The sequence below is a fragment of the Palaemon carinicauda genome, chromosome 37 (genome assembly GCF_036898095.1).
Source record: "Palaemon carinicauda isolate YSFRI2023 chromosome 37, ASM3689809v2, whole genome shotgun sequence".
Taxonomy (NCBI): domain Eukaryota; kingdom Metazoa; phylum Arthropoda; class Malacostraca; order Decapoda; family Palaemonidae; genus Palaemon; species Palaemon carinicauda.
In genome coordinates, this window is record NC_090761.1 from 64760016 (window position 1) to 64904194 (window position 144179).

The following is a 144179-nucleotide window of genomic DNA, read 5'->3' on the forward strand; positions in this document are numbered from 1 at the left end:
TTGCTGAGAAGGTGACGCTTCTCGATATGTTGAAAGAAGGCAGAAGTTACGCGGCCGCAGCCCGCCATTTTGGAGTGAACGAATCCACCGTTCGCTACATTAAGAAGGACGAGGTGAACATTAGAAAGACGGTTGCCATCACCTTTAGCAGTTCAGCGAAGCGAGTTGTTACCGCTCGTAATAAAACGATCGTCCGTATGGAAGGTGCTTTAGCAGTCTGGATTGCTGACTGCCGGAAGAAGAACATAGCCTTGGATACGAACACCATCCGAACCAAGGCTTTGGGTTTGTATGAGAATTTTGCGGCAAAGGAACCTCAAGACGACGATGGCGACCATGCTGAAGAAGACGAAGATGATGTACTAGATGAACCTCAAGCAGGGACATCCACTGATTCCCAGCCTCAGAAACAACGTTTTACCGCCAGCAAAGGATGGTTCGCGAAGTTTCAGTAACGCTTCAGCCTGAAAAGCGTTTCCCTGCATGGCGAGGCTGCTTCCGCTGACACTACCGCTGCTGAAACTTACGCGAATGAGACATTTAAGAACATTATCACTGAAGGTGGATACAAGCCCGAACAAGTGTTTAATATGGATGAGATCGGCTTGTTTTGGAAGAGAATGCCGTCGCGAACTTTCCTGTTCAAAGAAGCCAAAGCCTCTGGCTTTAAAGCATTCAAAGATCGTGTTACCCTCGTGATGTGTGGCAATGCTGCTGGATTTTTGCTAAAGCCGGGGCTTATTTACAAATCGAAAAACCCTCGCGCTTTAAAAAATAAAAATAAGAATCTCCTTCCCGTGTACTGGATGCATAAAACAAAAGCATGGATTACGAAGATGCTTACCTCCAACTGGTTCCATCAGTGTTTTATCCCGCAAGTCAGTAAATATCTCTTAGAGAAGGGCTTGCCATTTAAGATCCTTCTCCTTAGGGATAACGCTGGTGGACACGCAACTGATCTGTCGCATGAGGGCACTCAGGTTGAGTTCCTGCCACCCAACACAACGTCATTAATTCAACCGATGGACCAGGGGGTTATCAGGGCGTTCAATGCCCTCTACACGAAGAATACCTTGGCGAACCTCTTTGCGTGTGTGGATGCTGCCCAAGATGATGGGGATGGAACATTCAATTTGAAGGCGTACTGGCGGAAGTACACAATAGCCACGTGCCTGCAGAACATCCAGAAGGCACTGAAAGAAATGAAACCTGCTACCGTTAATGCGAGCTGGAAGAAGTTGTGGCCCCAGATTGTTTACGGTGACGAGGGATTTACACCTGCTGAGATTCAACACTCTGCAATACGGAAATCTGAGCAGTTGGCTGAGATAATTGGAGGTGACGTGTTTGGCGACATGACGACTGAAGACGTCGATGAGTTGTTGGACTGCCATTCCCGGCCGCTGACGCAGACCTCGAAGACCTGACGAAATCGGCCAGTGAAGAAGACAGTGAAACACAGGAAGAGACCCAAGAAAATGTCGAAGAAACTGGCTTAACATTAGAACGGCTTGCCAAGCTCTGCAACCTTGCGAAGGAGTTGAGAGAATTGTCGCAAGAGTGGGACGAGGATATGGTTCGTTCTATGCAATTCTGCAACAAAATCAATGAAGACATGACTCCCTACAGGATGCTCTTCGAGTGAAAAAAGAAGCAGCGGCAGCAACTTCCGATCACAATGTTCTTCCAGCCTCGCAAAAAAGAGCCAGTTCCTCCTGCTACTATGCCTTCGGAAGAAATTGAAGAAGTGTCCCAGGAAAAGACACCTTTGTCTGAAGAGACGTAAAATACTATCATTGGCTGCACAATAGAAGACATCATCAGCTTCATCATCATCATTTCTACTGTGCAGCAAATTCATCGCCATCATCATTCAAGTTTTTCTTCAACTTCTTTCGTGGTGAGTACAATAACAATCTTTATTTTTTTATACTACTTTAATATTCTAACATTTTAATATTTGTGCCTGTTTTAGTTTAGGGTACTGTAGTAGCCTACTTGCATTAAGTGTTCTGTACATTAAAGGGTAGTTTGTTAACAGTACTACGTAAAGGGAAGGTTTTAAAAGTCTGAATATACATGTTATAACCTATCATATTTTTTTGTTTATTACATTCAAAACAACTCTCTCTCTCTCTCTCTCTCTCTCTCTCTCTCTCTCTCTCTCTCTCTCTCTCTCTCTCTCTCTCTCTCTCTCGTAAATTATCATTCGGTCATTAGCGGCAGTTTGTTATTGCTGATTAAATGCAAAAAAAAAAAAAAAAAAAAAAAAATTGTTTTCCTGCTTTGCTACGTATGTAGGATTTTATATAGATACGGTAAATAATATTTGTAATAACATATTTACTAAAAGCTTTTAATATCATTATTTATCACTTTCATCATGCGCATTTAATGCCTTCGTTTGTTTATTACGATCGAAGATGGAGCGTACAGTAAACGAATGGAAGGTTTCCGTTTCAGGCGGCGTCATAAAGAAAAACATTATATAAATGGCATTCATTTCAATTATTTGGAAGTTCTAAGAAAAATTAAGTAAAACATTGGTAATAACAAAATCAACATATAATCAATATAATCGATGCAAAAACTAACCTATACACAGATGTGTAAATGCGTTTGTTTCTTCATTATGATCAGAGATAAACGTAAACAAAACATTGGTTGTCATCTTTTATCGTGCTTTTTGGCGTGTTTAGGAAACGCATGATATAAAATCGCCTTTAATATTTGTGCCTGTTTTAGTTTAGGGTACTGTAGTACATGCATTAAGTGTTCTGTACATTAAAGGGTAGTTTGTTAACAGTACTACGTAAAGGGAAGGTTTTAAAAGTCTAATATGCAAGTTAAATAAATACGTAAATATGGTGTCCCTACTTCGCGGATTTTCAGCTATCGCGGTCGGGTTTTGAACCTATCTACTGCGATAAACGAGGGTTCACTGTACTTCCCTGAGACTAGAGGCTAGCAAATAAAACCTTGCAAAGGTATGCCTCACTAACCTGTTGTGTGAGTGCTCCCAAGAGCTGTCCATTCAGTAAGGAAAACAAATCCAAGAAAGTAAGAGCGAAAGATTACGTTTTACAAAACTCGGCATTTAACAAGACTCATTGTGCCCGAGGGGCACGATAATGGTATGCGGCGGCCGCAAGCGATTGACTATTGTAAACCATATTTGCAGCAATAACCATAAGGTTTTGTCTTTCACAACTTAGAGAGTTCATTTCAGCCTTTATGGAGTGTTAGCAATCACCTGTAGTGTAAGCCTCCCCAGGAAAGGGAGTTTCCCATAAAGAAGTGTAGTCTCACATGTATGGGTTTCTTGGCCCAGAATACAAAGAATACAAAAACTAGGGAGGTTTCTCCAAGCTTCCCCGCAAACACCGGCTAGCACCCACAAACGCTAGCAAGCACTAGCGAGTATCAGCTTAGGTTTGCGAGTACAGTATCAGCAAGCGCTGGCGAGTATCAGCGAGCGCTGGCGAGTATCAGCGAGCGCTGGCGAGTATCAGCGAGCGCTGGTCAGTATCAATGAGCGGTGGGCGAGTATCACCGAACGCTGGCGAGCATTAACGAACACTGGTGAGAAGAAACTTGACTCTTACCTGTAAGGATAAGTACAGGTAATGTGAGTTCATGCAGTAAGCAGAAGCTCTGCGTGCTACCGAATTAGGGTCTCGCACACTTGCAATGGTTACTAAGGCAAGCAACTCGAGTTGCTCGCAGACCTACGCTAAGCAGAACAGCTTACCCACCTACCTTGTTAGAGTTCAGTAGGTGGGTGTGCAACACTGCGCATGATTTCTCTGCGAAACTAAGGTCTTTGAGAAGTACTCATGCTCATCCTACCAGCCCCCGGAGGTTGGTAAGTAGCCTTATGTCATACCCCCGGAAGGGAACGTCCTATGCTGGACTTGAATAACAGCTGTTTCTCCCTCGTAAGAGGTTGAAACTATGAGATGCAGGTCCCTAAGGGCTTGGCCTCACAAAGTTCCATGAGCTTTGTTGTTCCCTAAAAAAGCACGACATAGGAAATAACCCTGAAGAGTTGTAGCTTCTCCCTCATAAGAGGGAGAAACCCTGAAGGATATTCCCACACAAAGCTCTAAGAGCTTTGCTGTGCCCAAAGGCACGATGTCAGCAATAGCCTAACCTTGAAAAATTAAAGCCTATGAGACTCGTTGATGGGAGAGGCGGCGGACGCAAGCGGTCGGCAGTCATCACCATAAGCGACAAAGACCACAAATGGAAGTTGCACGCGGACTGGTTTTTAACCCAGAGGATACAGCCGTAATGAACAGGAACTGCAAGCAGTCACCTAACTGCTTTCTCACCAAGCTTCGAAAAGCTTTACTACGAAGAGCAAGACCGGGGCATGGACGAATCCAATTCCCGCCGGAGGAATACCACCCAGGCGAAGGCAGTCTCCCGCGGGCTGGAAACGCGACCAACGCCTGTTGCTGTTGTCAGCATTTCTCCCCACCTGAGGGAAGATTAATCAATAAATCAATCTCCCCACAAGAGGGAAGATTACTGGACAGTGGCTAGAGGAAGGTAACTCTCCGGCAGAAGGGAAAGTTGCCCAACACCTGGTGGAGGTTAACTCTCCCACACAAGGGAAAGTTGTCCAACAACTGAGGCAGACCTCCGGGCAGCACTCTCTGCTTCCCGTCAACAAGCTTTGTTCAAGTTGAAGGTTGGCATCGAGAGCTATCTATGAAACATAGCAGAAGCCAGTTTCTGGGTTCACCCCAAAGGAATCCCCCACGACTAAAAAACCCGAGGGGAACCAGTCTGACACTGCTCTCATTCCTACGCTGGAGCTGCAGGAATGAAGGTGAGCAGAAGCAGGGGGCGCAGTAAACTGTAACACTCTCAGAGTCATTCCTTAGCGGGGAGAACCAAAAGCTCCAAAGGAAGGTAGAAGTTGCTGCAAAGGACAACAGCACAGACTTCCCTCGGAGGTGGGCTCCGTTGCTTTGATAAGGGAAGCAAAAAAGTACACACAAAAGGGAAGTCCGGGGTAACCATCTACCGAGCTGAAATAAAAAGTGACGTTTCTCTACTGGTGCTTGTTTGAGCGGGGTAGTTGGTCTAACACTCAACTAACCCTTCCGCTAACTAGCAGAAGATAGTTACACCTCCAAAAAGCTTTAACAGCTGGTTTCAGCTATTGCCAAAATAACACTCCAATGCAAAGAGCATACGGTTTGTGTATAAAGCAGGGACAAATTAGGGTTAGTATGCACAGTTGGACATGGGAGTTCCTAGCACACCTCGCTCCAAAGAAATGCACCCCATCACACCCTAACTTCATGGCGAGTAAACAAACAGATAGTGTTGGGATAAATTGCAGCGGTGGTGGGTGGTGCTAAACACAGGAACTCCACCGCTCAGTAAGGGTGTGGCTGGTTGTACTTCTTGAGAACAATGTGTCAAACTGTACATTTGCACACAGGTAGCTCATAATTGGTTAAGAAAGCCAGGTAATAATTATGTCATACAAAAAACAAAACAGCTTGCACAAGCAAACACAAGCAACCCATGCGCAATGCCAATAACTCATAACAATGGAGTTAGGAGTGAAAAATACTAAACATTTTAATCGATCGATACGCAAGTTATTATGCCCCAGCCCCCATTAAACATACAGAAAATTCCAAACTAGTGAATTCCAGTTTTTCTATTAATTAAACTATCATATATTAACCAAACAGTTTTTTTTTTAAATAGAATACCTGATAAATAAAATTACCTATAACACTAGCTACCAGTAGACCTCTAACGCTCTCAATAAAATTTCATAGTAAGCAGCCTATGCAAATTAATGAGTTATAATATGTATAAATTCTGTGAATAGGTCTAGGATTTGATTTTTTTGGCAATATACAGGTATAAGACTTAAGAGCTTGAGATCAAACAAAATAGTCTAAACATTACACAAAAAAAGGTAGTGCATAATAGGTAATAAGTACGAGGAGCCTCTGTAAAAGTCATATAGCCTAACAGGGATTAAATATTATTCTTTCGAAATCTAATGCAAAAGTTCACACAATAGCTGTTTAAGAGACTATACACTAACCAGCTTCTAGCTCTAAAAAGGAAATCGGTAAAATTATAGTTATGGACATAATATTTTCAACAGGAAAAAAAATGGTTTTTCCTATAGTAAATATGCTGTCACAGAATTTGACCATTTCAACAATAAATTAGCCCATAACCCATTAGACCATCTAAGAACAGGGATACTTTTTCTTCAAATCTAATGGTTTTTGCTATGCCTTTTCGCTTGCGGAAAAAAGAAAAACAACAAACTCCTTTGCACTGGCAAGCGGTACATGCTGAGCTGCGAACGCTAACCCTAAATGATTATTATTTCTTAGATAATTCACTTTTTATTTGCAGTGAAAATAAGTATCATTTTCGAAGAGAACAGAGATTTTTCTCTAAGAAAAACCTGTTTTCTAGCAGAGAAGCTTTTTACATCCGTAACTATAATAAAACCAAAAATTCAACACGCTCATGGCTTTATCTGCATATTAGTAGCCTATCAGAATGAAGCATTAGTTTGGCTAGGTTAGGTTAAGCAGATCAGGGTACTGAAAATGCTAACCCACCTTTTCACATGCTGTCATTTTGTTTTCCTAATCAATAAACTCAATCATTCTATTGTGGGACACTGTAGCTAGTTAGATAAGCATGCTACGTAATGAATTAATATGGCATAAATGACAAATTAATATCAAATTTTCCAAATAACATCCCCAATACATGACAAAATCAATAACAATCGGAATTCCTAGTAAAGCGTGTAAACTTGTTATTCACAACTAAAATTATGTTATATATCATAAATTACAATTAATAATGGAGCCTTTGTATTTTGTGGGGACACTTATGGTACCGCCAGGAAATCGAGTAAAAAAAATGTCCGAAATCGGCTCTTTTTCAAGGAATGATTACACATTGAAATAGTATTATATTCACTTGTTTTGTTTTTTATTCATAATACAAGGTTAAAAGGATAAGAGAGAGAGAGAGAGAGAGAGAGAGAGAGAGAGAGAGAGAGAGAGAGAGAGAGAGAGAGAGAGAGAGAGAGTCAGGTGTATCTAAAGGTAGTAACCAACAACAAACCCCAGAAGCCGTGTCCTTACCTTCCTAATGACCTAACGGGACCCCCAAACACTGTCGCTATCATACAAACCCACCTAACCTAGTAATTCCCAGGCTACAACCCATAACCAGATCATGGTAAAGAACATTTTCCCCATAAGGAAAAACCATTTGACAACTAACAACAAAGATATCGCCTGTCCCAACCAACTACACCTAATAATACCTACTAATTTTGAGAAACTTATGCAAAGTACTTGTATGTTTTCCCCACCCAAAACCCAGAGTTCCCACTGGGGGTCCCCCATTATCGTAGGATATAGATGTATATATATTTCTGAAACTATTCATTTGCGACGGAAAAGTGTCATTTTTGAAGAGATCGTAATTTTTTCTGTAAGAAACAGTAGTTTTTTTCCTAGGTTACATTACCATGGAATAATATACAAAATTACCGAGTACTTACCTACTGAGTCCAGGAGAAGCGTTTGTCCAAGGAGTCAGTTTAATAAAACATGGCTTCTACAACCACTTAGCCTAATCTCCTTTACATTTTATCAAACTTGCCTTAAAGGTATTTACATAACCCCCGCAAGTATTATTCTTGCACTTGATGAACATCCGCACTGGTCCACTTCAATGACATACCCAACTAACCAGGACCAGGTTGATGACGTAGGCCTAGGTCTATGCAATGTACAGTACAAGTTGATTGTATCCAAAACTAAACCCCAAAGTGTTTAGGAAAACCGTATTTCCATCATCTGGGCCCTTCTTCATTTCTTAAACTGTATATACTTTACAGTGGTCCATTGTTCTTAATAAAGCACTTTTAATATAAAAAAAAACGTTTCCAAGGGAGGAGCCAGCTCAGGTGTCAACAACAACTTCTCAATGCAGTTGCCAAGTATGCAAATAACTCGATTTACCTATGGCTGTAAATATTCTAATGACATATTTTGGGGTGGCTGTATTGAGTTTAATTTCATATCTTAATATCTCCATAATAAAAGAGAGATATCCTAATCGTCAATTATAGTTATTTTTACATTTTCAAAATCTTCTTCAATCAAAATTTTCTAAGACCATCTCTCGTCATCTCATGCAACTTACTATCACTCTGTTTTATGGTGGTTGCATTCAATTTAATTTAATATTTGAACATCTCAAAATAAAGCAGAGATATCCTAATTTTCAATAATTGTTATATTTACTTTTACAATATACAGTGAACAAAATCTTCTTCAATCAGATGAATGATGCAATGAGTTTGACATTGGTGCTGTTGAGACTTCTGAGTATGTACAGTATATGAAGACTAATGTTGTGGAACGTTTTTGAAGAGGTATCATAAAAAAATGGCTATAGGGTAATAAATATATATAAAATGTGCACAAAAACCTACAGACAGTTTAGAATTATAGTCATTTTCTTATACTTTAAGGCAGACCAAACTTACATCATGCAATTACTAAAGATCAGAAACTTTTTATGACTTTGTTATGGTTCCATACCAATTCAGAAGTAGCAGTCTTCAAAAGAAGACATGGAATTTAGCTATAAACAACTATTTGCAACTAAAACATGCCAAGAAAAGTTGAACACTCAACTTGCTATTTGAAGAAAACTTGGCAATTGGTGCTTAGAGTATGTAAGTTTGATATAAGCTAGGGATTATAAAAATAAAATCTTGACGACGGTAGATAAACAGTTTTTTTTTAATACGGTAAAAGTTGGCATTGGGTCCAGAGAGGCCATTTAGTGACAAGGTGTACAGTGGAAAAAAGTAAAAGTAAAAAAAGCTTGACTGGCATAAGGGAAGAAAATAAGTGGAAGCAGATCTTTGATAGAGGGTTAAAAAGTGGGTACAATTAGGTGCTGAGAGGATGTTGCAAAAGACATGTAGTAATGGCTGTCATAATCATCAGCTGTTGCAAGTCCACTGCAGGACAAAGGCCTCAGACATGTCCTTTCGCTCTTGTTTGTTTATGGTCTTTCCATGCCAGTCTGTACCTGCTATAGTACACCAAAAACCCCTGTAGGACAAAGTATTATTCCTTACAACTGTAGTACTTTCCCTGAACATACAAAGTTAATGATGACAAACCACTCAGTAGCACATACTTTGACAATCATTATTATTACTAGTACTAGCTAAGTTGTAACCCTAGTTGGAAAAGCAAGATGTTTTAAGACCAAAAACCCCAACAGGGAAAGCCACCCAGTGCCATAAATAAATAAAGCATTACAGTAAACTATAAAACAAATAAGGATCTAGAATATAAGATATATAACTAAGAAAATAGAATATATTAAAATAGACAATGTTATACAAATAAGTAAGAAATTATGTATAAAAAAAGATTTATGTCAACCTGCTCAACAGAGAAGAATTTACACAAAATTTGAATGTCTGGCATTACATTGGTTTACACTATTTCACTGGGAGGACCATTCTAGAATTTGGTCACAACTGGAATAAACCTCCTATAATATTGTAGTATTAAGCCTCATGGAAGAAAAGCCAAAACAGTTGGCATTACCTGCTACCTAGTATTTCTAGATACCAGATGATATCAATTTGAAAAATCTGAAAGCAAGAGGTGGTTAGAATACTAAGAAATATTATGAATTACTGTATGCATTAATATCTAATTGAGCAATTGTACCACATAGTATCTAGATCAGGGACAAGGAATTTAATTAAATGCAATTTTCTGTCCAAGAAGTTAAGAACTTCTTAAGACATTATTGGACTTGAAATTTTCATTTTGTTTAAATCTCTGGAATTACTTGGACAACTTTCAGGAAAACTGTTATGACTTTGTGGCAATATAAATCAGCATACTGTACTGTATAGCCCTTTCTTTAAAAACTAATTTCATATTTGGGAGTATATGCAGTAGTTGCATATGATAAGGGCAGTCAAAATCTACAAATCAAAGGGATCAAAAACAGCAAGTTGAATATGAAAATCCAATTAATACAAAAAAGGAATTGAAAAATATTCATTGCCGTAACACACCCTTAAACTACTATGTACCAATCATGTACTTACGGTCACAGATGCATTAACTTAACATCATAAAAGCATCTAAGGAATATTCTTCCTCTTTAATGCAATAAAGGAAAATAATTTCATACAACTACGATGAAAATTATACTTTTATTTAACAATACATATTCAACAACTTCATAACAAAATATATAAACCATATGATATCAATCTGACAGCTGGTTAAAAAAATTCTAAAGATTCTATTACAGGGTAAATAATCTACAGTTTGGAGATTACACTGTTCTGCATACTCATGACATCGGCTAGGAAACTGTTGACAAAGGGTGAAACACGTGATGGATTAGATAAATGGATGTGATGAGGACCTTCTACTGATACATAGTAAAAAATTTTTGCATTTGCTCGGTATGTGTCGAAAATATCCTCATACTCGGAGCATGGCCCCTTATATATCCCCTCTAGGGCATGAATAAGTAACACAGGACATTTGATTCCTTTCAAAACTCCTATCCAGTTATCATTGCCAAATAGCATTTCAAATGATGCACGCGCTTTGCGGTCATGAATCCATGTAAGGCCACTATCAACTTGCTTTGTAAGTCTCGGTAATAAAACTGCTGCTGATTCTAAGTCAATATTCGGAGCATCTTTCTTAGGACCAGTCTTCCTAGAATCAATTATTCGTTGTAGAGCTTCTTCTCTGGAATAGATAGGAAAATTTTTCTTTTCTTGCTCAGTTCTAAGTGTAAGATTAATCTCCAAGAGCCAGGTAACTATATTTTCACGTTTATCTTGTGGTTTTATATAATCCAACTGGATTAAGGCTAAAACATCCTCTGGGAACAATGCTGTATAATATGATGCTATAAGTGAGCCCAGACTGTGAGCCATGAACACAAAGCTTTTCCATCCAAGTTCTAGTACCACCACCCTAACATTGATAATATAAGATAGGGCAGAGTAATAAGCCCCATTAGGAAGATGGTCAGAAAACCCATGTCCAGGGAAGTCAAGCACAAAAACTTCTATCCCACATGGCAATAATGGCACTAAGCGATCAAACGTATTGGCATTATCAAGCCATCCATGAAGACCAAACACTCGAAGCCTTGGGATATCAGGAGAGTCACCTATGAAGCATCTTTTCCCTCGAAGGACACCCCAACCAACGTCAACGTTGACTTCTTTCCAATTTATTTGCCTTGGCATCTCAAGTTACCTAAAAATTAAAAGAAAAATTGTATTAATTGTGCCTTGTAAGCAACTAAAATTTCCTGGAAACAGTAATTAAAACATCTAAAAGTGAAAAGTTGAAGCAATGCACACTTAAAATGCATACAAAACATCACCAAGAAGATAGCAATATCAACATGAGTATCATTAACATTTCATCTCTTTCCTCCAGCAAATATAAATTGGCAACACAAGACCATAAAGTAAACCAAGAAAACAAACAATTATCATTTGAATAAAAAAACAAAAATGATGTGTTGAAAATATTTGACCAATGCTAGTTAATATTTCCCAATCATTTTACCAAAAAATATGAATATTGACTGCTATCATAGCTACTAAAATAGCAAAATGTGAGGTATCAAATACAGTATAGGCCAGAGTACTGCATAACTAACCATCAATTAGTGTGAGATCTTTCAATAGCATTATCTACGTTAAATAAAAAATATAACCAGAAATCCTAATTTTGTGAATGTGCTAAAATATTTTATGGTATTACATAAATTCCATTTCAAGGTATAAAGTAAATACGTATATGGTAAATAATGCTCTCTAGCTAATTATTGCAATTAGAGACTTGGCATTATCTCAAATGTTGAAATAGCATTCATCAAATAAAAGTTTGTAGTACAATAAAACATGAAAAGATAGACAAAACTATCAGTTTAAAGGCAAACCGTCAAAGTACACCCAGTCCATATTTGTTTAGTATCGTTCTTATTCATATTTCAGAATCGAACCCAACTTCCAAAGGAGTTCAAGCCACAAAAGATTATTAATACGTATTCAGGAAAATCACTAGGCTTCAGAATGTTAATTTTTTAATTGATCCTCATTTCCTAGGGCCCTATGGATGGCCAGTCTCCCACAGACTTCAAATATACTACCTTACAAAAGCTACTTTGAATTACTCTTTAGATGTGTAGGGTACATACAGTATACAATACAGTACTGATTTGAAAGCTATACAAAAACTGTCGATAATTGGTAAAAATTATATTTTAATTATAAAATAAATTTTTTAATATACTTACCCGGTGAATATATAATAGCTGCAACTCTGCGGCTCGACAGAAAACACACTCAAAAAACTCGCGAGCGATCGCTATGAAGGTTGCGGGTGTGCCCACCAGCGCCAACTGTCGGCCAGATACCACTCTTGCATGTAAACAAACCCTTCAATTCTTCTCGTCCCGCTGCGTCTCTATTGGGGAGGAAGGGAGGGTCATTTAATTTATATATTCACCGGGTAAGTATATTCAAAAATTTATTTTATAATTAAAATATCATTTTTAAATATTTAACTTAGCCGGTGAATATATAATAGCTGATTCACACCCAAGGCGGTGGGTAGAGACCAGAGTTAATTAAGTTTACAGCGTATAAGCTAAGAGTTTTTTCATTTTGACAGTTATCAATATAACAAAACCAAAATATATAGGTACCTGGTAAGGAAGTTGACTTAGACGATTACTCTGCCTTGTAAGTCTGTCTTCCTCACGGAGCCCAGCGATCTTCTTAGGATGCTGAAAGACTCCCAGGAGCTGAAGTATCAAGGGCTGCAACCCATACAACAGGACCTCATCAAACCCCTAATCTGGGCGCTCTCAAGAAATGACTTTGACCACCCGCCAAATCAACCAGGATGCGAAAGGCTTCTTAGCCTTCCGTACAACCCATAAAACAATATTAAAAAACATTTCAAGAGACAGATTAAAAGGATATTGGAATTAGGGAAGTGTAGTGGTAGAACCCTCACCCACTACTGCACTCGCTGCTACGAATGGACCCAGTGTGTAGCAGTCCTCGTAAAGAGTCTGGACATCTTTCAAGTAAAATGACGCGAACACTGACTTGCTTCTCCAAAAGGTCGCGTCCATGATACTTTGCAGAGATCTATTTTGCTTGAAGGCCACGGAAGTTGCTATAGCTCTAATCTCGTGCGTCTTAACCTTAAGCAAAGATCGGTCTTCCTCACTCAAGTGGGAATGGGCTTCTCGTATTAAAAATCTGATAAAATATGACAAAGCATTCTTTGACATAGGTAAGGATGGTTTCTTAACCGAACACCATAACGCTTCAGATTTACCTCGTAAAGGCTTAGTACGAGCTAAATAGAACTTAAGAGCTCTAACGGGACATAATACTCTCTCTAGTTCGTTGCCTACGATCTCTGATAAGCTAGGAATATCAAAAGATTTAGGCCAAGGACGAGAAGGCAGTTCATTCTTGGCCAGGAAACCAAGTTGAAGAGAACAAGTGGCTTTTTCTGTCGAAAAACCGATGTTCTTGCTGAAGGCATGAAGCTCACTGACTCTTTTAGCCGAGGCCAAGCACACCAGGAAAAGAGTCTTAAGAGTGAGATCCTTCAGGGAGGCTGAATGTAAAGGCTCAAACCTGTCTGACATGAGGAACCTTAGGACCACGTCTAAGTTCCATCCAGGAGTAGCCAAACGACGTTCCTTAGAGGTCTCAAAAGACTTAAGGAGATCTTGTAGATCTTTATTGTTGGAAAGATCTAAGCCTCTATGCCGGAAGACCGAAGCCAACATGCTCCTGTAGCCCTTGATCGTGGGAGCTGAAAGGGAGCGAACCCTTCTCAGGTATAAGAGAAAATCAGCGATTTGGGCTACAGAGGTACTGGACGAGGATACAGATACTGACTTGCCCCAGTCTCGGAAGATTTCCCACTTTGATTGGTAAACTCTAATGGTAGAAGCTCTCCTCGCTCTTGCAATCGCACTGGCTGCCTCCTTCGAAAAGCCTCTAGCTCTAGAGAGTCTTTCGATAGTCTGAAGGCAGTCAGACGAAGAGCGTGGAGGCCTTGGTGTACCTTCTTTACGTGGGGCTGACGTAACAGGTCTACTCTTAGAGGAAGACTTCTTGGAAAGTCTACCAGCCATCGAAGTACCTTGGTGAACCATTCTCTCGCGGGCCAGAGGGGAGCAACTAACGTCAACCTTGTCCCTTCGTGAGAGGCGAATTTCTGCAGTACCTTGTTGACAATCTTGAATGGTGGGAATGCATATAGGTCTAGGTGAGACCAATCTAGGAGAAAGGCGTCTATATGTATTGCTGCTGGGTCTGGGACTGGAGAGCAATAGATTGGAAGCCTCTTGGTCATCGAGGTTGCAAAGAGGTCTATGGTGGGTTGACCCCAAGTCGCCCAAAGCCTCTTGCACACGTCCTTGTGGAGGGTCCATTCTGTAGGAATTACCTGACCCCTCCGACTGAGGCAATCTGCTAAGACGTTCAAGTCGCCCTGGATAAACCTCGTTACCAGGGAGATGCCTCGATCTCTTGACCAAATGAGCAGGTCCCTTGCGATCTCGTACAGTGTCAGGGAGTGGGTGCCTCCTTGCTTGGAAATGTAAGCCAAGGCTGTGGTATTGTCCGAGTTGATCTCCACCACTTTGTTTCGAAGGAGACTCTCGAAGCTCATCAAGGCCAGGTGGACTGCCAAAAGCTCCTTGCCGTTGATGTGCATGCTCCTCTGACTTGAGGTCCACAGACCTGAGCATTCCCGACCGTCCAGTGTCGCACCCCAACCCAAATCCGATGCGTCTGAGAATAGAACGTGGTTTGGTTTCTGAACTGCTAGGGGAAGTCCCTCTCTTAGACTGATATTGTCTTTCCACCAATTCAGGCATGTCTTTACTGTTTCGGAAATCGGGATTGAGACCGCCTCTAGCGTCTTGTCCTTTTTCCAGTGAAAAGCTAGATGGAACTGGAGAGGTCGGAGGTGTAGCCTTCCTAGCGAGACAAACTGCTCCAGGGATGATAGAGTTCCTACTAGACTCATCCAATTCCTGACTGAGCAACGTTCTCTCTTCAACATCCTTTGGATTACGAGCAGGGCTTGATCTATTCGGGGGGCAGACGGAAAAGCCCGAAAAACTGGACTGCGAATCTCCATCCCTAAATACAGTATAGTTTGGGATGGAATCAGCTGTGACTTTTCCATGTTGACCAAAAGTCCCAATTCCTTGGTCAGATCCAATGTCCAATTGAGATCCTTCAGACAGCGATGACTGGACGAGGCTCTGAGAAGCCAGTCGTCCAAGTAAAGGAAGGCTCGGATTCCCGATAAATGGAGGAATTTTGCCACATTCCTCATAAGCCTCGTAAACACGAGAGGAGCAGGACTTAGGCCAAAGCACAGGGCCCAAAACTGGTACACCACATTGTCGAAAACGAACCTCAGAAAAGGTTGGGAATCTGAGTGAATGGGGATGTGGAAGTATGCGTCTCTTAGGTCGAGAGAGACCATCCAGTCTCCCTTTCTGACCGCTGCTAAGACTGATTTCGTGGTCTCCATGGTGAACTTTGTCTTCGTGACAAAGACGTTCAGAGCACTGACGTCTAGCACCGGTCTCCAACCTCCTGTCTTCTTCGGTACTAGGAAGAGACGGTTGTAAAACCCCGGTGATTGAAGGTCCGAGACTTTGACCACCGCTCCCTTCTCTAGCAAAAGAGACACTTCTAGTTTCAGGGCTTGTCTCTTTTCTTCCTCTCTGTACCTGCTGTCTGAAGCTGCGGGCAGTCAGACTCTGCCACGTGAGGACTTGGCTCCTTTCCTCTTTCCTCTCTTTCCTTCGGCACGAGTACTTCCCCTGCTGGGAGCTCTGCCACGAAAGGGCGGAATAAACCTGGACGCTGGAGTGTCTATCCTTGGTCTAGCAGAAAAGGAAGTCGAAGGAGTCCCTTTGCGAGCAGAGGACGCTACCAAGTCATGGGTGTCCTTCTGCACGAGTGACAAAGCTATGTCCTTAACCAAAAGTTCAGGGAACAAAAACTTCGATAAGGGGGCAAAGAGTAGCTCAGATCGTTGACAGGGAGTAACTCCTGCCGACAGAAAAGAGCAAAGAGACTCGCTTCTTAAGGACTCCTGAAGTAAACGAGGAGGAGAGCTCATTGGATCCATCGCGGATGGCTTTATCCATGCAGGACATAATGAGTAAGGAGACATCTCTATCAGCCGATGAGATTTTCCTACTCAAGGCTCCCAAACACCAGTCAAGGAAGTTGAAAACTTCAAAAGCTCTAAAAATGCCTTTAAGTAGATGGTCAAGGTCCGAGGATGACCAACTAATCTTCGAGCGTCTCATGGCTAGGCGGCGGGGAGAGTCTACAAGGCTTGAGAAGTTGCCCTGGGCAGAGGCAGGGACTCCCAAGCCGAGAACTTCTCCCGTGGCATACCAGACGCTCGATCTAGACGAGAGTTTAGATGGGGGGAAGGCAAAGGCCGTCTTCCCTAAACTCCTCTTGGTTTCCAACCAATCGTCTAAAAGCCGTAAAGCTCTCTTGGACGAGCGAGAGAGTACAAGTTTTGTAAAGGCTGGCATGTCAGCAGGTACGCCTAAAACAAACTCAGACGGCGGCGAACGAGGAGCCACAGAGACAAAGTGTTCGGGAAACAACTCTTTAAAAATGAGCATGACTTTCTTAAAGTCCATAGATGGCGGAACTGCTCTTGGTTCATCAATATCTGAAGGATGATCCTCAGGCTGAGGGTCAGCAACGTCCTCATCCGAAAGTTCCTCATCTGACAACTGATGAGAAACAAGCAAAGGGGTTGGCAATGCTTGACACGCAGCGTCCACCCGCACTGGTGCATAAGTGGCGGACCAGGACGCAGCGTCCTGTAACTGCTTGACAGTCTGGGAACTGTCAACAACAACAGGTGCGTGAGGACGCACAGCGTCCACCCGAGACTGCTTAGACCGCCTAGTCTGAGCAGTCAAAACAACTCTAGGTTGCGGAAGTTGACGCTCAGCGTCAAAACAAGTCAACTCCGATGGTTGGCGAACGTCCTGAACGTCACCAGGCGCATCAGCAAGTTGCCTAACGTCCAAATGCGGCTGAAAATCCACACGAGATCGCATCGAGTGTGGTTCTACCCCAACTGCTTGACGTGACTTGGCTACACCAGCGTCAACAGGACACACAAAAGAACGTTTGGGTGGCTGAAGGCCAGGATCTCGATGAGATAAACGGCTAGGCTCAACGGAAACCTTATCGGCATTGTAGTCTTCCATAAGGGACGCAAGCTTAGACTGCATGTCCTGCAGTATAACCCATTTTGGGTCCATGGGAATGGGTGCGGTAACCGACGGGGTTAGCGTCTGAAACGGCACAACTTTGCCTTGCTTAGGCGGCGAGCAGTCATCCGATGACTGCAACGGGTCCGAACTGTCCCAATGACTACATCCAGGACGTTGGACCTGTCCTGAAGGGACCGACTTCCGTTTAAGAGGTCTAGAAACCTTGCTCCACGGTTTCTTGCATGAAAAGCCTTCGGAAGACGAGGAAAAAATGGGCTCTCTCGTCTTATGGTAGGGGCGATCTTGGTGAGATACGCCTGATACCATAGAGGGAACGTCTGTTCGCTGATCACGGCCTCTCGAACCCATAAGTCGTACGACATTACTTCTCCCCTGGGCTTGGGAGCTTGCAAGAGGTCCCGGACTAGGTGAACGACAGGCACGAACAGACGAACCCTCGGTCGCATCACTGTTCACAACATTTTGCGCACTAATCACTTTCCCACTTTCCGCCGTGGCACTATGACACTTAAGTTCCTTCACGTCAGCCATGAGTTGATTACGATCAGTTGCTAACGCTTCAACTCTTTCCCCCAAGGCATGAATAGCACGTAACATGTCTTGCATAGACGGTTCCTGAGTGCTAGAAGGGGGGTTAGGAACAACCACTACAGGGGAAGGATTAGGTTCAGGGGCATGTGGAGAGGAAAAATCTACAGACCTAGATGAACTCCTCCTTACCCTATCTCTCTCTAGTCTACGTGCATATTTATCGTATTCGAGCCAATCGAATTCCGAAAGGCCCACGCATTCCTCACACCGATCTCCCAATTGACAGGTTTTACCCCGACAATTGGAACAAACAGTATGTGGGTCGAGAAAAGCCTTTGGAAGACGCCTATTACAGTCCCTAGCATTACACTTTCGAAATCTAGGTACTTGAGAAGGGTCAGCCATTTTGAATTAGTCAAAGAAAATTCCAAAAACAATCCAAGTCATCAACAAATAATCTGATTCAATAAAGAGTTCAAGAGTTTATGTTGAGGAAAAACACCTGCACTGCGAAAGCTCAAACCAAAATAAGTACTTCACCAAATATGATGAGAAAACTCCAGGTTCTACAGCGAGTATGAATACGTCTTGTCGTCAACGTCGACAGAGAAGAATGGAAGGGTTTGTTTACATGCAAGAGTGGTATCTGGCCGACAGTTGGCGCTGGTGGGCACACCCGCAACCTTCATAGCGATCGCTCGCGAGTTTTTTTAGTGTGTTTTCTGTCGAGCCGCAGAGTTGCAGCTATTATATATTCACCGGCTAAGTTAAATATTTAAAACTAAGGCTACGACATCTGAAATTGGTTGGTATCCTAGTTTGGTGCTATTATCATCATCATCATCATCTCCTACACTTATTGATGCAAAGGGCCTTAGTTAGATTTCGTCAGTCGTCTCTATCATGATCTTTTAATTCAATACTTCTCCATTCATCGTTTGGTGCTAGGGAGATAAAAATGCTAATTTGCCAATGTAACCTTACATAGGCATTCATTTTCAAATAACAAAAGGTGGTTACCTTTGCCCATGTGTGAAAGTTACACTCAATATCCTGAAATACAATAGAAGCATCAAACTCTTTTGCTAAATCTTCCCATTACCTTGCCATTGTAGGCATTGTTCACCATTCTAACTTTGGTTATAACACCCGAAAGATTGTGTAAATCCAGGTTTAGTAATGACAGAAGATATTGCAATTTCAGTCAGCACCCTTTGAACATTACATAAGAAAATAAAAATCTAGACTATGCTAGTTACCTTTGTGTCAAAACTTGATGTCCTAAAATATATGAGTTCACAACTTTTTCTATAGATTAATAAAATCAGAACTTGGTCTGCCAGCAAAGAGAAAAATGCATTCTCTCTCCAAGCGAATTGGCTTTCGAGTTTGTGGTGACAATTATCCCTATACAACCTTAAGTTCCTCAATGAAGTCTCCTATCTTTCAACTGAACCTTATTTCAATAGCATTTCTTCAGATATTCTAATGCAGTAGTGGTGACATTAACACTAAGATTATTAAAATTCATGTCCTGGCAGTGTCAGTAAGTCTACCAAAAAAGTATCATGTTCCTGAGTGATTCAATTCTTAAGCTCTTATTACAGAATTGTATCATTAGACAGTAAACACTTAAAGGCAAAAATCCAATTATATTTTGGCTGTAATTCAGCACTAAGCATAATAATACAAGCCTAAAGACAACAAACATTCTTTGAGAATTCTCATAAAACTCAAGCATCAGGGTGATCTGTCTTTAACAGCATAGAGTAAGAATATTTTGTGCCCATAGTTTGGCTTGAATTGTCAGCTTTCAACCAGTTACCTTTTCAAGAAAATAAGTTAATGATACCACAACTTCTTTTGTATCTGTTAGATGGCCTTGGTGACAGAATTAGGCTATTTAAACATGAAGCCACATGGCATTCCTTCAATAAATTCCATGAATTTTCTTCCATTATTCTACATAATAAATATGTGTGCCTCTTGTTGCTTGAATTATTAAGAATGGACATTTGTTGGCTGATATTGTTTCTATCCATTTTCCCCCCATCAAAAACCAAAAGATTTCATCTCACTTTCCAATCCTGCTCCAAATGTAACCCTCGTCAATTTCCTGTGTTGATCTGCGAATTAGATTCAATTTTCTTCTTTGTCAATAGTTGCATTGTCATTAAAGTATAACTAAATACATGACCTGCTATCAATTGATCTATAGCCCATTTTTTCGAATAACCAAAGAAGGCTCACATGCAAGTTTCTCTGCTTTAGGAAAATCTTAAGCATAAATCTGGCAATATTCTACAGATGTTCTTGTTGACGGGGGGTAACATAAACAAGGAGAATCAGAACATTTACAAGTTCTGGAAAAAATACAGTGAAAAAAAGCCATGAAACAGCTCCTCTTAAACTATGCTTCAATTGTACACATTTTTGTCCAAGCAAGTTTAAGCTCTACTGTTTCAGTATTGCATCCATACACAAATGGATTGTAATGAGCTCCAAGAGGGAGATGATATGACCATTCATGGCCCGAAAAATAGGAACTGTCAAATGTATTACAATTATCCAACCAACCATGTAAGCCTACAATATGCACATGATTTTCAGAATCAAGACTACCAACTATAACACATCTTGGTATGAAGCATTCCCAAGCCAACATTCACGTTGGGATCACCCTAAAGTACTGCACCCTTTGCCTATTATAAATGAACATTACCCTGGAAAAAGTGAGTCTACAAAGATTACTTTCCTAAATTACAGTAAATAGAAATCATGTAATTATGTTATTTTCATTAGTAAAATAAATTTTTGAATATACTTACCCGATAATCATGTAGCTGTCAACTCCGTTGCCCGACAGAATTCTACGGAAGGGATACGCCAGCGATCACTATACTAGAAGGGGGTGTACTCACCAGCGCCACCTGTGGCCAGGTACTGCAGTACTTCTTGTTGACACCACCTCAATTTTTCCTCGGTCCACTGGTTCTCTATGGGGAGGAAGGGTGGGTCAATTAAATCATGATTATCGGGTAAGTATATTCAAAAATTTATTTTACTAATGAAAATAACATTTTTCAATATCAATCTTACCCGATAATCATGTAGCTGATTCACACCCAGGGAGGTGGGTGAAAACCAGTGTACATGTATATCAGTAAGCTAAGTATCCCGTATTTCATATTATCAGTTATTCAAAATAACAATGAAATTATAAGTACCTGGTAAGGAAGTCGACTTGAACCATTACTCTGCCTTTAATAAGTTCGTCTTCCTTACTGAGCGCAGCGTTCCTCTTAGGAGGCTGAACAACCCTAAGGTGCTGAAGTATAAAGGGCTGCAACCCATACTAAAGGACCTCTACACAACCTCAAACCTAGGCGCTTCTCAAGAACGAATTGACCACCCGCCAAATCAAACAGGATGCGGAAGGCTTCTTAGCCTACCGTAACAACCCAAAAAACAACAATAAAAGCATTCAAGAGAAAGGTTAAAAAGGTTATGGGATTAAGGGAATGTAGTGGCTGAGCCCTCACCTACTACTGCACTCGCTGCTACGAATGGTCCCAGGGTGTAGCAGTTCTCGTAAAGAGACTGGACATCTTTGAGATAAAAAGATGCAAACACTGACTTGCTCCTCCAATAAGTTGCATCCATAATACTCTGCAGAGAACGGTTCTGTTTAAAGGCCATCGAAGTGGCTACAGCTCTCACTTCGTGGGTCCTTACCTTCAGCAAAGCAAGGTCTTCATCCTTCATGTGAGAATGAGCTTCTCTAATCAGAAGCCTTATATAATACGAAACTGCGTTTTTGGACATAGGCATCGAAGGTTTCTTGATGGCACACCATAAGGCCTCTGACTGTCCTCGTATAGGTTTTGACCTTTTAGATAGTATTTCAGAGCTCTGACAGGGCAAAGAACTCTCTCTAGCTCGTTACCCACCATGTTGGAAAGGCTAGGAATTTCGAACGATCTAGGCCAAGGACGTGAAGGAAGTTCATTTTTAGCTAAAAATCCGAGCTGTAAAGAACATGTTGCTGATTCGGATGTGAATCCTATGTTCTTGCTGAAGGCGTGAACCTCACTAACTCTCTTGGCTGTCGCAAGGCAGACGAGGAAAAGAGTTTTGAGAGTAAGGTCTTTGAAGGAAGCTGACTGGAGAGGTTCGAACCTAGGAGACATAAGGAACCTTAAGACTACGTCTAGATTCCAGCCTGGAGTGGACAAACGACGTTCTTTAGAAGTCTCGAAAGATTTAAGGATGTCTTGTAGGTCCTTGTTGGAGGAAAGATCCAAACCTCTGTGGCGGAGAACTGAAGCCAACATACTTCTGTACCCTTTAATCGTAGGAGCCGAAAGAGATCTAACATTCCTAAGATGTAACAGGAAGTCAGCAACTTGGGTTACAGAGGTATTGGTAGAGGAAACTGCATTGGCTCTGCACCAGCTTCGGAAGACTTCCCACTTGGATTGGTAGACTCTACGAGTGGATATCCTCCTTGCTCTGGCAATCGCTCTGGCTGCCTCCTTCGAAAAGCCTCTAGCTCTAGCGAGTCTTTCGACAGTCTGAAGGCAGTCAGACGAAGAGCGTGGAGGTTTGTGTGTACCTTCCTTACGTGAGGTTGACGTAGAAGGTCCACTCTTAGAGGGAGAGTCCTGGGAACGTCGACCAGCCATTGTAGTACCTCTGTGAACCATTCTCTTGCAGGCCAAAGGGGAGCAACCAGCGTCAGCCGTGTCCCTTCGTGAGAGACGAACTTCTGAATGACTCTGTTGATGATCTTGAACGGCGGGAATGCATATAGGTCGAGATGGGACCAATCCAGCAGAAAAGCATCCACGTGAACTGCTGCTGGGTCTGGAACCGGGGAACAGTACAAAGGGAGCCTCTTGGTCATGGAGGTGGCGAACAGATCTATCGTTGGCTGACCCCACAAGGTCCAAAGTCTGTCGCACACGCTCTTGTGAAGGGTCCATTCCGTGGGGATGACTTGATCTTTCCTGCTGAGGCGATCTGCCGAGACGTTCATATTGCCCTGAATGAACCTCGTTACCAGAGTGAGGTTTAGACTTCTTGACCAAATGAGGAGGTCCCTTGCTATCTCGTACAGCTTCCTCGAATGGGTCCCTCCCTGCTTGGAGATGTATGCCAAGGCTGTGGTGTTGTCGGAGTTCACCTCCACCACCTTGTTTAGCAGGAGGGACTTGAAGTTCATTAAGGCCAGATGAACTGCCAGCAGCTCCTTGCAGTTGATATGAAGCGTTTCCTGTTCCTTGGTCCATGTTCCCGAGCATTCCTGTCCGTCCAAGGTCGCGCCCCAGCCCGAGTCTGATGCGTCCGAAAAGAGATGAAGATTGGGGGTCTGAATCGCTAACGATAGACCCTCCTTGAGAAGGATGTTGGTCTTCCACCACATGAGAGTAGTCTTCATCTCTTTGGTGACAGGAATAGAGACCGCTTCGAGCGTCAAATCCTTGTCCCAGTGAGCTGCTAGATGGAATTGGAGAGGGCGGAGGTGGAGTCTCCCTAACTCGATGAACAGGGCTAACGATGACAGGGTCCCTGTTAGACTCATCCACTGTCTCACCGAGCAACTGTTCCTCTTCAGCATGCTCAGAATGCACTCTAGGGCTTGGCTGATTCTTGGGGCCGACGGAAAAGCCCGAAAAGCTTGACTCCGAATCTCCATTCCCAGGTAAACGATGGATTGGGAGGGAATAAGCTGGGACTTTTCTAAGTTGACCAAAAGACCCAGTTCCTTGATCAAGTCCAAAGTCCAGTTGAGACTCTCCAGACAGCGACGACTTGTGGGGGCTCTTAACAGCCAGTCGTCTAAATAAAGGGAGGCTCTGATGTCCGCTAAGTGGAGGAATTTTGCAATATTCCTCATCAGATGCGTAAACACCATAGGCGCTGTGCTTAGGCCAAAACACAGGGCTTGGAATTGGTACACAACCTTTCCAAAAACGAATCTCAGGAAAGGTTGGGAGTCTGGATGAATAGGAACGTGAAAGTAAGCGTCTTTCAGATCCAACGAGACCATCCAGTCCTCCTGCCTGACCGCTGCTAGGACCGACTTCGTCGTCTCCATAGTGAACGTCTGCTTGGTGAGATAAGCATTGAGCGCACTGACGTCCAGCACCGGTCTCCAACCTCCTGTCTTCTTGGCCACCAGAAAGAGACGGTTGTAGAAGCCCGGGGATTGATGGTCCCGGACTATCACCACTGCCTTCTTCTGTAACAGGAGCGACACCTCCTGGTGTAACGCTAGCCTCTTGTCCTTTTCCTTGTAGTTGGGAGAGAGGTTGATGGGAGAAGTGGTCAAAGGGGGATTGCGGCAGAATGGTATCCTGTAACCCTCCCTTAGCCACTTGACAGACTGGGCGTCTGCACCTCTTCTTTCCCAAGCTTGCCAGAAGATCTTGAGTCTGGCTCCTACTGCTGTCTGGAGAGGAGGAGAGTCAGTGTTTGCCTTTCGAAGGCTTGGGACCTTTCTTAGACCTGCCCCTGAAAGCGTCTGGACGGGTACTTCCTCGGCTGGGGGCTCTGCCACGAAAGGGCGGAATAAATCTTGTAGCAGGAGTATCGGCCACTGGGGTGCGGTAAGTTCTAGGAACCGAAGGAGCAACCTTAGCCTTACGAGCTGAAGAGGCCACAAGGTCATGAGTGTCCTTCTGAATAAGGGCCGCAGACAATTCCTTGATAAGCTCCTCAGGAAACAGGAACTTAGAAAGCGGAGCAAAAAGTAACTGAGACCTTTGACAAGAGGTGATACCAGTGGAAAGGAAAGTGCACAGTTGTTCCCTTTTCTTGAGTACTCCCGAAACAAACATGGAGGCAAGTTCGCCGGACCCATCACGAATTGCTTTATCCATACAGGACATTATAAGCATGGCCGAGTCCTTGTCAGCAGGGGCAGTCTTCTTGCTCAAGGCCCCCAGGCACCAGTCGAGAAAATTGAAAATCTCAAAGGCGCGAAAGACACCCTTTAAGAAGTGATCTAAGTCGGAAAAGGTCCAGCAGGCCTTAGAGCGCCTCATAGCCGATCTACGTGGAGAGTCAACCAAACTTGAGAAGTCAGCCTGGGCAGAGGCAGGGATTCCCAAGCCTGGTTCCTCTCCTGTGGCATACCATACGCCCGCCTTAGAAGACAGCTTAGTAGGAGGAAACATAAATGAAGTCTTCCCTAGTTGCTGTTTGGACTGTAACCAATCCCCTAACATTCTTAAAGCTCTCTTAGAGGATCTAGCAAAGACGAGCTTAGTGTAGGCCGACTTAACAGTTTGCATGCCTAGAGAAAACTCTGATGGAGGAGAGCGAGGGGTAGCAGAAACAAAATGATCCGGGTAAACCTCTCTGAAAAGAGCCAGGACCTTGCGAAAGTCAATGGAGGGTGGTAACGACTTGGGCTCCTCCACGTCCGAAGAGGGATCATCTAGGTGCGCAGCTTCCTCCTCCGAAACCTCATCACCTGAGTGTTGGGAAGCGAGAGGTAAAGTTACAGCGGTATGCTGAACAGCAGAATCCTGACAAGCGGGTGCATAAACACTTGCGGTCTCATCCTCAAGTCTCTGTTGAAGAGGATGAGGGCTGTTAATGACAAAGTCATGAGGCTGGGATGAAGGAGGTACTGCGGAGGTTTGAGGAGCAAGTGTGGTGAGAGGCGACTGAAGTAAAACCTGAGGTTCAGGCTGCAAAGACTGGTCAAGTAGAGGAGAAGGTGGTAGATGCATGCGTTGAGGTGGCTGACTCCTTGCATGAGGTTCCTGTCTCAAGAGTTGCGCTTGCTTCAAGGGTTGAGGTGGTTGCGCAGTAAGAGATTCCAGTCTCACGAGTTGAGGTTCTTGAGGTGTGAGCTGCGAGAGTTGAGGTGGCGGCTGCGCAGAACGCGGCTCCTGTCTCACGAGTTGAGGTTCTTGAGGAGCTTGCCTCGAGAGTTGAGGTGTCAGCTGCGAGAGCTGAGGTGGCTGCCTCAAGGATGGTAGAGGTTGTCGTACCTCAAGAGGTTGCTGCCTCGAGGATGGTCTTACTGCAAGAAAATCTTGTCTCAAAGGTAGAGGAGGTTGTAAGGCATAAGACTCCTGTCCCCATTGTTGAGGAGGTTGCCGCGTGGTAAGAGGTTCCTGCCTTAAGGAAGGTGGAGGTTGCTGCACAACGCTGGTATCTGGCAACTCCCAACGCGGTAGCTCACGCATGGAGGTAGCTTGAGGAACCTCAACTTCGTACGTCTGGCAGACTGGACTGCGGAGAGGAGGAGGAGCGCTCGCAGGCGGAGGTGTAACCTTCTCTGCCTGAAACTCACTCATTAAGACCGCAAGCTGCGACTGCATGGACTGCAGCAAAGCCATCTTGGGATCAACAGACGATGAGGTCTGTTGAGGCAAAGCCTTAACAGAAGTTGAGGTCTGTTGAGGCATCGCCTTACCTCTCTTAGGAGGTGTGCAGTCACCTGATGACTGCGGCGAGTCAGAGCTAGCCCAATGACTACATCCGGGTTGTTGAACTCGTGAGGTTTGGACTTTACGCTTAAGAGGTCTTGAGACCTGAGTCCAGCGTTTTCTCCCCGACAAAGCTACTGCAGACGAGGAAATTAAAGGCTCAATCGTCTGAGAGTGGAAGTGACGATCTCCGTAAGATACGCCCGCAACCACCGAGGATACTTCTGTGCGCCGATCAAGGCCTGCCGAACCCTTTTGCCCTTCGACATTGCTTCTCCCCTGGGCTTGGGAGCTTGCAAGAGGTCCCGGACTGGGAGGACGACTGGCACGCACAGAAGTACCCTCACGCACAACACTGACACTGACACTAGCACTCGGCACAGCACTGGCACTACCACTTCCCACTGCACTTTAAGTTCCTTGACGTCCGCCAAGAGGAACTTGTGGTCACTCACTACCGACTCCACTTTATCACCTAAAGCCTGAATGGCACGTAAAACATCAGACATATCAGGCTGAGCACAAAAAGTAGGTTCGGGGGTAGCCACTACAGGGGGAGGAAAAGGTTGAGGATCATGGGGTGAGGAATAAAGCGAAGAGCGAGCCGAACTCCTCCTAACTCTCTCTCTCTCTAACTTAGTGGTATACTTTAGGAATCGAACAAAATCAAGTTCCGAAAGTCCGGCGCATTCCTCACATCGATCTTCCAACTGACAGGATTTTCCCCTACAGTCGGAACAAACGGTGTGAGGATCAACCGAGGCCTTCGGAATACGCCTAATACAAGTCCTACATCGTCTTTGGGGAGGAGCTTGAGAAAGGTCAGACATCTTGAATCAAAGAACAGTCAAGGGGGATTCCAATTAAAGCAAAAGATCGTTAACCATTAATCAAATCAATATAAAAGCTATCTAAGCTAATAGACAAGTTTCCAGTATAGCGAAAGCTGAAATCTTAGAGCAATACTTCACCAAAAACCGTGAACAAGACTCCAAAATTATAAGCGTATCCATGTATGTCTTGCCGGAAGCACGACAGAGGAAAAATTGAGGTGGTGTCAACAAGAAGTACTGCAGTACCTGGCCACAGGTGGCGCTGGTGAGTACACCCCCTTCTAGTATAGTGATCGCTGGCGTATCCCTTCCGTAGAATTCTGTCGGGCAACGGAGTTGACAGCTACATGATTATCGGGTAAGATTAATATTGAAAAAATTAGGATTTACAATATTAATATAGTACTAAAAACAATAACAAAAAGGCAATATCACAATGAATACTATACTAGAGTACTAGAGAATAAAAATGTTTTAGAATAGTATTCAGACAAAGATCAAATGCAAGAATTGACCATATTACAGAGTGCAGTAGTTGGGATACATACTAAAGATGAATATGGATTCAGTTGGTACTTATATTTTAATCTGCACTGATTTTCTCTTTTCCCTGAGAGGTTAAGAAAAACTGCAAGACTCACCTATTTAAAGATATGGGTCTGTCCTTTCAAAATTCGTAGTTTTATGGAGTTGGCATAGGTTCTCCAGTGGAACATTAGATTTATGCAAGAATGTTTGATCAGTTCTAAAGAGTAGCTTAACCTCAAAATAATCTTTGAATAATGGTTCTCTTTCTTATCTTATCTTGAAGATGGTCATTCTGGTGGCTTGTGTGTCTTATAAAGAATTATATGCTTCTTCCAATAAAATCATTCATACCAAATATTGGAAATTAACAGGTCTGTCCTTTGTAGCTGACTTTGCAGCAAAGATGTAACCATGTTGACCCATTTACTACTACTCAGTCTATCTCAAGTAAAGACAAAAACTAAGATGAACTTTTCCTATGTCCAGTCTAAACAATTTGACTGTTTCTCTCTTTCTTCAAAGGCACAGAGACTCAAGAAAATTTATACCCAGATTGTTCCTTTCTACAGAATGTTCCAAGATCAAAGTGACAAGAATTATGATTTCCCATTAGGTCAGACACGTTACCTTTGAGGGTGTAAGGTTATTATAACAGAAAGCAAACCATTACAATCTAAAGTGTGGGGCCTCAAGATCAGAACTCTTTATAATTTTTTACTTTGAAAATAAAATCTTGATGGTAAGAATATGGCATGCAGAGATGATTGAGAATAATTTTGCCCACTACAAAAAGCAGACAGAATGTGAATCTACAGTCGGTTAGACATAAGCTGGCTGCAGTGTCTACCCTTTCCCTGTAAAGTACAAAACTCTTGATTCACATCCATCACAATCATCAGCCAGCATTCACTTACTGAGAGAAAAAGAAAGTGAGAAGTTCATACTGTAACAGTTCCACCCTTAATCAAACATTCTATCATTGCGAAAATTAAATGCTGAACTTCAGACAGGTAAAGGAGATTGGCTTCTTGGCTACACTCACCACCTATTGTTAACTACCTCGTTAATTATTTCAACATCTGTTCTAGCTTGAGCTGAAAACATATCTCTAGTTAAAGAAAACCCGTTTGTAAACACACAGGAACAAATTGAGATGCCAATGTTCACAAGCTTTTATCTGAAGGATTTACAGTAATACCATATGATTTGGCCATAGAGATGTGGTATCCCAAGGCTGGTAAAACTGCAGATTCAGGCCATGAGATAAATAGGGAAGAGGTACAGGTTAGTTGGAAGAGTACAGCAATAATTATAAAAGTCTCCTTTTTTTCTTTCACCTTTTACCCATTTCTAAATGTGGTTGCTGATTTCAAGCAGCTTTTGTATACACATGGCCTAAGAGTTGACACATCCTTTAAAAAGGGGTAAGCTTGAAACTTTCCATGAACATGACTGAGTTAAAGAAAATCCTTGAAAAAAAAAAGGTCAGGTTGAAACCTTCTCTTGGAGAAGGTAGCCAGGCAAATTTCCTTTGAGAAACGATTGCATAGAAACCTTCCTATGAAAACAGTAGAGCATAAAAGATCCTATGAACAAGAGTAGTTTTTAAACCTTTACTAAAGAGAGTAGTATTGAAAAAATTCTTTGAAAAAGCATTGCATTAAGGATAACCCATTACTTTCTTCGGAATAATACTACAGTATTGTACAGTATATGAAGGCCCACTACAGCATAAAAACCAATAAATCAGTCTGGGATTAGGCAATGATCAACCACTGAAGCTACTCCTACTGTTATAGCATCACTGCAGATAGTTGATCATGAAGCATAGACCAAGAAAAGATTACTGATGAATTTCTGTGCAACTAAGTGACTTTTAAAATTATGAGCTTCCATATACTGTACAGTACAGTACATGTCATCATAGTACTGTATAGTACAATTAAAATAGGAAGTTTGCCTGAAGTATGGATAACAAGGTTTGACTGGTGGAAGTTCCTTAATAAAGCCATTAAAACTGTCTTTCCATTTGAATAACAAACATTCTACTGAAATGGCTGGAACTATCTTACCTGATATATCTATTGAAGAAACATTTGATGGCTGAATAGGACATGGACCAGCAAGTGAGATCATTTACAGCATTCTAGAATGTCTTTCTGGTTGGATATCTGCAATAAAATTTGTCGATAAGACAGATTTACTGCCGTTCAACATACCACAATAGCAACCTGCTGAATGAAGTTAACACAAACATTGCTTTATAAACCTTGGTACAATATCATAAAAAGATGCAGATAATCAAAGAAATATAATAATCATGTACTGTACTAGAAATTCAAAGATATTGGCATCTTTTATTAAATCGTCTCACCTATTTGCTTTAATAAAAAAAAAAATATTCTTTATAGATTAAAGGTTACCATGGCAATAGGCTATATAGGTACAAAACTTTATATAATCTCATTATATGAAAAATGGACACTTATGTATTATACTGTATTTCACTTATGCATTAACCTTTGCAACATAACTTGTTAGCTAAAATGTAATAATTCTTAAATACATACTGAAATCTTTAAAATTAAATTATTTCCATACTATCCTGAGATTCATGTGCTACTACAGTACTGTACTTCTAAGAAGGAAAGGATTAAAAGATCTCTTTAAAAAACACAAATTATTTCCCTAATCAATAATATAGCCCTTTTTTCCTTCAGTTAAAATGAGCTGGTGTAAGCACTTAATGTACTGCTATATTATTATTATCATTACTTGCTAAGCTACAAACCTAGTTGGAAAAGCAGGAAGCTATAGGCCCAGGGGCTCCAACAGGGAAAATAACCCAATGAGGAAAGGAAACAAGGAAAATCAAATATTTTAAGAACTAACAACATTAAAAAATAAATATAACTATAATAACTTTAACAAAATAAGAGGAAGAGAAATAAGATAGAATAGTGTGCCTGAGTGTACTCTCAAGCAAGAGAACTCTAATCAAGCTATAATCAAGCATGAACTGGCTTCAACTTACCCAGACTTTCAAAGCTCATTCCTTCTGAAGTCAAGAATTTTGACAAGCTGCTTTATTCTTATTGGTGTATTCTCCAATTTTTGTTAGATAATTTGGCTGATATTTGGTCCCTTTTTTACTCTGACCGTCCATCCAAATGAGAGTATCCCTGCAACGAGGGATAGTCTGAGCTACAATGTAATGAAACTTTAAGAAAAGAGCAATCACAATAAAATATGAAAACTGTACATAATTTTGCAACATAAACAATTTCAAACATGTTGTGAGATAACAATGTAAACCACTGATTTTAAATTAATAAAAGGGATAATATTCATGGGAAGACAGGTCCTTCGTACGGTTAGGTTAGAGGGCCTAGGTTAGATTAGAACATTGACTATACCTTCTATTCTCACTGATAATTGGAATCTAATATCTACTCAATATCCAGACCAGTCTAAAGTGCTTCAGAGACAATAATAAATTGCACGGAAAATTTAGTACAGTATTGAAAAAAAAATGTTTTATCTAGAATGTGCAATGATGAGTTCCACAATAGTCATGAAACAAAATGTTGATGTAAAAAATATTACTGTACAGTACATAAAAATATTTGATCATCAAGGAACCCTTTTTGACAGACCATTTACCTTTAAGATTCCTCTTATCATTAGTTAAAGAAATGGCAATATCAAGTAGTTTAACCTGTGAAATAAATGATATTGAATAGCATGCAAGTTTCAGTATGAAAAGTCAAATAAATACGAACATCTTGCACTTGATGTATCGTATATCAAATTTTTTGGTATACATTTCCTGTATTTCTACTCATACATACAATTTAGTATGTGATTACTGTATAATGACATAAAGCCGTTTGTTCCAAAAGACTTCCCTCTAGGCAGCTTTTCAAGCAAAATGTTATTTTGATAATAAAATAAATTTTTGAATATACTTACCCGGTGATTATATAGCTGCAACTCTGTTGCTCGACAGACAACTCTACGGTAAAAACTCGCCAGCGATCGCTACACAGGTTGCGGGTGTGCCCAACAGCGCCATCTGTCGTCCAGATACCCAGTTCTCAATGTAAACAAAGACTCAATTTTCTCCTCGTCCCACTGCGTCTCTATTGGGAAGGAAGGGAGGGTCATTTAATTTATAATCACCGGGTAAGTATATTCAAAAATTTATTTTATTATCAAAATAACATTTTTCAATATTTAACTTAGCCGGTGATTATATAGCTGATTCACACCCAGGGGGGTGGGTAGAGACCAGCAATATATGTTTACACTTTTATGAGCTAAGAGTTTTTATTTCATTTTAGAAGTTATCAAAATAACAAAAACAAAATACAGTGAACCCTCGCTACTTCGCGGTTCGACAATCGCGGATTCACCACTTCGCGGGGTTTTCCCATAACCCATATATATATACATATCGCGGATTTTCCGGAAAATTCGAAAATACCGCGAAATCTGAAGACAACCAAATACGATATTTTGTTACCTGTAATTCCATTAATACTGTAATTAGTAATATCTGCTCTTACTGATTGTTCATTGCATTACATATGATATATAATTCAGCACAGAAAGAAATAAAACACGAAAAGAGAATGTGATCATACGATAATTCAGTACGTAGTAAAATTAAATCGAACATGAAACGCAAATCAGATGCAGTCATACCATATTAGAATGGTGTGTACTGTAATGGATGTTCTTCTTTTCCATGAATCTTTTGTATGTATACGTACGTAGTACAGTACTGCATCCAATAATATTCTTTGTTGCAAAAATCACATTTCGAATACTGTAAGCGTACGAGAGAGAGAGAGAGAGAGAGAGAGAGAGAGAGAGAGAGAGAGAGGCGTAAAATAGCGTACGTAAATTTTTATTATTATTGTTATTATTATTATTATTGTTGTTGTTGTTAATAAAATTATTATTGTTATTATTATTAATCATTATTATTATTATTATTACTGTACAGTATTATTATCATTATTTATTATTATTACGGTATTGTACTTAATCTACGTACGTTCAGTATGCGCGGGGGCATCTTCTATGAGTAACCAACGCGCCATAGTACTGTAAGACGGGTTGTGATTGGTTCAAGCGCTGATAGATGACGAATCAAAACTCAAGTTTTGTTATCTAGCCTGTGATTGGTGTTTTGCCCGCATCTTCTACCCGCAGCATCAAAGTTCTCGCGGGGCTGGATCGTTCACTTTCTCTTTCCGCGTATTGCTGAGTAGACGTTCTTAAGTTTGTGAAGTTTAATCTGTGCTGTGTGCGACTGTTTTAAGTTGAACTTTTTGTTGAACTTTCTGTTACAATGCCTCCCAAGCATTCTGCTTCTAGTAAGGCTGGTAGTGAGCCTAAACGCCACCGAAGGATGATGACGATAGCTGAGAAGGTTACGCTTCTCGACATGTTAAAAGATGGTAGAAGTTACGCGGCCGCCGGCCGCCATTTTGGCATCAACGAATCCACCGTTCGCTACATCAAGAAGGACGAGGCGAACATTAGAAAGACTGCTGCAATCACCTTTAGCAGATCAGCGAAGCGAGTCGTTACAACGCGTAATAAAACGATCGTACGCATGGAAGGTGCTTTAGCTGTGTGGATTGCCGACTGCCGGAAGAAGAACATAGCGTTGGATACGAACACCATCCAAACAAAGGCTTTGAGCTTATATGAGAATTTTGCTGCAAAGGAACCTAAAGACGACGACGGCAACCATGCTGAAGATGATGATGATGCAGATGATCCTCAACCAGGGACATCCACTGATTCCCAGCCTCAGAAACGTTTTTCCGCAAGCAAAGGTTGGTTCGCGAAGTTTCAGAAACGCTTCGCCCTGAAAAGCGTTTCCCTGCATGGGGAGTCTGCTTCCGCTGACACTGCCGCTGCTGAAACTTACGTGAACCAGACTTTCAAGAACATTATCGCTGAAGGTGGATACAAGCCGGAACAAGTCTTTAATATGGATGAAACCGGCTTGTTTTGGAAGAGAATGCCGTCGCGAACTTTCCTGTTCAAAGAGGAAGCCAAAGCCTCTGGCTTTAAGGCATTCAAGGATCGCGTTACCCTCGTGATGTGTGGCAATGCTGCTGGATTTTTGTTAAAGCCGGGGCTTATTTATAAGTCGAAAAATCCTCGCGCTTTGAAAAATAAAAATAAGAATCTCCTTCCCGTGTACTGGATGCATAATCAAAAAGCATGGATTACGAAGATGCTGACCTCCAACTGGTTCCACCAGTGTTTCATCCCGCAAGTCCATGAATATCTCTTAGAGAAGGGCTTGCCATTCAAGATCCTTCTCCTTATGGATAACGCTGGTGGACACGCAACTGACCTGTCGCGTGAGGGCGTTCAGGTTGAGTTCCTGCCACCCAACACCACGTCATTAATTCAACCAATGGACCAGGGGGTTATCAGGGCGTTCAAGGCCCTCTACACGAAGAATACCTTGGCAGACCTCGTTGCATGTGTGGATGCTGCCCAAGATGACGAGGATGAAGATTTCAACTTGAAGGCGTACTGGCGGCAGTACACCATAGCCACGTGCCTGCAGAATATTCAAAAGGCACTTCAAGAGATGAAACCTGCAACCGTAAATGCGAGCTGGAAGAAGCTGTGGCCCGATATTGTTTACGACGACAAGGGATTTACTCCGTCGGAAATCCAACACTCTGCAATACGGAAATCTGTGCAGTTGGCTGCCATAATTGGAGGTGACGGGTTTGGCGACATGACGACTGAAGACGTCGACGAGTTGTTGGACTGCCATTCCCAGCCCCTAAAAGCGTGATGTTGGTTTGTTGTTTCAATGGTTAAAAGGCACTTTTATCAAGTTACAATTTTTGTGACGGACGATCAAAAAGATGGAATAACAATATCTAACATTTCTCTTTATTCTAAGAATAAGATGGGACAGTAAAAATAGAGCTTGAAAATAGAGCAAAACTCTCTCTCTCTCTCTCTCTCTCTCTCTCTCTCTCTCTCTCTCTCTCTCTCTCTCTCTCTCTCAAATTGTTTTCCTGCTTTGCTACGTACAAGTACTGTATAATTTATATTTGTAAGGTAACATATTTTGTAAATGCTTTTACTGTAAATACTGTATGTACTGTATCATTATTTATCACTATCATCATGCGCGTTAAATGCCTTGTTTGTTCTGAGCGTGGTTGTTTACTGAGCGTACACGCCGTCGTTTCAGGCGGCGTCATAAAGAAAAAGATTTCATTTGGAAGTCCTAAGAAAAATACGTAAACTAAAACATTGGTAATAAAAAAATCAACATACAGTACTGTATAATCAATATAATCGATGCAAAAACTAACCTATACGTACATATATGTGTACACTAAATGAGTTTGTTTCTTCATTATGATCAGAGATGAACGTAAACAAAACATTGGTTGCCATTTTTTATCGTGCTTTTTAGGTGTTTAGGAAACACATGATATAAAATCGCCTTTAATATTTGTGCCTGTTTTAGTTTAGGGTGCTGTAGTACATGCATTAAGTGTTCTGTACATTAAAGGGTGGTTTGTTAACAGTACTACGTACAAGGGAAGGTTTTAAAAGTCTGAATATACATGTTAAATAAATAGGTAAATATGCTGTCACTACTTCGCGGATTTTCACCTATCGCGCCCGCGTCTGGAACCTATCTACCGCGATAAACGAGGGTTCACTGTAAATAGGTACCTGGTAAGGAAGTCGACTTGAACAATTACTCTGCCTTTTAAGTACGTCTTCCTTACGGAGCCTCGCGATCCTCTTAGGATGCTGATCGACCCCTAGGATCTGAAGTATCAAGGGTTGCAACCCATACAACAGGACCTCATCAAAACCCCTAATCTAGGCGCTCTCAAGAAATGACTTTGACCACCCGCCAAATCAACCAGGATGCGAAAGGCTTCTTAGCCTTCCGGACAACCCAAAAAACAACAATAAAAACATTTCAAGAGAAAGATTAAAAGGGTATGGAATTAGGGAATTGTAGTGGTTGAGCCCTCACCCACTACTGCACTCGCTGCTACGAATGGTCCCAGTGTGTAGCAGTCCTCGTAAAGAGACTGGACATCCTTTAGATAAAAAGACGCAAAAACTGACTTGCTTCTCCAATAGGTTGCGTCCATTATACTTCGCAGAGATCTATTTTGCTTAAAGGCCACGGAAGTTGCGACAGCTCTAACTTCGTGTGTCCTCACCTTAAGCAATGCTTGGTCTTCCTCACTCAGATGTGAATGAGCTTCTCGTATCAACAGTCTGATAAAGTAGGATAAAGCATTCTTTGACATAGACAAAGATGGTTTCTTAACTGAACACCATAAAGCTTCAGATTGGCCTCGTAAAGGTTTAGTTCGCTTTAAATAGAACTTAAGAGCTCTCACAGGGCATAAGACTCTTTCTAGTTCATTGCCTACCATATTCGATAAGCTGGGAATATCGAACGATTTCGGCCAAGGTCGAGAAGGCAGCTCATTTTTGGCTAGAAAACCAAGTTGTAGCGAACATGTAGCTTTTTCTGACGAAAATCCGATGTTCTTGCTGAAGGCATGAATCTCACTGACTCTTTTAGCTGTGGCTAAGCATACCAGGAAAAGTGTCTTTAAGGTGAGATCTTTCAGGGAGGCTGATTGTAGCGGCTCAAACCTGTCTGACATGAGGAATCTTAGTACCACGTCTAAATTCCAACCAGGTGTAACCAAACGACGCTCCTTCGTGGTCTCAAAAGACTTAAGGAGGTCCTGAAGATCTTTATTGTTGGAAAGATCTAAGCCTCTATGCCGGAAGACCGATGCCAACATGCTTCTGTAGCCTTTGATAGTGGGAGCTGAAAGTGATCGTCCTTTTCTCAGTTATAGGATTAAGTCAGCTATTTGAGCTACAGAGGTACTGGTCGAGGATACAGATACTGACTTGCACCAGTTTCGGAAGACTTCCCACTTCGATTGGTAGACTCTAAGGGTGGATGTTCTCCTTCCTCTAGCAATCGCACTGGCTGCCTCCTTCGAAAAGCCTCTAGCTCTCGAGAGTCTTTCGATAGTCTGAAGGCAGTCAGACGAAGAGCGTGGAGGCTTTGGTGTACCTTCTTTACGTGTGGCTGACGTAGAAGGTCCACCCTTAGAGGAAGACTTCTGGGAACGTCTACTAGCCATCGAAGTACCTCGGTGAACCATTCTCTCTCGGGCCAGAGGGGAGCAACTAGCGTCAACCTTGTCCCTTCGTGAGAGGCGAACTTCTGCAGTACCTTGTTGACAATCTTGAACGGTGGGAATGCGTATAGATCTAGATGCGACCAATCTAGGAGAAAGGCATCTATATGTATTGCTGCTGGGTCCGGGACTGGTGAGCAATATATTGGGAGCCTCTTGGTCATCGAGGTTGCAAAGAGATCTATGGTTGGTTGGCCCCAAGTGGCCCAAAGTCTCTTGCATACATCCTTGTGGAGGGTCCATTCCGTTGGAATTACTTGCCCTTTCCGACTGAGACAATCTGCCATGACATTCAAGTTGCCTTGGATGAACCTCGTTACTAGTGAAATGTTTTGACCTTTTGACCAGAAGAGCAGGTCCCTTGCGATCTCGTACAACGTCAGTGAGTGGGTCCCTCCTTGCTTGGAGATGTACGCCAAGGCAGTGGTGTTGTCCGAGTTCACTTCCACCACTTTGCCTCGAAGGAGAGACCTGAAGCTTTTCAAGGCCAGATGTACTGCCAGCAGCTCCTTGCAGTTGATATGCATGATCCTTTGACTCGAGTTCCACAGTCCCGAACATTCCCGACCGTCTAATGTCGCGCCCCAGCCTACGTCCGATGCGTCCGAGAAGAGAACGTGGTTGGGAGTCTGAACAGCCAGGGGAAGACCCTCTCTTAGGTTGATACTGTCCTTCCACCAAGTCAGGCAAGACTTCATCTTTTCGGAAATGGGGATCGAGACCGCTTCTAGCGTCTTGTCCTTTTTCCAGTGAAAAGCTAGATGGTATTGAAGAGGACGGAGGTGTAGTCTTCCTAATGACACAAATTGTTCCAGGGATGATAGCGTCCCTACCAGACTCATCCACTTCCTGACTGAGCATTGTTCCTTCTTCAGCATGTTCTGGATGCATAACTGGGCTTGGCTTATTCTGGGGGCCGACGGAAAAGCCCGAAAAGCTAGACTGTGAATCTCCATCCCTAAATACACAATAGTTTGGGATGGGACCAGTTGTGACTTTTCCATATTGACAAGGAGACCCAATTCCTTGGTCAGATCTAGAGTCCACTTTAGATCCTTCAGACAGCGACGACTGGAAGAAGCTCTGAGAAGCCAGTCGTCCAAATAGAGGGAGGCTCGGATGTCCGATAAATGAAGGAATTTGGCTACATTCCTCATCAGCCTCGTAAACACAAGAGGAGCTGTGCTTAGGCCAAAGCACAGGGCTTGAAACTGGTAGACAACCTTTTCGAAAACGAATCTCAGAAAAGGTTGGGAGTCCGGGTGGATGGGGACGTGGAAGTAGGCGTCCCTTAGGTCTAAAGAGACCATCCAGTCTTCCCTTCTGACCGCTGCTAAGACTGACTTTGTGGTCTCCATGGAGAACGTCTGCTTTGTGACAAAGACATTCAGAGCACTGACGTCTAGCACCGGCCTCCACCCTCCTGTCTTCTTTGGCACCAAGAAGAGTCGGTTGTAGAATCCCGGAGATTGAAGGTCCGAGACTTTGACCACCGCTCCCTTCTCTAGTAAAAGAGACACTTCCTGTTTCAAGGCTCGTCTCTTGTCTTCCTCTCTGTACCTGGGAGAGAGATCGATGGGAGACGTTGCTAGAGGGGGTTTCCGTACAAAAGGGATCTTGTACCCCTCTCTGAGCAACTTCACAGATTGTGCATCTGCGCCTCTCTTCTCCCAGGTCTGCCAGAAGTTCTTGAGTCTGGCTCCCACTGCTGTCTGAAGATGCGGGCAGTCAGACTCTGCCCTTAAAGGACTTGGATCCTTTCTTCTTTCCTCGTTTCCCTTCGGCACGAGCACCTCCTCTGCTGGAGGCTCTGCCACGAAAGGGCGGAATAAAACGGGACGCTGGAGTGTCCATCCTTGGTCTAGCTGACAAGGTAGGCAAAGGGGGAGCTTTGCGAGCGGAGGACGCAACAAGATCATGAGTGTCCTTCTGCACCAATGAAGCGGCTATTTCCTTAATCAGGGCTTCTGGAAAAAGGCACTTGGAAAGAGGAGCAAAGAGAAGCTCAGATCTCTGGCATTGTGTAACTCCAGCTGAAAGGAATGAGCATAGGTTTTCACGCTTTTTAAGGACTCCGGACACAAATGATGCAGCAAGCTCATTAGACCCATCACGTATGGCCTTGTCCATGCAGGACATAATGAGCAAGGAAGTCTCCTTCTCTGTCGGAGAGGTCTTTCTGCTTAGGGCTCCTAGACACCAGTCTAAGAAGTTAAAAACTTCGAAGGCCCTAAAGATACCTTTCAAAAGGTGGTCCAGGTCCGAAGATGACCAACATATCTTTGAGCGTCTTATGGCAAGGCGGCGGGGAGAGTCTACAAGACTTGAGAAGTCGCCCTGGGCAGAGGCAGGAACTCCCAAGCCGAGAACTTCTCCCGTGGCATACCAGACGCTCGATCTAGAAGAGAGTCTAGCAGGGGGAAACGCAAAGGCTGTCTTCGCTAAACTCTTCTTGGACTGCAACCATTCTCCTATCACCCGCAAAGCTCTCTTGGACGAGCGTGCGAGGACGAGTCTAGTAAAGGCAGGAGTGGTAGACGGCATGCCTAACACAAACTCTGACGGCGGAGAACGAGGAGCCACAGAAACAAACTGGTCCGGAAACAACTCTTTGAAGATGGCCAAAACTTTTCTAAAGTCCAAAGAGGGTTGAGTAGACTTAGGCTCGTCCAAATCTGATAGTGGTTCATCTATGTGTGCAGCACCATCATCATCAGAAAGTTCCTCATCCGACAACTGATGAGGAAACGGCAACGGAGTGGGTAACGGCTGGTTCGCTGAGTCCGGTCGCACGGGTGCATGCGTGACTGAGCCGGACGCAACGTCATGGAACTGCTGCCCAGTCTGTGAGCTGGCAACAACCATGGCAGCGCGGGGACGCACAGCGTCTACTCCAGACTGTCTGGACTGATGTGGGTGCGCAGTGGAAATCACACTGGGTTGCGGAGGTTGACACACCGCGTCAAAACAAAGCAACTCTGACGGTTGTTGAACCTCCAGAACGTCAACGGCAACCTCCGAGCGTCTCTTAACGTCAACATGCGGCTGGCAGATCACACTGGAACGCATGGGAGGAGGAACTCTCTCAACTGGTGTGCGTGAGAAGGTTACCTCAGCGTCCACCGGACGCACAACCGATCGTGTGGAAAGTTGTAGGCTAGGTACTACACTAGCTGGTGCGGCAGCAACCTTCTCCGCACGAAAGTCCTGCATTAGAGACGTCAGTTTGGACTGCATGTCTTGCAGTAGAGACCACTTAGGGTCTACGGGAGCAGGTGCGGCGACAGACGGGGTTACTGTCCGAAGCGGTACCGCTTTGCCTCTCTTAGGCGGTGAGCAGTCATCGGATGACGGCAGCGAGTCCGAACTGACCCAGTGGCTACAACCGGGCCGTTGGACTTGCGCTGAAGGGACCGACTTGCGTTTTAACGGTCGTGAGACCTTGGTCCAGGGTTTCTTGCGAGAAACACCTTCCGAAGACGAGGTATAAATGGGCTCTCTCGTCTTAGTTAGGTAGGAGCGATCTTGGGTAGATACGCCCGATACCACGGAGGGAACGTCTGTTCGCAGATTAAAGCCTCTCGAACCCATTTGTCGTACGACATTGCTTCTCCCCTGGACTTGGGAGCTTGCAAGAGGTCCCGGACTAGGAGGACGACAGGCACGAACAGACGAACCCTCAAGCGCAACACTATCCACAACACTATCACTCGGCACTTTAGCACTTCCCACTGCACTTTTGCACTTAAGCTCCTTCACATCCGCCATGAGCTGATTCAAGTCACTAGCAAGGGACTCAACTCTCTCACCCAGAGCCTGGATGGCACGCATCATATCAGCCATCGAAGGTTCCTGAGTGCCAGGAGGGGGCTTAGGAGCAACCACTACAGGGGAAGGAATAGGTTGTGGGGCATGAGGAGAGGATATATCAATAGAACGAGAAGAACTTCTCCTAACTCTATCTCTCTCTAGCCTACGTGTATACTTTTGAAATTCGATAAAATCGAATTCCGAAAGGCCAACGCACTCCTCACACCGATCTTCCAATGGACAGGTTTTATCCCGACAATTGGAACAAACAGTGTGAGGGTCGATAGAAGCCTTCGGAAGACGCCTTGAACAGTCCCTAGCATTGCACTTCCTAAATTTGGGGACTTGTGAAGGGTCAGCCATTTTGAATTGGTCAAAGGGAAATTCAAAAAACTATCAAAAAGTCATCAACAAAGAATCCGTTATCAAAAAGAGTTCAAGGATTTGTGTGAAGAGAAACCCTGCACAGCGAAAGCTCAAAACTAGAATAAAGTACTTCACCAATTAGTTGTGAAAAAACTCCAGTTTAGCAACAGCGAGTAAGTACGTCTTGTCGACACCTCGACAGAGAGAAAATTGAGTCTTTGTTTACATTGAGAACTGGGTATCTGGACGACAGATGGCGCTGTTGGGCACACCCGCAACCTGTGTAGCGATCGCTGGCGAGTTTTTACCGTAGAGTTGTCTGTCGAGCAACAGAGTTGCAGCTATATAATCACCGGCTAAGTTAAATATTGAAAAAGAAATTTTTCTCATTAACAAATCATTAACAATGCTTATTTTATCTCTTGGTATAACCTTACCTATGGGTCGTTCAGCCATTCTACAATATTCAATAAAAACACAATGCCCTAGGTTAGCTTAGGAGCGAGGTGTGTTTCCTCAGAACTAAGATCACAGCATTCAAAGTTGAATTGAGGAGGAGGAACATGATGTTTCATTGATCACCAATGCTGGTAACAGAGTACAGTAATTACTTACAGATTATCCTTTGCACTGCCTGGTTTAGGAATCAAGCTGTATTATAGGCTCTGCGAATAAGCCTAAAATACTTCCCATTATTTATGGGCTTGCGAGTAAATTCTAATCAACACAAAACCCCATTTACTGTCACTTCAAACGTTTTAAATGTTATATGCACAGAAGATCAGATCTTAAATGATATCATCTAGCTTAGTCTACTACTAGTAAGCAGGTGGTTAGGTTAGGATACAACAAGATTGGATTTATGAGTTTGATCCATTGGAACTAATACTGGAGCCTAGGAGGTCATTCAACTTTGATATGTAACGGGGGGAACCAGCCATGTCAATTCAAAAGTATCTCCTTGGTGGAACTTCCGGTAAAATTAAAGAATCGTACAATAATCGTTATGTAGAAAATATGTTATTTTTATTAATAAAATAAATTTTTGAATATACTTACCCGATAATCATGTAGCTGTCAACTCCGTTGCCCGACAGAATTCTATGGAGGGATACGCCAGCTATCACAATACTAGAAGGGGGTGTACTTACCAGCGCCACCTGTGGCCAGGTACTCAATCATTTGTTGTTGACACCTCCTCAATTATTCCTCGGTCCACTGGTTCTCTCTGGGGAGGAAAGGGAGGGTCGATTAAATCATGATTATCGGGTAAGTATATTCAAAAATTTATTTTATTAATAAAAATAACATTTTTCAATATTAAACTTACCCGATAATCATGTAGCTGATTCACACCCAGGGAGGTGGGTGAAAACCAGTGTACAAGATTAAAGGATAGCTAAGTATCCCATATTTCATATAACAGTTATCTCAAATAACAATGAAATAATAAGTACCTGGTAAGGAAGTCGAATAGAACCGTTACTCTGCCTCTTTATTTAAAGTTCGTCTTCCTTACTGAGCGCAGCGTTCCTCTTGGAGGCTGAATCAACCCAAAGGTGCCAAAGTACACGGGGTTGCAACCCCTACTAAAGGACCTCTACCAAACCTTTAACCCAGGCGCTTCTCAAGAATGAATAGACCACCCGCCAAATCCAAGGATGCGGAAGGCTTCTTAGCCTACCGTAACAACCATAAAAAACAACAAAAAGTATTCAAGAGAAAGGTTAAAAAAGGTTATGGGATTAAGGGAATGTAGTGGCTGAGCCCTCACCTACTACTGCACTCGCTGCTACGAATGGTCCCAGGGTGTAGCAGTTCTCGTAAAGAGACTGGACATCTTTCAGATAAAATGATGCAAACACTGACTTGCTCCTCCAATAGGTTGCATCCATTATGCTCTGCAGAGAACGGTTTTTATTAAAGGCCAACGAAGTAGCTACAGCTCTTACTTCGTGGGTCCTTACCTTCAGCAATGCAAGGTCTTCCTCCTTTAAGTGAGAATGTGCTTCTCTGATCAGAAGCCTTATATAGTACGAAAGCCCATTCTTGGACATGGGTCTCGAGGGTTTCTTGATGGCACACCATAAGGCTTCTGACTGTCCTCGAATAGGTTTAGACCTCTTCAGATAATATTTGAGAGCTCTGACAGGGCAAAGAACTCTCTCAAGTTCGTTACCTACCATGTTGGAGAGGCTAGGTATTTCGAACGATCTAGGCCAAGGACGTGAAGGAAGCTCGTTCTTTGCTAGGAATCCAAGCTGAAAAAAACATGTCGCAGATTCGGTTGTGAAACCAATGTTCTTGCTGAAGGCATGAACCTCACTGACTCTCTTAGCTGTTGCAAGGCAAACGAGAAAAGCAGTCTTGAGGGTAAGATCCTTGAAGGAAGCTGACTGGAGAGGTTCGAACCTAGATGTCATAAGGAACCTTAAGACTACGTCTAGATTCCAGCCTGGAGTGGAAAGACGACGTTCTTTAGACGTCTCAAAAGACTTGAGAATGTCTTGAAGGTCCTTGTTGGAAGACAGGTCCAAACCTCTGTGGCGGAGAACTGAGGCCAACATGCTCCTATATCCTTTAATCGTAGGTGTTGAAAGGGATCTCTCATTCCTAAGATGTAGAAGGAAGTCAGCTATTTGGATCACAGAGGTATTGGTAGAGGATATTGAATTGGCTCTACACCAGCTTCGGAAGACCTCCCACTTAGACTGGTAGACTCTACGAGTGGAAACTCTTCTAGCTCTGGCAATCGCACTGGCTGCCTCCTTCGAAAAGCCTCTAGCTCTAGCGAATCTTTCGACAGTCTGAAGGCAGTCAGCCGAAGAGCGTGGAGGTTTGGGTGCAACCTGTCTACGTGAGGTTGACGTAGAAGGTCCACTCTTAGAGGAAGAGTCCTGGGGAAGTCGACTAGCCATTGAAGTACCTCTGTGTACCATTCTCTTGCAGGCCAAAGGGGAGCAACCAGCGTCAGCCGTGTCCCTTCGTGCGAGACGAATTTCTGCAGAACTTTGTTTATTATCTTGAACGGAGGGAATGCGTACAGGTCGAGATGGGACCAGTTCAGAAGAAAAGCATCCACATGAACCGCTGCAGGGTCTGGAACAGGGGAACAATAAAGCGGAAGTCTCTTGGTTATGGAGGTGGCAAACAGATCTATGGTAGGTTGACCCCACAAGGTCCAAAGTCTGTTGCACACACTCTTGTGGAGGGTCCATTCCGTGGGAATGACCTGATTCCTTCTGCTGAGGCGATCCGCTGAAACATTCATATCGCCCTGGATGAACCTCGTGACCAGAGTGAGGTTTAGACCTCTTGACCAAATGAGGAGGTCCCTTGCGATCTCGTAAAGGCTCCTCGAATGGGTCCCTCCTTGCTTGGAGATGTAAGCCAAGGCTGTGGTGTTGTCTGAATTCACCTCCACCACTTTGCCTAGCAGGAGGGACTTGAAGTTCAGCAGGGCTAGATGAACTGCTAACAGTTCCTTGCAGTTGATGTGGAGTAATCCTTGTTCCTTGTTCCATACTCCTGAGCATTCCCGTCCGTCCAAGGTCGCACCCCAGCCCGAGTCCGATGCATCTGAGAAGAGATGAAGATTGGGGGTCTGGATGGCCAATGATAGACCCTCCTTGAGAAGGAGATTGTGCTTCCACCACAGGAGAGTGGTCTTCATCTCTTGGTTGATAGGGATAGAGACTGCTTCTAGAGTCGAGCCCTTGTCCCAATGAGCAGCAAGATGGAATTGAAGAGGGCGGAGGTGGAGTCTTCCTAGCTCGACAAACAGGGCCAGTGATGAGAGGGTCCCTGTGAGACTCATCCACTGTCTCACTGAGCAATTGCTCCTCTTCAGCATGCTCATGATGCACTCTAGGGCTTGGTTTATCCTGGGGGCCGATGGAAAAGCCCAAAAATCCTGACTCTGAATCTCCATTCCCAGGTACACAATGGATTGGGAGGGAATGAGTTGAGATTTCTCTATATTGACTAATAGACCTAGGTCTCTGATTAAGTCTAAAGTCCAATTGAGGTTCTCCAGACAACGACGACTCGTGGAGGCTCTCAACAGCCAGTCGTCTAGGTAGAGGGAGGCTCTGATGTTCGATAAGTGTAGGAATTTCGCTACATTCCTCATCAGATGAGTAAAGACCATAGGAGCTGTGCTTAGGCCAAAACACAGGGCTTGGAACTGATAGACAACCTTTCCGAAAACGAATCTCAGGAAAGGTTGGGAGTCTGGATGAATGGGAACGTGAAAGTATGCATCTTTCAAGTCCAACGAGACCATCCAGTCCTCCTGTCTGACCGCTGCTAAGACCGACTTGGTCGTCTCCATCGTGAACGTCTGCTTGGTGACATACTCGTTGAGAGAGCTGACGTCCAGCACCGGTCTCCAACCTCCTGTCTTCTTGGCCACAAGAAAGAGACAGTTGTAGAAGCCCGGGGATTGATGGTCCCGGACTATAACCACTGCCTTCTTCTGCACAAGTAGCGACACCTCCTGTTGCAATGCTAGCCTCTTGTCCTCTTCTTTGTAGTTGGGAGAGAGGTTGATGGGCGATGTGGTCAGAGGTGGTTTGAGGCAGAATGGAATCCTGTAACCGAACCTCAGCCAACTGACAGACTGTGCGTCTGCACCTCTCTTCTCCCAGGCTCGCCAGAAGATCTTGAGCCTGGCTCCTACTGTTGTCTGGAGAAACAGAGTCAGTTCTTTCCCTTAGATGGCCTGGATCCTTTCCTAGACTTGCTCCTGTGAGAGTCTGGACGGGAGCTTCCTCGGCTGGGGGCTCTACCACGAAAGGGCGGTATGAACCTAGTAGCCGGGGTATCAGCCACTGGGGAGCGATAAGTCTTGGGGACTGAGGTGGCAACCTTAGACTTACGAGCCGAAGAGGCTACAAGATCGTGCGTGTCCTTTTGTATCAGGGCAGCAGACAAGTCCTTAACTAGCTCCTCGGGAAAGAGGAACTTTGAGAGTGGAGCAAAAAGGAGTTGTGACCGTTGGCAAGGTGTAATGCTGGCGGAAAGGAAGGTACACAGTTGTTCCCTTTTCTTCAACACCCCTGATACAAATAACGACGCTAGCTCGCCCGATCCATCTCTGATGGCCTTATCCATGCAGGACATTAATAGCATGGCAGAATCTTTGTCCGCAGGAGAGGTTTTCTTGCTGAGGGCCCCCAGGCACCAGTCGAGAAAGTTGAACATTTCAAATGCTCTGAACAACCCTTTCAGTAAATGATCCAGGTCTGAGAAGGTCCAACAAACCTTCGAGCGTCTCATAGCAGTTCTCCGAGGCGAGTCCACCAGACTTGAGAAGTCAGCCTGGGCAGAGGCAGGTACTCCTAAGCCTGGTGCTTCCCCTGTGGCATACCAAACGCTAGCTTTCGAAGCGAGCTTCGTTGGAGGGAACATGAAGGAAGTCTTGCCAAGATGTTGTTTAGACTGCAGCCACTCCCCTAAGATCCTTAAAGCCCTCTTGGAGGATCTAGCTAGGACAAGCTTAGTATAGTTGGACTTAGCTTGTTGTACGCCCAGCGAAAACTCAGATGGTGGAGAGCGGGGAATAGCAGAGACAAAGTGGTCTGGGTAAATCTCCCTGAGTAGAGCCAAGACCTTACGAAAATCAATCGACGGTGGAGAAAGCTTAGATTCGTCCACGTCTGATGAGGGATCAAGGTGTGCCTCCTCATCATCCGACACCTCATCAGCAGAGTGTAGCGAAGCGATCGGACAAGAATGCTGAACCGCAGAGTCAGAACGGGTAGGAACAATAACAGTGGTTTCCTCTTCCAGTAACTGTTGAGGGAAAACCTGAGGCTCAGACTGCAAAGGCTGAACAACAGACGAAGCAGAAGGAAGGCGCATGGGTGAAGGAGGTTGACTCCTAGCAAGAGAGGTTGAACCCAAGGATTGCACTGGCTGAGCGGAGGACGGAGGCGGAGTAGTCCGTTCCTGTTCCTGTGAGATGAGCGGAGCATGATGAGGTTGAGGCTGCGCAGAACAAGGTAAAGTTCTCGCAAGCTGAGGCTCCTGAGGCGCAAGTCCAGGGAGTAGAGGAGCTTGCCTTGAGGAGGGTTGAGCTCGCTGCAGCGATGGCTGAGCAGACTGACTCACGGAGGGGAGAGGTTGTTGTACCCCAACCGAGAGTTGCACCACTGGTGGAGCAGCAAGGGGAGGCGGAGGAAGAGTGGAATAACTCTCCTGATCCCAAAGCAAGGGTTGCCTTAAAGAAGGCTGAGGCTGAACACCACTGGGAACAGCGAACTCCGAAAGTGGCTCAACATCGTACGCCTGGCAGATGGTGCTGCGACCAGGCGGAGCAAGTGCAGGCGGGGCGAGCACAGGCGGAGCGAGAACAGGCGGAGGGAGTGTAGGCGGAGGTGGAGGTGCAACACTCTCAGCCCGACACTCACGCATCAAGTCCGAAAGCTGAGCTTGCATGGACTGAAGCAGGGTCCACTTGGGATCGGCAGAAACGATAACAGACTGAGGTAAAGTCTTAACAGTCGAGCTCTGTGGCAGAACCTTACTCCTCTTGGGCGGAGTACAGTCGACAGATGACTGAGGCGAGTCAGAGCTGAGCCAATGACTGCAACCTGGCTGAGCACTCGCGGACTGGACTCTACGTTTAAGCGGTCTCGAGACCTGAGACCAACGTTTCTTCCCTGCCAGTTGATCAGCGGACGAGAATAAGACGGGCTCAATCGTCTGCAGGTGGGAGTGACGGTCTAAGGAAGACACGCCCGCAACCACCGAGGATAGTTCTGTGCGCCTAACAAGGCCTGTCGAACCCTTAAGCCCTTCGACATTGCTTCTCCCCTGGGCATGGGAGCTTGCAAGAGGTCCCGGACTGGGAGGACGACTGGCTCGCACAGAAAAATCCTCACGCACCACACTGGCACCACTAGCACTTGGCACTGCACCGACACTAGCACTCGTCACAGCACTGGCACTAACTCCACCCACTGCACTCTTGACCTTCAGTTCTTTAACTTCGGCCATCAGAGACTTATGGTCACTTACCACTGATTCTACTTTATCGCCTAAAGCCTGAATAGCACGCAAAACAACTGACATATCAGGCGGAGGGCACACAGTAGGTTCGGGGGTAGCCACTACAGGGGTAGGAAAAGGTAGGGGATCATGAGGTGAGGAAAACATAGAAGAGTGAGAAGAACTCCTCCTAACTCTACCTCTCTCTAACTTAGATGAATATTTTAAAAGACGGACAAATTCCAATTCCGAAAGTCCGGCGCATTCCTCACATCGATTTTCTAACAGACAGGGCCTGTCCCTACAGTCAGAACAAGCGGTGTGAGGATCTACCGAGGCCTTCGGAATACGCCTATTGCAAGACCTACATCGTCTATGGGAGGGGGCTTGCGAAATGTCAGACATCTTGTAATCCAAAGAGTTAGCCAAAGGGGGATCCAAAAACAAGCAAAATTCGTTAACCGTTATATCAGTATTATATAAAAGCTATCTAGCTAATATAAGAAGGATTCCAGTAAAGCGACAGCCGTTAATCTGAGAGAATACTTCACCAAATATCCGTGAATAAACTCGAAGACCATAAGCGTATCCCAGAACGTCTAGCCGGAAGCACGACAGAGGAATAATTGAGGAGGTGTCAACAACAAATGATTGAGTACCTGGCCACAGGTGGCGCTGGTAAGTACACCCCCTTCTAGTATTGTGATAGCTGGCGTATCCCTCCATAGAATTCTGTCGGGCAACGGAGTTGACAGATACATGATTATCGGGTAAGTTTAATATTGAAAAAATACTGATACATGTTGTACTTTATGGTGTTTTGAATGTTTCTGATGGTGATAACTGGCGAAAACCCATAATTTTTGAGTTATGGTGGGTCGACTCCCATTACTAATAAACCATGGGTTTCTGCTAGGTATCGACATAAAAACAATCCAAAACCCTTTTAAATATACCCTTTACCAGTCTATTTTGTCATTGATACTAACTTGTCAAAACATGTTATTTTCATTAGTAAAATAAATTTTTGAATATACTTACCCGATGATCATGTAGGTGTCAACTCTGTTGCCCGACAGAAATCTACGGTCGGGATACGCCAGCGATCGCTATACAGGTGGGGGTGTACACAACAGCGCCATCTGTGAGCAGGTACTCAAGTACTTCTTGTCAACAAGAACTCAATTTTCTCCTCGGTCCACTGGTTCTCTATGGGGAGGAAGGGCGGGTCCTTAAATTCATGATCATCGGGTAAGTATATTCAAAAATTTATTTTACTAATGAAAATAACATTTTTCAATATTAATCTTACCCGATGATCATGTAGCTGATTCACACCCAGGGTGGTGGGTGGAGACCAGCATACATGTTAACAAAGAAGCTAAGTATCCCGTATTTCATTTTATTAGTTATTCAAAAATAACATAAAATAAATAAGTACCTGGTAAGGAAGACGACTTGAACCATTACTCTGCCTTTATTAAGTACGTCTTCCTTACTGAGCGTAGCGGTCCTCTTAGGATGCTGAACGACTCTTAGGTGCTGAAGTATAAAGGGCTGCAACCCATACTAAAGGACCTCATCACAACCTCTAACCTCGGCGCTTCTCAAGAAAGAATTGACCACCCGCCAAATCAACAAGGATGCGGAAGGCTTCTTAGCCGACCGTACAACCCATAAAAAGTATTCAAGAGAAAGGTTAAAAAGGTTATGGGATTATGGGAATGTAGTGGCTGAGCCCTCACCTACTACTGCACTCGCTGCTACGAATGGTCCCAGGGTGTAGCAGTTCTCGTAAAGAGACTGGACATCTTTGAGATAGAATGATGCGAACACTGACTTGCTTCTCCAATAGGTTGCATCCATAACACTCTGCAGAGAACGGTTCTGTTTGAAGGCCACTGAAGTAGCCACAGCTCTCACTTCATGTGTCCTTACCTTCAGCAAAGCAAGGTCTTCTTCCTTCAGATGAGAATGTGCGTCCCTAATCAGAAGCCTGATGTAGTAAGAAACTGAGTTCTTAGACATTGGAAGAGAAGGCTTCTTGATAGCACACCATAAGGCTTCTGATTGTCCTCGTAAAGGTTTTGACCTTTTTAGATAGTACCTAAGAGCTCTAACTGGGCAAAGTACTCTCTCCAGTTCGTTCCCCACCAAGTTGGACAGGCTTGGGATCTCGAACGACTTAGGCCAAGGACGTGAAGGAAGCTCGTTTTTAGCAAAAAACCGAGCTGCAAGGAACATGTAGCCGTTTAAAATGTGAAAAGTATGTTCCTGCTGAAGGCGTGGATCTCACTTACTCTTTTAGCTGTTGCCAAGCACACGAGGAAAAGAGTTTTTAATGTGAGGTCCTTAAAAGAGGCTGATTGGAGAGGTTCAAATCTTGATGACATAAGGAACCTTAGGACCACGTCTAGATTCCAGCCTGGAGTGGACAACCGACGTTCCTTTGAGGTCTCAAAAGACCTAAGGAGGTCCTGTAGATCTTTGTAGGTGGAAAGATCCAAGCCTCTGTGGCGGAAAACCGCTGCCAACATACTTCTGTAACCCTTGATCGTAGGAGCTGAAAGGGATCTTACGTTCCTTAGATGTAACAGGAAGTCAGCAATCTGGGTTACAGTGGTACTGGTTGAGGAAACTGCATTGGCCTTGCACCAGCTTCGGAAGACTTCCCATTTAGACTGATAGACTCTGAGAGTGGATGTCCTCCTTGCTCTGGCAATCGCTCTGGCTGCCTCCTTCGAAAAGCCTCTAGCTCTTGAGAGTCTTTCGATAGTCTGAAGGCAGTCAGACGAAGAGCGTGGAGGTTTGGGTGTACCTTCTTTACGTGAGGTTGACGTAGAAGGTCCACTCTTAGAGGAAGAGTCCTGGGAATGTCGATCAGCCATTGCCGTACCTCTGTGAACCATTCTCTCGCGGGCCAGAGGGGAGCAACCAACGTCAGCCGTGTCCCTTTGTGAGAGGCGAACTTCTGAAGTACCCTGTTGACAATCTTGAACGGCGGGAATGCATACAGGTCGAGATGGGACCAATCCAGCAGAAAAGCATCCACGTGAACTGCTGCTGGGTCTGGAATCTGAGAACAATACAACGGGAGCCTCTAGGTCATCGAGGTAGCGAACAGATCTATGGTTGGCTGACCCCACAGGGCCCAAAGTCTGCTGCAAACATTCTTGTGAAGGGTCCACTCTGTGGGGATGACCTGACCCTTCCGGCTGAGGCGATCTGCCATGACATTCATATCGCCCTGAATGAACCTCGTTACCAGCGTGAGCTTTCGATCTTTTGACCAGATGAGGAGGTCCCTTGCGATCTAGAACAACTTCCTCGAATGAGTCCCTCCCTGCTTGGAGATGTAAGCCAAGGCTGTGGTGTTGTCGGAGTCCACCTCCACCACCTTGTTTAGCTGGAGGGACTTGAAGTTTATCAAGGCCAGATGAACCGCCAACAACTCCTTGCAATTGATGTGAAGTGTCCTTTGCTCCTGATTCCATGTTCCCGAGCATTCCTGTCCGTCAAATGTCGCACCCCAGCCCGTGTCTGATGCGTCCGAGAAGAGACGGCGGTCGGGGTTCTGAACAGCCAAAGGTAGACCTTCCTTGAGAAGAAAGCTGTTCTTCCACCACGTTAGAGTAGACCTCATCTCTTCGGAAACAGGAACTGAGACCGTCTCTAGCGTCATGTCCTTTATCCAGTGAGCAGCTAGATGATACTGAAGGGGGCGGAGGTGGAGTCTCCCTAACTCGATGAACAGGGCCAGCGATGAAAGTGTCCCTGCTAGACTCATCCACTGCCTGACTGAGCATCGGTTCCTTCTCAGCATGCTCTGGATGCATTCTAGGGCTTGGTTGATCCTTGGGGCCGACGGAAAAGCCCGAAAAGCTCGACTCTGAATCTCCATACCCAGGTAGACAATGGTCTGGGATGGGACGAGCTGGGACTTCTCTAAATTGACCAGGAGGCCCAGTTCCTTGGTCAGATCCATAGTCCATCTGAGATTCTCCAGACAGCGACGACTTGTGGGAGCTCTTAAAAGCCAGTCGTCTGACGGAGCCGGACACAAGATCATGGTACTGCTGCACAGTCTGTGAACTGTCAACCATGGGGAAGCGAGGAAGTACAGCGACAACCCGAAACTGTCTAGACTGTCTGGGTAGTACAGACAACTCCTTATCGGGTTGCTGAGGTTGCCGCACTGCGTCACAACAAGTCACCTCTGCTGGTTGTTGAACGTCTTCCCAGTGACACACTGACTACGTAAAAAAAAAAAAAAAAAAAAAAAAATCCTCTATCAAGGACTAAGCTTGGACTGCATGTCTTGCAACAAAGCTCAAGGTCTATGGGAGCAGGTGTGGCAACAGACGGGGTTAGCGACTGAAGCGGAACCATTTACCCTCCCTGGAAGCATGTTATGCTTAAATAAAAGTCCATAGGAGGCTAAGCAGCTTAAGGCTCCTCTCCAAATGACAGAGTCCTCAAGGGAATATCAGAAGGAGGGAGAACAGCACTTTCTCATCTACAGGAACCATATCCGAGAAAAGCTAAGTTCTCTCAGTGAGGGTTTCACTGGTGCAAAAGCAGCAGACCAGAAGGCAACGTTATGAAACTGCTTGACAGTCTGTGAACTGTCAAAAACTGAACTGTCAACCACAACAGGAGCGTGAGGACATACAGCACTGGTGTATAAGTAGCAGACCAGAAGGCAACGTCATGTAACTGCATGACAGTTTGTGAGTTGGCAACAACCAAAGATGTGTGGGGAAGCCTCAACTCCTGCCTGACTAGTTTGCTGCTGGCGAGTGGCGGTAACCACAGTGTGTTGCGGAGGCTGACACACCGTGTCAAAACACGGCAGCTTGTGGTAGCTCCCGCACGGCAACGGAGTGCTCTGTGTGTGGGAGTCATCATACATCTGGCAGGGTTGACTGTGCATGGGTGAGGCTGCGGTGGGTTGAGGAGCATGCGGTATGGTATGCAGAGCATGCTGTAAGGTATGCAGAGCATGCTGTAAGGTATGCAGAGCATGCTGTATGCAGAGCATGCTGTAAGGTATGCAGAGCATGCTGTATGCAGAGCATGCTGTAAGGTATGCAGAGCATGCTGTAAGGTATGCAGAGCATGCTGTATGCAGAGCATGCTGTAAGGTATGCAGAGCATGCTGTATGCAGAGCATGCTGTATGCAGAGCATGCTGTAAGGTATGCAGAGCATGCTGTATGCAGAGCATGCTGTAAGGTATGCTGCATGGGCTGCGGAGAATGCTGCATAGTGCTGGAACCCGGCAGCTCTACAGAACCTTCCCACTGCTGATGCGGTAGCTCACGCATGTTAGCAGATGGTGCAGTAAGAACATGCGTCTGGCAGGGTGGACTGCGCATCGGTGGTGGAGCTCTCACAGGTGGAGGGTGGGAGCAGGCAGCCGCAGTATCTGCTGAGCGCACAACCTCGGCGGGTTGTAGGTTAACAGGCTGCATTGTCAACCTTCCAGCATGATACTCCTGTATGAAGGAGCAAGCTGAGACTGTATAGTCTGCAGCATGGACCACTAGGGTCTATGAAAGACAACAACAAACGGAGCTACTGTCCGTTGTGACTGAGGGTCTAAAACAGCTGGTGCGGCAACAGACGGAGTTACTGCCTGTTGCGGTACCACCTAGCCTCTCTTAGGAGGTGTGCAGTTGTCGTACTGCAGCGAGTCCGAACTGACCCAGTGGCTACACCTAGGCCGTTGGACTTGCGCGGAAGGGACCGACTTGCACTTAAAAGCTGCAAGATTTGATCCATGGTTTCTGCGAGAAACCTCTTCCGCAGACGAGGAATAAATGGGCTCTCTCGTCTTTGTGTGGGTGGGGTGATCACGTCGGCAACGTGTGTAGATACACCCGAAACCACGGAGGGAAACGTCTGTTCGTCGATCAAGGCCTGAGGAACTCATAAGTCCTTCGACATTACTTCTCCCCTGGGTTTGGGAGCTTGTAAGAGGTATCGGACTAGGTGAACAACTGGCACGAACAGACGAACCCTCGAACGCAACACTGTAACACTTTGCGCATATCACTTTATCACTTTTGATTTTCTGTTTGCACTTATTTCACTGAACTCGAAACATTAAGTGGTTTGTACCTGAAACACGCAATCCTATCCTTCATTAAAAGGTAGTAATTGCGAAAACAGTATTACAATGTAACAGAAAAACATAATGAAAGATAAAGAATTCAGTGGCTGGAAAAGAGACTAAACACTAGATCCAATAAACTACGTTTAAAATCTCTCACCGCATAAAGCCTGGGAACAAGAATAAAACTCTAGAAACGTTTTACCTTCTTCCCCTATATCGACTAGGGAGAAGAGCAAAAAACGAGAACAACGTTACCCGCTTGAACGAAACGTTTATCCTCCTCTCTCTCCCTCCGTCTCTATCTCTCTCTCTCTCTCTCTTGACTTAGAACCTGAGAGATGAGCCCAATTATATATATCGTTAAAACATATTATTTGTTAAAGGTAAAAAACTGAAAGGTTTCCCAAATAAAAAGTTCCTTTATTAGAATTACAACCATTTAAGCTAAGAAAGAATGAACGAAACGCTAGAATCGGTTTACTCTTGCTGCAACGTGAAACCGTGAATTACTCTCTCTCTATCGTAACGATAGAGCGCAAGTTGAACGTTCTGAACGTCAACAACTGCGGAGACTAAACAAAACGTTAGTTCAACTTTGAAAAAGTACGAGACTATCAAAGAAATTCTTTCAAAAACATTAAAATTAAAATAGCATAAATTCTTAAAAGTGAAAGGGAGTCTATACTCTCTTCGACACCAACACTTCCGTCTAAGGGAAGGGTCGGCCATTTAAAAGTGAAAGAGAGTCCATACTCTCTTCGTCACCATAATTAAATCAAATTAATTCCAAAAGCTTGCTAAGCTAATGATAAAGCTTCCTGAATAGCGAAGGCTAAACTCTAGAGCAAATACATCACCAAATCGTGAACAATAACTCCAGAATCAACAGCGTATCCAAGTAGGTCAAGCCGGAGGCACGACAGAGGAAAAATTGAGTTCTTGTTGACAAGAAGTACTTGAGTACCTGCTCACAGATGGCGCTGTTGTGTACACCCCCACCTGTATAGCGATCGCTGGCGTATCCCGACCGTAGATTTCTGTCGGGCAACAGAGTTGACAGCTACATGATCATCGGGTAAGATTAATATTGAAAAAAAATCACCTAACTCAATTAACTGTACAGTATTTACAGATATGATGATCCGCCACATTAACAATATTCAATCACTTATTGGACTTTGCTCCCTAATGACTTGCTTCACTTGTAATTTAACATTATCTCCATGCTCCTCTATTCTGGCAAGGGGTACATGCTACACTACATGAGTGACCAAATATTTTGGCATTATTTTAGATATATAATTAATCACTAGGTTCAATTTATCTCTGTTCTGTCTTGGTTCGCTTTGCTTACAATTCAACATTATAGTATATCCATGCTTCACTGTTCCTGCAAGGGACACTCGTTCTACATATATGCTGGGTGGGCAAGTATTTTGACGTTCAAATGTTAGATAGGGCTTCCATTTCTAATTACCAGAATACAGTATATAAAACACACATTTCTACCCTAGCCTAACATTATTCAAACAAATTAAATAAGAGCATTATTACATTGTACATCCCTGTATTGAAAATAGATAACCAAGAGGTTATAAATATAAAATGTTAGGACTTACATTTTGTTCAAACAAGTGATTTACAACAGAGGCACCCACCTATCAGAATTTTCAGAACAAGTCTTCTTCACTCAAAAAGGTTTAACTACTGTACTATAATTGTTCAGTGGCTACCCTCAAATTGGAAAGGGTAGAAGAGGCTCTTTGGCTATAGTAAGCAATTCTAGGAGAAGGACACTCCAAAATCAAACTATTGTTCTCTAGTTTTGAGTAGTGCCATAGCCTCTATCCCATAGTCTTTCAGTCTTTCACTGGGAGCCTTTGTATATCAGTGGCCACTTCCTCCAGCGTGCATAAAAAAAATGGACACCAACTAACTTAATCTTCTCCCCCTAACCTACAAGCCTTGTCCTTACCTACTTACCTAATGGGGGGAGGGTACTAACACCCCCTGAAACCCCCCTTACACTGCTATATTCTTAGTCAGTCATCATCATACATACAGGTGGCCGCCATCATGCATACACCCCTTTCACTGTTTTTGGGTTACTATTCTCTCGTTTGATGGTACACTCAGGCACAGTATTCTCTCTGTTTCCCTATTTCATTTCCTCACTGGACTATTTTTCATGTTGGAACCCATGGGCTTATGGTCTCTTGCTTTCCCAACTAAGGTTATACCTTAGCTAGTAACAATAATAACATCTACTGTGCGAAAGAACTTTTCATGGTTGATGTTGATTAAACAATAGCAAAAGAAGTTGTTTAATTAAATTCTGTATATATGTTATTAGTGGCCACAAAAATTAGAGTATGGTGTTTAAAATATTGTATTTAAAAAGAACTCTTCCATTTTTTGAGTTCCAACGTCCTAACTAATATTGCACTATACTATAAGGAAACCGAAATTCCTATTAGCAGGGACTATCCTTTGGTAAATACAGTGTTCACTTCTGTTAAAAGGTTAAAATCACAATTAATAAACGTTCTATATTAGATTCTTACCTATTTAAGACGCTATATGTCTGTTCGAGTGCTGTATCACGATGATCTTGCATGACGTTGTGATAAGATAAGAAGGACTTCTACTGTACACGACTACACATTGTTTACATTAATCAGCTGATGAATGTAAACAATGTGACGCAATATTGTAGGACCGACTGAACTAAATCTGGGCATTTGTACAGCATCAATAAATTATTATTATTATTATTATTATTATTATTATTACTTGCTAAGCTACAACCCTAGTTGGAAAAGCAGGATGCTATAAGCACCGGGGCTCCAAAAGGGAAGACAGCCCAGGGAGGAAAGGAAACAGGAAAAATAAAATACTTTAGGAACAGTTGCAACATTAAAATATCTGAAAAGCTCTAAAAATCCGCAAATAAAGAGTAATCAATAAAACATAAGAAACTGAAAACACAAAAGAATAAAATTGTACAGATTTGATTCATAACAACAAGAACAGTCAGTATTAAGATAAGGATAACAAAATACTAAACTGAGAGTATATATGAGACAGGTCGAGATCATGACATTACAACATTGTCTTAAAAGACTGGGACAAGTTGCCAAATCTGAAAAAAAAATCAGCTTACCTTGAGTTGTAAATAAAAGCAAAACTTAAAATCTTTTGATTAGCAAGTGCTATTTGATTTTGTAGTAAAAAAAATAGTTTAAATAAGCTAAGATGCTTTGCATCTACCTGGCTGATAGAGAAACACCTTTTGTGAAGTGAATCAGGAACACCTTCGTGATCTCCTTTCTTTGAAAGAAAAAAAAAGAAAATCTGGTGTTGTTATTGCTCACTCCGCAAAATAAGTTTGCGGGCACTATCTCTTTATAGATAGGTGCAAAGCTTCTAAGCTTATTCTTATTAAGTTTATATCATCTGTGCCTTAAATAAATTAATATCATAATGAGGTTCTTAATCTTTACTTTTATTCCCTTCTACCTTGAAATTAGATAGGGTAACACCTTGCTATCATCAGTTTTGGCAACCTGTTGTGGTAATCAGTTTGGGCTTCTTAAACTCTTCTTTTATATGCATTGCCCTACATATAAATGCAGCCAGATCCCTGCTAGGATTTTTCAGCGTACCTAAACTTATTTCTACATTCTTTAGCTGTTCTAACTTTGGGCATAAAAATAAATGTTCGGTAGTGCCTTCTTCCTTTTTGCACAGGAGGAGCTTCCCGTGGCATGGTTCAGAGCAAAAGGAACTTAGGAAAATTTACGACGTAAGCTAAACGATTTCTTTTATTATCACGTGTAATAATATCTGAGCGATTTTTTTGAATGTTTTAAACTTGTGTACTACTAATGATTAATTGAACTGTGATGTTTAAAATCATTATGAAACAAAAGGGATAATGTAAAATAAAACCGAAATATTATGATAGCTGGTATGAAGTTTATAGATAAATTAGGAATTAAAAAATTAAAATAATGATTATAATTAAGTTATCATAAAGGTACAAACTTTCAAAAACAGTAAAAATAATAAACTATTTTATAAAAACATACGGGGAAGAAGACATTCACAAACTCTTTAAAACAATCCCTTTTTATAAGTACCTAAAAACTACTACATATTCGATAATTATATCAAAACTTTGATATTTCACAACTTACCTTAACCAGGATTTCAGAATTAGCCTACAGAAATTTTCTATGAACATGACCACTATACAGCAATTTGTACCTTAAGATATACTTCTATGCAATCAAGTTTTTTACCCCCAAAATACCTGACACATTAAGACCTACCTAAAGACCATCAAGTCCAAAGTTCTGTAAAGTCATTTGACTTAAAATTGCAAAATTTATTTCATTTCAAGTTAAACCAACAAAAAAGTACCACTAAATCTACTGTATCACCATTCCTGTATTATCCCCCTTTCCATTTTTTTTAGAGCTATTGATACTAATGTAATATGTTGAAACTATTTCAACCCTAGGAAATATTATCATTAAGTTCTAAAGGTTCTTTTCCCTTTCAGTACAAGCAGGAGACTTTAAACCAATGGTGTTATGGTCATAGTTAGCCATGCTTATAAAATTTTGTAGTGTATTGAATTACACCATGTATGAAGCATGTTGCCACTGTCTCACCACGATGAGGTCATGACCTTCGAGACAGGGGGGACGTCCACTGTACAAGATCAGTACCATGCACCCACCTCCATGTGTTGCGAGCACATATTGGGAGCACATGTCACTAACACTTGAGCGTCTCTGGAACCCCAAACCAGAGCGGATCAAAGTAGTAACAATCAAGAGGTTTGTGATCACCCCAACATTGAGACTACCCCGACATCCTGAAACCTTATTTTGAGGGGGGTTCTAAGTCCCTCGCCATAAGGTAACGGAACCGTTTACTAGCCGGTTTCCGACTTTTGCCAGAAACCGGATATTCCAAAACACGCCTTTAACACTGTAACCAACCCGTGACAGAGTCACAGAAGTAAGCCAGGAATCAGCGTGAATCGCGCATGAGCGCTATGATGTGCCTTTACACCTCACTGAGCCCAGACAGGCTCAGCCAGGAATCAGCACATTACGTCACAGAGGTCAGCTAGGAATCGGCATACTTTTGCAAGTCTTTCCTTTAAGCCTAACTGACCCGGACACAAGAGATTTAAAAAGCTGGAAATAAAGTAAGAGGCGACTTAGACTCGTAGAGTACTTTCCATTGTTAGTAATTTTTTGTTAATTAGGTCACAGAGGCCAGCTAGGAATCGGCGTAGTTTTCCGCTTATCTTTATCCCTAACAGACCCGGACCTTGGAGATAAAAAGCTGGAAATAAAGTAAGAGGCGACTTAGACTCGTAGAGTACTTTCCATTGTTAGTAATTTTTTGTTAATTAGGTCACAGAGGCCAGCTAGGAATCGGCGTAGTTTTCCGCCTATCTTTATCCCTAACTGACCCGGACCTTGGAGATAAAAAGTGGGAAGTAAAGTAATAAGTGATATAGACTCTTAGAGAATGTTAGTAAAGGATTTGGCTAAAGTCTCCTGCAATTGACCATTAGCATACCTTCATAAATTAGCAATGATACCTAACTCAGTATATCTAATTCGTTCCTTTGGCTCTTGCTTCCTTTCTCTATAGAGGACTACTTTTGGACTATCACTATCAATACTTTCTTTACATATATCGCCGTCTACTTTGGGTTCTTATGCCTATTTTCTTCCTCAGAGGACTAGGCTACTCTGTCAATATATCTAACTTTTCTTCCATGAAGGGCTACTCTGGCCAGTACAGTCACTGGTTTTCTTTTCATTAATTAAAGACCGAAATCAAGATACCTTGTAAAGTTGAAAAAACTTTGGCAATATTAAGGAGTGCTGAATAAAGTTCTATTAGGAATCAATGAAAGTTTGCCTGCCTACATCACAAACTGTCTAAGAACATAGAATGTCCATAAACTACTAGTCTTATGTTCTGATAATCCAGCGATAACATTTGAGAAATTAAAAAAAAAAATAATGTTAAATTACACAAAAAACTGAGATTAAAAACTTGCAGCAGGAGAGACATCACGGGCAGCAGAAGGGACGTCATAGGTAGCAGAAGAGACGTCATGGGCAGCAGAAGGGACGTCATAGGTAGCAGAAGAGACGTCATGGGCAACAGCAGAGACAGCACGGGCAGCAGCAAAGACATCACAAGCAGCAGAAGAGACAGCACACGCAGCAGTAGTGACTGGTTTTGTTAAACCTTGAACAGCCGCACTCTGGAGCCTTTTACGGTACCTAGCAACAGCCTTTACAGCCGAGATAGCAGAGGGAGAAGGCAGGCATGGATCTTGGGGTTTACTGGTGGAAGAGTGGTGGTGTTGGCCTAAACGCTGGACATCCCATGTCTTGTGAAGTGTTGGTGTAGGTGTGTCTGTTGCCCGCAATACTTTGTAACTCCATTTCATCAAACTCATCACTGTCCACATCACATTTAGAGGTTGCTCATAATTTTTGTCAGTTTCAGACCTATTTAAATTTTCTTTCAACATTATCATCTACATTTTCAATTTCACTTGGCAACAAAGAACAGTTTGGGGAAAAATATTACCCACATAAGTTTGTATGTTAGTATTTTAATACAGTTTTGGGGTAAATATTATCCACACAAGTTTGTATCGTATCAAGGTTATTGGGTAAATATTACCCATACAAGTTTGTATGTTATGTGATAAAATTTAACCAAAGCAAAACATACACAGACCCAAGATGGCACGAATGTGGATACACTACATCCAGCATGAGAACTAATAAGCCAACTGAAGCTAACCATAGCCCCACTGGGATGCCACCACCCATACGTCTGTGCGTTCATGAAACAAATGGGTGCAACGTAAAAATTACCCACAACAGTGTTCTAGGGTTATATCTACCCGACCCCAATAAGTAATTATGCAATAGGCTTGACTTTCTATCTTTATGGTAGTCATGGCAAGTAGTAAATTAATATTACCATAATATACTGTAGTATTTTTTTGACATACCTTTGATTCGAAGAGCTGCTATGTCTTTTCAGAAATCAGGTTTCTCTCTGAAATCAGAACAAAAATAAATTGTTGTGCCATAAAAATCCTTTTCAAAAAGTGCTTAAATGGATACGAAATTTATCACTAAAACTTGAATAACGTATTTCCTAAAATTAAGGTTTCCTTACAGTACAACAAGAAGTAGGCTATTTCATATTAGAATTAATTATACAAATCAATTAAACAAACTTATAATTATTAGAAATAACAATTCAATAACCCTGGATAAGTATTGTTATTTCACAACCTTGGATTGGTTTCGATGGGTCGATTTTGACCCGCTCCAAAAAAATTCATTAAAAATTCATTTTGAAGCCAATTCAATACCTTCTAAAATAAAACAAAAATTCAAAGACTGTTTAATATTCAAAAAGAATAGATAAAGGCCAAGTCCAAAATAAATATTTATTACAAATAGATTAAAAAAAAGTATAAAACAATGGCCACAAAAATATTCAACTAAAATCTAAATATAAAAATGAACAAACTATTCTAAGTACTTATTCTACAATAATTGAGCACCCTTTGGTCAGATCCAGGACGGTTGAGGGGGGGGGGGTTGGAGGAACAACAAAGTAACTTTTCGTAAAATAAGAAAAGAAAAGTAAATGTTTATTGGCCAAAAAAAAATCAATACTCTTTTCAACATTTATTTGCAGTAGGTAAATAACAGTTAATGGCTGAAAATTTTACAGGATATTATCATCATCTTACAGCAAAAGTGTAAAAGAATCTCAAAATGGCTGCCAACCACACCACCTTGTAAGGCCAAATCTGTTACCTGAAAGGGAGAAAGATATGTCAATATCAGCGAGTTATTTACTTATACAATTGTTAGAGGATTTGCATAGAAATATTATGGTAGCTAGTATGAAGTTTATAGATTATTTAACAATTAGAAAAAAAAATAATGATCATATTTAAGTTATCATAAAGGTCCAAACTTACAAAAACAGGAAAAATAATAAACTATTTTATAAATATATACGGGGTAGAAGACATTCCCAAACTCTTTAAAACAATCCCTTTTTTATAAGTACCTAAAAACTACTACACATTCGATAATTATATAAAAACTTTGATATTTCACAACTTACCTTAACCAGGATTTCAGAATTAGCCTACAGAAATTTTCTATGAACATGACCACTATACAGCAATTTGTACCTTAAGATATACTTCTATGCAATCAAGTTTTTTACCCCCAAAATACCTGACACATTAAGACCTACCTAAAGACCATCAAGTCCAAAGTTCTGTAAAGTCATTTGACTTAAAATTGCAAAATTTATTTCATTTCAAGTTAAACCAACAAAAAAGTACCACTAAATCTACTGTATCACCATTCCTGTATTATCCCCCTTTGCATTTTTTTAGAGCTATTAATACTAATGTAATATGTTGAAACTATTTCAACCCTAGGAAATATTATCATTAAGTTCTAAAGGTGCTTTTCCCTTTCAGTACAAGCAGGAGACTTTAAACCAATGGTGTTATGGTCATAGTTAGCCATGCTTATAAAATTTTGTAGTGTATTGAATTACACCATGTATGAAGCATGTTGCCACTGTCTCACCACGATGAGGTCATGACCTTCGAGACAGGGGGGACGTCCACTGTACAAGATCAGTACCATGCACCCACCTCCATGTGTTGCGAGCACATATTGGGAGCACATGTCACTAACACTTGAGCGTCTCTGGAACCCCAAACCAGAGCGGATCAAAGTAGTAACAATCAAGAGGTTTGTGATCACCCCAACATTGAGACTACCCCGACATCCTGAAACCTTATTTTGAGGGGGGTTCTAAGTCCCTCGCCATAAGGTAACGGAACCGTTTACTAGCCGGTTTCCGACTTTTGCCAGAAACCGGATATTCCAAAACACGCCTTTAACACTGTAACCAACCCGTGACAGAGTCACAGAAGTAAGCCAGGAATCAGCGTGAATCGCGCATGAGCGCTATGATGTGCCTTTACACCTCACTGAGCCCAGACAGGCTCAGCCAGGAATCAGCACATTACGTCACAGAGGTCAGCTAGGAATCGGCATACTTTTGCAAGTCTTTCCTTTAAGCCTAACTGACCCGGACACAAGAGATTTAAAAAGCTGGAAATAAAGTAAGAGGCGACTTAGACTCGTAGAGTACTTTCCATTGTTAGTAATTTTTTGTTAATTAGGTCACAGAGGCCAGCTAGGAATCGGCGTAGTTTTCCGCTTATCTTTATCCCTAACAGACCCGGACCTTGGAGATAAAAAGCTGGAAATAAAGTAAGAGGCGACTTAGACTCGTAGAGTACTTTCCATTGTTAGTAATTTTTTGTTAATTAGGTCACAGAGGCCAGCTAGGAATCGGCGTAGTTTTCCGCCTATCTTTATCCCTAACTGACCCGGACCTTGGAGATAAAAAGTGGGAAGTAAAGTAATAAGTGATATAGACTCTTAGAGAATGTAAGTAAAGGATTTGGCTAAAGTCTCCTGCAATTGACCATTAGCATACCTTCATAAATTAGCAATGATACCTAACTCAGTATATCTAATTCGTTCCTTTGGCTCTTGCTTCCTTTCTCTATAGAGGACTACTTTTGGACTATCACTATCAATACTTTCTTTACATATATCGCCGTCTACTTTGGGTTCTTATGCCTATTTTCTTCCTCAGAGGACTAGGCTACTCTGTCAATATATCTAACTTTTCTTCCATGAAGGGCTACTCTGGCCAGTACAGTCACTGGTTTTCTTTTCATTAATTAAAGACCGAAATCAAGATACCTTGTAAAGTTGAAAAAACTTTGGCAATATTAAGGAGTGCTGAATAAAGTTCTATTAGGAATCAATGAAAGTTTGCCTGCCTACATCACAAACTGTCTAAGAACATAGAATGTCCATAAACTACTAGTCTTATGTTCTGATAATCCAGCGATAACATTTGAGAAATTAAAAAAAAAAATAATGTTAAATTACACAAAAAACTGAGATTAAAAACTTGCAGCAGGAGAGACATCACGGGCAGCAGAAGGGACGTCATAGGTAGCAGAAGAGACGTCATGGGCAGCAGAAGGGACGTCATAGGTAGCAGAAGAGACGTCATGGGCAACAGCAGAGACAGCACGGGCAGCAGCAAAGACATCACAAGCAGCAGAAGAGACAGCACACGCAGCAGTAGTGACTGGTTTTGTTAAACCTTGAACAGCCGCACTCTGGAGCCTTTTACGGTACCTAGCAACAGCCTTTACAGCCGAGATAGCAGAGGGAGAAGGCAGGCATGGATCTTGGGGTTTACTGGTGGAAGAGTGGTGGTGTTGGCCTACACGCTGGACATCCCATGTCTTGTGAAGTGTTGGTGTAGGTGTGTCTGTTGCCCGCAATACTTTGTAACTCCATTTCATCAAACTCATCACTGTCCACATCACATTTAGAGGTTGCTCATAATTTTTGTCAGTTTCAGACCTATTTAAAATTTCTTTCAACATTATCATCTTCATTTTCAATTTCACTTGGCAACAAAGAACAGTTTGGGGAAAAATATTACCCACATAAGTTTGTATGTTAGTATTTTAATACAGTTTTGGGGTAAATATTATCCACACAAGTTTGTATCGTATCAAGGTTATTGGGTAAATATTACCCATACAAGTTTGTATGTTATGTGATAAAATTTAACCAAAGCAAAACATACACAGACCCAAGATGGCACGAATGTGGATACACTACATCCAGCATGAGAACTAATAAGCCAACTGAAGCTAACCATAGCCCCACTGGGATGCCACCACCCATACGTCTGTGCGTTCATGAAACAAATGGGTGCAACGTAAAAATTACCCACAACAGTGTTCTAGGGTTATATCTACCCGACCCCAATAAGTAATTATGCAATAGGCTTGACTTTCTATCTTTATGGTAGTCATGGCAAGTAGTAAATTAATATTACCATAATATACTGTAGTATTTTTTTGACATACCTTTGATTCGAAGAGTTGCTATGTCTTTTCAGAAATCAGGTTTCTCTCTGAAATCAGAACAAAAATAATTTGTTGTGCCATAAAAATCCTTTTCAAAAAGTGCTTAAATGGATACGAAATTTATCACTAAAACTTGAATAACGTATTTCCTAAAATTAAGGTTTCCTTACAGTACAACAAGAAGTAGGCTATTTCATATTAGAATTAATTATACAAATCAATTAAACAAACTTATAATTATTAGAAATAACAATTCAATAACCCTGGATAAGTATTGTTATTTCACAACCTTGGATTGGTTTCGATGGGTCGATTTTGACCCGCTCCAAAACAATTAATTAAAAATTCATTTTGAAGCCAATTCAATACCTTCTAAAATAAAACAAAAATTCAAAGACTGTTTAATATTCAAAAAGAATAGATAAAGGCCAAGTCCAAAATAAATATTTATTACAAATAGATTAAAAAAAGTATAAAACAATGGCCACAAAAATATTCAACTAAAATCTAAATATAAAAATGAACAAACTATTCTAAGTACTTATTCTACAATAATTGAGCACCCTTTGGTCAGATCCAGGACGGTTGAGGGGGGGGGGGGGTTGGAGGAACAACAAAGTAACTTTTCCTAAAATAAGAAAAGAAAAGTAAATGTTTATTGGCCAAAAAAAAATCAATACTCTTTTCAACATTTATTTGCAGTAGGTAAATAACAGTTAATGGCTGAAAATTTTACAGGATATTATCATCATCTTACAGCAAAAGTGTAAAAGAATCTCAAAATGGCTGCCAACCACACCACCTTGTAAGGCCAAATCTGTTACCTGAAAGGGAGAAAGATATGTCAATATCAGCGAGTTATTTACTTATACAATTGTTAGAGGATTTGCATAGAAATATTATGGTAGCTAGTATGAAGTTTATAGATTATTTAACAATTAGAAAAAAAAATAATGATCATATTTAAGTTATCATAAAGGTACAAACTTACAAAAACAGGAAAAATAATAAACTATTTTATAAATATATACGGGGTAGAAGACATTCCCAAACTCTTTAAAACAATCCCTTTTTTATAAGTACCTAAAAACTACTACACATTCGATAATTATATAAAAACTTTGATATTTCACAACTTACCTTAACCAGGATTTCAGAATTAGCCTACAGAAATTTTCTATGAACATGACCACTATACAGCAATTTGTACCTTAAGATATACTTCTATGCAATCAAGTTTTTTACCCCCAAAATACCTGACACATTAAGACCTACCTAAAGACCATCAAGTCCAAAGTTCTGTAAAGTCATTTGACTTAAAATTGCAAAATTTATTTCATTTCAAGTTAAACCAACAAAAAAGTACCACTAAATCTACTGTATCACCATTCCTGTATTATCCCCCTTTGCATTTTTTTTAGAGCTATTAATACTAATGAAATATGTTGAAACTATTTCAACCCTAGGAAATATTATCATTAAGTTCTAAAGGTGCTTTTCCCTTTCAGTACAAGCAGGAGACTTTAAACCAATGGTGTTATGGTCATAGTTAGCCATGCTTATAAAATTTTGTAGTGTATTGAATTACACCATGTATGAAGCATGTTGCCACTGTCTCACCACGATGAGGTCATGACCTTCGAGACAGGGGGGACGTCCACTGTACAAGATCAGTACCATGCACCCACCTCCATGTGTTGCGAGCACATATTGGGAGCACATGTCACTAACACTTGAGCGTCTCTGGAACCCCAAACCAGAGCGGATCAAAGTAGTAACAATCAAGAGGTTTGTGATCACCCCAACATTGAGACTACCCCGACATCCTGAAACCTTATTTTGAGGGGGGTTCTAAGTCCCTCGCCATAAGGTAACGGAACCGTTTACTAGCCGGTTTCCGACTTTTGCCAGAAACCGGATATTCCAAAACACGCCTTTAACACTGTAACCAACCCGTGACAGAGTCACAGAAGTAAGCCAGGAATCAGCGTGAATCGCGCATGAGCGCTATGATGTGCCTTTACACCTCACTGAGCCCAGACAGGCTCAGCCAGGAATCAGCACATTACGTCACAGAGGTCAGCTAGGAATCGGCATACTTTTGCAAGTCTTTCCTTTAAGCCTAACTGACCCGGACACAAGAGATTTAAAAAGCTGGAAATAAAGTAAGAGGCGACTTAGACTCGTAGAGTACTTTCCATTGTTAGTAATTTTTTGTTAATTAGGTCACAGAGGCCAGCTAGGAATCGGCGTAGTTTTCCGCTTATCTTTATCCCTAACAGACCCGGACCTTGGAGATAAAAAGCTGGAAATAAAGTAAGAGGCGACTTAGACTCGTAGAGTACTTTCCATTGTTAGTAATTTTTTGTTAATTAGGTCACAGAGGCCAGCTAGGAATCGGCGTAGTTTTCCGCCTATCTTTATCCCTAACTGACCCGGACCTTGGAGATAAAAAGTGGGAAGTAAAGTAATAAGTGATATAGACTCTTAGAGAATGTTAGTAAAGGATTTGGCTAAAGTCTCCTGCAATTGACCATTAGCATACCTTCATAAATTAGCAATGATACCTAACTCAGTATATCTAATTCGTTCCTTTGGCTCTTGCTTCCTTTCTCTATAGAGGACTACTTTTGGACTATCACTATCAATACTTTCTTTACATATATCGCCGTCTACTTTGGGTTCTTATGCCTATTTTCTTCCTCAGAGGACTAGGCTACTCTGTCAATATATCTAACTTTTCTTCCATGAAGGGCTACTCTGGCCAGTACAGTCACTGGTTTTCTTTTCATTAATTAAAGACTGAAATCAAGATACCTTGTAAAGTTGAAAAACCTTTGGCATTATTAAGGAGTGCTGAATAAAGTTCTATTAGGAATCAATAAAAGTTTGCCTGCCTACATCACAAACTGTCTAAGAACATAGAATGTCCATAAACTACTAGTCTTATGTTCTGATAATCCAGCGATAACATTTGAGAAATTAAAAAAAAAATAATGTTAAATTACACAAAAAACTGAGATTAAAAACTTGCAGCAGGAGAGAAATCACGGGCAGCAGAAGGGACGTCATAGGTAGCAGAAGAGACGTCATGGGCAGCAGAAGGGACGTCATAGGTAGCAGAAGAGACGTCATGGGCAACAGCAGAGACAGCACGGGCAGCAGCAAAGACATCACAAGCAGCAGAAGAGACAGCACACGCAGCAGTAGTGACTGGTTTTGTTAAACCTTGAACAGCCGCACTCTGGAGCCTTTTACGGTACCTAGCAACAGCCTTTACAGCCGAGATAGCAGAGGGAGAAGGCAGGCATGGATCTTGGGGTTTACTGGTGGAAGAGTGGTGGTGTTGGCCTACACGCTGGACATCCCATGTCTTGTGAAGTGTTGGTGTAGGTGTGTCTGTTGCCCGCAATACTTTGTAACTCCATTTCATCAAACTCATCACTGTCCACATCACATTTAGAGGTTGCTCATAATTTTTGTCAGTTTCAGACCTATTTAAAATTTCTTTCAACATTATCATCTTCATTTTCAATTTCACTTGGCAACAAAGAACAGTTTGGGGAAAAATATTACCCACATAAGTTTGTATGTTAGTATTTTAATACAGTTTTGGGGTAAATATTATCCACACAAGTTTGTATCGTATCAAGGTTATTGGGTAAATATTACCCATACAAGTTTGTATGTTATGTGATAAAATTTAACCAAAGCAAAACATACACAGACCCAAGATGGCACGAATGTGGATACACTACATCCAGCATGAGAACTAATAAGCCAACTGAAGCTAACCATAGCCCCACTGGGATGCCACCACCCATACGTCTGTGCGTTCATGAAACAAATGGGTGCAACGTAAAAATTACCCACAACAGTGTTCTAGGGTTATATCTACCCGACCCCAATAAGTAATTATGCAATAGGCTTGACTTTCTATCTTTATGGTAGTCATGGCAAGTAGTAAATTAATATTACCATAATATACTGTAGTATTTTTTTGACATACCTTTGATTCGAAGAGCTGCTATGTCTTTTCAGAAATCAGGTTTCTCTCTGAAATCAGAACAAAAATAAATTGTTGTGCCATAAAAATCCTTTTCAAAAAGTGCTTAAATGGATACGAAATTTATCACTAAAACTTGAATAACGTATTTCCTAAAATTAAGGTTTCCTTACAGTACAACAAGAAGTAGGCTATTTCATATTAGAATTAATTATAAAAATCAATTAAACAAACTTATAATTATTAGAAATAACAATTCAATAACCCTGGATAAGTATTGTTATTTCACAACCTTGGATTGGTTTCGATGGGTCGATTTTGACCCGCTCCAAAACAATTAATTAAAAATTCATTTTGAAGCCAATTCAATACCTTCTAAAATAAAACAAAAATTCAAAGACTGTTTAATATTCAAAAAGAATAGATAAAGGCCAAGTCCAAAATAAATATTTATTACAAATAGATTAAAAAAAATATAAAACAATGGCCACAAAAATATTCAACTAAAATCTAAATATAAAAATGAACAAACTATTCTAAGTACTTATTCTACAATAATTGAGCACCCTTTGGTCAGATCCAGGACGGTTGAGGGGGGGGGGGGGTTGGAGGAACAACAAAGTAACTTTTCCTAAAATAAGAAAAGAAAAGTAAATGTTTATTGGCCAAAAAAAAATCAATACTCTTTTCAACATTTATTTGCAGTAGGTAAATAACAGTTAATGGCTGAAAATTTTACAGGATATTATCATCATCTTACAGCAAAAGTGTAAAAGAATCTCAAAATGGCTGCCAACCACACCACCTTGTAAGGCCAAATCTGTTACCTGAAAGGGAGAAAGATATGTCAATATCAGCGAGTTATTTACTTATACAATTGTTAGAGGATTTGCATAGAAATATTATGGTAGCTAGTATGAAGTTTATAGATTATTTAACAATTAGAAAAATAAATAATGATCATATTTAAGTTATCAAAGGTACAAACTTACAAAAACAGGAAAAATAATAAACTATTTTATAAATATATACGGGGTAGAAGACATTCACAAACTCTTTAAAACAATCCCTTTTTTATAAGTACCTAAAAACTACTACACATTCGATAATTATATAAAAACTTTGATATTTCACAACTTACCTTAACCAGGATTTCAGAATTAGCCTACAGAAATTTTCTATGAACATGACCACTATACAGCAATTTGTACCTTAAGATATACTTCTATGCAATCAAGTTTTTTACCCCCAAAATACCTGACACATTAAGACCTACCTAAAGACCATCAAGTCCAAAGTTCTGTAAAGTCATTTGACTTAAAATTGCAAAATTTATTTCATTTCAAGTTAAACCAACAAAAAAGTACCACTAAATCTACTGTATCACCATTCCTGTATTATCCCCCTTTGCATTTTTTTTAGAGCTATTAATACTAATGTAATATGTTGAAACTATTTCAACCCTAGGAAATATTATCATTAAGTTCTAAAGGTGCTTTTCCCTTTCAGTACAAGCAGGAGACTTTAAACCAATGGTGTTATGGTCATAGTTAGCCATGCTTATAAAATTTTGTAGTGTATTGAATTACACCATGTATGAAGCATGTTGCCACTGTCTCACCACGATGAGGTCATGACCTTCGAGACAGGGGGGACGTCCACTGTACAAGATCAGTACCATGCACCCACCTCCATGTGTTGCGAGCACATATTGGGAGCACATGTCACTAACACTTGAGCGTCTCTGGAACCCCAAACCAGAGCGGATCAAAGTAGTAACAATCAAGAGGTTTGTGATCACCCCAACATTGAGACTACCCCGACATCCTGAAATCTTATTTTGAGGGGGGTTCTAAGTCCCTCGCCATAAGGTAACGGAACCGTTTACTAGCCGGTTTCCGACTTTTGCCAGAAACCGGATATTCCAAAACACGCCTTTAACACTGTAACCAACCCGTGACAGAGTCACAGAAGTAAGCCAGGAATCAGCGTGAATCGCGCATGAGCGCTATGATGTGCCTTTACACCTCACTGAGCCCAGACAGGCTCAGCCAGGAATCAGCACATTACGTCACAGAGGTCAGCTAGGAATCGGCATACTTTTGCAAGTCTTTCCTTTAAGCCTAACTGACCCGGACACAAGAGATTTAAAAAGCTGGAAATAAAGTAAGAGGCGACTTAGACTCGTAGAGTACTTTCCATTGTTAGTAATTTTTTGTTAATTAGGTCACAGAGGCCAGCTAGGAATCGGCGTAGTTTTCCGCTTATCTTTATCCCTAACAGACCCGGACCTTGGAGATAAAAAGCTGGAAATAAAGTAAGAGGCGACTTAGACTCGTAGAGTACTTTCCATTGTTAGTAATTTTTTGTTAATTAGGTCACAGAGGCCAGCTAGGAATCGGCGTAGTTTTCCGCCTATCTTTATCCCTAACTGACCCGGACCTTGGAGATAAAAAGTGGGAAGTAAAGTAATAAGTGATATAGACTCTTAGAGAATGTTAGTAAAGGATTTGGCTAAAGTCTCCTGCAATTGACCATTAGCATACCTTCATAAATTAGCAATGATACCTAACTCAGTATATCTAATTCGTTCCTTTGGCTCTTGCTTCCTTTCTCTATAGAGGACTACTTTTGGACTATCACTATCAATACTTTCTTTACATATATCGCCGTCTACTTTGGGTTCTTATGCCTATTTTCTTCCTCAGAGGACTAGGCTACTCTGTCAATATATCTAACTTTTCTTCCATGAAGGGCTACTCTGGCCAGTACAGTCACTGGTTTTCTTTTCATTAATTAAAGACCGAAATCAAGATACCTTGTAAAGTTGAAAAAACTTTGGCAATATTAAGGAGTGCTGAATAAAGTTCTATTAGGAATCAATGAAAGTTTGCCTGCCTACATCACAAACTGTCTAAGAACATAGAATGTCCATAAACTACTAGTCTTATGTTCTGATAATCCAGCGATAACATTTGAGAAATTAAAAAAAAAAATAATGTTAAATTACACAAAAAACTGAGATTAAAAACTTGCAGCAGGAGAGACATCACGGGCAGCAGAAGGGACGTCATAGGTAGCAGAAGAGACGTCATGGGCAGCAGAAGGGACGTCATAGGTAGCAGAAGAGACGTCATGGGCAACAGCAGAGACAGCACGGGCAGCAGCAAAGACATCACAAGCAGCAGAAGAGACAGCACACGCAGCAGTAGTGACTGGTTTTGTTAAACCTTGAACAGCCGCACTCTGGAGCCTTTTACGGTACCTAGCAACAGCCTTTACAGCCGAGATAGCAGAGGGAGAAGGCAGGCATGGATCTTGGGGTTTACTGGTGGAAGAGTGGTGGTGTTGGCCTACACGCTGGACATCCCATGTCTTGTGAAGTGTTGGTGTAGGTGTGTCTGTTGCCCGCAATACTTTGTAACTCCATTTCATCAAACTCATCACTGTCCACATCACATTTAGAGGTTGCTCATAATTTTTGTCAGTTTCAGACCTATTTAAAATTTCTTTCAACATTATCATCTTCATTTTCAATTTCACTTGGCAACAAAGAACAGTTTGGGGAAAAATATTACCCACATAAGTTTGTATGTTAGTATTTTAATACAGTTTTGGGGTAAATATTATCCACACAAGTTTGTATCGTATCAAGGTTATTGGGTAAATATTACCCATACAAGTTTGTATGTTATGTGATAAAATTTAACCAAAGCAAAACATACACAGACCCAAGATGGCACGAATGTGGATACACTACATCCAGCATGAGAACTAATAAGCCAACTGAAGCTAACCATAGCCCCACTGGGATGCCACCACCCATACGTCTGTGCGTTCATGAAACAAATGGGTGCAACGTAAAAATTACCCACAACAGTGTTCTAGGGTTATATCTACCCGACCCCAATAAGTAATTATGCAATAGGCTTGACTTTCTATCTTTATGGTAGTCATGGCAAGTAGTAAATTAATATTACCATAATATACTGTAGTATTTTTTTGACATACCTTTGATTCGAAGAGCTGCTATGTCTTTTCAGAAATCAGGTTTCTCTCTGAAATCAGAACAAAAATAAATTGTTGTGCCATAAAAATCCTTTTCAAAAAGTGCTTAAATGGATACGAAATTTATCACTAAAACTTGAATAACGTATTTCCTAAAATTAAGGTTTCCTTACAGTACAACAAGTAGGCTATTTCATATTAGAATTAATTATACAAATCAATTAAACAAACTTATAATTATTAGAAATAACAATTCAATAACCCTGGATAAGTATTGTTATTTCACAACCTTGGATTGGTTTCGATGGGTCGATTTTGACCCGCTCCAAAAAAATTCATTAAAAATTCATTTTGAAGCCAATTCAATACCTTCTAAAATAAAACAAAAATTCAAAGACTGTTTAATATTCAAAAAGAATAGATAAAGGCCAAGTCCAAAATAAATATTTATTACAAATAGATTAAAAAAAATATAAAACAATGGCCACAAAAATATTCAACTAAAATCTAAATATAAAAATGAACAAACTATTCTAAGTACTTATTCTACAATAATTGAGCACCCTTTGGTCAGATCCAGGACGGTTGAGGGGGGGGGGGTTGGAGGAACAACAAAGTAACTTTTCCTAAAATAAGAAAAGAAAAGTAAATGTTTATTGGCCAAAAAAAAATCAATACTCTTTTCAACATTTATTTGCAGTAGGTAAATAACAGTTAATGGCTGAAAATTTTACAGGATATTATCATCATCTTACAGCAAAAGTGTAAAAGAATCTCAAAATGGCTGCCAACCACACCACCTTGTAAGGCCAAATCTGTTACCTGAAAGGGAGAAAGATATGTCAATATCAGCGAGTTATTTACTTATACAATTGTTAGAGGATTTGCATAGAAATATTATGGTAGCTAGTATGAAGTTTATAGATTATTTAACAATTAGAAAAAAAAATAATGATCATATTTAAGTTATCATAAAGGTCCAAACTTACAAAAACAGGAAAAATAATAAACTATTTTATAAATATATACGGGGTAGAAGACATTCCCAAACTCTTTAAAACAATCCCTTTTTTATAAGTACCTAAAAACTACTACACATTCGATAATTATATAAAAACTTTGATATTTCACAACTTACCTTAACCAGGATTTCAGAATTAGCCTACAGAAATTTTCTATGAACATGACCACTATACAGCAATTTGTACCTTAAGATATACTTCTATGCAATCAAGTTTTTTACCCCCAAAATACCTGACACATTAAGACCTACCTAAAGACCATCAAGTCCAAAGTTCTGTAAAGTCATTTGACTTAAAATTGCAAAATTTATTTCATTTCAAGTTAAACCAACAAAAAAGTACCACTAAATCTACTGTATCACCATTCCTGTATTATCCCCCTTTGCATTTTTTTTAGAGCTATTAATACTAATGTAATATGTTGAAACTATTTCAACCCTAGGAAATATTATCATTAAGTTCTAAAGGTGCTTTTCCCTTTCAGTACAAGCAGGAGACTTTAAACCAATGGTGTTATGGTCATAGTTAGCCATGCTTATAAAATTTTGTAGTGTATTGAATTACACCATGTATGAAGCATGTTGCCACTGTCTCACCACGATGAGGTCATGACCTTCGAGACAGGGGGGACGTCCACTGTACAAGATCAGTACCATGCACCCACCTCCATGTGTTGCGAGCACATATTGGGAGCACATGTCACTAACACTTGAGCGTCTCTGGAACCCCAAACCAGAGCGGATCAAAGTAGTAACAATCAAGAGGTTTGTGATCACCCCAACATTGAGACTACCCCGACATCCTGAAACCTTATTTTGAGGGGGGTTCTAAGTCCCTCGCCATAAGGTAACGGAACCGTTTACTAGCCGGTTTCCGACTTTTGCCAGAAACCGGATATTCCAAAACACGCCTTTAACACTGTAACCAACCCGTGACAGAGTCACAGAAGTAAGCCAGGAATCAGCGTGAATCGCGCATGAGCGCTATGATGTGCCTTTACACCTCACTGAGCCCAGACAGGCTCAGCCAGGAATCAGCACATTACGTCACAGAGGTCAGCTAGGAATCGGCATACTTTTGCAAGTCTTTCCTTTAAGCCTAACTGACCCGGACACAAGAGATTTAAAAAGCTGGAAATAAAGTAAGAGGCGACTTAGACTCGTAGAGTACTTTCCATTGTTAGTAATTTTTTGTTAATTAGGTCACAGAGGCCAGCTAGGAATCGGCGTAGTTTTCCGCTTATCTTTATCCCTAACAGACCCGGACCTTGGAGATAAAAAGCTGGAAATAAAGTAAGAGGCGACTTAGACTCGTAGAGTACTTTCCATTGTTAGTAATTTTTTGTTAATTAGGTCACAGAGGCCAGCTAGGAATCGGCGTAGTTTTCCGCCTATCTTTATCCCTAACTGACCCGGACCTTGGAGATAAAAAGTGGGAAGTAAAGTAATAAGTGATATAGACTCTTAGAGAATGTTAGTAAAGGATTTGGCTAAAGTCTCCTGCAATTGACCATTAGCATACCTTCATAAATTAGCAATGATACCTAACTCAGTATATCTAATTCGTTCCTTTGGCTCTTGCTTCCTTTCTCTATAGAGGACTACTTTTGGACTATCACTATCAATACTTTCTTTACATATATCGCCGTCTACTTTGGGTTCTTATACCTATTTTCTTCCTCAGAGGACTAGGCTACTCTGTCAATATATCTAACTTTTCTTCCATGAAGGGCTACTCTGGCCAGTACAGTCACTGGTTTTCTTTTCATTAATTAAAGACCGAAATCAAGATACCTTGTAAAGTTGAAAAAACTTTGGCAATATTAAGGAGTGCTGAATAAAGTTCTATTAGGAATCAATGAAAGTTTGCCTGCCTACATCACAAACTGTCTAAGAACATAGAATGTCCATAAACTACTAGTCTTATGTTCTGATAATCCAGCGATAATATTTGAGAAATTAAAAAAAAAAATAATGTTAAATTACACAAAAAACTGAGATTAAAAACTTGCAGCAGGAGAGACATCACGGGCAGCAGAAGGGACGTCATAGGTAGCAGAAGAGACGTCATGGGCAGCAGAAGGGACGTCATAGGTAGCAGAAGAGACGTCATGGGCAACAGCAGAGACAGCACGGGCAGCAGCAAAGACATCACAAGCAGCAGAAGAGACAGCACACGCAGCAGTAGTGACTGGTTTTGTTAAACCTTGAACAGCCGCACTCTGGAGCCTTTTACGGTACCTAGCAACAGCCTTTACAGCCGAGATAGCAGAGGGAGAAGGCAGGCATGGATCTTGGGGTTTACTGGTGGAAGAGTGGTGGTGTTGGCCTACACGCTGGACATCCCATGTCTTGTGAAGTGTTGGTGTAGGTGTGTCTGTTGCCCGCAATACTTTGTAACTCCATTTCATCAAACTCATCACTGTCCACATCACATTTAGAGGTTGCTCATAATTTTTGTCAGTTTCAGACCTATTTAAAATTTCTTTCAACATTATCATCTTCATTTTCAATTTCACTTGGCAACAAAGAACAGTTTGGGGAAAAATATTACCCACATAAGTTTGTATGTTAGTATTTTAATACAGTTTTGGGGTAAATATTATCCACACAAGTTTGTATCGTATCAAGGTTATTGGGTAAATATTACCCATACAAGTTTGTATGTTATGTGATAAAATTTAACCAAAGCAAAACATACACAGACCCAAGATGGCACGAATGTGGATACACTACATCCAGCATGAGAACTAATAAGCCAACTGAAGCTAACCATAGCCCCACTGGGATGCCACCACCCATACGTCTGTGCGTTCATGAAACAAATGGGTGCAACGTAAAAATTACCCACAACAGTGTTCTAGGGTTATATCTACCCGACCCCAATAAGTAATTATGCAATAGGCTTGACTTTCTATCTTTATGGTAGTCATGGCAAGTAGTAAATTAATATTACCATAATATACTGTAGTATTTTTTTGACATACCTTTGATTCGAAGAGCTGCTATGTCTTTTCAGAAATCAGGTTTCTCTCTGAAATCAGAACAAAAATAAATTGTTGTGCCATAAAAATCCTTTTCAAAAAGTGCTTAAATGGATACGAAATTTATCACTAAAACTTGAATAACGTATTTCCTAAAATTAAGGTTTCCTTACAGTACAACAAGAAGTAGGCTATTTCATATTAGAATTAATTATACAAATCAATTAAACAAACTTATAATTATTAGAAATAACAATTCAATAACCCTGGATAAGTATTGTTATTTCACAACCTTGGATTGGTTTCGATGGGTCGATTTTGACCCGCTCCAAAAAAATTCATTAAAAATTCATTTTGAAGCCAATTCAATACCTTCTAAAATAAAACAAAAATTCAAAGACTGTTTAATATTCAAAAAGAATAGATAAAGGCCAAGTCCAAAATAAATATTTATTACAAATAGATTAAAAAAAAGTATAAAACAATGGCCACAAAAATATTCAACTAAAATCTAAATATAAAAGTGAACAAACTATTCTAAGTACTTATTCTACAATAATTGAGCACCCTTTGGTCAGATCCAGGACGGTTGAGGGGGGGGGGGGTTGGAGGAACAACAAAGTAACTTTTCCTAAAATAAGAAAAGAAAAGTAAATGTTTATTGGCCAAAAAAAAATCAATACTCTTTTCAACATTTATTTGCAGTAGGTAAATAACAGTTAATGGCTGAAAATTTTACAGGATATTATCATCATCTTACAGCAAAAGTGTAAAAGAATCTCAAAATGGCTGCCAACCACACCACCTTGTAAGGCCAAATCTGTTACCTGAAAGGGAGAAAGATATGTCAATATCAGCGAGTTATTTACTTATACAATTGTTAGAGGATTTGCATAGAAATATTATGGTAGCTAGTATGAAGTTTATAGATTATTTAACAATTAGAAAAAAAAATAATGATCATATTTAAGTTATCATAAAGGTCCAAACTTACAAAAACAGGAAAAATAATAAACTATTTTATAAATATATACGGGGTAGAAGACATTCCCAAACTCTTTAAAACAATCCCTTTTTTATAAGTACCTAAAAACTACTACACATTCGATAATTATATAAAAACTTTGATATTTCACAACTTACCTTAACCAGGATTTCAGAATTAGCCTACAGAAATTTTCTATGAACATGACCACTATACAGCAATTTGTACCTTAAGATATACTTCTATGCAATCAAGTTTTTTACCCCCAAAATACCTGACACATTAAGACCTACCTAAAGACCATCAAGTCCAAAGTTCTGTAAAGTCATTTGACTTAAAATTGCAAAATTTATTTCATTTCAAGTTAAACCAACAAAAAAGTACCACTAAATCTACTGTATCACCATTCCTGTATTATCCCCCTTTGCATTTTTTTTAGAGCTATTAATACTAATGTAATATGTTGAAACTATTTCAACTCTAGGAAATATTATCATTAAGTTCTAAAGGTGCTTTTCCCTTTCAGTACAAGCAGGAGACTTTAAACCAATGGTGTTATGGTCATAGTTAGCCATGCTTATAAAATTTTGTAGTGTATTGAATTACACCATGTATGAAGCATGTTGCCACTGTCTCACCACGATGAGGTCATGACCTTCGAGACAGGGGGGACGTCCACTGTACAAGATCAGTACCATGCACCCACCTCCATGTGTTGCGAGCACATATTGGGAGCACATGTCACTAACACTTGAGCGTCTCTGGAACCCCAAACCAGAGCGGATCAAAGTAGTAACAATCAAGAGGTTTGTGATCACCCCAACATTGAGACTACCCCGACATCCTGAAACCTTATTTTGAGGGGGGTTCTAAGTCCCTCGCCATAAGGTAACGGAACCGTTTACTAGCCGGTTTCCGACTTTTGCCAGAAACCGGATATTCCAAAACACGCCTTTAACACTGTAACCAACCCGTGACAGAGTCACAGAAGTAAGCCAGGAATCAGCGTGAATCGCGCATGAGCGCTATGATGTGCCTTTACACCTCACTGAGCCCAGACAGGCTCAGCCAGGAATCAGCACATTACGTCACAGAGGTCAGCTAGGAATCGGCATACTTTTGCAAGTCTTTCCTTTAAGCCTAACTGACCCGGACACAAGAGATTTAAAAAGCTGGAAATAAAGTAAGAGGCGACTTAGACTCGTAGAGTACTTTCCATTGTTAGTAATTTTTTGTTAATTAGGTCACAGAGGCCAGCTAGGAATTGGCGTAGTTTTCCGCTTATCTTTATCCCTAACAGACCCGGACCTTGGAGATAAAAAGCTGGAAATAAAGTAAGAGGCGACTTAGACTCGTAGAGTACTTTCCATTGTTAGTAATTTTTTGTTAATTAGGTCACAGAGGCCAGCTAGGAATCGGCGTAGTTTTCCGCCTATCTTTATCCCTAACTGACCCGGACCTTGGAGATAAAAAGTGGGAAGTAAAGTAATAAGTGATATAGACTCTTAGAGAATGTTAGTAAAGGATTTGGCTAAAGTCTCCTGCAATTGACCATTAGCATACCTTCATAAATTAGCAATGATACCTAACTCAGTATATCTAATTCGTTCCTTTGGCTCTTGCTTCCTTTCTCTATAGAGGACTACTTTTGGACTATCACTATCAATACTTTCTTTACATATATCGCCGTCTACTTTGGGTTCTTATGCCTATTTTCTTCCTCAGAGGACTAGGCTACTCTGTCAATATATCTAACTTTTCTTCCATGAAGGGCTACTCTGGCCAGTACAGTCACTGGTTTTCTTTTCATTAATTAAAGACCGAAATCAAGATACCTTGTAAAGTTGAAAAAACTTTGGCAATATTAAGGAGTGCTGAATAAAGTTCTATTAGGAATCAATGAAAGTTTGCCTGCCTACATCACAAACTGTCTAAGAACATAGAATATCCATAAACTACTAGTCTTATGTTCTGATAATCCAGCGATAACATTTGAGAAATTAAAAAGAAAAATAATGTTAAATTACACAAAAAACTGAGATTAAAAACTTGCAGCAGGAGAGACATCACGGGCAGCAGAAGGGACGTCATAGGTAGCAGAAGAGACGTCATGGGCAGCAGAAGGGACGTCATAGGTAGCAGAAGAGACGTCATGGGCAACAGCAGAGACAGCACGGGCAGCAGCAAAGACATCACAAGCAGCAGAAGAGACAGCACACGCAGCAGTAGTGACTGGTTTTGTTAAACCTTGAACAGCCGCACTCTGGAGCCTTTTACGGTACCTAGCAACAGCCTTTACAGCCGAGATAGCAGAGGGAGAAGGCAGGCATGGATCTTGGGGTTTACTGGTGGAAGAGTGGTGGTGTTGGCCTACACGCTGGACATCCCATGTCTTGTGAAGTGTTGGTGTAGGTGTGTCTGTTGCCCGCAATACTTTGTAACTCCATTTCATCAAACTCATCACTGTCCACATCACATTTAGAGGTTGCTCATAATTTTTGTCAGTTTCAGACCTATTTAAAATTTCTTTCAACATTATCATCTTCATTTTCAATTTCACTTGGCAACAAAGAACAGTTTGGGGAAAAATATTACCCACATAAGTTTGTATGTTAGTATTTTAATACAGTTTTGGGGTAAATATTATCCACACAAGTTTGTATCGTATCAAGGTTATTGGGTAAATATTACCCATACAAGCTTGTACGTTATGTGATAAAATTTAACCAAAGCAAAACATACACAGACCCAAGATGGCACGAATGTGGATACACTACATCCAGCATGAGAACTAATAAGCCAACTGAAGCTAACCATAGCCCCACTGGGATGCCACCACCCATACGTCTGTGCGTTCATGAAACAAATGGGTGCAACGTAAAAATTACCCACAACAGTGTTCTAGGGTTATATCTACCCGACCCCAATAAGTAATTATGCAATAGGCTTGACTTTCTATCTTTATGGTAGTCATGGCAAGTAGTAAATTAATATTACCATAATATACTGTAGTATTTTTTTGACATACCTTTGATTCGAAGAGCTGCTATGTCTTTTCAGAAATCAGGTTTCTCTCTGAAATCAGAACAAAAATAAATTGTTGTGCCATAAAAATCCTTTTCAAAAAGTGCTTAAATGGATACGAAATTTATCACTAAAACTTGAATAACGTATTTCCTAAAATTAAGGTTTCCTTACAGTACAACAAGAAGTAGGCTATTTCATATTAGAATTAATTATACAAATCAATTAAACAAACTTATAATTATTAGAAATAACAATTCAATAACCCTGGATAAGTATTGTTATTTCACAACCTTGGATTGGTTTCGATGGGTCGATTTTGACCCGCTCCAAAAAAATTCATTAAAAATTCATTTTGAAGCCAATTCAATACCTTCTAAAATAAAACAAAAATTCAAAGACTGTTTAATATTCAAAAAGAATAGATAAAGGCCAAGTCCAAAATAAATATTTATTACAAATAGATTAAAAAAAAATATAAAACAATGGCCACAAAAATATTCAACTAAAATCTAAATATAAAAATGAACAAACTATTCTAAGTACTTATTCTACAATAATTGAGCACCCTTTGGTCAGATCCAGGACGGTTGAGGGGGGGGGGTTGGAGGAACAACAAAGTAACTTTTCCTAAAATAAGAAAAGAAAAGTAAATGTTTATTGGCCAAAAAAAAATCAATACTCTTTTCAACATTTATTTGCAGTAGGTAAATAACAGTTAATGGCTGAAAATTTTACAGGATATTATCATCATCTTACAGCAAAAGTGTAAAAGAATCTCAAAATGGCTGCCAACCACACCACCTTGTAAGGCCAAATCTGTTACCTGAAAGGGAGAAAGATATGTCAATATCAGCGAGTTATTTACTTATACAATTGTTAGAGGATTTGCATAGAAATATTATGGTAGCTAGTATGAAGTTTATAGATTATTTAACAATTAGAAAAAAAAATAATGATCATATTTAAGTTATCATAAAGGTCCAAACTTACAAAAACAGGAAAAATAATAAACTATTTTATAAATATATACGGGGTAGAAGACATTCCCAAACTCTTTAAAACAATCCCTTTTTTATAAGTACCTAAAAACTACTACACATTCGATAATTATATAAAAACTTTGATATTTCACAACTTACCTTAACCAGGATTTCAGAATTAGCCTACAGAAATTTTCTATGAACATGACCACTATACAGCAATTTGTACCTTAAGATATACTTCTATGCAATCAAGTTTTTTACCCCCAAAATACCTGACACATTAAGACCTACCTAAAGACCATCAAGTCCAAAGTTCTGTAAAGTCATTTGACTTAAAATTGCAAAATTTATTTCATTTCAAGTTAAACCAACAAAAAAGTACCACTAAATCTACTGTATCACCATTCCTGTATTATCCCCCTTTGCATTTTTTTTAGAGCTATTAATACTAATGTAATATGTTGAAACTATTTCAACCCTAGGAAATATTATCATTAAGTTCTAAAGGTGCTTTTCCCTTTCAGTACAAACAGGAGACTTTAAACCAATGGTGTTATGGTCATAGTTAGCCATGCTTATAAAATTTTGTAGTGTATTGAATTACACCATGTATGAAGCATGTTGCCACTGTCTCACCACGATGAGGTCATGACCTTCGAGACAGGGGGGACGTCCACTGTACAAGATCAGTACCATGCACCCACCTCCATGTGTTGCGAGCACATATTGGGAGCACATGTCACTAACACTTGAGCGTCTCTGGAACCCCAAACCAGAGCGGATCAAAGTAGTAACAATCAAGAGGTTTGTGATCACCCCAACATTGAGACTACCCCGACATCCTGAAACCTTATTTTGAGGGGGGTTCTAAGTCCCTCGCCATAAGGTAACGGAACCGTTTACTAGCCGGTTTCCGACTTTTGCCAGAAACCGGATATTCCAAAACACGCCTTTAACACTGTAACCAACCCGTGACAGAGTCACAGAAGTAAGCCAGGAATCAGCGTGAATCGCGCATGAGCGCTATGATGTGCCTTTACACCTCACTGAGCCCAGACAGGCTCAGCCAGGAATCAGCACATTACGTCACAGAGGTCAGCTAGGAATCGGCATACTTTTGCAAGTCTTTCCTTTAAGCCTAACTGACCCGGACACAAGAGATTTAAAAAGCTGGAAATAAAGTAAGAGGCGACTTAGACTCGTAGAGTACTTTCCATTGTTAGTAATTTTTTGTTAATTAGGTCACAGAGGCCAGCTAGGAATCGGCGTAGTTTTCCGCTTATCTTTATCCCTAACAGACCCGGACCTTGGAGATAAAAAGCTGGAAATAAAGTAAGAGGCGACTTAGACTCGTAGAGTACTTTCCATTTTTAGTAATTTTTTGTTAATTAGGTCACAGAGGCCAGCTAGGAATCGGCGTAGTTTTCCGCCTATCTTTATCCCTAACTGACCCGGACCTTGGAGATAAAAAGTGGGAAGTAAAGTAATAAGTGATATAGACTCTTAGAGAATGTTAGTAAAGGATTTGGCTAAAGTCTCCTGCAATTGACCATTAGCATACCTTCATAAATTAGCAATGATACCTAACTCAGTATATCTAATTCGTTCCTTTGGCTCTTGCTTCCTTTCTCTATAGAGGACTACTTTTTGACTATCACTATCAATACTTTCTTTACATATATTGCCGTCTACTTTGGGTTCTTATGCCTATTTTCTTCCTCAGAGGACTAGGCTACTCTGTCAATATATCTAACTTTTCTTCCATGAAGGGCTACTCTGGTCAGTACAGTCACTGGTTTTCTTTTCATTAATTAAAGACTGAAATCAAGATACCTTGTAAAGTTGAAAAAGCTTTAGCAATATTAAGGAATGCTGAATAAAGTTCTATTAGGAATCAATGAAAGTTTGCCTGCCTACATCACAAACTGTCTAAGAACATAGAATGTCCATAAACTACTAGTCTTATGTTCTGATAATCCAGCGATAACATTTGAGAAATTAAAAAAAAAAATAATGTTAAATTACACAAAAAACTGAGATTAAAAACTTGCAGCAGGAGAGACATCACGGGCAGCAGAAGGGACGTCATAGGTAGCAGAAGAGACGTCATGGGCAGCAGAAGGGACGTCATAGGTAGCAGAAGAGACGTCATGGGCAACAGCAGAGACAGCACGGGCAGCAGCAAAGACATCACAAGCAGCAGAAGAGACAGCACACGCAGCAGGAGTGACTGGTTTTGTTAAACCTTGAACAGCCGCACTCTGGAGCCTTTTACGGTACCTAGCAACAGCCTTTACAGCCGAGATAGCAGAGGGAGAAGGCAGGCATGGATCTTGGGGTTCACTGGTGGAAGAGTGGTGGTGTTGGCCTACACGCTGGACATCCCATGTCTTGTGAGGTGTTGGTGTAGGTGTGTCTGTTGCCCGCAATACTTTGTAACTCCATTTCATCAAACTCATCACTCTCCACATCACATTTAGAGGTTGCTCATAATTTTTGTCAGTTTCAGACCTATTTAAAATCTCTTTCAACATTATCATCTTCATTTTCAATTTCACTTGGCAACAAAGAACAGTTTGGGGAAAAATATTACCCACATAAGTTTGTATGTTAGTATTTTAATACGGTTTTGGGGTAAATATTATCCACACAAGTTTGTATCGTATCAAGGTTATTGGGTAAATATTACCCATACAAGTTTGTATGTTATGTGATAAAATTTAACCAAAGCAAAATATACACAGACCCAAGATGGCACGAATGTGGATACACTACATCCAGCATGAGAACTAATAAGCCAACTGAAGCTACTCATAGACCCACTGGGATGCCACCACCCATACGTCTGTGCGTTCATGAAACAAATGGGTGCAACGTAAAAATTACCCACAACAGTGTTCTAGGGTTATATCTACCCGACCCCAATAAGTAATTATGCAATAGGCTTGACTTTCTATCTTTAGGGTAGTCATGGCAAGTAGTAAATTAATATTACCATAATATACTGTAGTATTTTTTTGACATACCTTTTATTCGAAGAGCTGCTATGTCTTTTCAGAAATCAGGTTTCTCTCTGAAATCAGAACAAAAATAAATTGTTGTGCCATAAAAATCCTTTTCAAAAAGTGCTTAAATGGATACGAAATTTATCACTAAAACTTGAATAACGTATTTCCTAAAATCAAGGTTTCCTTACAGTACAACAAGAAGTATTTCATATTAGAATTAATTATACAAATCAATTAAACAAACTTATAATTATTAGAAATAACAATTCAATAACCCTGGATAAGTATTGTTATATCACCACCTTGGATAGGTTTCGATGGGTCGATTTTTACCCGCTCCAAAAAAATTCATTAAAAATTCATTTTGAAGCCAATTCAATACCTTCTAAAATAAAACAAAAATTCAAAGACTGTTTAATATTCAAAAAGAATAGATAAAGGCCAAGTCCAAAATAAATATTTATTACAAATAGATTAAAAAAAGTATAAAAAAATGACCACAAAAATATTCAACTAAAATCTAAATATAAAAATGAACAAACTATTCTAAGTACTTATTCTACAATAATTGAGCACCCTTTGGTCAGATCCAGGACGGTTGGAGGAACAACAAAGTAACTCATCAGTGTCCACATCACATTTAGAGGGTTGCTCATAATCTTGGTCAGATTCAAAGCTATTCAAAATCTCGCCTTCAACATTATCATCTTCATTTTCAATTTCACTTGGCAACAAAGAACAGTTTGGGGAAAAATATTACCCACATAAGTTTGTATGTTATTAATTTGATACGGATTTGTTGTCAATATTATCCAACTGAAGCTATAGAGAAACCGAGTGGGATGCCTCCACCCATGCATCTCTACGCGCAAGAAACAAATGTGTTTAAGGTAAAAATTACCCACAACAGTGTTTTAAGGTTAAATATACTAGACTAAAATTAGTAATTGTATAATGTGATTGACTTTCTATCCTTATGTTAATCACAGCAAGCAGTAAATTGATATTAACTTAGTATACTGTAGTAGTTTTTTTGACATACCTTTGATCCGAAGAGCTGCTAGTGTCTTTTCGGTAACCAGGTTTCTCTCTGAAATCAGAACAAAAATAAATTGTTGAGCTATAAGCACGCTATTCAAAAAGTATTTATTTAATAAGTGTCTAAAACTTCAATATTTTTTTCCTAAAATTAAGGTTTCATTTGAGTTTAACAAAAAAAATTTCATAGTAAACTTAATTAAACAAACCAATTAAACAATCTTATAATTAAAAATAACAGTTTAACCATAGTTTCAGAATTAGCTTACAGAAATGGCCTATGAACCTGGACACTATACATCAATCTTACTTTAAGACATACTTCCATACAATCAAGTTTTCTACCCCCCAAAATACCTGACACATTAAGAACTACCTAAACACCAGTAAGTCCAAAGTTCTCTAAAGTCCGTTGGCTTGAATTTGCGAAATGTATTTAATTTATTTATATATTCTGTATATATACATATATACTGTATATAATATATATATGTATATATATATATATATATATGTCATATATATATAATATATATATAATATATAATATATATATAATATATAATATATATATATATATATTTTATATATATCTATATATAAATATATATTTTATAACTATAAATATATATATTTTATGTATATATGCCCCCTGTGGCCGAGGGGGCATATAAAAATTAGAATAGCGCCAACGTTATCCCTGCGTGTCGTAAGAGGCGACTAAAAGGGACGGGACGAGGGGGCTGGGAACCCCCTCTCCTGTATAAAATTCCTGCGAGACATCGACAAGGAGATGGAGCTGGGGGGAGAGTGACTGCTCCCCGCACTCTAGTTTTGGGGTGTTTGAATGTGCGTGGATGTAGTACGATAGAGAGTAAAAGATGTGAGATTGGAAGTATGTTTAGAAGTAGAAGGATGGATATACTGTATTGGCCTTGTGTGAGACAAAGATGAAAGGAAAAGGTGAAGTGATGTTTGGTGAAATGTTTGGTAGAGTGTCTGGGATTGAAAGGGGAAGAGCGAGAGAGGGTGTGGCGTTATTGCTGAGTGAATGGATGACAGGTAAAGTAGTGGAATGGAAGGAGATATCATCTAGGTTAATGTGGGTAAGGGTTAGGTTGGGTAGGGAATGTTGGGCGTTTGTCAGTGCGTATGGGCCGGGTAGTGAGAAAAGTGAAGAAGAGCGGAATGAGTTCTGGAATGAATTAACTAGGTGTGTAGAAGGACTGGGTAGAAGGAATTATGTAGTTGTTATGGGTGACTTAAATGCTAGAGTGGGCGCTGGAGAGGTAGAAGGTGTCATTGGGAAGTATGGTGTACCAGGTGAAAATGAGAGTGGTGAGAGACTGGTAGATATGTGTGTTGAACAAGAGATGGTAATAAGTGCTAGCTTTTTTAAAAAGAAAGATAAAAATAAGTATACATGGGTAAGAGTGGCAAATGGAAGAATAGTAGAAAGGGCATTAATGGATTATGTGTTGATAACTAAAAGAATGTTCGGAAGATTGAAAGACGTGCACATGTTTAGGGGTATGGCTAACGGTATGTCTGATAATTTTTTGGTGGAAGGAAAATTAGTTGTAGCAAAAGAGTGGGGGAATAGAGTACGTGGATGTAAAAGGGAGCTAGTGAGGGTTGAAGAGCTAATAAAACCGGGGGTAAAAAGTAAATATCAGGAAAGGTTGAAAATGGCATATGACGAGGTGAGAGTAAGAGAAACTGGTAATTTAGAGGAGGAGTGGAAGTTAGCAAAAGAAAATTTTGTTGGGATTGCAAGTGATGTATGTGGCAAGAAGGTTGTTGGAGGCAGCATGAGGAAGGGCAGTGAATGGTGGAATGAAGGAGTGAAGGTAAAAGTGGAAGAGAAAAAGAGGGCTTTTGAAGAATGGCTGCAGAGTAATAGTATAGAGAAGTATGAAAAATATAGAGAGAAAAAGGTGGAAGTAAAGTGCAAGGTACGTGAGGCAAAGAGGGCAGCTGACCTGAGGTGGGGTCAGGGACTGGGTCAGTCATATGAAGAGAATAAGAAGTAGTTTTGGAAAGAAGTGAAGAGAGTAAGGAAGGCCGGGCCTGGCCGGCGAAAGAATTGAAGAGACAGTGAAAGATGGAAATGGAAGGTTGTTAAAAGGAGAGGAGGCAAGGAAAAGGTGGGCGGAATATTTTGAAAGTTTGCTGAATGTTGAGGATAATAGGGAGGCAGATATAATTGCTGTTCCAGGTGTTGAGGTGCCAGTGATGGGAGATGAGAATGAGAGAGAGATTACAATAGAGGAAGTGAGGAGAGCACTAGATGAAACGAGAGTAGGAAAAGCATCTGGTATGGATGGTGTGAAAGCTGAGATGTTGAAGGAAGGGGGTGTGACTGTACTTGAATGGTTGGTGAGATTGTTTAATGTGTGTTTTGTGTTGTCAATGGTACCAGTAGATTGGGTCTGTGCATGTATTGTACCACTATATAAGGGTAAGGGAGATGTGCATGAGTGTTGTAATTCAAGAGGTATTAGTTTGTTGAGTGTAGTTGGAAAAGTGTATGGTAGAGTACTGATAAATAGGATTAAGGATAAAACAGAGAATGCAATCTTGGAAGTACAGGGTGGTTTTAGAAGAGGTAGGGGTTGTATGAATCAGATTTTTACAGTTAGGCAGATATGCAAGAAATATTTAGCAAAAGGTAAGGAGGTGTATGTTGCGTTTATGGATCTGGAGAAAGCATATGATAGAGTTGATAGGGAAGCAATGTGGAATGTGATGAGGTTATATGGAGTTGGTGGAAGGTTGTTGCAAGCAGTGAAAAGTTTCTACAAAGGTAGTAAAGCACGTGTTAGAATAGGAAATGAAGTGAGCGATTGGTTTCCGGTGAGAGTGGGGCTGAGACAGGGATGTGTGATGTCGCCGTGGTTGTTTAACTTGTATGTTGATGGAGTGGTGAGAGAGGTGAATGCTCGAGTGCTTGGACGAGGATTAAAACTGGTAGGCGAGAATGATCATGAATGGGAGGTAAATCAGTTGTTGTTTGCGGATGATACTGTACTGGTAGCAGACACAGAAGAGAAGCTTGACCGACTAGTGACAGAATTTGGAAGGGTGTGTGAGAGAAGGAAGTTGAGAGTTAATGTGGGTAAGAGTAAGGTTATGAGATGTACGAGAAGGGAAGGTGGTGCAAGGTGGTGCAAGGTTGAATGTCATGTTGAATGGAGAGTTACTTGAGGAGGTGGATCAGTTTAAGTACTTGGGGTCTATTGTTGCAGCAAATGGTGGAGTGGAAGCAGATGTACGTCAGAGAGTGAATGAAGGTTGCAAAGTGTTGGGGGCAGTTGAGGGAGTAGTAAAAAATAGAGGGTTGGGCATGAATGTAAAGAGAGTTCTATATGAGAAAGTGATTGTACCAACTGTGATGTATGGATCGGAGTTGTGGGGAATGAAAGTGATGGAGAGACAGAAATTGAATGTGTTTGAGATGAAGTGTCTAAGGAGTATGGCTGGTGTATCTCGAGTAGATAGGGTTAGGAACGAAGTGGTGAGGGAGAGAACGGGTGTAAGAAATGAGTTAGCGGCTAGAGTGGATATGAATGTGTTGAGGTGGTTTGGCCATGTTGAGAGAATGGAAAATGGTTGTCTGCTAAAGAAGGTGATGAATGCAAGAGTTGATGGGAGAAGTACAAGAGGAAGGCCAAGGTTTGGGTGGATGGATGGTGTGAAGAAAGCTCTGGGTGATAGGAGGATAGATGTGAGAGAGGCAAGAGAGCGTGCTAGAAATAGGAATGAATGGCGAGCGATTGTGACGCAGTTCCAGTAGGCCCTGCTGCTTCCTTAGATGACCGCGGAGGTAGCAGCAGTAGGGGAGTCAGCATTATGAAGCTTCATCTGTGGTGGAAATGTGGGAGGTTTGGCTGTGGCACCCTAGCAGTACCAGCTGAACTCGGTTGAGTGCCTGATTAGGCTGAAGGAACTTAGAGAGTAGAGGTCCCCTTTTTGTTTTGTTTCATTGTTGGTGCCTTGGTATATGGATGGATGGATGTAAATAAACATATATATATATTTATATATATATATATTTATGTAATAATATATATTTGATATATATATATATATATATATATATATATTATATATTTGTATAAATAATATATATTCAATATTGTATATATATATGCATATATATGTATATATATATACATATATACATAAGAGAATCCAGACTTTAATGTATTAATATATATGGCTTATTTGAAATATATATATATATATATATATATATATATATATATATATATAATATGATATATATATATGTATATATATATATATATATATATATATTATATATAAGATATTATAATATATATATATATATATTATATATATGTATATATATAATCATCATATATATAACATAATATAAAATATATATATATATATATATATATATATATATATATATTATAATATAATATAATATAATATAATATAATATATATATATATATTATATATATAATATAATATAATATATATATATATATTATATATATAATATAATATAATATATATATATATATTATATATATATGTATATATATATAACATAATATATATATATATATATATATATATATATATAATATATATATATATATATATATATATATATATTCAAGATCGAAAGCTATTTTAAAGGTATATTTTAGGTAATTAAAAAATGGTACAGTATATATATGTATATATATATATATATATATATATATATATATATATATTACATGTATAATATATATATATATATATATATATTATATATAATATATTATAATATAATATATAATATAATATATATATATTATATATATAATATAATATATTATATATATAATATAATATAATATATATATATTATATTTATATTATATATATAATATAATATATTATATATATTTTATATATATAATATAATATAATATAATATATTATATATATATTATATATATAATATAATATAATATATATAATTATATATATAATATAATATATAATATATATATATATTATATATAATAATATATATATATAGATATATATATAATATATAGATATATATATAAATATATATATATATATATAAATATATATATATATAAATATATATATATATAAATATATATATATATATAAATATATATATATATATAAATATATATATATATATAAATATATATATATATAAATATATATATATATATAAATATATATATATATAAATATATATATATATATATATATATATATATATATATATATATATATATATATATATATATATATATATATTCAAGATCAAAAGCTATTTTAAAGGTACATTTTAGGTAATTGAAAAATGGTATAGTCCATGAATATTATCTGGGAATTCAAATTTTACTTCCTCAATATTAATTTTTGTTTGCTCTCTTTATTTTTATTTTTATCATTTGTTAAAAGTGAACAGGATAAGGATATTCTAGTTGATGAACTACAATTCATGTATCGTCAAACTGATTTATTTTAAACACTCATCCTGGAAAAAAAAAAAAAATCTTCATTCATATTAATTTATAATTAAATATGTTTTATAAATCCATTTATAATACCAAAAATTAATATTGATCAATAAAGATTTTGCGTTAGATTTAAAAACTTTCTATATCCGGAAATGCTCATTTATACTAAAACTACTATTTACTTTTTGCCTAATTACAAAACAGAAAAGTGAATGACTGTTTAGTCAAAACAAAAATATTCCATTTTGAACGAGGAGTTGGAATTCATAATTTTAGAAAATACAAAAATTTCAATTTGAATTTTTCATAATTACAAAACAGAAAAGTGAATGACAGGCAATTTTCCGACTGGTAATTTTCTCCATGACAATTTTCCTCTCTGGCAATTTTCCAAATGGCAATTTTCCGTGCACGTATTATAAGTATATATACAACGATTACCTAAACGAAAATTCTAAGTTTGTAAAACAATCATAAATAAAAAAAAGTAATGATACTGAAAACATAATTTTTAGAAAGCAACGATGTTACTGAAGCTTACCATCTTAACTTGCCATAAACCATTTTGATTGGAAAACTGATAGATATAGAGGATGTCATAATAATCAGAGGTAATTAGATTAAATGTGTTATTCCTGAACTAGATATCAATCTTTGGTACCATCGTTCAATTAGTTCATTATGCATGTTGCATAAGATTTCTCATAACTCTGACCATCCTTTACATTCAGATCTCCCTGGACAATTCTATCCTGTTCGTAATACTAGACAGACAGTTAATTCTAATCGCCAGGTCTTCTCCATCACGAGGCTCAATACTACACAGTATTCTGGAAGTTTTATTCCAGCTGTTACCAAGTTGTGGAATGATCTCCCTAATCGGGTAGTTGAATCAGTAGAAATTCAAAAGGTTCAAAGTTGGAGCAAATGTTTTTATGTTGACCAGGCTGACATGAGTCTTTTTATAGTTTATATATGACATCTGTTTTTGACGTTGTTAATGGTTTATATAGGACATATCTATTTTGACGTTGTTACTGTTTTTAGAATGATTTATTGTTAATTTATATATAAGTATTAATGTAAATATAAATGGCCACCCTTGGAGACACTCCCTAGCTAACAACACTGGTTATAAATACACCCTAAGGACGCGTATTATCACCTAGTTTTCACGTTGAAAATTACACTTATAAGGGTTATTGAATAGTCCTGGTTCCTGGTTCCTTATTGCTCACTCCGCAAAATAAGTTTGCGGGCACTCTATCTCTTTATAGATAGGTGCAAAGCTTCTAAGCTTATTCTTATTATTAAGTTTATATCATCTGTGCCTTAAATAAATTAATATCATAATGAGGTTCTCAATCTTTACTTTTATTCCCTTCTACTTTGAAATTGGATATGATAACACCTTGCTATCATCAGTTTTGGCAACCTGTTGTGGTAATCAGTTTGGGCTTCTTAAACTCTTCTTTTATATGCATTGCCCTACCTATAAATGCAGCCAGATCCCTGCTAGGATTTTTCAGCGTACCTAAACTTATTTCTACATTCTTTAGCTGTTCTAACTTTGGGCATAAAAATAAATGTTCGGTGGTGTCTTCTTCCTCTTTGCATAAATCAATAGAGTCTAAAGTAAAATATATAATCATATAGCAGATCACTAGAAGTACTCACCATTAAACCGTAGGTATTCCAACTTTCCTTTTCGAGAAATAGATCCAAAGGGCACACAATTCCGACCACAACTAAAAAATATTAGAAATCAGACTTTGACAAAAACTGGTCGGTTGATATGGCTCTATCTAATTGAGTAACATCCAGTGAAGGTTAATTATCTGGTAACTACCTAAGGAAGGTAACAACCTCTCAAAAACTAGTTGGTTGATATTGCTCTATCCAATTGAGTAACATCCAGTGAAGGTTAATTATCTGGTAACTACCTAAGGAAGGTAACAACCTCTCAAAAACTAGTTGGTTGATATCGCTCTATGTAATAGATTAACAGCCAGTGAAGGTTAATTATCTGGTAACTACCTAAGGAAGGTAACAACCTCTCAAAAACTAGTTGGTTGACATCGCTCTATGTAATAGATTAACAGCCAGTAAAGGTTAATTATCTGGTAACTACCTAAGGAAGGTAACAACCTCTCAAAAACTAGTTGGTTGATATCGCTCTATCTAATTGAGTAACATCCAGTGAAGGTTAATTATCTGGTAACTACCTAAGGAAGGTAACAATCTGTCAATGGGGTAGGAGCATTTTTCTTTATTTTTATTTTGGGGGTCGGGGGTGTTAGGTTAAGGTTAAATAGAACTGACGGCAGATTGTATCAACAACAAAATAGTACTTTATTATTTTGACGGTATTTGAAACAAAGTACAATTTGTACAGGACGACTATCGTAAAACACCGGTATGCTTGTTTGGTGAATTTGCTGACGATGCGAAGTTTGTTATAAACTCGTTCGCAATGTTGATCAAGGCAAGGCTATAGATTTTCTAAGCCTATATTGCATTTACTTACGATCTAATGTATATATATATATATATATATATATATATATATATATATATATATATATATATATATATATATATATATATATATATATATATATATATATATATATATATATATACGTTGTGATACTACCACCAGAGGGTTATGGGGTCCTTTGACTGGCCAGACAGTACTTCATTGGATCCTTCTCTCTGGTTACGGTTCACTTTCCCTTCGCCTACACAGACACTGAATAGCCTGGTCTATTCTTTTCAGATTCTACTCTATTTTCATACATCTGACAACATTGAGATTACCAAACAATTCCTCTTCACTGCAATTGTTCAGTAGCTACTTTCCTTTTGGTAAGGGTAGAAGAGACTCTTTAGCTATGGTAAGCAGGTCTTCTAGGAGAAGGACACTCCAAATTCAAACCATCGTTCTCTAGTCTTGGGTAGTGCCATAGCCTCTGTACCATGGTCTTCCACTGTCTTGGGTTCGAGTTCTCTTGCTTGAGGGTACACTCGGGCGCACTATTATATCCAATTTCTCTTCCTCTTGTTTTGTTAAAGTACTTATAGATTATATAGGAAATATTTATCTTGATGTTACTTTTCTTTAAATATTTAATTTTTCCTTGTTTCCTTTCCTTACCGGGCTATTTTCCCTGTTGGGGCCCCTGGGCCTTGCTTTTCCAACTAGGGTTGTAGCTTAGCAAATAATAATAATAATAATAATAATAATAATAATAATAATAATAATAATACAGCGTATGTGACATGGTAAAATAAGTAACTTTTAATCGATTTTCTAAATTTTCCTTTTGTTTTACTTGGAAGCGTATATATTTTTTCACTAGTAGCAATATTTTTGCATAAAGCATAACTTATATCTTTTATAGATTGATTCTGTTAGTGTTAATGATATTGGTATTCATTACAGATTTACCCCCAAAACGGTTAGCAACGACGCTGCACATGTCATGATGCCGTAACATTCATTAACATTCATTTGGAAGTTCACATGTGGCAAGAGGAAAGAGGAACGTTGCTATTCTTGGTAAATGTGGCCTTTTATCGTTGCTGTATCTTAAATCATTCAGTATTTCTGAATAGCATTTACGTAATGTAGATTTTTCTTGATAAACAGCCAGTAAGTTGGACTGGATTTATGTTTATTTTTTTCACTATATGTAAAGAAAGTTTAGATTAGAAAAAAAAAAAGCCTTTTCATTATCGTTGCTGTATCTTAAATCATTCAGTATTTCTGAATAGCATTTACGTAATGTAGATTTTTTCTTGATAAACAGCCAGTAAGTTGGACTGGATTTATGTTTATTTTTCTTACTATATGTAAAGAAAGTTTAGATTAGAAAAAAAAAAAAAGCTTTTTCATAGTCTATAAATGCCATACGTAGTGCATCGTCATACTCTTGATTTTTTTCAATAGCTGGTTAATTACTTGGATGTTGAAAATAGTATTGATGCAAATGAGTAATTTCATAAGAATCGAAGGATATCTTCTCAAACATCTTTATGTAATTTATGTAACGGATGTTTTAATTGCTTATGATTGACCCTCATTATGAAACATCTTCCTGGAATCTCAAATAATGTAAATAGATTTAATTTTGATGGAACTTATAAATATCACGGAAAACATTGCTTGGAGTTTTGCCCCCTTGATTTTTTATACATCATTGTTCCTTTGAAAGTGAATTATAATAGAGATTTTATGATTTTTAAGAACCTTCATGCAATATTATCCCTTGAATCTGGTAAGGTGTCCAAAAAGGGTATAATTTGCTTAATATGGGACCTTCCAACTCACCGGCTATTCATTGAAAATTCTCTTTATAATTGCTACTTTTAGTTTGGGTGTAATCACCTAACTACCCTGAAATTTTTCATTACGTTTTTATTCAAGCTTTTTTCTAATGTTGTGCTTAGAGTTGGCTAGATAAAGGCTCAATTGAGCACAATTTCATAAGTAGAAATCATAAAAATAGACAAATGGTTTTATTTCTTTTATATTTGCTTATTTTTTTTCTTATTCGTCAGTGGGTATTTCTTATTATGCCTATTTTCTAGTCATCTGCTTCAAACTTTGAGCTTTCTCTTCATTTGTTGAGAGAGAGAGAGAGAGAGAGAGAGAGAGAGAGAGAGAGAGAGAGAGAGAGAGAGAGAGAGAGAGAGAGAGAGAGAGAGAGAGAGAGAGAGAGTTTAATTTGTGAAAGTCTCTCACACACGTCCTCAAAATCTTATAAATGGTAAAATAAACGTTAAAGCCAAATTATTATCATTTGCAATAAGCCTTTCTAAAATAGTTTTATATCCCCAACTTTTAAGTTTCCCGGTCTAAAAAAAAACCACTGTATTATGTTGGTAAGAACAATTAGATTTAGTAAGAATTAGCATATGTTAGAAATATCACACATAAATTCAAAGAAAAATCAAGCTCTCCACGCTTTCTTATATATATATATATATATATATATATATATATATATATATATATATATATATATATATATATATATATATATATATATATATATATATATATATATAAATATATATATATATATATATATATATATATATATATATATATATATATATATATATACTAAATATTGTGAAGAATTTTCTTCACTCTTCTTCTTTTAATCGTATTTTTAGCTCTCTTCTACTAATACTATAGCTACCCCTTAAACATTCTCTCCTACATCTAGTTTTCTTTAATGAAACATAGGGAGGACTAACCTAAACTTGTTGACAGTGGCGCACGCCATGCTCGTGACGTCACAGCGTAGATACGCACGTTAGAGGGCCTTAGTGTAACCACGGCGTATGTTGGTTCTTTCCTTAACTACATGGGTCGAGATTAAATTCATAAACTGCCTTTTTGATACAAATTCCAATAATGCTAAATTAATGCATCCTATATTTCTCAATACCAATTAAGGTTTGTTAATTTTAAGATGTATGCCCATCGTACCAGTCCATTGCTAATTAATCATTTTAAATATTAATTTTTAGCAAGCCAGAATAGGTAGGATTATTGTATATATAACCTCCCTCAGAGCAGCAAGATTTATCTGAGTATTTAGTACAAAATCCTGCCTCCTCTGCACTCCTTTCAACAATATATTGCCCTGTCCTTAAGTCCCGATATGGCAACCCAAATGGATTACCATGCGCATCATGACCGTCACTTGTTTGGCAAGGTGAAGCCAGGTGATCTCTTCGACCGTAGTGTCGACCACATTCTACGAGGAGCTGCCCTGGCCTGCTGACCTGCCTGGTCATTGAACCCGGCCAATTCTGGCTCACCCCACTCTCTCTTCCAAAACGTGTCTCACCAACGAGTCCTGTTGCTGCCGGTCGGAGAGATTGAGAAGAGGTCCCTGGTGTACCTAGTTGCAGCCACAGTGAGAATTCTTGGGGTGAGCCAGGCAAGAGTGCAGCGTGCCAATTAGTGCAACAACCAGGTCAACAGCTATCTCGGGCATAGGACTAAACTTCAAAGGAGTGCAGGTACTACATCAATGGCCATTTAGTTTTCCCCCATTTTTTAGTAGCTTAGACTAATTTCAACTTTATAGGGTACCTGGCTAATTACACTATTCGGACTGTGTGCGGTGGGATTGTGTGTATATATTTTTTTCTATACAATTTTTTGCGTTTTGAGATTAACATAGTCTCTGGGTCACGTGGGCCACGTGCCAGACCCCATTTGGATTTTTATTATTGTAGACCACGTGTCTAACTAACTAATTTTCATCATTTTGAATTGCTTTCTTTTTATACCATTTTTTGCCTTTGTTAAGATGTCCGTTTCTTTCATGTAAATTTGTGAAATAAATCAATATTAGGTTAATTAAACCTCTTTAGTATTTTTGCTCCCTCATTTATTTTAATGTGTGAAATGAATAGTTAATCACAGGACAAAGTACTCAGTATTTAAAGAGAAAATCTAAGTAAGTCTATAGGTGGTAACAGCGAGGTACTTTGCATTAATATATTTGCTTCGAAGGTAAAGATCCTTATCTTTAAACTTTTAAACTACTTTACATCACTGCTCCCATTTTGGATTTTGTCTACCTTACATTAACGTAAAATAACTGTCCAGCATTTCATTGGGGTAGCTGGGACGGAGCCGGAACAGAGCCTGAGAATGAAATGACTATAGACCTGACAAAGCTAGAGTAGGCCATAAATTATTTCAAATCGTGTGGAGTGCTTAGGCCTCTGGACAGTAAAATTTCCCCCTTTTGTATGTAGAGTGTTGGTTTGTGAATTGTGACAGTAAAGTATTAGCAGGGTGTTTGTGCCCCGAGAGTAAGTGCTCCTATCCTCCCCTGTTGAACTTTGTGTAACTGTTATAAGGAGACTTTCCCGGACTAAGTTCCCACTCAGAACGCAACCATTAAAAAATTCTCCACACGAGTGGTCCTTCGAACCGGATCTTTTACCTTTGACTTGTGAAGCATTAACGTAATTAATCAGCTTGATTAAGCATATAGTAACTCGCTATATCACTTACCCACACGCACACAGCCAGTTTGTCGAATGTGTAATGCCCAGACTTTAATTGGGAAGAGAAATTTGTAATCAACATGATCTTTTTGTATCGACCACGTGTTTAAGGAAAGAGCTACGTAACCAGGTTAATTTGTTGCTTGAATGTTCTCTACAGAAAGACTAGAATTTGTCGTAGGAACTTCACTTTGTCTCGGATCCGTTCACCCACGTGTGGCGGAATCCACTTATACCAGAAAGTTCTAAGCTACTTGAACTAAGGTTTTTTGTTGTTCAGACGCCCGTGTTTACTGCTCAGCTAGAGCGCCGGTGTACTCGTCCTGTCAACTAATTTTGCTAGCTAAGCATCTAATTTGTAACATTTTGTACCTTGGTCTACCTTCCTTTGTGTCGTTTACCTTCCCTAACCAACCTTAACCTTTCTAACTAACGTTCCCGTATACCTAGCACGTGTCCTTGTCCTAAAGAGTGAATTGGTGCAACATAATTTTAAGTGTTCTTACAAGTAACGTAGAAACTTAACCCCAAGTCCGTTTCATTCCACGTGTTTGTTCAGAGATGGCGGATCTTGTTTACAGCCCAAACTAAGGGTTCGTAATTGTTTGCTACCGTAAGTAAATTACTGCGTGTAGGTAATTTAATTTCCTTTAGCGAGGAAATATTGTTTTTGTCCTTTAGCGAGGATATTTTTGTTTTACCTCCGCGTGAGGGAAATTTTATATTTGTTTAGCCTCCACGAGAGTGCTCTTTAAAGTCGCTGCCTTGTGCGCCAATCTACATTTTGATTAGTTCAGTGGTCGCCTTAGTGCGCCCGTAATTGTGAAATCGTCACAACAGTGTCAGCCTCGACCTGTTATTTTAAGTTTTAACTTAAATCTTTACATTTATAAGCCCTAGCGCTTTCTCATATGTTTTGCTTCTCATAAATAACTTAATTAGTCATTATCGCCACGTGCGTATATAATTCATTTTTAGCAAAGTCTAAAGTCACGTGACCTGGGCATCGTCTGCTTTGTTGGACCCGGTCACTTTGAATTTTAAAGTAATTTCATGAGTTATGTTTTTTGTCCATTTAACTTTTTCTCCCATCATGAGTAAATTTAGATATTCATTTATCACTCTTGCAAATTTGTAAAGTTTCATTTTTACATTCCTTTAAAATTCAGATTTATCCCTTGTTTTGTTTTACGAATCCGTTCATCAAACGTGGTCATTCCAAGATGGCGGACTTCATGTTTAACGTAAACATCCCTCAACCGCCTAAGGCGGAAACGCTTAGCCCCGAGGAGATTAACGCTAGGCTTAAGGAACAGGGATTAACATTCACCTTTGTTTGTGAGGACGCAGACCTCGCACTTCATGGTCTGGCTTCTGTAGATTTTCCCAGCATGGGTTCAGAAGCCGTAAATCATTTTAAAAACCTTATTGGTAAAGTGAGAGACGAACTTTGCGATTACAAGAATTTTTGGAGACGTCATTACAACCATCCCATTGTTAAATTAAACTATCCCGTGCTTGCTGCCTGTTCGAGTAAAGTTGAAATTGCATTCAACAGCCTCATGGCTCATCCTAATTTAATAATTAATCCTAATCAGTCTTGTTCTTCAACGAAGACGACACCTTCAGTGACACGTCCCGTTGTAAATGTCATTAACGATCCCCTAGTTGATCCTTTTAATGTCTTGGCAGTCAAGCACAATGTTCATAATTTTGTATCAACTCCCCAATCTTCACATTTCAATACTATGTTGCCAACACGGCATACGATTAGTAATTTTGAGTCAGCCCCACCTGCTTTATCCTCATCTCCAAACCTTAAGCCACCCGCGTTTAATCGCCCTCAACCCCCTTTATCTTTGCCGCCGGTGACAGTCCGTCCCGGAGAAAACCCCATTCATTGTCTTAAAATGGACCCCCCTCGTGGTAGCGCAAATACCACTCAACTTAACCGTGTGCGTGATGGCCAGCAGAGGCCTGTACCGGTAAATTCAATAATTAAAACTGTACTATCCCATGGACCAGTGCTCACGTTGCCTGATTGTCCTATTCTTAAGCCCGTGACATCCGCTCCAACACGTGTTGACGCTAAAACATCCCCGTCAAGATTTGAAACCCGCCCTCAGAAAGAGCCGCGTGGTCACAATGTTAAGACCTTAGCAGTCAGAAAGGAACCTTGTGCACTGACGGCGGATTTAGCGAAGGTCACACATGTAGACCTAGCACCGGAGCTTAGAGCGTGTTTACAAATAACTTTGCTTAAGGATAACGGTACCATGAACACCATTCATTATTTTTATTCAGTCCTATATGACGTCACATTAAACCTGTATTATTTTTGCCAAGTCGTACAGCAACATTTTTTCAGTCAATCCCATGCTTTAACTTTAAAACGTAAGTTTAATTCTTGCCTTGACAATTTGTCATTTTATTATAATCCCCCTGACATCCTTCAGCTCGTACTGAATATAAGCTTTGCTTTTAAAAGTCACCTTGCAAACGTTTCCCTTGAAGATGACATCCAAGACCTTAGTTGTCAGAAAGACGATGTCCCCATGGACCTAGTTTGTCCCAGTTTATCATTCATGCTAGTGCCAAATAACCTTTTACCTTTAAACGCCGAGAAGGAAGTAACTTTTCTCCTTTTGTCAGGCGATGAATACAAAGTTTTCATTACGCCAGTAATTTTCTTTGTAAAATCATTTAATGTAAAACGTTGGGTGTCAGACCGGGATTGGGATTCACCCCCATAATTTTTAATTTGTCATTTGGCCTGACTTGTTGCTGAACTCGACCGTTATTGGCATACGTTTTGTTTGCTCTATCCGTACCCCTAGGGTGGGAAGAATTGAGTGTTTTTAATCCTTTAATTACTATTGCATCGTACGTTTCAAGTTAACACTGATCATTTACTTATATTAACGCTTCCGTGAAACATTGCCTGCGTGGTTCAATTTTCCCCAAATTCACGCGAAAGCATAACTTTTGATTCAATTGATTTCAATTAACGTTAAAGGCGTTTTGTTAACTTTAAACGGACGATGATGTGAAGAACAACTTCACTCATCATTCAGCCAGTAACCTTATCTCGCTCATACTAACAAGTAGTAGAATCACATTTGCCGGAACTAACCCCTCTCCCTTTTTTCTCCCCTTTATCCCCAGGGTGTGAAGAATTTTCTTCACTCTTCTTCTTTTAATCGTATTTTTAGCTCTCTTCTACTAATACTATAGCTACCCCTTAAACATTCTCTCCTACATCTAGTTTTCTTTAATGAAACATAGGGAGGACTAACCTAAACTTGTTGACAGTGGCGCACGCCATGCTCGTGACGTCACAGCGTAGATACGCACGTTAGAGGGCCTTAGTGTAACCACGGCGTATGTTGGTTCTTTCCTTAACTACATGGGTCGAGATTAAATTCATAAACTGCCTTTTTGATACAAATTCCAATAATGCTAAATTAATGCATCCTATATTTCTCAATACCAATTAAGGTTTGTTAATTTTAAGATGTATGCCCATCGTACCAGTCCATTGCTAATTAATCATTTTAAATATTAATTTTTAGCAAGCCAGAATAGGTAGGATTATTGTATATATAACCTCCCTCAGAGCAGCAAGATTTATCTGAGTATTTAGTACAAAATCCTGCCTCCTCTGCACTCCTTTCAACAATATATTGCCCTGTCCTTAAGTCCCGATATGGCAACCCAAATGGATTACCATGCGCATCATGACCGTCACTTGTTTGGCAAGGTGAAGCCAGGTGATCTCTTCGACCGTAGTGTCGACCACATTCTACGAGGAGCTGCCCTGGCCTGCTGACCTGCCTGGTCATTGAACCCGGCCAATTCTGGCTCACCCCACTCTCTCTTCCAAAACGTGTCTCACCAACGAGTCCTGTTGCTGCCGGTCGGAGAGATTGAGAAGAGGTCCCTGGTGTACCTAGTTGCAGCCACAGTGAGAATTCTTGGGGTGAGCCAGGCAAGAGTGCAGCGTGCCAATTAGTGCAACAACCAGGTCAACAGCTATCTCGGGCATAGGACTAAACTTCAAAGGAGTGCAGGTACTACATCAATGGCCATTTAGTTTTCCCCCATTTTTTAGTAGCTTAGACTAATTTCAACTTTATAGGGTACCTGGCTAATTACACTATTCGGACTGTGTGCGGTGGGATTGTGTGTATATATTTTTTTCTATACAATTTTTTGCGTTTTGAGATTAACATAGTCTCTGGGTCACGTGGGCCACGTGCCAGACCCCATTTGGATTTTTATTATTGTAGACCACGTGTCTAACTAACTAATTTTCATCATTTTGAATTGCTTTCTTTTTATACCATTTTTTGCCTTTGTTAAGATGTCCGTTTCTTTCATGTAAATTTGTGAAATAAATCAATATTAGGTTAATTAAACCTCTTTAGTATTTTTGCTCCCTCATTTATTTTAATGTGTGAAATGAATAGTTAATCACAGGACAAAGTACTCAGTATTTAAAGAGAAAATCTAAGTAAGTCTATAGGTGGTAACAGCGAGGTACTTTGCATTAATATATTTGCTTCGAAGGTAAAGATCCTTATCTTTAAACTTTTAAACTACTTTACATCACTGCTCCCATTTTGGATTTTGTCTACCTTACATTAACGTAAAATAACTGTCCAGCATTTCATTGGGGTAGCTGGGACGGAGCCGGAACAGAGCCTGAGAATGAAATGACTATAGACCTGACAAAGCTAGAGTAGGCCATAAATTATTTCAAATCGTGTGGAGTGCTTAGGCCTCTGGACAGTAAAATTTCCCCCTTTTGTATGTAGAGTGTTGGTTTGTGAATTGTGACAGTAAAGTATTAGCAGGGTGTTTGTGCCCCGAGAGTAAGTGCTCCTATCCTCCCCTGTTGAACTTTGTGTAACTGTTATAAGGAGACTTTCCCGGACTAAGTTCCCACTCAGAACGCAACCATTAAAAAATTCTCCACAAATATATATATATATATATATATATATATATATATTTAGTATATATATATATATATATATATATATATATATATATATATATATATATATATATTAGTATATATATATATATATATATATATATATATATATATATATATATATATATATATATATATATATATATATATAAATATATATATATATATATATATATATATATATATATATATATACTAAATATATATATATATATATATATATATATATATATATATATATATATATATATATATATATATATATATATATACTAAATACAGAGCAAAATCGTTGCAAAGGTAGAGTACTTGCAGATTCAAGAATTTTTTTTCCTTTTTTTTAAGTTATTCTGTATAGATTAACTAAGGAGGCTTACTTATATCCAAGTCAACTTTAATTGGGTTCTCTGTAAGCTAGTATGCACATTGATTACTATATATATATATATATATATATATATATATATATATATATATATATATATATATATATATATATATATATATATATATATATATATAATGATCAGTATGATTAAAATAGATCTATGGAAAATCACTTGGATGATTTTTATAGTACCATATGAACTTTCCGAAATACCAAATCCACGCAATAGATGGCGCTGTTTAGCGCACCTTTTTCTTTTCTTTCTTTTAAAGTAAGTTTTTTTGTCTTCCCCTTACTGTTTTTTGTATATATATATATATATATATATATATATATATATATATATATATATATATATATATATATATATATATATAGTATATAGTATATATATATATATATATATATATATATATATATATATATATATATATATATATATATATATATATATATATATATATATATATATATATGTGTGTGTGTGTGTGTGTGTGTGTGTGTGTGTGTGTGTGTGTGTGTGTGTGTGCTTATATTATTTAATATTAACAGTTGTCAGTTACTACTTTTACATTTATTTTGGTATTTGTTGTTAAAGAACTTACCGTAATATCGTAATCGTATCCAACAGTAATGTTACAGTAGTCACAGTAGTGCACGCATGAAGTCGACACTTAGTGGCATCTGGACTTCTTGCTGAACATTTCTGCAAAATGCATCTATATTGTTGAAAATTCTATCATCATACGGAATATGATTGCTTATTCACACTAAGGAGAAGGTACAGTAGGATCTTAACTGATACAGAGTTTATTGACATTCAATGTGTTGTGTCAACCTAGCCTACAGTCAAAGATTACATTGCACATCTACTTAAATTTTTTAAATAGATTTCTTGTTTTCGCGAATCTTGATAGAATTTTATGTTGATACATGTTGGGAAAGTATTTGTATCCTTTTATCATCCTTCTTCAAATTGGGAATAAAGGGATCTCGGTGACAAACAGGTAAATTTGTCCTAGGTTAAGCCAGCCCTAAGTAGCCATTTGTAACGCAGCCTCGAAGGAAATAGTCGGTAAAGTTGTACTGTATTACAGATTCTCATTTCGAACTGAAAATATATGTTTTCTAAAGGAAATGACGTGATTTAACCGAAGTTGGCCTTCATTTCAACCGCAAACAGACAGAACAACCAGTTCGACTAACTTCAAGTAGCCGAACTGGTTGCTGTTGTTGTGGATGACATGAGGGTGAAAACTGGTTAAATCACGTTATTTTTTATTGGTTAATGTCTAGGAGAGGGCCGCATGAAGTTATCAGTGATATTCAATTTATTGGTAAAGTTTTGGATTCAACCAAATTGGGAAATGTATTATATTAATATATTTTCCTAGTAAAGCACGTGATAACAAAACACTTCTTCTCAATACATTATTGTCGCTAATGCATACTTAGAGAAAAAAAATATTTCAGGAATTGAAGGTCTTGACTTTTTCTAAGTTTAGTGTATATCTTTCCATGGGCACGCAAGGTAGCTCTTGTTCGTTTGTATGTCTGTTTTCATCTTACTTGGCTCCGCCCCATTGCGTAATGTGACAATATTTACTTGAATGCGCATTTGCTCCTCCCACTAATGTCGCTCCTCCAATCAAAATACTACTGGGTTCTTTTCAAGGGTTATTATTGGACGATTCATTGGTCTCTCAGTCTTGTTTCAAGGATCTGTTTTTCGTGCAATATAACATTGTAAACGATACTCTTTTGTTTTTTTCCCTATTTCATTATGGGAGAAACCCGTGATTGTCGTTTGTTTTCGGTTTTCAAAAGTTCCGGTTTCTATATTTTCATCACACGTCATTTTACTGTCATGGATCCTCCGGTACGGTTGTGTGAAATATGTCGTTATTCCTATTTTGATGTGATCGGCCGATTTCATGGGAATTATAATGGAACTCCTGAAGTAGTGAATCGTTTTCTAAGGGAGCATTCCGTATTACCTTTAAGTGTCCAGTGTGGTAAATGTGATTCGCCTTTACATTTTCGTGAGGATAGACGTGTGGTATTGTACCAAATCTGAACGTATTCCAGTACTTGATGATTCAGAAGAGGGTCAACCACAACCTTCCACATCTTCATCGTCATCTTCCGTTTAAGGTAAGAAGTGATTTAACAAAATATATATATTCAAATTTACCCCTGGTTAAAGGGGGGGTCGCAGGGGGGGCGAAGCCCCCCCCGGTAGGGGTACAGGGCCCCTAGGTTAGGTTAGGTGGGTTTGTTAGGTTCTGTGGTGCCCTGAAAATTACTGTGGCCTTAAGGGGGGGTCGCAGGGGGGGCGAAGCCCCCCCCGGTAGGGGTACAGGGCCCCTAGGTTAGGTTAGGTGGGTTTGTTAGGTTCTGTGGTGCCCTGAAAATTACTGTGGCCTTAAGGGGGGGTCGCAGGGGGGGCGAAGCCCCCCCCGGTAGGGGTACAGGGCCCCTAGGTTAGGTTAGGTGGGTTTGTTAGGTTCTGTGGTGCCTTGAAAATTACTTTGGCCATAAGGGGGGGTCGCAGGGGGGGCGAAGCCCCCCCCCCGGTAGGGGTACAGGGCCCTTAGGTTAGGTTAGGTGGGTTTTTTAGGTTCTGTGGTGCCCTGAAAATTACTGTGGCTTTAAGGGGGGGGTCGCTGGGGGGCCCTACCCCCCTCCCCCCGGTAGGCCTAGTTAGGGGTATGGGGGAGGGGTGCTGGAACATTAATTATTCATTTATTGCAAATATCATTCAATGCCCCAACACCCTCCCCCCCCTTCCCCCACCCAAAACCCCGGTTCCCAAAGGGTGTCCCCCATAATTGGTGGGATGAACTAGGGTATACATAGTAAATCTCTAAATCGGTTGGTTTGCAGTCAAAATAAACGTTAAATTCATTGAAACCACACTATTTCTGATGCAACAAATATATTTTTATTGCATTTTTCCAAATTTGGCTGAAACTAAAAATTTACCAATTTATTTTTACTAGAATGTGTAGGAATGTATGTAAATAGTGGTATACGAGTGAGATAATTTAGTGAAAATCAATAATAGTCGTGTAAGGACAGTGAGACACGCGTCACCAAGATCAACTGATACTTTATTCGAATGTGCACGGAAGTATATTACAAGTTTCGGACGGAAAGGTAGGATGACGTTGGCGCCAAATCAGATTGAAGTGCCCGCCAAAATACTGTATATGTGTTTTCTTACACTTACAAATATATGAATTATGGGTTAATAGAAACATGTTATGAAATGATACATATATCAAAATGTAGCTCTGGTAGAGCGGAATATATATACATAGGAAACCACAGTGTGGCGAAGAGAGAATTTAAATAAATAAGTAGTTTGTCGATTTTCTGGACGACGAAAGGATCGGTGTCCTTACAAGTACTCCCCCCCCCCCCAAGACATCGGGCGGCATAGAGGGCTGATGATCAATCTTCGTATCTTTTCGGGTGTCGGAGGGTTCCTCTTGTTTTTGAACGGAGGGGCGCGCTGGCGGTCGGTGTAAGGATCTCGTCCTCTTGTCGTCGTTTGATGATTTTTCTTTCGTTGGGCGGCTTGTTTTGAGGCGGAACTCTGGATCTGCCAGGTCCAGCGGAGGCGGTGTCGCTTCCTTCGAGAAACGCTGGTTTCACGCGGTCTATTGAGACCCAGTCCTCTTGGCCATGGACGTCGAGAAGGAAGGCTTTCGTTGTCTTTTTTATTACCAGGTAGGGACCTCGATAAGGTCTAGTCAGTGGTTGTCGATGAGCGTCGACACGGACGAAAACGTACCTGCAGTCATCCAGGCTTTTTGGCTTGAAGTGCTTGGTTCTGTCCTGGTAAGTTTTGAGACACGGCCTGAACTTCCTGGCGATGTCCCTTAGGTGATCCAGCTGCGTGTCGTCGTTTGATGAGGGAAAGAATTCGCCAGGAACTGCGAGCGCTTCCCCGTAAACATTTTCGGCGGGCGAAAGTTCGCCGTCTGTGCGAGGGGCGGTGCGAAGGCCGAGGAGTACCCAAGGAAGTCGTGATTTCCAGTCCCCGTCGGTGCAGCTCGCCATCAGGGACGCCTTGAGGGCGCGGTGAGTTCTTTCGACCATGCCGTTTGCCGCGGGGTTGTATGCCGTGGTGCTGTGGAGTGTCGTCCCCATCAGGTTCGCCAAAGCGAGCCATATTTCTGAGAGGAAAGCGGGGCCTCTGTCAGTCGTGATGTCGTCAGGAACGCCAAACCTGCTCACCCAGCTTGACAGGAGGGCTTCGGCGCATGCTTGAGTCGTAGCTTCGGTCATCGGCGATGCCTCCAACCACCTCGTGGAGCGATCGATGATCGTAAGTAGGTAGCGAGCGGATCCAGAAGGGGGCAATGGTCCCACGACGTCGATGTGTATATGGCCGAAACGTCTTTTTGGCTGGGGAAAATCGCCTACCCCCGATTCGGTGTGACGGCTGACCTTGCTTGACTGGCAGTTGATGCATGACTTCGCCCATTCCCGGGCATCCTTTTTTATCCCTGGCCAGACAAACTTTTCAGACAGAAGGCGAGCGGTGGTGCGTCCTGAGGGGTGTGAAAATCCATGGATGATATCGAATATTTTCCTTTGGCAGGAGGCTGGTACCCAGGGACGTGGGCGGCCCTTGCTGGTGTCGCAAAGAATAGTTACTCCTGCTGGTCCGAGGGGGATCGCACTTATCTTGAGCGCGGATGGCCCCGTCAGGTGATCCTGTGCTTCTCGGTCGGTGCGTTGTTCGGTTGCGAGCTTGGCGTAGTCGATTCCCAGGTGGATCACGTCTATTTCAATCCTTGAAAGGGAGTCCGCGTCTGGGTTTTTCTTTCCTGGGACGTAACGTATGGTGCACCCGAATTCGGCGATTGATGCGAGATGACGTTGTTGTCGGGAGGACCATGCCTCCGTCGATTTCGTGAAGGCGTGTACGAGGGGTTGATGGTCCGTCGCGATTGTGAAGGGGGTACCCTCCAAGATGTGCCTGAAGTGGCGGACGGCGAGGTAGACGGCGAGGAGTTCCCTATTGAAGGTGCTGTATCTTGTTTCGGCGGGTTTCAATTTCTTGCTGAAGAATGCCAGCGGTCGAGGAGAACCATCGACGAGTTGCTCAAGCACAGCCCCACAGGCGACGTTGCTGGCGTCGGTCGTTAGTCGCAGGGGCGCGTTGTCGTCGAAATGAGCCAGGGTGGTGGCATTCGCAAGGGCATCCTTCGTCCGAGCGAATGCCTGTTGCTGGGGCAAGCCCCACTCGAGTTTTTTTGCTTTTCCTTTCAGGACGTCGTCGAGGGGTGACAGGGTTTGTGCGATGTTGGGGATGAAGCGCCTGTAGTAATTGACCATTCCCAAGAACTCCTGAAGTTGGCGAATGGTCGTAGGCGTTGGGAACTTCCTGATGGCGTTGACCTTGGTTGTCATGGGGTTTACCCCGCGCGAGGATACGCGGTGACCAAGGAAATCCACTCCCTCCGCACCGAACGTGCATTTGTCGAAGCGTACGACTAGGCCGTTCTCCTGTAGGCGCCTTAGGACGGTGCGGACGTGTCCCCGGTGTTCCTCCTTGGTTTTCGAGAATATCATTATGTCGTCGACGTAGCAGACGCAGAAAGGTAGGTCACCCAGAATGCTATCCATTAGTCGTTGGAAGGTCGCCCCGGCGTTGCGTAGACTGAAAGTTGAGTATGCGAAGGTGTAGGATCCTAACGGCGTTACAAAGGCAGTTTTCGGGATATCTTCCGGGAATACGGGGACCTGGAAATAAGACTTGAGGAGGTCCATCTTGGTAAAAAACTTTGCGCCGTGTAACGCGTTCGTTAGGTCCTGCATGTTGGGCAGCGGGTAATGATCGGGTGTTGTGATGAGGTTGAGGCGCCTGTAGTCGCCGCAAGGTCTCCAGGACCCGTCCGGCTTTTTAACCATGTGCAGGGGTGATGCCCAGGGGCTCGATGCTTTCTTATAGATACCCATGCGTTCCATGTCCTCGAAGGCACGTTTGGCATCCTTCAGTTTCTGAGGCGGGAGGCGGCGGAATTTGGCGTGAGTGGGAGGTCCTGTCGTTGTGATGTGGTGGTAGATACCATGCTTGGACGGGGAACCTGGCGAGTGTCGGAGCTCGGGCTTGAAAACCTCGGGAAACTCTCGTAGGAGGTCGGCGTAGGGGTGCGTCGTTACGGCGGATACGGACATTGTTGCAGGGCCGTGTTCTAGGGCGCGGGACTGGCAGGTTCCCGTGTCGATGAGACGTCTGTTAGCGACATCGACGAGGAGTCCATGGTGGGCGAGGAAATCCGCACCGAGGAGGGGGCGATTGACGTCGGCGATAGCTAAGGGCCAAGAATACGAACGGCCCATGATAGATATCTTGAGGGTCTTGATCCCATAGCACCGTATGGGAGATACGTTGGCGGCGATGAGTGAGGGAGCGTTTTTGTCGGGACCACGGTCTAGGTCGGACTTCGAAGGAGGGAACGTTGACTGCATTGCGCCAGTGTCCACCATGAGTCTACGGTTGGAAATGGTATCGAGGATACAGAAACCAATCTTGTTTTGGTTAACTGCGGCTGCGATGGTGGCAGGTGGATGCTTCTGGCGTCATCTTCTAGGGAAACTGCATGGTGCTCTACATTTCTTGGCGTCACTGCCGAACTGTTGGTGGTAGAAGCACCATGCCGGGTTAGGCCTAGGGTTCGGTCGCGTCGGTTGCGGTGGTTTCTTTCTTGATAGAATGTTGATCTCGTCGTCCTCAAGGGCCATTGCCGAGGAGTCTATGGAAGAGCAGCGGCTGAAGGAGGAGAATGGGAGGCGGCGTTGACGATGATGCTCCGAGGCGAGATGCTTTGGAGGCCTCGTGGAGCTTCTGAGCCTTCGACAGGAGTTCGTTCATCGGGAGCGTGTCGGCGTCTGTCAATTGGGCCCGTACGTACTGTGGTAGGCGTCGAAGAAAGATTTCGCGGGATAAGCTAATCTCACGTCGTCGGCCGTTACTGTCTGTTTCGGGGAGCATAAGCAGGCCGGTTAGCTCATCCCACGCCTCGACAGGAGAGGTGTCACCCATGGGCTTGCCGGCGAGGTCCAGTACTTTCTGTGCCCTTGCTGAGACAGAGAGGGAGTAGATACCGATGAGTTTCGTTCTCAGGTCGTCGTATGAAACTTGGCCGGCCTGGGCGTCGAGCCATGGGACAATCTTGTCGAATACCTCTTCAGGTATGGAGGTGAGAACGATGTCAGCCTTGGCACAGGAGTCGCTGAGTCTAGCGACACGGAAGAGTATGTCCGCTCTCAGGAACCAGGAAGCGGTGTTGTGTTGAGAAAAGGGCGGCAGTTTGACTTTCGGCGTGGAGGCGAGGCCGTTGGGTGCGATGGGCGTGTTGCTTCCTGCATCGTGGCCAGACGACGAGTCGGCGAAGAGGTGAGAAGTTGATATGTCGGTTAAGCTCATCCTACTGCCTTACGTTCACCGAAGTGTGGGAGAACCAAAGGCAGGCTCGTGCCTAAGGTAACGGAGTATGTAGAAGGTAGCACGGCCGTAATAAGTCCGTTAATGGCAAAGCCAAAACCGCTGATGCTACTTTAAACTCCGGGGTCACCAGTTGTAAGGACAGTGAGACAAGCGTCACCAAGATCAACAGATACTTTATTCGAATGCGCACGGAAGTATATTACAAGGTGCGGACGGAAAGGTAGGATGACGTTGGCGCCAAATCAGATTGAAGTGCCCGCCAAAATATATGTGTTTTCTTACACTTACAAATATATGAATTATGGGTTAACAGAAACATGTTGTGAAATGATACATATATCAAAATGTAGCTCTGGTAGAGCGGAATATATATACATAGGAAACCACAGTGTGGCGAAGAAAGAATTTAAATAAATAAGTAGTTTGTCGATTTTCTGGATGACGAAGGGATCGGTGTCCTTACAGTCGAAATATCGATGATCAAACTCACGCTACTCTTGTCTTCCTCCCAGATTTTTTCTAAGTCTGTTGTTATTGTTGACTGTGTCTTGTTTTTGCTCAAATGAGCCCTGTAACCACTATAATCCGCAGACAAACTAGTCCACTATGAAGTCTTACACGTTTGGCCAATCACAGCGCCTATCCACTATGACGTCATACATGTTTGGCCAATCACAGCGCGACAATACAACAGTGCGACAATACATTATCTTACCCAGGCATTTCATTTCGTTTTTAGACATGGAGGCCATAGCAAGCACATCATCTCATGTTGCACAAGAAGTTGAAATTCCATCTTCTTGTCCTGACTGTTTCCTAACTTACACTGAAAAACTAGTGGATTTGTGCCAGAGAGACAATTTAATTATACAAAATAAAAATTGTCCTGCATGTCAAGGAACCTTCGCAACGGCTTCACGTTTTCCTCAAAGCAGCAGCACATCTTTATCAACCAACAGTTTAAGGTAAGCTTCATTAATTTATAGAGTATATTATAATGGTGATAGTATAATGATGTATACAGCAGTACCATCACTTTGGATTTGGTTTGATGGATGTGTTAGGTACTGTACATGTTTAAACAGTATTGTTTACATCTATAGCATATAATGAAGGTTATACAAATGAATACAAAATAAAGTATAGACAGATATTTAGTACATATTAAAAATAATATTGCTCATTTCTATATATTTATGGTTATGCAAATGAATTCATATGGAATACAAATTAAATTTAGTTTGATTTCATAGGTAGGTTGTACCTATCTTTAATTAACATTACAAAACAGCTGATTATTCAATATCCACCAAAGTGAGGAACTCCATCTTGCTCAACCACCTGCCAAACTGGTCGCCAACCCAGCTGAAGACGCGCACAAACCACGTTATTTTGACGAACCATGAGTCCACTGCGGCGATATTTGTGTTGGTGAGGAAAGAAGTGATCATAATGCTGTATTGATATACTGGTGGCTCTCTCGGCATTACTACGATGATGAGTAGGTGAGCGAGCAGCTTGGCGCACCTTTTTTCTGCAGCACAGGAGAGATGGACTGGGAGCATCAACATCTGGAGGATCCAGTTGACAGGCAGCCTTTGCGAGATGGTCAACGGTGTTGTTAGCCAGAAGACCCACGTGAGAGGGAATCCATAGGAAGTGCACTACCAGTGAGCTCATGTTGGCCATGTCTAGTTGCCTATGTATTTGTGTAACCAGGGACTGGTATGCTGGCTTATGTGAAGAAAGGGCTTGGAGTGCTGGTTGCGAGTCGCAGATGATCAAGCCGTTGTTTCTGGTCCGTGTGATTAAAATAACTGCATCTAGAAGTCCATGTAGTTCACAAACGTGGAGCTTGATGACTTTGGGAGGCGACGGCCTGTCCAGCCCTCTGGCGGGGGTTCCAAAGTGGGGGAGAAAACAGCACATCCAGCAATGCCATCCTGCTGTAGGGAGCCGTCTGTGTAGAGGTGATGGGCTACACCGAGGGACGAGGATAGTCTGTCGATGGTCTCCAATGCACGTTGTTGTTGAAGTTGAGGCAGGTCAGTCTTAGAGACTGGAGTGTAAGAGATTGCTGGCACAGGAGTCTGTCAGGGTGCAAGGCCATGATCCACATTATCTGTCACGATGTTGATGTCAAGCCCCCGAATGCTTGAACAGACAGTACTAACTAGTGTACGTCCCCCCTGGCGTAGTTGTGGACGAGGTGCATCTAGATCGAGAGAAGTTCTGATGATGTTTGAATAGTGAGGAGACAGGTGAGGGTAATACAGGCATTTGATACTGAAGTAGGTGACATTGGAGTATATTCTCTCAACGAGTGGAGGGAGACGTAGTTTGTGTTGCATGTTTACAATTCTAGTGGAGGCTGGACAACCTAGAATGAGTCTCATTGCTTGGTTCTGGAATTTTTCAAACGGCTTTAGAGTTGATCTGGAGAGCTGACATAGTGCAGGGGAAAGATAATCTATCACTGAGCGGATGAAAGCAATATATATGGTTCTGGCAACTGGGATAGATACTTCTGCAGAATAATTAGTAAGCCACTTGAGAGGAGTCAGGCGTTGCTGTAACCGGGCCAGCAGATCTTGGACAATGGGATGTACTCTCTGTCTCGCTGGAATGGATGGTGTAATTCGCACTGGTGCTCCCAAGTAAATATATTGTGCGCATAAAGGTACAACATTGTTCCCCACAGTAAATTCTGGTAGATTCCTTGCTGGCCTTGGGGAGAAGATTCTACTTTTTCCTGGGGAGATGATAAGACCACAGGAGGATGCTGATTCGTAGAAGGAAGAAAGGAAGCGTTGCAAGTGCTCTGGAGAGGTTGAATGAATGCAAATATCGTCTGCGTAGCAAGTGATGGTTGTGTTATCAGTATCAGGAAGTAAGGAAAGAAGGCGATGTAGGAGGATATTAAATAAAAATGGACTAAGTACTCCCCCTTGTGGAGTACCAAGTTCAAGTTCCTTTGCAGTGCTCAATGCTCCCTTAAACAGCACACGAGAAACTCTATTTCGAAGATATCCACGTATCCACCTCAAAAGGTTTCCCTTGATTCCAAAATCAATAAGCTGGTCTAAAATAATGTCTCTATTTGCAACGTCAAATGCACTTTTCAAATCAATGAAGGCTACAACACTGGTTGGGGAGAGACGAGTGTAGAGCTCCATGAGACAATGATGTGTTCCTCATTGGGGTAGGAAGCCATATATTCTAGACGAAAGCTTATCTTGCAGCCGGAACATAAGGCGTGAGAGGAGAATACGTTCAAATACTTTGCAGAAACAGGAGGTGAGGGAGATAGGACGAAATTTGTCAGTGCTAGGCTTGGGAACGGGTACAATTGTACTATGAGTCCATGCTAGGGGCACATATCCCAAGCAGAGGCAGAGGTTGTAGAGCCAGAGGAGAGGGTTGCCAGGTATTTTTATGAGTGTGCAAAGAACTGCATAGGTGATGCCATCATCACCAGGAGCTGACTTCTTACTCCTTGCTAAGGCACGTCGTAGCTCTTCCTTAGTTATGGGTACATCATCCTCTTCATCACTGCTCAGTAAGGCGGAACTGAGACGTAAGGCACGATGGTTTTTTTGTGAAGAGAGAGAATCTTTTATATGAGCTGGAAGGTTGATGGTTCGTGACTGTGCTGACCACTCATCAATAAGGTCCTGTGCATACTGAGCAGGGCTGTGGTGGAGGACACTTGGGGGTTTCTTCTTCACAATCCTGTTGATGAGGTGCCACATGGAACCAATGCTTGTTTGATGGTTGATGCTGTCTGTTAATTTGTGCCAGGAATCTGTTTGTACACATTGCTGTAGAGCAACTAGATCATCTCTCGATAGTTGATACTGGTGCAGAGTCTCAGGACTTGGTTGTCTCATAAAGGCAAGGCCATCATCCATCGCCTTCTTTTCTGCCTGAGAAATTCGATTATCCAGTGTCATAGCACTAACACGATGCCTGATATGAGGCTTTCTGATATATTGTGTGTGGAAAGCATGTGTGGTACTAACAAGTAAGGAGTAAAGTTTCTCCGGACAGTGGAGGTCAAATGAAGGTCGAAGGTTAGTCATATATGAAATGTACGTAGGCTGGTACTTAGGCGGAATTGTGATGCAAGTGCGATTGTGTATTGGAGTAGGTGTAGCGGGAAGGGAATATTGGATGCTAAGACCAATGTGATCAGAGAAGAGCGTAGGAACCGTTACACAATTGACTCGGGAAGGTACGAGTCCACAGGTCAAGATGTGATCCAAAGTACCACCTCGTGCATGCGTAGATCCACCAGTGTCCCAACGGGTCAGTTGATTTCGACGAATGTATCCTAGAAGTAGGTTCCCGTTGCGGTTCACAGCGCCAGCAAGATCTCCCAAGTCTGGATGACGAGCATTAAAATCTCCCATGTAAACCATACCACGAAGGGTTGGGGCTGGAAGCTTGGCTGTATTTATCCTACCAGGTGCTGCATATACATTGCACAGTCGTATGGTGCCTCCGCCAACAGTAATCTCAAATAATTGGAATGTTGTATCTTCATCCTCAGAGTTTGGGAGAAGTCTATGCTGAATTGAAGTGCGTATATAAGTGATGAGACCATGTCTTACTAAATGGACGTAGGACACATAGCCAGTGAGCTAGGGAGCTTTTCCCCTTGGCTGAGCATTACCAACTAAAGCTTCCTGAATTAGAATAACATCTGGGTGGTGACTATGTACAATTCCCTTAAGTGCAGAAAGTTTTACCCAGTTTGTAATACCATAGGCATTCCACGAGATGATATTAAGCTTCACTTGGTTATCGAACATGTCCCTTGGAAGAACGGCGACTAGATGAAGAGGCAGTGGTGACACGGGTATGCATTGGTGGTGTATCACGTGGCAAAGGTCCTGTATGGGGATTAGTAACACTCTCAAGATGTGTAGCAAGTGAGTCAAGTTTCTCAGTGAGTGTAGTAACTGATGTGATAACAACCTGCTGAGCTTCAACAAGAGATTGTAGTGTGTTATCATTAGTAGCAAATTTAGAAGTTAGGTTGTCAAAGGAGGTTACGAGACTGTCAATGCGAGTGTCCATGCTCTCTAAATGAGATTCAATGGCTTCAAAACGTTATATAAGGGAGTCACATCGAGACTTGAGGACATCTACAGCATTACGAAGTGTAGTCACTTGTGAGGAGGCAGTAACAGTGGGTTTGATTGATGGCACTGGAAGCTGTTGTGCAATAAGCTGGTTCGATGCAGAGCCTGAACGCCGGGTACAGCCATGCCACACATTGACTCCAGGCTCATTACATCTCGGGCATTTCCAATGCGAGGAGTCCGGTGTAGGTAGAGGTAATGGGGTTGATGTTGATGCTGAAGAATTGTCAACCACTGTGGGTGGTACAGGGGACCGATGAGGGCAGGTCCGACTATCATGCTCAGCAGCACAAAATGCACACTTTTCAGGGGCAGCACAATATCGTGAGATGTGACCGATACCCCAGCATTTGAAACACCATGGCTTTTCGTCTGGCATTCTGCGTAGTTCACATGATGGTAGACAAGGGAGGAAGGAGAAGTTAACAAAAGACCGGGGTGGATCTGGGTGGCTCCAAGTAATGACAATACGATTGATGGACTTCCCATCCTGTAGGAAACGACGTACAGTGTGCACCCCTGTCAGTTCCTTAGCTAATGAAGGGTCTACATCCACAGGATATCGAGTGATGAGATATGTAGGAAACTTACGGGGTCTGTTTACAGCATCCTGAACATCCAACACAAGTGACAGAACCTCGCCACCCTTGACCCTATTTATGATATCCAAGCGATGCCTCGAAATGTATACAAATCAAGAAGTGACCGCAGACATTTTAACTTCAGCCAATTCCCGATCGAGGCTGAACATCTTGGTAACCTCTGATAGCCAGCGAAGCTTCACATTAACCCCCGGATTTTCTTTAAATAGGAGCTTTATGTATTTAGCACATGGAGCAAAGGCAGGGAGAACAGTTTTTGTAGCCATGGTAGGTATAATCTGAATAGTAGGTCTAGGCAGGGAACTATTTAAAACTTTATTTTGAGAGGAAGAAGCATCACACTTTGTAGTTTTAGCAGCAGGGGATGATGGCTCATTACTGCTATCTGAATCATGCTCCATACATCGTTTGTTGGAGGTAGTGGTATGGTCCATGAGACTAGGAGCTGCACCAGCAGGGATCAACTTATGAGATTTAGTAAAGACAAGTCGTGGCCAATGTTCCTGGGTAAGCAGATGCTCTTCAACATTATCATCACTTAGAGCAAGGTCCTCCTCAACATCAGCGAGAGTACCAGATCCAGAGAATTCCATAGTCATTATCTACTGGTTTTTAACAATGCCCGTATCTGATTTCGTTCCTCTGGCACAGTAACGTTGCCATGACGGGGCTAACCACGTCACACACACTGCACTGCGCATGCGCGGATTAGGAAAAACTTGAACGTAGTGGTGTGGCAGAGTGAACGAGATTTTTAATCCTAAATAAAGTAAGTTCAAAAACTCGTAAACACACTAATTTCACAGCACTGATCACTAAGCACTACCACAGCTTTCAGTCAATTCTAGGTGATGTAGATCTTCGTATCTCCTAAATAATCGAGAAAGTTTTCAGAGCACAAAAATGTGCTTGTTGACAGACAAAGTCCAAGATGGCGCTCCCTTCTCCAAGGGAATCACGCAAAGAGAGACTTTCCCCCATCCCACCAATGGAGGAAACCTCTCTTCGCACCGAGAGTTCCACACAGTCATGGATTGGAAGAAACATGCCACCCTCATCAATGTTTGAGTCTTACTGTACATCCTTCCCAGGAAGGAATCCAAAGACTCCAAAACATTGCCTAAGTCCTCCATTGGCAAAGACTACTGTAGCCGAGTTGCTACTAAGAAGGTATCCCATTCCTAGTAATAATTTTTTACCTACAATTAATAATTCTATTTATAATTTTTAAATATTAAACTTAGCCGGTGAATATATAAATAGCTGACGTCTCCGACGGCCCGACAGATTCCAAAAAACTCGCGAGCGATCGCCATGAAGGTTGCGGGTGTGCCCACCAGCGCCGACTATTGGCCAGATACCGCATATACTGTACTTCTCAACCACTCTAGTTCTTCTCTGTCGGTGTCACCGACAACATTGGTTCCGCTCGCTCTAGACCTCGAGTTTTCTACCGAATTGGTGAAGTACTTTGTTTTGGGTTTTATTGGCTTTCGCTGTGTTGGTGTGTTCCTTCAATAAAACTCTTGAAACCTTTTTTGCTTTTTGTTTTTTGTTGATGAACTTGGCTTTACTTTGGATTTTCTCTGGTTGTTCATAATGGCTGACCCTTCTCCTGTATATCGCAAATGTGCGAGAGATTGTAACAAACGTCTTTCGAAAGCCTCTATCGACCCTCATACTGTTTGTTCTAATTGCCGGGGTAAATCCTGCCAATTAGAAGATCGGTGTGAGGAGTGCGTGGTTTTGTCGGAATTCGAGTGGTTAGAGTATGAAAAGTATACTCGTAAGCTCGAAAGAGATAGGGTGAGGAGAAGCTCATCTAGATCTTTAGAATTTTCCTCCTCCCATGCCCCTGAACCTAATCCTTCCCCTGTAGTGGTAGTTTCTGAACCCCCTATTAGCACTCATGAACCTTCAATGCGCGATATGTTTTTAGCCATTCAAGCATTAGGTGAGAAGGTTGAAACCTTAGCCTCGGACAGGAACCAGCTTATGTCCGATGTTAAGTTGTTAAAGTGTCAAAGTGGTAAAGTAGAAAATCAAAGTGGTAGAGTGGAAAGTGCGCAAAATGTGTTTAGTGTTGCGACCGGGGGTTCGTCTGTTCGTGCTTGTCGCTCCCCTAGTCCGAGACCTCTTTCAGGCTCCCCTGCACCAGGGAGAAGGAATGTCGTAGGACTTAAGGGAGCGAGAGGTGTAAACTGACGTACAGACGTTCCCTCTTTGGTATCAGACGTTTCTCATCAAGAACGTCCTTACCATAAGACGGGGGAGACTAAGTTCTCCTCGTCTTCCGACGACTTGTCGCATAAGAAACCTTGGCGTAAGGTTTCTAGACCCTTAAAGCGCAAGTCAGTCCCTTCAGGACAGGTCCAGCGTCCTGGCTGTAGCCATTGGGGCAGCTCTGACCACTTTCAGTCATCGGATGGCTGTTCGCCTGTTAAGCGAAAACGTAACACCGAGTCCGAGGGTCTCGGTAGGTGCGATGATTTGCATGCACAGACGTTACCGACGTCACGGCCCGTTCCGACTCCCGTTGACCCGAAGTGGGTTGTCCTGCGGGACATGCAGTCTAAACTTTCCTCTTTAATGGAGGTTTATGAGCATGAACAGGTTCGCAAAGATCCTTTGCTTGCGGTTCGCCAGTACGATAAGCGTGACTCTGGCCTTCAGCCGCCTAAACGAGTGTTTTCTCGTCCTTATGATGTTAGCGCTAACGTTTCTTGTGCTTTTAAACGCGATTCTGATCGTGTTCCTCGTCATTCACGTCAGTCACGTGACGTGGAACCCCCTTTGCCGCAGTCTCGAGGTGACGTTCAGCAGCTGTCACCGCAGCCCCGCACTGACGTTCGTCGACCGACTCCGTTGCCCCGACGTGACGTTGAACGTCTGTCACCGCAGTCAGATGTTGTTTTTCCTGCTCAGACCCTGCAGTCAATGCAGTCTCGACGTGATGTCGAACGGCATTCAACTCAGGCTGTTGTTGTTTGTCAGTCACAAGACTTTCAGTCTTTGCAGCCGCGGCGTGACGTCGTTACCTCAGCTGTTGCTGCTGCTCCGTCGCATGTTGACATAGCCTGTCAAGCGTTGCCTCCTCGGCATGTCTCTCCGTATCGCGAGACTCGGCAGTTGTCGGACGAAGTTCCGTCGGATGAGGAAGTCGTTGATCCCCTTCCAACTGATATTCCTTTGGGGACTTTTTCGGACGGAGAGGAGCCTAAAGTTGCTCAGCCCTCTCTTGATTTTAAGAAGATCATGCTTATTTTTAAGGAACTTTTTCCTGATCATTTTGTGTCTGCTGCTCCTTGTTCGCCCCCATCAGAGTTCACGCTGGGCCTAGCTGCTTCGACTCCGTCGTTCACAAAGTTAGTGCTCTCTCGCTCTTCTAAGAGAGCCTTGCGTTTATTAGGCGACTGGTTAATGACCAGGAGGAGTTTGGGGAAGTCAGCTTTTGGTTTTCCCCCTTTCAAACTGGCTTCTCGTGCGAGCGTCTGGTATGACACGGGAGAAGTTCTCGGCTTGGGAGTACCTGCCTCTGCCCAGGGAGACTTCTCAAGCCTCGTAGACTCTCCTCGTCGTCTGGCCATGAGACGCTCGAAGGTTTGCTGGTCCTCTTCAGACCTAGATCATCTCCTCAAAGGAGTTTATCGGGCTTTTGAAGTTTTCAACTTTTTGGATTGGTCGCTGGGAGCCTTGAGTAGGAAGATCTCGTCAGCAGACCGTGATGTCTCTGTGCAAATTATGTCCTGCATGGACAAGGCTATCCGAGATGGCTCTAATGAACTCGCTGCTACTTTTACAGCAGGAGTTCTTAAGAAGAGAGAGACTCTTTGTTCTTTCCTGTCTGCAGGTGTCACTCCTTGTCAAAGGTCAGAACTACTCTTTGCACCATTGTCTTCTGCCCTGTTCCCGCAGCAGCTGATTAAGGATATCGCAGCGTCTCTTGTGCAGAAGGATACTCATGATTTGATGGCCACGTCTGCGCGTAAGGCTGTACCTTCATCCTCTTATGTCAACAGACCCAAATTTGTTACTCGAGCGACAAGGTTTATCCCGCCCTTTCGTGGCAGAGCTCCCAGTAAGGGAGGCTCTCGTGCCGATAGTAAGAGAGGTAAGAGGAGAGGATCTAAGTCCTCCCGTGGCAGAGTCTGACTGCCCACGTCCTCAGACAGCAGTAGGGGCCAGATTGACCAACTTCTGGCAGGCCTGGGAGAAGAGGGGTGCAGACCGGGAGTCTGTTTTGTTGCTAAAGGAGGGTTACAAAATCCCTTTTGTACGGAGACCTCCTCTAGTAAACGATCCGATAGACCTCTCTCCCAGGTATCGAGAGGAGTCGAAGAGACAGGCATTACATCTGCAGGTGTCTCAGTTGTTAGAGAAGGGGGCGGTGGTGAAAGTCTCGGACCTTCAATCCCCAGGTTTTTACAACCGTCTCTTCCTAGTTCCAAAGCATACAGGAGGTTGGAGGCCGGTGCTGGATGTCAGTGCTCTCAACGTGTTTGTTGTCAAAACAAAGTTTACGATGGAGACCACCAAATCCGTTCTAGCAGCAGTCAGAGAGGGAGACTGGATGGTCTCTCTCGACTTGCAGGATGCGTACTTCCACATTCCTATACACCCAGATTCTCAGCCGTATCTAAGGTTTGTATACAGGAATGTGGTGTACCAATTCCGAGCACTGTGCTTCGGCCTCAGCCCTGCTCCTCTTGTTTTTACGAGGCTCATGAGAAATGTAGCAAAATTCCTACATTTGTCGGGGATCAGAGCCTCCCTGTACCTGGACGACTGGTTACTCAGAGCGTCGTCCCGTCATCGCTGTCTGCAGGACCTACAGTGGACGTTGGATCTTGCGAAGGAGTTGGGCCTATTGGTGAACATAGAGAAGTCTCAGCTGACTCCCTCCCAAACGATTCTCTATTTGGGGATGGAGATACAGAGTCTAGCTTTTCGGGCTTTTCCGTCTGCCAACAGGATAGAGTAAGCTTTGCTCAAAGTCCTTCTCATGCTAGAGAAAGACCATTGCTCTGTGAGAAGCTGGATGAGCCTCCTAGGGACGCTTTCATCCCTGGAACAGTTTATCTCTCTAGGGAGACTTCCATTTAGACTCCCATTGGAACAAGGAGAAAACTTTGGAGGCAGTCTCGATCCCGATCTCCGAACCAGTCAAGACTTGCCTGGCCTGGTGGGACAGCAATATAAGACTTCGAGAAGGTCTGTCTCTGGCAGTCAAGAACCCAAACCATGTGTTATTTTCAGACGCGTCGGATTTGGGTTGGGGGCGACTCTGGACAGTCTGGAATGCTCGGGTCTTTGGACGGCAGACCAGAGGAGCCTTCACATCAACTGCAAGGAGCTGTTGGCAGTCCATTTAGCACTGACGAGTTTCGAGAATCTGCTTCGAAACAAAGTGGTAGAAGTGAATGCGGACAATACCACGGCCTTGGCTTACATCTCCAAGCAAGGAGGCACTCACTCCCACGCTCTTTTCGTCATCGCAAGGGACCTCCTCATCTGGTCAAAAGATCGAAACATCTCACTTTTGACGAGGTTCGTCCAAGGGAAGTTGAACGTCTTGGCGGACTGTCTCAGTCGGAGAGGTCAGGTGATCCCTACAGAGTGGACCCTCCACAAGGATGTGTGCAAGAGTCTTTGGATGACTTGGGGTCAACCCACCATCGATCTCTTTGCGACCTCGCTGACCAAAAGGCTCCCGACTTATTGCTCTCCAGTCCCAGATCCAGAGGCGGCCCACATAGATGCCTTTCTGTTGGACTGGTCTCACCTGGACGCTTACGCATTTCCACCGTTCAAGATCCTCAACAAGGTGTTGCAGAAGTTCGCCTCTCACGAAGGGACAAGGTTGACGTTGGTTGCTCCCCTCTGGCCCGCGAGAGAGTGGTTCACAGAGGTACTTCTATGGCTGGTAGACGTTCCAAGGAGTCTGCCTTTACGGATGGATCTCTTACGGCAGCCTCATGTAAAGAGACTTCATCAAAGCCTCCCCGCGCTTCGTCTGACTGCCTTCAGACTATCGAAAGACTCTCAAGAGCTCGAGGATTTTCGAAGGAGGCAGCCAGAGCGATCGCGAGGGATAGGAGATCCTCTACAATCAAGATCTACCAGTCGAAGTGGGAGGTATTTAGAGATTGGTGCAAGTCCTCCTCTATTTCCTCCTCCAGTACCTCTGTAGCGCAGATTGCGGATTTTCTCCTGTATCTGAGAAACGGTCGCTCCCTCTCTGCTTCCACCATTAAAGGCTACAGAAGCATGTTGGCTTCTGTTTTCAGGCATAGAGGCTTGGATCTTTCAAATAACAAAGATCTCCAAGACCTGCTTAAGTCTTTCGAGACCTCTAAGGAGCGTCGTATTTCAACTCCTGCTTGGAACTTAGACGTGGTCCTACAGTTCCTAATGTCAGACAGGTTTGAGCCTTTAAATTCAGCCTCCCTGAAGGATCTTACCCTCAAGACACTTTTTTTGGTGAGCTTGGCTTCGGCTAAAAGGGTCAGTGAGATCCATGCTTTTAGTAAGAACATCGGCTTCTCGACGAATAAAGCTATATGTTCTCTTCAACTTGGTTTTTTGACCAAGAACGAACTTCCATCTCGTCCTTGGCCTAAATCTTTTGAAATACCTAGTCTTTCAGAGATCGTAGGTAATGAAGTTGAAAGAGTGCTGTGCCCCGTTAGAGCTCTTAAGTTTTACTTGTCTAGAAGTAAACCAATACGAGGTTGTTCTGAGGCTTTATGGTGCTCCGTTAAGAAGCCCTCATTGCCCATGTCTAAGAATGCGTTATCTTACTTTGTTAGACTTTTAATCCGGGAGGCACATTCTCATTTAAGTGAGAAGGATCGTAGTTTGCTTAAGGTCAAGACTCACGAAGTGAGAGCAATAGCGACTTCGGTGGCTTTTAAGCAAAATAGATCCCTTCGAAGTATTATGGACGCGACCTTTTGGAGGAGCAAGTCAGTGTTCGCTTCATTTTACTTAAAAGACGTCCAGACTCTTTATGAGGACTGCTACACTATGGGTCCATTCATTGCAGCGAGTGCAGTAGTGGGTGAGGGTTCTACCACTACATTCCCTTAATCCCAATATCCTTTTAATCTTCTCTTGAAATGTTTTTAATCTTGTCTTGGGTTGTACGGAAGACTAGGAAGTCTTTCGCAATCTTTTTGGTTTGGCGGATGGTCAAATGTTGTTTCTTGAGAGCGCCCAGATTAAGGGTTTTGATGAGGTCCTGTTATAGGGGTGTTCGCCCTGGATATAACAGCTCCTGGGAGTCTTTCAGCATCCTGAGAGGATGGCTGGGCTTCGTGAGGGAAGCGGACTAATGAGGCAGAGTAATCATCAGAGTCAGCTTCCTTACCAGGTACCTATACTTAAGTTTGTTTTTTATGAAATATTTGTCAAAAACTCTTGAGCATATATGCCTTTATTGTATTAATACTGGTCTCTACCCACCACCATGGGTGTGAATCAGCTATTTATATATTCACCGGCTAAGTTTAATATTTAAAAATGATATTTTCATTATAAAATAAATTTTTGAATATACTTACCCAGTGAATATATAATATTAAAGGCCCTCCCTTCCTCCCCGATAGAGACCCAGCGGACTGAGAACTGGAGTGGTTGAGAAGTATATGCGGTATCTGGCCGATAGTCGGCGCTGGTGGGCACACCCGCAACCTTCATGGCGATCGCTCGCGAGTTTTTTGGAATCTGTCGGGCCGTCGGAGACGTCAGCTATTTATGTATTCACCGGGTAAGTATATTCAAAAATTTATTTTATAATGAAAATATCATATTTGGCAACAGCATTGGGATAGTTTTAATTGTTTTAAATTTAGACACCTGTCTAAAGTTTGCAAAAGTTAGAAAATATATGGTATTTGCTCCAAATTGTACCATGGAGAATGTGCACTTTGAGAGAGGTGTTTAAATTGTAACTCGAATCATAAATCCACAGATGAACTGCAAGCTGTATAAGTTGGAAGCAGCTGCCCTTAACCAATCTAATTTAGATCATATAAGTGTGGGACATGCCAAGAGACTATTAAATATTTCAAATAGCTATGCTAAGGCATTAAAATTGAACCCACCTAGTCCTGCCAATAGCTCTAGAAAAGGAAATATACCATCTGATATAATGCTGAATGATAAGCATATTACCTCCTGAAGCTTTACCACTGTATTAACACTAGGGCATGGCCCGTCTCTGTACAGCCTTTGTCCCCCATCACTAAAACGGGTACAAACCTCTCTCAGGCCATGTCCTTGCCTGATTTGATGAAGGTTCCACTCAAAACTTGTTTACCTGATGCACCTGTAGTGGGAAAGGTGCAAAAACCTACAATCTTGCCATCTATTAATTGGAGAAGAGATAGACCTCCATCTTTCTCACCCCCATCCATTAGAAACATTAAAATTAAGTTTGTTGATGTTTCTATTGAACTGGAAAATAAATTGAATAAATCAGAATTGTTCCGTAACCGAAATACAAACCACGCTATTTACATAGGGTATTACTTTCGGCGTAGCTGAAATGGCAAGCCATTAGATTTTTAACGAGGGTTAACTACCCCCGCGATAGTTAGCAGGGGTAGGGGAGGGGTAGCTAGCTACCCCTCCCCCCTCACACACTGGTGAACTGACTCACTTCGCTTTTGGCTCGGACGACGAACGGATGTCTTTGTTCCCGTCCTCGCATGGCAGCCATTTATTGTTTTGTCTTTACTTAATTACTTACTTTTCTTGAACTCATATATATATATATATATATATATATATATATATATATATATATATATATATATATGTAAACATATTTTTATGTTTATGTATATATTTGAGTATAGAAATCAGTAAGTTTCCTTTTCAGTGTTCGTGCTGTGTGTATGTGTGTGTGTGTGTGTATGATATCACCGTGTAGCCGCCGGCAGTCAGGCCACTACGATGTAGTTTCATGGACCGCGATCTCTTCCTGGGTCCTTCGGTCGGCTTCTTCCACGGGCGCCGTGGGGAGTCGTCATCGCTGGACTTATTATTATTTGTTTCTCCGCTACTCTTCTTTTCCTATGGGGAATGTGTGGTTCAGCGTAGGAACGCGAGAGTGTAGTTGACTACGGTCTCTCTCTCTCTCTGGAGGTCGTTCACCCTTTTACTACGTTTTCTATATACAGTACTACGATTGCTCCTCCGTTCGGGTGGAGTTGCTACGCAGTACTTTTTATCTCGATTATAAATCTAATTGTATTGTTAACTTTTCAGTTTTTTTTTTTAGAACGTTTCCCTTCGGGGGTTTTTCGTTCTTACTTTTAGTGAACATTCTTTAATGAATTGCATAATCATAATTGTTATAATTCTGTTTTTGTTACTGTTCTCGCCCTTCCCCCTTCCCGTGAGTGTAGGTGGGGTTGAGGGCTCTTGCCTGTTATGTAATTCTTGTGTTCTTTTCCCTCGGGTTTTCCTCTTCGGAGTCTTCCCGGGGGAATGAATGTTAACTAATTACTTTTTATTTTCACAGTTAACGATCTGTTTTTCCGTTTGCCTAATGTGACAACGAAGCAGAGCTGTCTTGTTGGGACTCGGGGAGTCGGCTGTTGCTGCCTCCTCTATAGGACTTCGTCAGGGGCGTGTCTCCTTCTCCTGGTAGTTCTCCCGAGACAACCGACAGCTCTTCAGTTCATCTTAGTATCCTCAGGAGGTTCGCCTCCTTGGGTGGGTAACTTCCCTTCCGAGGGAGGTTCCCTGCCCAGGTTTGAGTTTCTTCCCCTTTCGGGGGAAACTTCTCTTACCATTAATAATTATAATATGTTCCTGGTCCTCCGGCAGTTTTGCTCTTGGTGCTGAGCGACCGCTTTTGTAACCTTGCTCAAGGGGCTGAGCGGTTACGTTCTCGGACCATAGTTTTTGTGCGACTATGCTCTGGGTGCTGAGTGGTCTCACCTGCAGCTACGCTCAAGGGGCTGAGCAGCTGCAGGAGCGCCTCTTCGGAGGCTGGCTCCTAGGTCACGTGCAGACCTTGCGGCCCTTGGGCTCCATCTTCAGTCTCTTCTACAAAGTGTTCCTCTCTCGTTCGCGAGAAAGGACACTCATAGAGACTCCTCTTCGGAGGACTCCTTCTGCTGTTGTTGCTGAAGGCTCAGTCCCCTTCGGGGGGCAGCTGAGCCCTACGGTCTCTCCTGCGAGTGTTTCTTCCCCGGGGGGGGGGGGGGGGGGGGGGGAGTTCACCACAGAGACTCCTCTTCGGAGGTCTCCTTCTGCTGTTGTTGCTGAGGGCTCAGTCCCCTTCGGCGGCAGCTGATGCCACGGTCTCTCCTGCAAGTGCTTCTCCCCCTTGGGGGAGTTCACTCCAGAGACTCCTCTTCGGAGGCCCCTCTTAATGAGAGAATGCCTTGATGAAGTCATTGAGCTTCAGCACGGCATTTCATTCCCGTGCTGAAACTTGGTGACGGGCAAGAGGGCTCTCGAACTTGGGGAAATTGCTCCCCCAGTTCGAATCTAAATTTCTATCTTTCACCTTTTTCTTTTTCTCAATATTACTTCGACCTAATCCTAATTTCATAAACTTTCTTTAGTCTTGTTTTCCAAACTCTATGAGTAAAATTTCCCTAATTATATATGTGTATATATTATGTACATATATATTTATTATTTTTTTTTTCTCCTATGGCTTGGATGTTTTTACATCCATTGTAGCCCCGGCTAGGATGTTCATACATCCTTTATTGTTGCCTGCTTTGATGAGTGGGAGGAGGTATCACGGTTGGGAGGTGTTTGCATTCAAAGCTATATGTGAGAATATTGGATGATTTCAGCCATCCCGAAGATGGTTTGGACCTTTTTGGCGGAACTATTCTCAAGTGTTGGGTCTTCGCAATCCAGGGGGATCCAATGCTTGGGATAGGACTCTCGGCTTTTGGCCGGAAGCCCGTCATTATAGATATGGGGAGGATGATTCCATAATTTTTTGGTCTCAGTCCTAACAGGCGGGTTCAGCATACACCTGTGCCTCTATATCTGTTTTGATGCTATCCTTCGGGTAGGGTATGGAGTGGACCATCTGGGAAGTATACTCTCATTGTGCCGATAGTGGAGAGTGCAAATTTCCTTTCCGACGTGTGATGGCCTAACATTCTTGAGCAGGTACATCAAAATAACCCTTTTCTCTCTCTCGTCTAATGGATTCTTTAAGGAACGAACCCCCATCCCCTGGATACGCTGACTCTCCCCCGCTACTGTTGACGACCTCTGCTAATGTGATAAGGGAAAGCTCTGTTGATGACCTTGGAACGGGAAAGGACCATTCTACTGATATTTCAAAATCAAGTAATTTGGTTAACACGAGGAAACTTCGAATCCTTCATGTTACACAAATTTCAATAGAGACAAATTATGACGATCTATGTAAAGCATTTGAATGCTATGGATGCATAAAAGAAATAAGGATGAAACTTGAAGCTGAAACTTGGGATTCATGGATATCTTATAGTAATTATGACGAAGCATTTAGTGCAATAAGTAACTTGAATAATATTAAAATTAATAACTTGAATGTCGCGGCTGCTCTCTGCGATAAGGTACCAAAAGATTTGGATGTGTACAGGCCTGCCGATTGGTTGGAAAAAGACGCAGATTTAATAATGCCCTCCCAGAGAAATCCAAAACCACCGATGTGGCTTATAGCTGAATCAAACGGGGTTACAGGGAATTATTTTAAAATATGCAAATTTATTCAGAAAAAAGTAGGAACTATTGCACCAGGTGATATATCTCGTTTCAGAAAAAATAGTTTCCTTATCCATGCCAAATCCAGTACACAGTCGGTAATATTGTCCAATATGAAAATAAGTAATGATGACATTAAGTTAGAAGTCAAACCCCACCTAAATTTTAGCTACGGAAGGGGCGTAGTTTTTAACAGAGATCTATATGATTTTACAGAGGAGGAGATACTGGCCATGTGTCCATTAAATGTATGGAAAGTTCATAAAGTCCCAGGTACATCAATGATAATCCTTACGTTCCAGGATGCTGATGTACCTTTTCATATTATTATCGAGAACGAAAGGATTAAAGTAAGACCCTTCAAGCAGAAGCCATTGCAATGCTTTAATTGTTTTAAATTTGGGCACCCATCCAAAGTTTGCAAAAATGAGAAGATGTGTGGTATTTGCTCCAAATCTTACCATGGAGAGTGTGCACTTGGAGCCAGGTGTTTAAATTGCAGCTCGAATCACAAATCCACAGACAAGAGCTGCGAGCTATATAAGTTGGAGGAAGCTGCCCTCAACAAATCAAACTTAGAACATATAAGTGTGACCCATGCCAAAAGACTATTAAATAAATCAAATACATATGCTAAGGCATTAAAATCAAACCAACCTAGCGCTGCCAATAGCTAAAAAAAAAGTATACTATCTGACAAAATGTCAAATAACGAGGTAACCATATTACCTCCTGAGGCTTTACCACAGTGTATTAACACTAGGTCATTGCCCATTGCTGTACAGCCTTCAGCCGCCATTACAAAAAATACTGTAATACAAACCTCTCTCAGGCCATGTCCTTGCCTGATCTGATGGAGGTTCCACTTAAGACTAACTTACCTGATGCACCTGTTGTGGGAAAGGTGCAAAAACCTCGAATCCCACCATCTATTAATCGTAAAAGAGAGAGACCTCCATCTCTCTCTCCACCCTCCATTAGAAACGTTAAGGTTATGACTTCAAATAAATTTGATGTTTTGTCTGTTGATGTTTCTAATGAACCAGAAGATGAACTGAATAAATCAGAAATTCAAGTTGAGGTCAACCATCCACCTCAACAAATAGATAAAAAGAATACAAAGAAAAACACAAATGTAAAACCCAACATAACAAGACCACCTGTGAAGAAACCTACTGGTAATAATGTTAAATCAAAAACTGCTAATGGGAAGACCTCATCCAAGATGTCTTCCAGAAATAATCCATAGTTTTCTCCTCCGTTTTGCAATGGAACTGTCTTGGCGTGAACTCACTCTTATTTGTTCCGTAACCGAAATACAAACCACGCTATTTACATTGGGTTTACCTTTTAGCGTAGCTGAAATGGCGAGCCATTAGAATTTAACGAGGGTGTATTACCCCCGCGCTAGTTAGGGGGGGGGGGGGGGTAGGGGAGTGGTAGCTAGCTACCCCTCCCCCCCCTCACACACCGGTGAATTGCTTCACTTTCACTTTTGGCTCGGACATGGACAGACGTCTCTGTCTTTGTCTTCGCTTGGCAGCCATTGTTTGTTTTGTCTTTACTTATTCACTTACTTTTCTTTTACTCAATATATATGTAAACATTTTCTCATGTTTATGTATATATTTGAGTATAGAAATCAGTAAATTTCCTTTTCAGAGTTTGTGCTTGTGTGTGTAGTGTACGATATCTCCGTGGAGCCCTCGGCAGTTAGGCCACCACGGTGTAATTTCATGGGTCGCGATCGAGTTTGACTTCGGTCTTTCTCTCTCTCTCTCTCTCTCTCTCTCTCTCTCTCTCTCTTGAGGTCGTTCACCCCTTTTACTACGATTACTTTTACTACGCCTTTGTAGCTTCCTTCCCATGTGGGGGGGTTGCTACGCCGTACGTTTTGTCTCAATTAGTTTATGAATCTAATTGTATTTGTTGATTTTTCAGCTTGTAGAACGATTCCTTTCGGGGTTTTCGTTCTTTAGTGTTCATTCATTTTTAAATTACATAATTACATAGTTACATAATTATAATTGTTATAATTCTGTGTTGGTTACAGCTCTCCTTCCGTGAGTGTAAGTGGTTGTGGGGGCTTGTGCCTGTTGTGTAATTCTTGTTCTCCTTTCCCTCGGGATTCCTCTTCGGAGCCTTCCCGGGGGAATGAATGTTAACTAATGATTTTTGTTTTATTTTTCACAGTTACCGATCTAGTTCGTTTCTGTAATGTGAGAACGGAGTGAGCTGTCTTGTTGAGGCCTGGGGATTCGGCTGTTGCTGCCTCCCCTATAGATCTTCGTCAGGGGCGTGTCTCCTTCTCCTGGAAGTACTCCCGTGACGATTGACAGCTCTCCAGTTCATTTTAGAACTCTCAGGAGGCTCGCCTCCTTGGGTGGGTAACTTTCCTTCCGAGGGAAGTTTTTCCTGTCCAGGCTTGAGTTTTTTCCCTTTTGGGGGGTTCTTCTCTTGCCTTTTTTTCGTGGGACTATGCTCTTGGTGCTGAGCGGTCGCACCTGCAGTTACGCTCAAGGGGCTGGGCAACTGCAGGAGCCCCTCTTCGGAGGATTGCTCCTTTTAGGTCACTGGCTGACCCGTCTTCTACGAAGTGTTTCTCTTTCGTTCGCGAGAGTACACTCATAGAGACTCCTCTTCAGAGGACTCTTCTGCTGTTGTTGCTGTTGGCCGCCTTCGCCGTAAGGCTCACCGTCTGCTACGTCGTAAGGGCCTCCCATCTCCCTATAAAGGTGCTAGAGGCGCCTTTTTGAATCTCCGTATGCAGTCTGACCTCGTCTTCCGACGGGCAACGGTCTTCATCGACGTACAACGGTTTTCCGACGGACATCAGTCTCCCGACAGACAGACAACGGTCTTCCGACGGACATCAGTCTCCCGACGGACAACGATCCCTTCGGGGCAAAGGGTTGCCTCCCACGGGGGTTCTTCCCTTGCGTGTCAGGGTTCCCCTGCGCGCCCTTCTGCAGTGTTCTCTCCTGCTCAGTGTCAGCGCACAGGCGCTCTCCTGCTCATCAGCGCTTTCCTGATCGCCAGCGCTCTCCTGTTCGCCAGCGCTCCCCTGTTCGTCAGCGCTCTCCTGATGATCATCTCTGCTGTTCCTGTTGGTTCCTGTTACGCGCCCTGTGTGCCCTCGCGATCTAGAACTTCGGTTCAGGTCTTGGACCAGAACTCTTTTTCTACGCACAGGCTTCCACGCGGTGCCTTCTGCTCGCCAGCGACCACAGGCGCGTCAACGTTCGCCTGCTCGTCAGCGATCTCCTACGCGTCAACGATCGCCATCGATCTGCCACGTGTGTCAGTTCCCTTGGCCACCACCAGTAGCGATCTAGCGCTCGCCTGCTGTGGACCACGATCTCCGGTAGCTGAGTCTTGCCGTAGATCTTCCTCCTGCTCGCCAGCGCTCACCTTTACTTCTGTCCTTCTGTGCGCCAGCTTTCTTCAATCGCCAGCGCACATCTGCGCGCCCTTTTTTGCCACGCACCAATGGGCGTCAACGGTTTTTTTTTTCTGACCGTCTAGGATCGCCTGATTAACAACTTGCTTCAGCGCTCACCTTCCTGATGCACCTTCCTGATGCACCTGCGCGCCTTCTGTTAGCGCGATGCGCGCTAACTATCACTAGTCTCTTACGCGTTAGCGATCGCTTACGCGCCCGCGCGATTCTTCGCCTGCGCACTAGCGTTTTGTTAACGCACCACCGCTCGCCGACGCACCGTCGCTTGCCGACGCGCCATCGCTTGCCGACGCGCCATCGCTTGCCAACGCGCCTTCACTCGCATACGGGCCATCGCTCGCCAACGCGCCATCGCCCGCCTACGTGCCATCGGTCTCCCGACTGCCTGCGCTCACCCGCGCGACCGCACGCCCACGTGCCCGCGCGCCTACGCTCATGCGCTCCAATGTTCGCCCGCGCGTGAACCAACTGTGTTCCGTCGCGCGGACCGGCGGTGTTCCGTCGCCCGGACCGGCGGTGTTCCGTCGCGCGGACCGGCGGTGTCCCCGTCGCGCGGACCGGCGGTGTCCCCGTCGCGCGGACTGGCGGTGTCCCCGTCGCGCGGACCGGCGGTGTCCCCGTCGCGCCGACCGGCGGTGTCCCCGTCGCGCCGACCGGCGGTGTCCCCGTCGCGCCGACCGGCGGTGTCCCCGTCGCGCCGACCGGCGGTGTCCCCGTCGCGCCGACCGGCGGTGTCCCCGTCGCGCCGACCGGCGGTGTCCCCGTCGCGCCGACCGGCGGTGTCCCCGTCGCGCCGACCGGCGGTGTCCCCGTCGCGCCGACCGGCGGTGTCCCCGTCGCGCCGACCGGCGTTGTCCCCGTCGCGCCGACCGGCGTTGTCCCCGTCGCGCGGACCGGCGGTGTCCCCGTCGCGCGGACCGGCGGTGTCCCCGTCGCGCCGACCGGCGGTGTTCCGTCGCGCGAACATCGGCTTGATTCCTGCAGTATCCATTGCTTGCCTACGGGTCATCGCTCGCCGACCACCAGCTCTTGCCCTTCCTACCACGCTCGCCCTCCTCCTGCGCTCCTTCGCGCACTTTTGTTTGCGTTCCTGCGTGCCCGCGCATGGGCGCTTCCACGTTCGGCCACGCACAAACCATTGATTTACCATCGCGCGAGCGCCAGGGCGATTGTGACTGCGATTCCCGTAGGGGTTTCGCAACATGGCCAGCCTGGCGAGTCTTCTGGAGCGCATTTCCAGAACACGGCCTCACCCCGTAAACGCAGAGCATGGCACATGCTTGAGCAGGAAGGATCTTCAGGGAGGTCTGAGCAACATTCTTCTTTCCAGAACCTGGGTTAGCCCTTCCCCGTCATTCCCTGGAGGGGTTTTGCTAGGGAGCTTTCCGTTCGAGATTTCTCCGTCGGCCAAGGGGTGACTGGTTTACCCCTTCCTCTTCTCCATCTCGTGAAAGGGGCTTACCAGGTCCTTTCCCTCCTCGGTTGCGACCCGAGGTTTTGTACAAGGAAGCTCCAGGAAGATCATGGGTACTTTCCTCCTCTCGGGCTCAAGCACCTTGGCGTTTCGTCGCCAAATTTCGAACTTGCGGGCAAGCTCGATGTTGGACCATCTGGACGCAATGACCGAGGACTTCCTCTCGGGTGTCTCATCCGTGGATGTCGACAAACTCAGACACCCTTCCATCCTTGGGAAGAGCTTGTTTGTGCCCAAGGACAGAGACATAGACAGTGATTGTGCGGAGGAAGTCGACTTCCGTTTTCACTCCTCCAAGGCGCTTTCTTCCAGACCCTGCAGGCCTCCAGCGCCTCTTTCTTTCAGCCTTGTCGGCCTAAGTTATCGGACCGGCTACGGCAACTAAGACTAGGTGTCCAATAGCAGTCCCCTCCTGTCAGGAACAGGTAGCACGGGAGGCTCTCCCGGGGGGGGCATAATCCTAGAGGGAGCGGCAGAGTTCACAAACTCTAGGATTGGCAACCCCCCCCTTGCAGGTCCCACGCTGGGAGGATGCCTAAGGTTACTCATCCGGATAACAGCTTCCCGATGCCGATTCCTGCACGATCTCCGTGATCAGCCAAGGATATGGCGCCTGCCATCTCTGTCAGCGAATTCAGTGCCACTGAACCTCTATGCCATGGGGTCGGCAAGAGTTTTGCCCGTTTGGGCAGAATGATCCATGCCTTAGGAGAAGGTCCTCCATAGGATCATCGACGGCTTCACTCCCCGGCTTCTTCAGTCGATCCTTTCTCGTAGGAAAGCATCTGAGACGGGAATTCCGTAGTCGACCTCTCAGCTCTGATCAAGTTTGTCGAACAAACTTCGTCCAGCGTGGAACAGCAGAATCGATCAGACTGGTAACGAGGCGACAGGACTCCTTAGGCCCTGGATCGGAAGGACGGGTACTTTCAGTTTTCATTCCATCCATATTCCAGGAAGCTCTGGGAATTCAGCCTAGACTACAGGTGTTCCTGCTTAAGATGCGGTGTGGCGATCCCGCCGTGGCATCGCAGGTTTTTCCCCAGAGAACTCTCCCTGCTTTCCTCATGGCCGCTCAGAAGCAGGCTTCCGCCTCCTTCGCCTTTTGGAGATCTGGTCAACTCTGGTAAGCTCGGGTTCGACCTTCTTCGACGCCGGGACAAGCTTCCGGATCCTTACCATGAGTGAGGGATTATGGTAATTTGCTAGGAGCCTTCTCTACTTCTGCCTCAAAATCTGGAGTATCTAGCCATGATATTGAGTCAACGGCCTTACCACGTTGGAAACCCCGCTTCTCGTCCGTCCAGCGAGGTTAAGCAACGTCGGGTCTGGTCGGTACTTGGATGGGTGACCGCCTGGGGACTCTAGATGCTGTTGCCTCCTCCTCCGAGCCTTCCCTTCAGTTGACTGTGGCAAGGCTGAGGAGAGTCGCAGTACCTGTTCTCAGTTGAGCAGAGCTTTCAGCCCTACCTTGGAACGTTTCCTAGGTCTCTTTTCCTCATTGACCCGTCTAAGGTCTCGAACGGTCGCCTCAGGATAAGTTCCCTGTGGGGCGGCCCAAGTTCCGGTGGTTTCAAAGCAACGATTTACCGGACTTTCTGGCCCCTATGGGACCAGCGGAACGATTAGACCTGCAATGGGTGTTGACATATGGAACCTCTTGATGGGAGGGGATATTCTTGTCCTTTCCCCACATTTTTATGCTGTTCTCGGACTCGTCAAAGAAAATGGGGGGGGGGCATGTTCCGGTTCAGGCCTATGGTCAGGACCTGAAGGACACCTCTCCATCATTCAGGCAGGCTTAGGGGCCGTAGTCTGGCTCCTCTACAGATCCTACAGCTCCTGCCAAGTCGCTCCGTGCGCGACGACTTCATGGTACTGGCGTGTTCCAACCAGCAAGGGACGCATTTTCATACCTTCGCATCTTGCAGTAGAGATACTGAGATGATCTGAGATCCTCTCAATACCACTATCGGCTCGCTCATTCCAGGCAGAGGAATGTTCTCTCCAACTATCTGAGCAGAGCCTCATAGATAGAGTTACCTGGGGGTCTTTGGCCTTTAGTAACCAGCAAGTCCTGGCCTGGGGGACCTGATCGCGACAGCTTAGAACCTCAAGCTTCCGCTGTTTTTCCCCCCAGTCTCAGACCCCAAGACTCTTTGGCAAGATGCATTCCAATGATGGTGGGACAACACCGACGCCTGCGTCTTCCCTCCTTTGTTGTCTGTTGAGAATGGGTCTCAACAAGACCAGGTTGTCTGTCAACCTTTCAATGGCCCTGAGAGCTCCACTGGGACTATACGCAGAACGGTTTCCGGACCCTCTGCTTCCCTTGACGGAACTCCCGGGAGAGCTTCTCCCACGGCACAGGCTTCTCAAACAACCACACTGCATCATCTTTCACGAGCCGGGGCATCGCTTCGGCTTCACGCCTGGAGACACTACGCCTCCTCCTCAAGAAGAGACAACCCGCTACAGTCGCGGGCGGTGGTCGCTTCACCTGCGATAGTCATCCGCAGGGGTCTACCAGGCGAAGTGGAGAGTCTTCTGTGGTTGGTGTCGTGGGAGATATACGTTTTCCCTTGAGGCCTCTTCTCCAGCAATAACGAACTTATTGCTTTTCGGCGGGAGGAAACTCGGCAGTGAAGCCTGTCGCTCAACCTTTCCCTGACCTTCAGGATGAAAGGAATAAACTTTTTCCTTCCCGCTGGACCTTTCCTCGCTCATGCAAAGCTGCGAACGTCCCTGCCCCCGTCGTAGTGAGACCTCCAACATGGAGCATGGTTCGGACTTTTTAGTCCCTTAAAAGATCTTCTCAAGACCCTTTACGTCAGGCCTCTGATCGTATTTCGTCTTGGGTCTCCTGCTCACTCTGCCGCGGCCAGTGTGTAAGCAATCTTCTTGGTCTCGTACGACTCCTCCCTTTCTAAGGATTGGGGGAAGGCAACATTCAGGTTCGCTCCTACGGTGTTGGCTAGACTCAGAATCTTGGGGTCCCGGCCCTTCGGTCCAATTCCTTCAAGATTTCGAGTCACCATTCTGTATCAGATGACCCAAAACCTTCTCCTTCATGCCAATAAAGGAATCAAGGGGTTATCTTTGGGAACAGCTGCAGTTTGTCCTCACGTGCAGCCGGGTTGGGAGCACAAGAAGGACATGGGGGAGAGTCACCAGTATACCTCTTCAGCTCGGACTCAAGGACATTCATCTCGACCTGAATCCAGACCCTCCCCCGTCTCCCTACAGCACGATGTCGGATACATCGCAACGTCCCTCGCCTTCGAGCAATACTACTCTGTGACGCAGGTGCTACAAGCTGGAGTCTGGAAGCGTCTAATGACCTTCGCAGCCCGCTTCCTGCAGGACGTGACCCACAGGAGTATCGATACGTTTCTATCGCTCTGTGGTGGCTACACAACCGCTGGTCTAACCTCAGGCTCCTTTTTGGACAGGTAGCAGAAGGTTGAGGGCATTGTTATCAGGTTTTAGTCTGCTTGAACGAAAGAAGTATGTCTGGCCCTTACTTCTTTCTTCATTATCCCCTCTTCTGGGAAACAGCATCCTGGTCTCTGCATAGCTGACCTCAAACCTCTGCAGGTAAACCATGCTTCCTTGTGTTCTGAGTATTGAGTCAATACTGTCGTGTCCCCCATACCCTGACGAGGTGGTATTGGGAACGTCCTAACCCAGAGTTCCTTCTGGAACTCCAGGTCAACTGCCTAGGACGGGTCACACTTCTTCCTTCACACACAAGCTTATGTAGGCCACACAGTTCCTTGCGGAGCAAGGAACTTGTAAGGTGCAGGGACTCCTTTTCTCGAGTGCGACTCACTCGGATTCTGAGTTCCCGGGTAAAGTCAAAGCCAGTATGGCTGGGGACTTTCCACCCTTCCTAAGAGGTAAGTCACCCAATGTAAATAGCGTGGTTTGTATTTCGGTTACGGAACAAATGACAAATTCGAAGATAATTTGTATTTTTCCTAACCATACAAACCTTAGCTATTTACATATATTTGCCCGCCAGCCCTGTCCCCCAAGACAAGTCCTACCTCAAAGTGAAGCAATTCACCGGTGTGCGAGAGGGGGAGGGGTAGCTGGCTACCACTCCTCCCCCCCCCCCCCCCCCCCCCCCGCTAACTAGCGTGGGGGTAAAACACCCTCGTTAAATTCTAATGGCTCGCCATTTCAGCTACGCTTAAAGGTAAACCCAATGTAAATAGCTAAGGTTTGTATGGTTAGGAAAAATACAAATTATCTTCGAATTTGTCATTTTTTTCCTTGTTTTTTATGTATACAGCATTTCATTTCAGAACCTCTCACCACGGTGTCTTCTCCTCCACTGCTGTTTTTTGAAGCTCATAAGTACAGTAATTTATCATAATTCTTTCCTCCCACACTGTGTTCCGTTATTAATTATAATATTCCCTTTCACCTAATGTTCTTATACAGTACCTTTATTTATAATCCAGCTAGCCCAATTAAAGGTAAGATAAAAAACAAGATTCAAGCTGGGTCCCCTTGCCCAGTATAAATCAATGAGTGGTGCTCAGAGCTCCGTTCTCTTGACCTGTTACTTAGGTTTTTTTGGGTATTACACCATTGTATATTTGTTATGTACAGGTAGTGAACGTCGGGTTGTGGTCGGCATTCGGACACTAGGTAGTTCGGGTGCTACCTCTGGCCACAGTCCGCAAACCACTACACCGTAACTGAAATACAAACCACGCTATTTACTTGGGGTAATTACTTCGGCGTAGCTGAAATGACGAGACATAAGAATGTTAACGAGGGTTAACTACCCCTCCGCTAGTTAGCGGGGTGGTAGGGAGGGGTAGCTTGCTACCCCTCCCCCCCTCACACACATAGTGAGTGCTTCACTTTACTTTTGGCTCGGAGAGACGACAGACCTGTCTGCGCTCTCCTCCGTTTTTGACTGCCATAATCTATTTTTCTTTTCTTTCAGCGTATGTTTGAAGTTGGCCTCTATTCTTTCATCATGCGTACGTGCCCTGGACAAGCTGGCCGCCCTTGTGATACCTTTATGTCGGCCTTGGACACTGATCCTCACTCCTTATGCCCTCAGTGTAGGGGCCAACGGTGTGATAGGTCTAACATATGTATCGAGTGTAGGGAGTGGTCTACCTCCCAGTGGGAGAGGTTTGCCCGGCGACGCAAGAAGAAGGCTAAAAGGGATTTGTTCCGTAACTGAAATACAAACCACGCTATTTACATGGGGTAATTACTTCGGCGCAGCCGATGACGAGCCATAAAGTTTTAACGAGGGTTTCCTACCCCACCGCTAGTTAGCGGGGGGGGGGGGGGGGGTTAGGGAGGGGTAGCTAGCTACCCCTCCCCCCCTCACACACACCGGTGAATAGCTCACTTTACTTTTGGCTCAGAGAGACGGCAGACCTGTCAGCGCTCTCCTCTTTGTTGACTGCCATAATCTTGTTTGCTTTTTCTTTTCAGTGTGTGTGTGAAGTTGGCCTCTATTACTAGTCATGCGTACGTGCCCTGGGATTCCCGGCCTCCCTTGTGGGACCTTTATGTCGGCCTTGGACACGGATCCTCACCCCTTATGCCCTTAGTGTAGGGGCCAACGGTGTGATAGGTCTAACGTGTGTATTGAGTGTAGGGAGTGGTCTACCTCCCAGTGGGAGAGGTTTGCCCGGCGACGTAAGAAGGCGGCTAAAAGGGATCTTTCTCCTTCGGAGGCTTCTCGAAAGAGAGAAAATCCCAGGTCTTCTTCCGTCGCCCTTTCCTCCTCCGAAGCTCCCGTAAGAGGCCGGCGAGTGGTAGCGTAGACCGTAATGTTGTTAATGTTATTAACCGATCCCGGGGTGAGGGAGAGGTCGTTGCCTCCCATAACGAGGCGGCTGCCCCTTCCCCCTTGGAGGCGGTAGTTGTATCTAATGATGATCTATTTCAGCTTTGGGCTTCCTTGGGGCTGCAGGGTTCGCCCTCCAAGGAAGCTCTGTTTGACATGATCAAACGGGGTGCGGCCGCCGAACAATTGTCAACTTCAGCGGACATAGATCCTCTGTCTGTGGTTGACGTTGTTGTGTCGGAAACATCCCGTGGGTCTGGCCAAACGCCCGTTCCTGTGGCTGCGGTAGCGGAAGGCTCTGACTCCCCCTCTGAACATCCTTCGAGGGAGGAGCTTAGTCCCACGGTCTCTCCTGCTAGTGATACTCCCTCTCGGGGGAGTTCACTTATAGAGACTCCTCTTCGGAGGCCCATCGATGGTCAGCCTGCTGATCCCACGGCCCCTCATGGGCGTATAAGGCGGAGGGCTCTTCCTCCCCTTCGCCGTAGAGGCCTTCCTTCCCCCTTCAAAGGGGTTAAGAGGCGCCTCTTCGGCTCGTCGTCACCACAGTCCTCTGCGGAGGAGATGACTCGCCGTTCTCCTGTCCTGCCAGCTACCAACCTAGACCTCTCCGAGGATCGTTCGCGATCCCCTTCGGAGGATGGTCGTCCTTCGGGACTTTGTGACCTGTCACCCAGACCATCTATATCTAAGGATCCTGATGCGCTTTACGCGCCACCTGATTCTGCCCCTGTGCAGTCTCCAGGCCCTTCGGGGCTACAGGGACTTGAGCGCGAAACTGCGCCTCTCGCCTCTGAGTGCCAGGCACCACCTGCGCGCCCGCCTGCTGTTGTTCCTGCTGATCCTGACATAGCGCCTCGGCGCTCACCCTTAGGCGTTTGCGCCTCTGTTCCTGCCACGCGCCAGGGTCCCCCTGCGCGCCCACGCCCTTCGGCGCCACGTCACCCTCCAGCAGTTGCTGAAGTAGCGCGCAAGCGCCCAACTGCGCATACGTGCCCTGCTCCTGATATAGCGCCACCGCGCTCACCTGCGCACACGCGCCCAGTTCCTGATATGGCGCCTACACGTCCGCCCCAGTGGCCACCTACGCCCACGCGCCCTCCAGCGCCTCGGCGCCCCCCAGTTCCTGTTTCATCGCGCGTGGTCCAGGAGGTTCCTGAGTTGGCGCACAGGCGCCCTCAGGTTCCTGCGGACTCGTCGCGCCCCTCGGGGGAAAAGCGCGACACGCACCCACGCGCGGTTCCAGTTCCAGCGCTCACGCGCACACCAACGCGCCCGCGCGTTACCGTAGATCCATCGCGCCCACCTAGGGAGACACGCGATACGCGTCTGTGTGTAGTTCCTGTACCAGCGCCCACGCGCTCACCAATGCGACCACGCATCGCTACAGCTCATCGCGTCGCCCAAGAGTCTTCCAAGTCAGCGCACGGGCGCTCACGGCCGCCTCTGGGCTCTCCCTCTAGACCGCACGAGCTTGCTACCGATACGATCACGCACGACGCTCCAGTATCGCGCCCTGCTCCTGTTACACGCCCCGTTCCTGTTTGTTCCGTAACCGAAATACAAATCACGCTATTTACATTGGGTTTACTTTCGGCGTAGCTGAAATTGACGCGCCATTAGATTTTAACGAGGGTTTACTACCCCGCTACCCCGCGCTAGTTAGCAGGGGTAGGGGGAGGGGTAGCTTGCTACCCCTCCCTCTCTCACACACCGGTGAAATGTCCCACTTCACTTTTGGCTCGGACGATGGACAGACGTGCCTGTCTTCGTCCTCGCTTGGCAGCCATTATTTGTTTTGTCTTTATTAATCACTTACTTTTCTTTTACTCAATATATATGTAAACATTTTTTTGTGTTTATGTATATATTTGAGTATAGAAATCAGTAAGTTTCCTTTTCAGAGTTTGTGCTTGTGTGTGTAGTGTACGATATCTCCATGGAGCCCTCGGCAGTTAGGCCACCACGGTGTAATTTCATGGGTCGCGATCGAGTTTGACCTCGGTCTTTCTCTTTCTCTCTTTTGAGGTCGTTCACCTTTTACTATGTTTTACCTTTACTACGTCTGAGTAGCTTCCTTCCCGGGTGGGTGGGGTTGCTACTCCGTACAGTGTCTCAATTAGTTTGGGAATCTAATTGTATTTGTTGGGTTTTCAGCTTTTGTAGAACGATTCCTTTCAGGGTTTTCGTTCTTTATTTAGTGTTCATTCATTTTTAAATTACATAATTACATAATTATAATTGTTATAATTCTGTGTGTGTTACAGCTCTCCTTCCGTGAGTGTAAGTGGTTGTGAAGCCACGTGCCTGTTGTGTAATTCTTGTGTTCTTTTCCCTCGGGATTCCTCTTCGGAGTCTTCTCGGGGAAATGAATGTTAACTAATGTTTTTTGTTTTTATTTTTCACAGTTAACGATCTACAGTAGTTCGTTTCTGTAATGTGAGAACGGAGTGAGCTGTCTTGTTGAGGCCTGGGGAATCTGCTGTTGCTGCCTCCCCTATAGATCTTCGTCAGGGGCGTGTCTCCTTCTCCTGGAAGTACTCTCGTGACGACTGACAGCTCTTTAGTTCATTTTAGAACACTCTGGAGGCTTGCCTCCTTGGATGGGTGGGTAACTTTCCTTCCGAGGGAAGTTTTCCTGTCCAGACTTGAGTTTTTTTTCCCTTTGGGGGGATCTCCTCTTGCCTTTTTTTAGTGCAACTATGCTCTTGGTGCTGAGCGGTCGCACCTGCAGTTGCGCTCAAGGGGCTGGGCAACTGCAGGAGCCCCTCTTCGGAGGAGTGCTCTTTTTAGGTCACTGGCTGACCCGTCTCTTCTACGAAGTTTTTCTCTCTCATTCGCGAGGGAGGACACTCATAGAGACTCCTCTTCGGAGGACTCTTCTGCTGTTGTTGCTGTTGGCCGCCTTCGCCGTAAGGCTCACCGTCCGCTACGTCGTAAGGGCCTCCCGTCTCCCTAAAAGGGTGCTAAGAGGCGCCTTTTTGAATCTTCTCCTCGTCGCCTTCCAGACCTTCCGCCCCTGGTGTAGATGGACAGCAGTCTAACCTCGTCATCCGACGGGCAACGGTCCCTTCGGGGCAAAGGGTTGCCTCCCACGGTGTGGGTGCTTCCCTTGCGCATCAAGGTTCCCCTGCACGCCCTTCTGCAGTGTTAGCGCACAGGCGCTCTCCTGGTCGTCAGCGTTCTCCTGATCGCTAGCGCGCTCCTGGTCGTCAGCGCTCTCCTGATGATCATCGCCCCTCTGCTCGCCAGCGCTCTCCTGAGGACTCCGAACATCCTGCTGTTCCTGTTGTGCGCCCTGCGTGCCATCAGTCTCCTGAGCGCTCTAGATCTCCTGCCCGTCAGAGCGCACTTGCGCTCCCAGTTCCTGATACGCGCCCTGTGCGCCCACGTTCGCCTTCGCGACCTGGAACTTCGGTTCAGGTCTTGGACAAGGACTCCTCTCTCCTCGCCCTCGCGATCCGACCTGATCCAGCGCAGCAACACTCGCGGTAGCCTACGCGTGCTTCTAAAGCTACTGTACGTACAGGATTCCACGCGTCGCCCTTCTGCTCGCCAGCGATCTCCAGCTCGCCAGCGACCACAGACGCGGCAGCGATCTCTTGCGCGTCAACAATCCCCAGCGCGTCAGCGATCCCCTGAACATCGGTGATCTCCTGACCGCCCACGTGATCTTTCGCCTGCGCGCAAGCACCACCATGCGCCAACGCGCCATTGCTTGTCTACACGCCGGCGTTCACCAACACACCATCGATCGCCTGCTCGCTATCGATCTTCCACGCGTTACAGGTTCCCTGGACACCATCGCCAATGCGCCATCGCTTGTCTACACGCCGGCGTTCACCAACACACCATCGATCGCCTGCTCGCTATCGATCTTCCACGCGTTACAGGTTCCTTGGACACCATCAGTAGCAATCTAGCGCTCGCCTGCTGTGGACCACGATCTTCGGTAGCTGAGTCTTGCCGTAGATCTTCCTCCTGCTCGCCAGAGCTCACCTTTACTTCTGTCCTTCTGTGCGCCAGCTTTCTTCAAATCGCCAGCGCACATCTGCGCG

At 42.4% G+C, this 144179-nt stretch overlaps 1 protein-coding gene, 3 long non-coding RNA genes and 4 pseudogenes across 8 annotated transcripts in view; 2 read left to right on the plus strand and 6 right to left on the minus strand.

Moving 5' to 3' along the window:
- LOC137629411 (uncharacterized) overlaps window positions 1–7758 on the minus strand; it is a 330089-nt gene extending 322331 nt beyond the window's left edge. Inside the window, exon 1 of the long non-coding RNA XR_011041500.1 lies at window positions 7580–7758. This is a non-coding gene — a long non-coding RNA (uncharacterized lncRNA). The remainder of the gene's footprint in view (window positions 1–7579) is intronic.
- Window positions 7759–10265: 2507 nt separating this feature from the next.
- LOC137629736 (serine hydrolase-like protein) lies at window positions 10266–57608 on the minus strand. 5 transcript variants are annotated; one of them, XM_068361319.1, is made up of 4 exons: window positions 57476–57608; window positions 30807–30954; window positions 29845–29943; window positions 10266–11351 (listed from the first exon to the last, which is right to left on the minus strand). In XM_068361319.1, exon 4 carries the CDS (start codon window positions 11339–11341, stop codon window positions 10391–10393), a length of 951 nt encoding a protein of 316 aa, XP_068217420.1. In that variant the 5' UTR covers window positions 11342–11351; window positions 29845–29943; window positions 30807–30954; window positions 57476–57608; the 3' UTR covers window positions 10266–10390. The 5 variants fall into 5 exon arrangements, with proteins under 5 accessions (XP_068217420.1, XP_068217417.1, XP_068217419.1 ...); XM_068361316.1 differs by lacking the exon at window positions 57476–57608 and adding an exon at window positions 56877–57032; XM_068361318.1 differs by lacking the exon at window positions 57476–57608 and adding an exon at window positions 56877–56987 and having other exon boundaries at window positions 30807–30976.
- LOC137629345 (serine hydrolase-like protein) lies at window positions 19124–22649 on the minus strand (annotated as a pseudogene).
- Window positions 57609–85425: 27817 nt separating the features above from the next.
- Window positions 85426–93720, minus strand: LOC137628963 (uncharacterized). The gene is made up of 3 exons (XR_011041413.1): window positions 93657–93720; window positions 86454–86501; window positions 85426–85476 (listed from the first exon to the last, which is right to left on the minus strand). It is a non-coding gene; the product is annotated as an uncharacterized lncRNA (long non-coding RNA).
- Window positions 93721–105029: 11309 nt separating this feature from the next.
- LOC137629738 (uncharacterized) overlaps window positions 105030–144179 on the plus strand; it is an 86480-nt gene continuing 47330 nt past the window's right edge. The window contains exon 1 of the long non-coding RNA XR_011041598.1: window positions 105030–105191. This is a non-coding gene — a long non-coding RNA (uncharacterized lncRNA). The remainder of the gene's footprint in view (window positions 105192–144179) is intronic.
- On the minus strand, window positions 113178–115066 carry LOC137629819 (uncharacterized; annotated as a pseudogene).
- Window positions 116682–117404, minus strand: LOC137629820 (uncharacterized; annotated as a pseudogene).
- LOC137629885 (5S ribosomal RNA) lies at window positions 135556–135674 on the plus strand (annotated as a pseudogene).

Coding starts and splice junctions, on each gene's coding strand:
- LOC137629736 (XM_068361319.1), bottom strand. CDS start 11,341: ATGCCAAGGCAAATAAATTGGAAAGAAGTCAACGTTGACGTTGGTTGG.